General features: G+C 34.8%; 12 protein-coding genes, 4 non-coding genes and 2 pseudogenes across 32 annotated transcripts; 6 read left to right on the top strand and 12 right to left on the bottom strand.

Moving 5' to 3' along the window:
• Positions 1-89: 89 nt before the first annotated feature.
• Positions 90-6,463, bottom strand: LOC121261472 (annotated as a pseudogene).
• Positions 6,464-7,995: 1,532 nt separating this feature from the next.
• LOC121261467 (cysteine synthase-like) lies at positions 7,996-13,560 on the bottom strand. 3 transcript variants are annotated; one of them, XM_041163869.1, is made up of 11 exons: positions 13,460-13,560; positions 12,713-12,769; positions 12,508-12,617; positions 12,353-12,410; positions 11,596-11,859; positions 11,381-11,518; positions 11,237-11,288; positions 10,450-10,529; positions 9,159-9,218; positions 8,924-9,004; positions 7,996-8,279 (listed from the first exon to the last, which is right to left on the bottom strand). In XM_041163869.1, the coding sequence occupies exons 2-11, from the start codon at positions 12,749-12,751 to the stop codon at positions 8,190-8,192; spliced, it is 972 nt and encodes a 323-aa protein (XP_041019803.1). In that variant the 5' UTR covers positions 12,752-12,769; positions 13,460-13,560; the 3' UTR covers positions 7,996-8,189. The 3 variants fall into 3 exon arrangements, with proteins under 3 accessions (XP_041019803.1, XP_041019804.1, XP_041019805.1); XM_041163870.1 differs by having other exon boundaries at positions 8,920-9,004; positions 13,460-13,554; XM_041163871.1 differs by lacking the exon at positions 11,596-11,859 and having other exon boundaries at positions 13,460-13,554.
• A 4,632-nt stretch (positions 13,561-18,192) lies between these two features.
• Positions 18,193-22,990, bottom strand: LOC121261468 (cysteine synthase-like). Of its 2 annotated transcripts, XM_041163872.1 has the most exons (10): positions 22,933-22,990; positions 22,728-22,837; positions 22,573-22,630; positions 21,819-22,082; positions 21,605-21,742; positions 21,461-21,512; positions 20,686-20,765; positions 19,354-19,413; positions 19,119-19,199; positions 18,193-18,476 (listed from the first exon to the last, which is right to left on the bottom strand). In XM_041163872.1, the coding sequence occupies exons 1-10, from the start codon at positions 22,969-22,971 to the stop codon at positions 18,387-18,389; spliced, it is 972 nt and encodes a 323-aa protein (XP_041019806.1). In that variant the 5' UTR covers positions 22,972-22,990; the 3' UTR covers positions 18,193-18,386. The 2 variants fall into 2 exon arrangements, with proteins under 2 accessions (XP_041019806.1, XP_041019807.1); XM_041163873.1 differs by lacking the exon at positions 21,819-22,082.
• Positions 22,991-27,679: 4,689 nt separating this feature from the next.
• Positions 27,680-27,840, top strand: LOC121261729. Its single transcript, XR_005939957.1, has one exon. It is a non-coding gene; the product is annotated as a U1 spliceosomal RNA (small nuclear RNA).
• Positions 27,841-28,466: 626 nt separating this feature from the next.
• LOC121261741 lies at positions 28,467-28,625 on the top strand. Its single transcript, XR_005939967.1, has one exon. It is a non-coding gene; the product is annotated as a U1 spliceosomal RNA (small nuclear RNA).
• Positions 28,626-30,765: 2,140 nt separating this feature from the next.
• Positions 30,766-30,926, top strand: LOC121261786. Its single transcript, XR_005940006.1, has one exon. It is a non-coding gene; the product is annotated as a U1 spliceosomal RNA (small nuclear RNA).
• A 392-nt stretch (positions 30,927-31,318) lies between these two features.
• LOC121261466 (cysteine synthase-like) lies at positions 31,319-38,772 on the bottom strand. The gene is made up of 11 exons (XM_041163868.1): positions 38,653-38,772; positions 37,400-37,461; positions 37,195-37,304; positions 36,621-36,678; positions 35,147-35,410; positions 34,935-35,072; positions 34,798-34,849; positions 33,313-33,392; positions 32,538-32,597; positions 32,266-32,346; positions 31,319-31,875 (listed from the first exon to the last, which is right to left on the bottom strand). The coding sequence occupies exons 2-11, from the start codon at positions 37,439-37,441 to the stop codon at positions 31,783-31,785; spliced, it is 978 nt and encodes a 325-aa protein (XP_041019802.1). The 5' UTR covers positions 37,442-37,461; positions 38,653-38,772; the 3' UTR covers positions 31,319-31,782.
• Positions 38,201-49,916, bottom strand: LOC121259553 (annotated as a pseudogene).
• Positions 49,917-50,613: 697 nt separating this feature from the next.
• Positions 50,614-57,563, bottom strand: LOC121261465 (cysteine synthase). 4 transcript variants are annotated; one of them, XM_041163863.1, is made up of 11 exons: positions 57,434-57,563; positions 56,189-56,250; positions 55,984-56,093; positions 55,409-55,466; positions 54,119-54,382; positions 53,907-54,044; positions 53,770-53,821; positions 52,286-52,365; positions 51,560-51,619; positions 51,293-51,373; positions 50,614-50,905 (listed from the first exon to the last, which is right to left on the bottom strand). In XM_041163863.1, the coding sequence occupies exons 2-11, from the start codon at positions 56,228-56,230 to the stop codon at positions 50,813-50,815; spliced, it is 978 nt and encodes a 325-aa protein (XP_041019797.1). In that variant the 5' UTR covers positions 56,231-56,250; positions 57,434-57,563; the 3' UTR covers positions 50,614-50,812. The 4 variants fall into 4 exon arrangements, with proteins under 4 accessions (XP_041019797.1, XP_041019798.1, XP_041019801.1 ...); XM_041163864.1 differs by having other exon boundaries at positions 57,448-57,549; XM_041163867.1 differs by having other exon boundaries at positions 56,189-56,240; positions 57,434-57,521.
• A 6,490-nt stretch (positions 57,564-64,053) lies between these two features.
• LOC121261458 (5'-3' exoribonuclease 4) lies at positions 64,054-80,190 on the top strand. 2 transcript variants are annotated; one of them, XM_041163831.1, is made up of 22 exons: positions 64,054-64,443; positions 65,648-65,750; positions 65,858-65,934; positions 66,050-66,241; positions 66,417-66,536; positions 66,633-66,695; positions 66,791-66,937; positions 67,189-67,353; positions 68,212-68,289; positions 71,176-71,262; positions 71,353-71,433; positions 73,239-73,334; positions 74,140-74,210; positions 75,005-75,133; positions 75,239-75,315; positions 75,393-75,433; positions 75,532-75,606; positions 76,990-77,138; positions 77,249-77,353; positions 77,439-77,514; positions 78,523-78,608; positions 78,957-80,190. In XM_041163831.1, exons 1-22 carry the CDS (start codon positions 64,252-64,254, stop codon positions 79,657-79,659), a joined length of 2,913 nt encoding a protein of 970 aa, XP_041019765.1. In that variant the 5' UTR covers positions 64,054-64,251; the 3' UTR covers positions 79,660-80,190. The 2 variants fall into 2 exon arrangements, with proteins under 2 accessions (XP_041019765.1, XP_041019766.1); XM_041163832.1 differs by lacking the exon at positions 65,648-65,750 and having other exon boundaries at positions 64,306-64,443.
• Positions 80,191-81,177: 987 nt separating this feature from the next.
• LOC121261456 (rubredoxin) lies at positions 81,178-82,707 on the bottom strand. Its single transcript, XM_041163827.1, has 2 exons — positions 81,893-82,707; positions 81,178-81,850 (listed from the first exon to the last, which is right to left on the bottom strand). The coding sequence occupies exons 1-2, from the start codon at positions 81,948-81,950 to the stop codon at positions 81,363-81,365; spliced, it is 546 nt and encodes a 181-aa protein (XP_041019761.1). The 5' UTR covers positions 81,951-82,707; the 3' UTR covers positions 81,178-81,362.
• A 1,309-nt stretch (positions 82,708-84,016) lies between these two features.
• On the bottom strand, positions 84,017-85,751 carry LOC121261455 (probable transcription factor At3g04930). Its single transcript, XM_041163825.1, is given in 3 exon segments — positions 84,017-84,679; positions 84,682-85,289; positions 85,291-85,751. Coding segments are annotated over 3 exon segments (1,191 nt in total). The 5' UTR covers positions 85,470-85,751; the 3' UTR covers positions 84,017-84,275.
• Positions 85,752-87,209: 1,458 nt separating this feature from the next.
• LOC121261457 (guanosine deaminase) lies at positions 87,210-91,050 on the bottom strand. 3 transcript variants are annotated; one of them, XM_041163828.1, is made up of 6 exons: positions 90,993-91,050; positions 90,852-90,946; positions 89,089-89,148; positions 88,422-88,612; positions 87,627-87,731; positions 87,210-87,516 (listed from the first exon to the last, which is right to left on the bottom strand). In XM_041163828.1, the coding sequence occupies exons 2-6, from the start codon at positions 90,865-90,867 to the stop codon at positions 87,328-87,330; spliced, it is 561 nt and encodes a 186-aa protein (XP_041019762.1). In that variant the 5' UTR covers positions 90,868-90,946; positions 90,993-91,050; the 3' UTR covers positions 87,210-87,327. The 3 variants fall into 3 exon arrangements, with proteins under 3 accessions (XP_041019762.1, XP_041019763.1, XP_041019764.1); XM_041163829.1 differs by lacking the exons at positions 90,852-90,946; positions 90,993-91,050 and adding an exon at positions 90,550-90,571; XM_041163830.1 differs by lacking the exons at positions 90,852-90,946; positions 90,993-91,050 and adding an exon at positions 89,370-89,492.
• A 2,942-nt stretch (positions 91,051-93,992) lies between these two features.
• LOC121261454 (40S ribosomal protein S24-1) lies at positions 93,993-98,226 on the bottom strand. The gene is made up of 5 exons (XM_041163824.1): positions 97,999-98,226; positions 95,922-95,963; positions 95,566-95,736; positions 94,328-94,414; positions 93,993-94,246 (listed from the first exon to the last, which is right to left on the bottom strand). Exons 1-5 carry the CDS (start codon positions 98,068-98,070, stop codon positions 94,205-94,207), a joined length of 414 nt encoding a protein of 137 aa, XP_041019758.1. The 5' UTR covers positions 98,071-98,226; the 3' UTR covers positions 93,993-94,204.
• LOC121261742 lies at positions 96,685-96,775 on the bottom strand. Its single transcript, XR_005939968.1, has one exon. It is a non-coding gene; the product is annotated as a small nucleolar RNA snoR136 (small nucleolar RNA).
• Positions 98,227-104,913: 6,687 nt separating the features above from the next.
• Positions 104,914-111,892, top strand: LOC121261452. Of its 5 annotated transcripts, none has more exons than XM_041163822.1 (7): positions 104,914-105,788; positions 106,636-106,738; positions 107,904-107,959; positions 108,453-108,617; positions 110,387-110,500; positions 110,582-110,706; positions 111,636-111,892. In XM_041163822.1, exons 1-6 carry the CDS (start codon positions 105,093-105,095, stop codon positions 110,672-110,674), a joined length of 1,227 nt encoding a protein of 408 aa, XP_041019756.1. In that variant the 5' UTR covers positions 104,914-105,092; the 3' UTR covers positions 110,675-110,706; positions 111,636-111,892. The 5 variants fall into 5 exon arrangements, with proteins under 5 accessions (XP_041019756.1, XP_041019754.1, XP_041019757.1 ...); XM_041163820.1 differs by having other exon boundaries at positions 110,582-110,713; XM_041163823.1 differs by lacking the exon at positions 111,636-111,892 and adding an exon at positions 111,108-111,617.
• Positions 111,893-115,024: 3,132 nt separating this feature from the next.
• LOC121261449 (probable serine/threonine-protein kinase WNK9) lies at positions 115,025-118,509 on the bottom strand. 4 transcript variants are annotated; one of them, XM_041163812.1, is made up of 7 exons: positions 118,252-118,509; positions 118,121-118,177; positions 117,709-117,936; positions 117,346-117,566; positions 116,920-117,077; positions 116,305-116,743; positions 115,025-116,198 (listed from the first exon to the last, which is right to left on the bottom strand). In XM_041163812.1, the coding sequence occupies exons 1-7, from the start codon at positions 118,320-118,322 to the stop codon at positions 115,117-115,119; spliced, it is 2,256 nt and encodes a 751-aa protein (XP_041019746.1). In that variant the 5' UTR covers positions 118,323-118,509; the 3' UTR covers positions 115,025-115,116. The 4 variants fall into 4 exon arrangements, with proteins under 4 accessions (XP_041019746.1, XP_041019748.1, XP_041019749.1 ...); XM_041163814.1 differs by having other exon boundaries at positions 117,709-117,930; XM_041163815.1 differs by having other exon boundaries at positions 118,121-118,158.
• Positions 118,510-132,808: 14,299 nt separating this feature from the next.
• On the top strand, positions 132,809-133,598 carry LOC121261451. Its single transcript, XM_041163818.1, has one exon. The coding sequence runs from the start codon at positions 132,869-132,871 to the stop codon at positions 133,367-133,369; it is 501 nt and encodes a 166-aa protein (XP_041019752.1). The 5' UTR covers positions 132,809-132,868; the 3' UTR covers positions 133,370-133,598.
• The last annotated feature ends 5,069 nt before the right edge of the window (positions 133,599-138,667 follow it).

Genomic DNA, 138,667 nt, shown 5'->3' with positions numbered 1-138,667 from the left:
TCCATTACCGACCACACAAAACAGAACATGCGCACAATTCTTTTGAAAACTTAATTTCATCCCAATTTTGCCACCATTCAAAAAAATACCTAGAAGAAAAGAAAAACAGAAAACACATATAGCAGAGCTAGGCTTCTCATCCGCCAAAAGCCAAGCGAAAACAACAAAAAAAGGCGAAAGTTTCCCTTGTTTTCTTTCTAGAAACTAATCCAGACCTTTCACAAATTCAAAAACAAAACCAATCCATATGTGAACAAGACCTTGAGTTTCCAGAGACTGATAGAAGAAGGTCCCCGTGGCCACGCGATCAACGGTGGCAGTGTAGGCCTTGAGGCCATCGCACGCTGACCTGAACCTGCAAAGCGCATCGTCCGGCGTCAAACTGATGGCTCCGAAGATGGTGATGTGGGGCTTGAACTGTGGCCCACCGAACTCGGACCGGAGGTCCTCCACCAGCTTCTTGAGCCTAGCTGCAACGTCGGCGGCGGCACCGCCCACACCGAGTAGACATGCTTCTCCTCCACTTGGTGGGTTTGGGGGTCCGTAGCACTCTCCGGGATTGCCATGAGATAGAGTCCAAGAGTCCGAGGACGATGAGTAATGGGAGTGGGTTTTGGAGGAAATAAGGAAAGAAATGATTGGGTCGTGGTGGAAAGTTTATGGGGAATAAAGTAGGGAGAAATAAGGTTGTGTGGGAGGATCATGGCGCGGGAAAGCAGGGAGAGATGAGTAGAGTGGAGTGATGGTGTGTAGCACTCTGGAAATTACTATTGAGAAAAAGTTTCCAGAAGGGTTCTTTTCAGGGCAAGTAGAGAGAAGAATAGATAAAGAAAAATACTAAACTTTTACTCAGATTTTGCATAGTCCCATTGGCACATGACGGCGCCTTACATAGCAGGAACCCTACAGTGATAATAAGGCCATGGGCCGTAGCAGAACAAAATAACAACCAATCTTTGAAGTAGCCCAGTTGACAATAATTAACAAAAGAAAATAACTAGATGAAAATAAAATGACTCCTGCAGACTTGGCCCGGTTACACTCTCTTAAGCCCACACCGTTGGGCCCAGCCCACGTCCCCCATTCAAGCACTTCACTTTACTTCACTTCAGACGCACGCACACACGAACACTTCAGATTAACTTCAACACTTCAGTTCCCCAGTCACGCGAACCCTAGCCCCTTCGGTCTCTTCTTCCATGTTTCGCCAAGCTACCGCCGCTCGTTCCTCCTGGTCACCCCAACGTCGGCAGCTTGTTACACTCCTCCCCCCATTAGAACACCTTGCCCACAAGGTGGGGAAAAAGTTCCTTTAGTCGCGAGTAGCCCTCCCAAGTGGCGTCCGCTGCTTCTTGCCCGTGCCAGCGAACGAGCAACTCAGTCCTTGCCTTGTTCCCCGCTTTGACCATGCGACGGCTGAGGACTTCCTCGGGTTCAGGCCGAAGAACCCCTTGCTCATCTACAGGCGGTAGTGACAGTATGGCCGAAACCTTAACTCCAATTTTTTTCTTTAGTTGGGATACATGAAAAGTGTGATGGATTTTGGATGATGGAGGCAGATCCAGTTTGTACGCTACCTCCCCAACACGTTGCAGCACCTGGAATGGACCAAAGAACCGTGGTGCAAGCTTGAGGTTGCGCCTGTGAGCTACCGTGGTTTGGCGATACGATTGTAGGCGCAGGTATACCCAGTCACCTTCTTCAAATTGTTGCTCTTTTCTCTTCAAATCAGAATACTTTTTCATGCGATTTTGGGCTTGCTGTAAATTTTGCTTAAGTATTTTTGATATCTGGTCTCTGCTACGTAGAGTGATGTCCACTGAGTGTACACGGGCGGTTCCCGAGATGTAGTCCAGCCAACGGGGTGGGGGGTAACCATAGAGGGCCTCAAAGGGTGAGATCCTCGTGGATGCGTGTTGAGTGGAATTGTACCACCACTCTGCAAGTGAAATCCACACTGCCCAGTCCTTAGGCCTATCTCCTGTGAAACATCGTAGGTAATTCTCGACAGTTTTGTTGACAGCTTCTGTCTGTCCGTCGGTTTGCGGGTGATAGGCAGTGCTCATAGACATTTGAACCCCCTGTAAGAAAAATAACTCCTGCCAAAATTGGCTTGTAAATGTTGGGTCTCTGTCAAAAACTATGGAGCAGGGTAATCCATGTAGCTTGAGGATATTTTTTAGGAATAAGCCAGCCACTATCTTGGCTGTGTAGGGGTGTTTTAAGGGCACAAAGTAACTATACTTAGTCAATCGATCCACTACAACCCATAGACAGTCATACCCTTGTGACATGGGAAGGCCATCAATGAAATCCATAGTGATGTGAGTCCATGGTTGAGATGGTATGGGTAATGGTTGCAGCAAGCCACTTGGGAGGGTGTTATCTACCTTAACCCTTTGACAAATATCACAAGCCCTAATAAATTTTTTTAAATCTTTTTTCATTCCTGTCCAGTAGAAATCCCTCCTCATCCGATGAATAGACTTATCATAACCCGAGTGTCCCCCCATGGACTGGAATGGGACAGCTCCATCAACTTATTTTTAAATTCCTCATGTTGAGGAATGCATAATCTATTCTTGTACAGCAATAACCCATCCCTCAAGGTATAGTTAGAGCTTAACTTACCTTCTGAACAGCTCTTCAACACATCTTGTAAGTGCACATCCACCTCGTAGGCCTTCTTCAAGTCCTCCACCCATTCCACATTAGGAAATGTGATCAGCATAAGTGTCTCTTCAGGTTCCTGGTCTTTACGGGATAGGGCATCAGCCACCCTATTCTCAGACCCTCTTTTATACTCCACCACGAAATCGTAGCCAAGTAATTTCGTGATCCACTTTTGCTGCATAGGGGTTCCAATCTTCTGATCAAGCAAATGTTTGAGACTTTGTTGGTCCGTTTTAACCACAAAGGTCCGCCCCAACAAATAAGGCCTCCACTTTAATACTGCTGATACCAAAGCAAATAACTCCTTCTCATAGGTAGACAATGAGAGGGAGTTGCCCTTGAGAGCCTTGCTGAAAAATGCTATAGGTCTTCCATGCTGCATTAACACTGCTCCTATTGCTGTCCCTGAAGCATCACACTCAATTATGAATGGTATGGAGAAGTCCGGGAGAGCCAAAACTGGTGGTTGAGTTACAGCCCCCTTCAGCCTTTCAAATGCAATCTTTGCCTCCTCATTCCAATGAAAACCCTCTTTTTTTAACAACCGGGTAAGTGGCGCTGCAATTTCCCCATAGCCTTTTATAAATCTACGGTAATAACCCGTCAAGCCCAAAAATCCTCTCAAGGCCTTAAGGGTCTTAGGTAGTGGCCACTCCACCATAGCATTCAGCTTCTCCGGATCTGCTTGTACCCCCCTTGCTGAAATTAAATGGCCTAGGTAAGCCACCTCTTCACACCCAAACCGGCACTTGGACTGTTTTGCAAATAACTTGTGCTGCCTTAGAGTCTCTAAGGTGAGCAATAAATGCTGAGTGTGCTCCCCTTCTGTTTTGCTGTACACCAAAATATCATCAAAAAACACAAGTATAAACTTCCTTAGAAAGGGTCGAAATACCTCGTTCATGAGACTTTGGAAAGTTGAGGGGGCGTTAGTGAGCCCAAACGGCATCACTAGGAACTCATAGTGTCCCTCATGAGTTCTAAACGCAGTTTTGGGTATGTCATTTGGCTTAACCCGTATTTGATGATAGCCGGACCTCAAGTCCAGCTTAGAGAATATAGTTGACCCATGTAGTTCATCCATTAGCTCTTCAACCACGGGAATAGGAAATTTATCTTTGATGGTCACACTGTTCAGCCCCCTATAATCAACACATAGCCGCCATGTTCCATCCGCCTTTCTTACCAACAACACGGGAGAAGAGTAGGGACTTTGGCTAGGTTGAATCACTCCCGTAGCCAACAATTCTTGGACTATTTTCTCAATTTCATCTTTTTGGTAATAAGGGTAACGGTAAGGTCTCATAGAGATGGGTTTGGTGTTGGGTAATAGGTTTATGGAGTGGTCATGGGTTCGGGGGGGTGGGAGTCCTTTTGGTTCTGAAAACACATCACCAAACTGCCCCAATAACTGCATAACAACTGCTGGGATCTCCGTTACAGCTTGAGAATCATGGGAAACTGCTCCTTCTATGAGCTGTAAAATAACCCCTCTCGTCTCTAATTTATTTTGCATGTATAGAGACCCTTCCTCAATCATCCTGGCAGCTGTTAACCCTTGCATATGTATGTTTTTGCCTTTATAACTAAACTGCATTGACAATTTATCAAAGTCCCACATGATTTTCCCCAACTCCCGCAGCCATTTAATTCCCAACACCATATCACAACCTGCCAGTACAATGACATGAACTTCCATCTCAAAGATAGTTCCTTGAATAAGGACCTCCACCTTACTGCATTTCCCAGCACTAGGGACTAGCTCACCATTTGCAACCTTCACTCTAACCCTCTCCTTCTCATCCAAGGGTAGGTTGGTTTTTCTTAATATGGCGGGATCTAAAAAATTGTGAGTAGACCCCGTGTCAATTAAGATGGTGATCCATTGCTTCCCAATCCTCCCTTTCACTCTCATTGTTTTTGGGTTAAGTGAACCTGTTATTGCATGGAATGATATTTCTGGATTCTTTTGGGTGGGACAAGTGTCTGAGGTTGGTGGAATTTCTTCTCCGGTGTCTCCTTCTATTTCCTCAATCACCACACTACTCTCATTGTTAGGCAACACTTCCTCCAGCAAAAACAGTTTGGGATTTTGGCACTTATGCCCAGGGACCCACTTGGCATCACAATAATAACACAACCCCTTTTCCCTTCTCTCTTTCATTTGGTTTTGGTTGATTTTGTGTATGGTTAAGGCTTGTTTTTGGCTTGGCTTGGTATTTTCAGATTGGTGGGACACATGATGGTTGGGGTTCCTTATTATATTAGGCTCAGCAGAATAGTGTAAAATGGTTTTGGAATTTCTTTTGGCTAGGCTCAGGTTCTCCTCTTGTATCTTGGCTAGGCTGTAGGCTGTTATTAGGTTGGTGGGGCTAAACATTCTTACAGGTAACCTGATTTCATCCCTTAGTCCACTTAAAAAACAGCTTAACTTACACGCATCAGATATACCCCTCAACCTATTTGACAAGGTTTCAAAGTTTGCTTGGTAATCCTCAACTGTGTTTGTTTGCTTTAACCTTATCAAGGCTTCCATAGGATCATCATAGGCATTAGGTCCAAACCTAACAAGTAGAGCTCTAGTGAACATATCCCAATCTTGGATTTGCACACTTTGTTCCAGATCTTGGAACCAAACCAATGCTCTTCCTTCCAAATGAAAGGAAGCTAGTTTCACACGGCTTTGTGGGAATGTGTTATGGTATTGAAAAAACTGGTTAACTTTATAGATCCAACCTGATGGGTTATCTCCATTGAATACAGGGAAATCCAACTTCACTGTGCGTGCCTGGACTTCACCTTGCTGCTGCTGATGAAACTGCTGCTGGTGTGGAAACTGTTGTTGTTGATGAAAATGGTGTTGTTGAAACTGTTGTTGCTGTTGAAACTGCTGCTGTTGTTGTTGTTGCTGCTGTTGTAACTGCAAATTTTCCTGATCATTTCCACCTGGAATACCCGAGGAAGACTCTTCATAAGGCGGGCTGGGATTTCCTGTTTTCATCCCTGCTGAAATGACAGCTAGTTGCTGCAATATAGTTTCATTTTGCTTCTTTAACGTTGCCATTTCTGTATCTAAATGGGACATTCTTGAATCTGTGGACTTTTTTAGCTCTTGATACTGATTTTCGGAGGATTTTTTGAGGGCATTGAGCCCATCTTGTAACTGATTTAGTCTAGTCCCTTCAGCCATGAGGCTATCTTCTGCACAAGACCGGTGTCTCTGGATACCACTTGTAGCACTCTGGAAATTACTACTGGGAAAAAGTTCCCAGAAGGGTTCTTTTCAGGGCAAGTAGAGAGAAGAATAGATAAAGAAAAATACTAAACTTTTACTCAGATTTTGCATAGTCCCATTGGCACATGACGGCGCCTTACATAGCAGGAACCCTACAGTGATAATAAGGCCATGGGCCGTAGCAGAACAAAATAACAACCAATCTTTGAAGTAGCCCAGTTGACAATAATTAACAAAAGAAAATAACTAGATGAAAATAAAATGACTCCTGCAGACTTGGCCCGGTTACACTCTCTTAAGCCCACACCGTTGGGCCCAGCCCACGTCCCCCATTCAAGCACTTCACTTTACTTCACTTCAGACGCAAGCACACACGAACACTTCAGATTAACTTCAACACTTCAGTTCCCCAGTCACGCGAACCCTAGCCCCTTCGGTCTCTTCTTCCATGTTTCGCCAAGCTACCGCCGCTCGTTCCTCCTGGTCACCCCAACGTCGGCAGCTTGTTACATGGTGGGATGGGATTGGGCGGTGTTGGAAGGGAAAGCATGCAGATGAGTGTTGGAAGGGAAAGCATTCAAATCACAGTTTGAATCGATTGACTGGAAATGCCATTAAGGTTCTGGAATTAAAAAGTGACGAAAAGAATCGAAGTGGGTGACTGCGATTGGGCAACGCGAAGTGGCAACGGCGACGTGGGATTCAGAGACCCATGGTGGTTACTGGTTAGGGTTGAAGAGAGCCGTAACGTAGCCTGCTGGTGATCCCACGCGAACATAATTTCTCCCTTACGTAGCAAAGCCAACGACTTAATTCCTTCGCATAAACGAAACGATTCGTTTTGTTTAAGTGAGGAAATGGGTACTGCAAATACAATATTTCTTTTAAAAAATATATTATTATAATTTTAAAATTTTTTTAAACATAATTATATGGATATGTATGAACAGTCCTCATTTGAGGAATGTACGTAGACTAACTCTATTATAAGCTAAGAACCCGATAGCTTTATGGCATATGATCCAATTTTTTAAATAAAAAAATTGGGTTCAAAACCCTCCACTTCCGTTTATATATAAAAAAAATTATAATATTAACTATATAGAAATACAAAAGTATGAGTAATTTTGATAATGAATAATAATTTGTACAAATCAAATAGAGTCAATAGACAAGTTTTTTTTTTTTTTTTTGTAAAAAAGTTAATCCCACCATAAAAAGTATAAAAAATAAAATTGTTCTTTTATTAGATATATTTTTTTTACAAATCACTTGCGTGAAATTTGTCTATTTAAAACTTGTACCATCTACCCTTATCTTTCATATGAGATATACCACCACCCACCCTTATCACTCACACCTTATAAGTTATTTATGCATATAATTATACTTGATATTTGTGGAGGAACCAAAGGTTAGTGTTTGGTGGGAGGCAAAATCTAATTAAAATAGTTTGATATTATACTATTTTCCCAGAAAGTTTGATATTACAACGGTCCTTTCTATATATTTTCATAATTGATTCAGCATTAATGTCAAACTCCTTCCTATAAATCCAAAGTGAAGTATGTTATAGCAGATCTCTCCACTTTTCTTTCCCCTTTCAAAATTTATTTATTTATTTATTTTTCCCCAGTAATAAAATTCTCCTTGACAATTATCAATTTTTTTTTTTTTTTTTTTTTTATGTAATCACTTTTTTAAGGTCCTACCACACCAAAACTATCGAAACATTGAAATTACCCTTCAAGCGAGGGTTTGTCAAACCAAATACACAGGTTTAATGCAAGCCACAATTACCATAATACCTTATTGAAATCATAAATTTAGCAGTCAGATTTAAATAAATAATATGAAATAAAGTGATGTGACATAATTTTAAGAGTCAGATTTAAATAAATGGAACACATAGATGGATGTTGTGAGACAAAGTGTTCCATTGTTACAGACAGGGAAACGAGGAACAGGTGCAATTCTTAGTAGATTGTCTACCTCTGTAATTTATTGGGGGTGACAGACAGTTAAGAGTTTGGAGACTTGAGTTCCATCCTTCTTGAACGTTTCATATTGATGGCCGAGACCAGCAATGGAAACGAGCCATCGCTCATTAGGACATTGAATATTCAAAATAATTGATTCCAAAGTTACAACGTAAATGCAACAAAGTATACCCCTTCATGCACCACATCAAAAGATAAAAGCTACAATATTTCTCATACTAATCGATTATATATTATTTCAGGTATCTAGAGAGTGCAGTGGACATGGTATCAGTAACACCTCAGTCATAAGTCATGTTTTCTACCTCACGCCTGATGGAGTCAAAGAGCGGGGAAGACAGATAACGCTCTCCGCAGCTAGGAAAAACCACCTGCATTGCAAACAAAATAGACTCAGATCAGTATATGCAGACAGGAAAAGTTCTAAGCCATCTAAGCACACTCAAAAATCTCAGTCTAGGCATAGCAACAGCAAAGCATAAATGACCCGAATGCGAAAAATGGATCAGTTTTAGTCCTGACAGACACAAAACATATAGCCTTTTCCCCATTTATAGATCTTTCTTGTAATTAGGTGTTCTCATTGTATAACTACTGTGTACCTGGGTTATGCCTTTTTCTTTTCAATAAAATTTTATTTTACCTACAAAAAAAAACATATAGCCTTTTCCTAGGGTCCAAACTGAGGTAGTGACCAGAACACCATGCACATACACAACCATAGGCATGAATTAAGTATGATCCAGGTTGGCGTCTCAGATATTGATCCTACTAGGAATGACATCGAAGTAATAGGACAATGCAATTACCAAATTGTTGTGAATTCTTTTTTTAATTCCTTTTTTAAAACATTATGTTATTACTTCAGATTGGACTGGAGTCATTTGAAAGCCTCAATTGAAAGTACACCCCCTTCAAGCTCTAAATCAATATAGACACACTATCATAATATGGAGAACGAAGATCGGAAGGGATTGTAATTGTATAGCAATTTGAAGAAGGAAATTAGACCTACAACAATAAGCTTTCCAGCATTTTCTGGCCTCTTTGCCAACTTTATTGCAGCAGCTGCCGCCGCACCAGATGAAATCCCCACCTGCCAAAAAACAATTCCCCCACGTTCAGCACAGAAGCGGGGATGCTCATAAGATAACTGCAACAAAAGGACTCACAATAGTACTTGTTAACAAAATTGGACTGTAATAAATTCTTAGAGAACCATTAAAGCTGATCATTATTAATTACCATACCAGCAAGCCTTCTTTCAACGCAAGCAGCTTAGCAGTTTCAATAGCTTCCTCACTTGATACCTGAAAAGTCACCCAAATATCAGGAGTCAGATAGGAGATTCACCTCTGCATTTGTAGCTGACAAGAACTTGCAATGTTTCGCTTTTGAATCTTCTAAGACTGTAATAATGCAGGTCTCTGCTATTTTGTTTGGATGGAAATATCAGTTATCTGATATATCCTGTCCAAGTCTTGTTTAACAGAGACACTTAATAAAAAAAAGAAAAAAGAAAAAAAAAAAAAGGTATTGTTTAATAGAGACAGAATAACAAATATAAACAAGGTCTTCCAGATGTTTTTCTATTTTTGATAATTTCAAGATTGGCAGATAAACATTTTTTGGACCTGAATAAAATACAAATCTCAATTTGCTCTTTCGTGGAATAGACTTCAGAAAGCAGCCAAAAAGAATCAAGTGTGTACCTTACATTAGACCGCTTAATATTATAAAGAAATTGGAGATGCAAGGCAAGCTTCATAGAGCTGATTCACACCCAAATGATATGCCTCTTCAAAAGCACTAGTTAAATGATCTTTTTAATGCATGGGATTAAAATGGAATAAACTTGGAAACAGGCAATCCTCTTAAGACTGGGAAATACTAAAAAACACTCTTAGATTAACTCATCATCATCCTTTTTATGTAGTCTGTTCCTCTTGCCTTTCATATCAAAATCCACTCACCCCTAATGATTACATTATTTATTGACAGTAACCGTAAGGAGATGAATGGATTAGACCATTGTACTTGCATTTCCTACAAATTATAGGTTCTGACTGTGCTGGGAAGTTAGATGAGATAAGATGTTCTCAGCTTATCTTAAAATTCTAATAATTTCCTTCCCAAACATCACTCAAACACAAAATATTTTTCAATTTCAAATCTTCAACTTTTTCATCTAATCTTATCTAATCATTACAAATTTCACAAACTTCCAAACAAAACACAAAAAACAATACAAGTAATTTCAAAACAAAAATTATAGTAAAAAATTATATTCAAACAATTTTTTAACTTTATAATATTTTTATTCAACTTTTTCTCTCGCATTTCCCAAAATCCAATAAAACATCTTAACTCAAACCATTTCACTACAATCACAAATCATTTCACTACTATTCACAAATCATTTCACTATTATTCATAGAATTCTGATCTCATCTCATTTCCCAAACATGCCCTAAAGCACCAAGAACATCATATTACACGCCAAATCAAATTGGATGCTAATAAAATGGTTTCCAGACTCACTTGAATAACTTCATCGAGCACATTGACATCCAGAACAGTAGGGATAATACCAGCACCGATTCCTTGGATCAAATGCATGCCTTTAACACGAACATGTATGCAGAACATAGACTATAGTTAGAGAACTGTCATTTGAGAATAAATCCAAACCAAATAAGTTATATAGCATTACTAAATTCCAGATATGAAGCTGCAACTAATGAACAAATTAATGGCAGCCAGGTTCTACAAGAGATTTGACTACTCATAAATGCACAACTTCTAACCCAATAAAAGAAATCTCAAAATAAAAACTGATATTAATATAACTATAAATGGAAAATCTTCATTCTGGTTTCAAAAATTGGACAAATTTTGAGTTTACGAGAATTTGTGATTGAAGTGCTCACTGGAAGCATGACTTAATAGTCTTATCCATGATTGAGCTTGGTGGTGCTGGCTCTCAGAAAAACAGGTACACTTATTAAATTCCCAAAATCACACTATTCTGAACTGATTTCTGCAATATGTGCTACCGACACCCTGATCCTCAGCCATCCAAAAATACATATAATTTAGGTTTAGCTTTTAAAAATACTTTTGACCACACTCTCTCCTGTTATATTAATACGAAGTGGAATTTGTACCAGTGAATCTCAGAAATCTGGCACATCTTCCATGTGCCAATGGACTGCTACTATGCTATATATATATATATATATATATATATATATTTTACACTAATAGACAAGAAACAACAGTAGCAAGAAAATAAGGAATACAGGGAATGCACAGAATACAAACTGACCAGGCTGTCCTCCACTCAACACAGCACTTTCAACTGGTTCAACCCCATATACCTAAACATAAGCAAGAGAAAACATAAAGTTAGCTTACAATAATAGCAGGTGTGTTTTCTCTTTCAAACACAAACTCACACACACAAGTCAACCTTGATCTTTGGGTTTTTCTCCTTGAGAAAGTTTCCTGCACCAGTTGCCGTTCCACCAGTCCCTATCCCTGCAACCAGGGTGTCAACTTTGCCTCCTGAATTTCTCCATATCTCTGGGCCCGTAGTTTCGTAATGGATCTAAATGAAGAATAACAAAAAGATTTGTTAACTGTGTCAATCATGCCATATTCCAAGATATTTGATGCAAAGAATACCTTTGGGTTGGCAGCATTTTCAAATTGCTGAAGCATATAACTATTGGGTATTTCACCAAGCAGCTCAATAGCCTTCCCAAGATTCCCGCTGAGTCCCTTAGCAGGGTCTGTAATATACAACTCAGATCCAAAAGCTAGGGGCACAATTCTTCTCTCAATACTCATTGAAGCTGGCATGGTAAGGATAAGTTTGTAACCCTTGATCGCTGCAATGAATGCCAACCCAATGCCAGTGTTACCGCTGGTAGGCTCAATGAGGACAGTCTTTTCCCATCATGGAAATAGATCCAGAATCAATGGAAAATGTGGTATTTCAGTGTTACATAATTTGATTACTTATTACTGATATCAATTTCGTAATCAAACATGATATACCTATCGATAACAGAAAAAGATATATTGGAAAACATAATGATGTGAGCATCACTGATTGTGAACGAAATCCCTGAGCTCTCTGAGTCAAGCGTGAACTTTTTTTTTTTTCATAAGTAAGTCTAGCATGAACTAATAATGAGGTTAATATCAGCATATATTGTGACTATGTCAGATGCCTAACAGAACTTGTGTAACTGTCAAAAACCAAACAGCCACCATCTAAGGGCAGTGTTGAGGGTAGGCAACACAGGAGTCTAATTCTTATAACATCCAGAAAGGCAAAGTTGAAAGGTGCATAATTTTTTTTTTTTTTTTATAAGTAAAAAGGTGCATAATTTATGTGACCAACAGTAAAATAAATAGGTAGTCATGGGACATTAACCTTCCCTTTTGTAATTAGACCCTTATCCTCTGCATCTTTAATCATACTATATGCAATCCTGCTCGTCAATAATCAATTCTATATATTAGAATAAATTACAGAAAAATATGATCAATACCAACAAAATGAAAAGGATAAGTGAAAAGATTAAATGCCTGTCTTTAACACTTGAGCAGGGCTCCATCATCTCAAGCTTGGCAGCAATACGTGCTAAACAGCCATCCACAATACGGTTGAGATATACCATTGGAGTATTGCCTATCAACTACACGAGCCGGAAAAAAAACATCGGCAAAATCCAAAAATGACCAAAAGCATCATGAAAAAGGAAAAGCAGTAGTTATAATTAAAACATTATACTTCAGTAACATCTTTCTTGATCTCGCACTTCTCTTCCATATTTTTTTTTCAGTAAAACTGCACACCGAGAAAGAAATTTGTGAAAGAGTGAAAGAAGACTCTGGAGACAAAAGTTGCTGCTCAGAAAGCTGGAGAAAATATTAAGAGCACAGTTGGATTTGCATTTAGATATAATCTTGCATTTCGAGATTCACAGAAGAACTAATCTCTTGTTCTTGACAAGTAGACTTGAAATAACAAGAACTAAGAAAGAATACACACACGCGCACACACACAATGCCATACAAATCAATCAGAGCACAAAACTATGTAATTCCCAAGATATTTTCAGTAGAATGCATGCTTAAAGGGAAAAAGAGGAATGAGAAAAAGATAAAAGTAAATAGCTGAGAAATTTCAAGCACGAATGCACTAATGGAAACAGTCCATGAATAATCAAACGAGAGAAGGCCTTTAGCTCATACTTAAAAACCAATCTGTACAGAAAAGACAGCCACAGGTGGGAAATTTGTGAGTGCTCAAAATTTCTTCGTATAAGAACTTCAAACGCCAGCCAAATAAGCAGCCCAGTACCACAGAATTTTGAAAAAGAATCACAAACCCCCAAAATTATGCCTCAATCTCAACAACCAACGATAAGCAGAGCGAAAAAAGGTAAAAGTAAATAGCTGAGAAATTTCAAGCACGAATGCACTAATGGAAACAGTCCAATGAATAATTAAGCGAGAGAAGGCCTTTATCTCATACTTAAAAAACCAATCTGTGCAGAAAAGACAGCCACAGCTGTGAAATTTATGAGTGCTCAAAATTTCTTCGTATAAGAACTTCAGCTGCCGGCCAAAAATGCAAAAAAAAATTCCCGGAGCGGTCAAGTTGAGCTGTCGTTTTGCTGTCACATTTGGTGGGCAAACCAGCCTTTTCCATATGTCGTCTAGCCAAAATTTGACTAAATTCTCACTTGAAATCCATTTTTATAGATTTATCTAGTATTTTTTAGAATAATTAAAAGATATTTATAATCATAAATTGTGTAACTGTCACGTAATTATTTTAAAAAAATTGAATAAAATATGATATCTACATATTAAAATTATTTTTTTAATAATAAATCTTATTTTTTTTCAAAACGATTGTGTAATATTTACACACTTCACGATTGTATGTAGAATTACTCTTTAAAGTATTGGTATTGGTTTCATCAAAAGTCAATACATATTTAAAATTTGAAAAAGAGAAATGATAGTTACAGTTGTAAGTACGCATGTGCCGCAATCACTTTGAAAAAATGAATAGATGTGACACCCCATATGATAAGGATAAGAGTAGATGGTGTATAGAATCTCACATTGCTTAGGAATGATAAGTTCTTACACTTTATAAGGTTCCAATGGAGTTCCAATTGTATTATTGATTAGTCATTTTGGAGTATATGTCATGTGGTTTGAGTCTTCTATTGGAAAGTTACAAATGGTATCAGAGACTATCACAACAAAAAAATGTGAGACTTGAGTCGTGCCACCTACAATGGATAGGCCCGACGAGGACGTCGGGAATTTAAGGGGGGTAGATTGTGATACCTCATATGATAAGGATAATGGTAGGTGGTGTATAGGATCCTACATTGTTTGGGAATGAGAAGTTCTTGCATTTTATAAGGTTTCAATGGAGCTTCAATTATATCATTGACTAGTCCTTTTGGAATATAGACTATGTGGTTTGAGTCTTCTATTGAAGCGTTACAATATATATGAGACTCACATAAAAAAAAAAAAAATTTTAATAGTGGATCTCACTATTTTTCAAAGCGACTACATGACGTTTGCGCACTCTACGACCGCATATAGAATTACTTTTTTATTTGTTATAATAATATAATATTATGTTATTAGCTAAAAAATCCAATGTCGATTGCTCTCATCTAATTTCAGGCTAGCAAAAAAGTTGTCGATGCTATTTGGGATGTCTTCCGTTTAATCTTTGATTATTTTGGATTTTTTTTTTATAGTATAATTGCAAAATATGAAAAAAATTAAAAATTAAAAATATTATTATTAAAAAAATAATATTATATTATTATTTTGATGAATCTAATAACTAATCCAATGTGGGATTATGAATATGGAGGTTTTGAAATTATGAAAATTATTTACTTTTCATCAAATTTTGAAAATAGCTTTGATGAAGCCAATGTCAATGCTTTAAAGCATCTTCAAGGGATTAACCAAAGTTAAAGAATACTTTTGATGAATGTAAGATAAATTTGACTTTTGACTATTTCATTCATATAAGTTTCCATGTTAGAATAATTATTTTTTCATTATATAATAATAAAATAATATGAGATAAATTTAATTTTAACTATTTATATCAAATCTCTATATTGAATTATCAATTTATTTATTATATAGTAATAAGTAATTAATAATTAAAAAATAATTTTGTTAATTATTGATTTTTTATCATATTTTATTAAGTATTAATTTATTTTATTTTATCATATTAGTAAAACCTAAGGTAATGTTGGAGCTCCGAATTGGAGAAAGAACTTTCTGGTTTATTGATAGGGAAGTGGTAGTTGTAAGAGAAAGAAAGAGAAAAAAATGATAAAATATGAATTTGATGTATCTATAGACACCTTCAAGTTTAGAAATAATTTTGGAAGTTATTGTATCCAAATTTCAATTATCCCAATAGCTCTCAACATCTATTTTTTTGGCATTTGGCTAATCTATTAAGACTATTCATAATAATACCAAATAACAAACTTTCAAAATCTATTACTATTCTATAAAAATATTAATTTTGACATTTTCATTTATTTTAATTATAATTGTAATTGAAATATTTATTTATTATTAAAAAAACATACATTAATTTTCAAATGTTCATATTATTCTAACAGATATAATTTTTTTTTACAACGGTCATATTCTTCCAACAATCATATATTCAAACCGATATATATTTTTTAACCTTATTTTTTTCCAATGCCTATATTTATAACGGTTATATTTATGCAACATATATATTTTGATAACGGTTATGTTTCTCCAACAATTATATTTTTTCATTATAAAATATAACATTTTCTCAACAATTTCATTCACTTCAAGTCAAATTTATTCTCTGCGAAATCTGTTTTTTTCCTTTTCTCCCAATTGATCGTGAGTTTTTTTATAAAATAGCACTTATCAATTCAGATTCAGGCAAAGAATTTAAGATAACAACTCAACTTGTTATGGAAGAAGAATGATCAAACTCACGTGGTTCTTCTAAAAAATCACATTGATTCATCAGATGCGATTGATTGTAAGTCCACCAAAATCTTTTTCGAGACTATTTTGTTAATCCTCCAATTTATTCTCACAAATATTTTTGAATAAATCGTTTTCTATTTATTCGTATCCAATCTGCTATAGAAGTACATGAACCTTATTTTGTCTAAAGATTAGATGGTTCTAGAGGGCTTGATTTTTCTTCTCTTCAAAAAATTACAGCTGCTCTGACAATGCTTACATGTAGTGTCATGATTGATTTTATGAATGAATAATTGAAGATTGGAGAGACTACCACATTAACAACTAAAATTGTGTGTCAAATTTTAGCATAATATCCAGATAAAAGAAATATTCTCAGAATATATATATGTTGTCCAATAAAGGACCAAAACAGTCACCAAATATGGAGATCCCATAAGAACCAAAACATTCATAATATGTATAATTGAAATTCTTTTAAATACTAAGAGAGCTTGAATTCACCTCAACTGACAATTAAAAATAATCGAGAAAGACGGACTCAGAGCATCAGTCAAAGGAGTAAAAAGAACGAATTGAACGCTAAAATGACTTGTTGAGAAGAAGAATATCTTGCTTAAAAAAAAACAACCAAGGGATATTTCCGTTTATTTCAAAATAATGAATATCACCTGCACAGTGGTTATGAATTTTTGCTCCATTGATTGAAAGGAAATTCGTCTCAGTCTAACCCATCAACACCCAATCTCATATTGCAACCAAGCAAATCTGACATCAACCTTAAATCCTTGAAACAGCAATCAAATAGAATGAACAAATCAAATAGAATGAACAAATCTCAAATCAGAAACCATAAGAAATAGACAAGGATTTCACAAAAAAGAACTGAAAAAGAGAAGAAAAAAGGAAGAGGAAGGCGATGACGGCGTGGGCTAACCGGAAGTGCCAATGACTGTATCGAAGAATTACTTGGTTTTTTGTTTGCCGTGCACTCACTTAAAAACATATCATTTTACCTTTCTATCCTATTTTACTTATAAATATGTCTAGAATCATTTTTATTATATAGATATGTATGAACAGTTTTCATTTGAGGAATGTACGTAGACTAACTCTATTATAAGCAAAGAATCCTATGGCTTTATGGCATATGATCCGATTTTTTAAATAAAAAAATTGGGATCAAAACCCTCCACTTCCGTTTATATATAAAAAAAATTATAATATTAACTGTATAGAAATACAAAAGTATGAGTAATTTTGATAATGAATAATAATTTGTACAAATCAAATAGAGTCAATAGACAAGTTTTTTTTTTCGTAAAAAAGTTAATCCAACCATGAAAAATATAAAAAATAAAATTATTCTTTTATTAGATCTACTTTTTTTACAAATCACTTGCGTGAAATTTGTCTATTTAAAACTTGTACCATCTACCCTTATCTTTCATATGAGATATACCACCACCCACCCTTATCACTCATAGTATCACACCTTATAAGTTATTTATGCATATAATTATACTTGATATTTGTGGAGGGACCAAAGGTTAGTGTTTGGTGGGAGGCAAAATCTAATTAAAATAGTTTGATATTATACTATTTTCCCAGAAAGTTTGATATTACAACGGTCCTTTCTATATATTTTCATAATTGATTCAGCATTAATGTCAAACTCCTTCCTATAAATCCAAAGTGAAGTATGTTATAGCAGATCTCTCCACTTTTCTTTCCCCTTTCAAAATTTATTTATTTATTTATTTTTCCCCAGTAATAAAATTCTCCTTGACAATTATCAATTTTTTTTTTTTTTTTTTTTTTTATGTAATCACTTTTTTAAGGTCCTACCACACCAAAACTATCGAAACATTGAAATTACCCTTCAAGCGAGGGTTTGTCAAACCAAATACACAGGTTTAATGCAAGCCACAATTACCATAATACCTTATTGAAATCATAAATTTAGCAGTCAGATTTAAATAAATAATATGAAATAAAGTGATGTGACATAATTTTAAGAGTCAGATTTAAATAAATGGAACACATAGATGGATGTTGTGAGACAAAGTGTTCCATTGTTACAGACAGGGAAACGAGGAACAGGTGCAATTCTTAGTAGATTGTCTACCTCTGTAATTTATTGGGGGTGACAGACAGTTAAGAGTTTGGAGACTTGAGTTCCATCCTTCTTGAACGTTTCATATTGATGGCCGAGACCAGCAATGGAAACGAGCCATCGCTCATTAGGACATTGAATATTCAAAATAATTGATTCCAAAGTTACAACGTAAATGCAACAAAGTATACCCCTTCATGCACCACATCAAAAGATAAAAGCTACAATATTTCTCATACTAATCGATTATATATTATTTCAGGTATCTAGAGAGTGCAGTGGACATGGCATCAGTAACACCTCAGTCATAAGTCATGTTTTCTACCTCACGCCTGATGGAGTCAAAGAGCGGGGAAGACAGATAACGCTCTCCGCAGCTAGGAAAAACCACCTGCATTGCAAACAAAATAACTCAGATCAGTTTATGTAGACAGCAAAAGTTCTAAGCCATCTAAGCACACTCAAAAATCTCAGTCTAGGCATAGTAACAGCAAAGCATAAATGACCCGAATGCGAAAAATGGATCAGTTTTAGTCCTGACAGACAGAAAACATATAGCCTTTTCCCCATTTATAGTTCTTTCTTGTAACTAGGTGTTCTCATTGTATAACTACTGTGTACCTTGGTTATGCCTTTTTCTTTTCAATAAAATTGTATTTTACCTATAAAAAAAACATATAGCCTTTTCCTAGGGTCCAAACTGAGGTAGTGACCTGAACACCATGCACATACTCAACCATAGGCATGAATTAAGTATGATCCAGGTTGGCATCTCAGATATCAATCCCCCTAGGAATGACAACGAAGTAATAAGACAATGCAGTTACCAAATTGTTGTGAATTCTTTTTTTAATTCCTTTTTTAAAAGATTAAGTTATTACTTCAGATTGGACTGGAGTCCTTTGAAAGCCTCATTTGAAAGTACACCCCCTTCAAGCACTAAATCAATATAGACACACTATCATAACATGGAGAACGAAGATCGGAAGGGGTTGTAATTGTATAGCAATTTGAAGAAGGAAATTAGACCTACAACAAAGAGTTTTCCAGCATTTTCTGGCCTCTTTGCCAACTTTATTGCAGCAGCTGCTGCCGCACCAGATGAAATCCCCACCTGCCAAAAAACAATTCCCCCACGTTCAGCACAGAAGCGAGGATGCTCATAAGATAACTGCAACAAAAGGACTCACAATAGTACTTGTTAACAAAATTGGACTGTAATAAATTCTTAGAGAACCATTAAAGCTGATCATTATTAATTACCATACCAGCAAGCCTTCTTTCAACGCAAGCTGCTTAGCAGTTTCAATAGCTTCCTCACCTGATACCTGAAAAGTCACCCAAATATCAGGAGTCAGATAGGAGATTCACCTCTGCATTTGTAGCTGACAAGAACTTGCAATGTTTCGCTTTTGAATCTTCTAAAACTGTAATAATGCAGGTCTCTGCTATTTTGTTTGGATGGAAATATCAGTTATCTGATATATCCTGCCCAAGTCTTGTTTAACAGAGACACTTAATAAAAAGAAAAAAGAAAAAAAAAAAAAAGGTATTGCCTTGTTTAATAGAGACAGAATAACAAATATAAACAAGGTCTTCCAGATGTTTTTCTATTTTTGATAATTTCAAGATTGGCAGATAAACATTTTTTGGACCTGAATAAAATACAAATCTCGATTTGCTCTTTCGTGGAATAGACTTCAGAAAGCAGCCAAAAAGAATCAAGTGTGTACCTTACATTAAACCGCTTAATATTATAAAGAAATTGGAGATGCAAGGCAAGCTTCATAGAGCTGATTCACACCCAAATGATATGCCTCTTCAAAAGCACTAGTTAAATGATCTTTTTAATGCATGGGACTAAAATGGAATAAACTTGGAAACAGGCAATCCTCTTACGACTGGGAAATACTAAAAAACACTCTTAGATTAACTCATCATCATCCTTTTTATGTACTCTGGTCCTCTTGCCTTTCATATCAAAATCCACTCACCCCTAATGATTACATTATTTATTGACAGTAACCGTAAGGAGATGAATGGATTAGACCATTGTACTTGCATTTCCTACAAATTATAGGTTCTGACTATGCTGGTATTTTACTATTTTCCATGAAAAATATAACACATTCAAGAAACTAAGGGATTGTTTGGGAAGTTAGATGAGATAAGATGTTCTCAGCTTATCTTAAAATTCTCATAATTTCCTTCCCAAACATCACTCAAAACACAAAATATTTTTCAATTTCAAATCTTCAACTTTTTCATCTAATCTTATCTAATTATTACAACTTTCACAAACTTCCAAACAAAGCACAAAAAACAATACAACTAATTTCAAAACAAAAATTATATTAAAAAATTATATTCAAATAATTTTTTAACTTTATAATATTTTTATTCAACTTTTTCTCTCTCCTTTCCCAAAATCCAAGAAAACAACTTAACTCAAACCATTTCACTGCTATTCACAAATCATTTCACTACTATTCATAGAATTATCATCTCATCTCATTTCCCAAACATGCCCTAAAGCACCAAGAACATCATATTACACGCCAAATCAAATTGGATGCTAATAAAATGGTTTCCAGACTCACTTGAATAACTTCATCAAGCACATTGACATCCAGAACAGTAGGGATAATACCAGCACCGATTCCTTGGATCAAATGCATGCCTTTAACATGAACATGTATGCAGAACATAGACTATAGTTAGAGAACTGTCATTTGAGAATAAATCCAAACCAAATAAGTTATATAGCATTACTAAATTCCAGATATGAAACTGCAACTAATGAACAAATTAATGGCAGCCAGGTTCTACAAGAGATTTGACTACTCATAAATGCACAACTTCTAACCCAATAAAAGAAATCTCAAAATAAAAACTGATATTAATTTAACTATAAATGGAAAGTCTTCATTCTGGTTTTAAAAATTGGATAAATTTTGAGTTTACGAGAATTTGTGATTGAAGTGCTCACTGGAAGCATGACTTAATAGTCTTATCTGTGATTGAGCTTAGTGGTGCTGGCTCTCAGAAAAACAGGTACACTTATTAAATTCCCAAAATCACACTATTCTGAACTGATTTCTGCAATATGTGCTACCGACACCCTGATCCTCAGTCATCCAAAAATACATATAACTTAGGTTTAGCTTTTAAAAATACTTTTGACCACACTCTCTCCTGTTATATTAATACGAAGTGGAATTTGTACCAGTGAATCTCAGAAATCTGGCACATCTTCCATGTGCTAATGGACTGCTACTATGCTATTTATATATATATATATATTACACAAATAGAAAAGAAACAACAGCAGCAAGAAAATAAGGAATACAGGGAATGCACAGAATATAAACTGACCAGGCTGTCCTCCACTCAACACAGCACTTTCAACTGGTTCAACCCCATATACCTAAACATAAGCAAGAGAAAACATAAAGTTAGCTTACAATAATAGCAGGTGTGTTCTCTCTTTCAAACACAAACTCACACACACAAGTCAACCTTGGTCTTTGGGTTTTTCTCCTTGAGAAAGTTTCCTGCACCAGTTGCCGTTCCCCCAGTCCCTATCCCTGCAACCAGGGCGTCAACTTTGCCTCCTGAATTTCTCCATATCTCTGGGCCCGTAGTTTCGTAATGGATCTAAATGAAGAATAACAAAAAGATTTGTTAACTGTGTCAATCATGCCATATTCCAAGTATTTGATGCAAAGAATACCTTTGGGTTGGCAGCATTTTCAAATTGCTGAAGCATATAACTATTGGGTATTTCACCAAGCAGCTCAATAGCCTTCCCAAGATTCCCGCTGACTCCCTTAGCAGGATCTGTAATATACAACTCAGATCCAAAAGCTAGGGGCACAATTCTTCTCTCAATACTCATTGAAGCTTGCATGGTAAGGATAAGTTTGTAACCCTTGATCGCTGCAATGAACGCCAACCCGATGCCAGTGTTACCACTGGTGGACTCAATGAGGACAGTCTTTTCCCATCATGGAAATAGATCCAGAATCAATGGAAAATGTGGTATTTCAGTGTTACGTAATTTGATTACTTATTACTGATATCAATTTCGTAATCAAACGTGATATACCTATCGATAACAGAAAAAGATAAATTGGAAAACATAATGACGTGAGCATCACTGATTGTGAACGAAATCCCTGAGTTCTCTGAGTCTAGCATGAACTTTTTTTTTTGATAAGTAAGTCTAGCATGAACTAATAATGAGGTTAATATCAGCATATATTGTGACTATGTCAGATGCCTAACAGAACTTGTGTAACTGTCAAAAACCAAACAGTCACCGTCTAAGGGCAGTGTTGAGGGTAGGCAACACTGGAGTCTAATTCTTATAACATCCAGAAAGGCAAAGTTGAAAGGTGCATAATTTTATTTTATTTTTATAAGTAAAAAGGTGCATGATTTATGTGACCAACAGTAAAATAAATCGGTAGTCATGGGACATTAACCTTCCCTTTTGTAATTAGACCCTTATCCTCTGCATCTTTAATCATGCTATATGCAATCCTGCTCGTCAATAATCAATTCTATATATTAGAATAAATTACAGAAAAATATGATCAATACCAACAAAATGAAAAAGATAAGTGAAAAGATTAAATGCCTGTCTTTAACACTAGAGCAGGGCTCCATCATCTCAAGCTTGGCAGCAATACGTGCTACACAGCCATCCACAATACGGTTGAGATATACCATTGGAGTATTGCCTATCAACTACACGAGCCGGAAAAAAAACATCGGCAAAATCCAAAAATGACCAAAAGCATCATGAAAAAGGAAAAGCAGTAGTTATAATTAAAACATTATACTTCGGTAACATCTTTCTTGATCTCGCACTTCTCTTCCATGTTTTTTTTTTCAGTAAATCTGCACACCGAGAAAGAAATTTGTGAAAGAGTGAAAGAAGACTCTGGAGACAAAAGTTGCTGCTCAGAAAGCTGGAGAAAATATTAAGAGCACAGTTGGATTTGCATGTAGATATAATCTTGCATTTCGAGATTCACAGAAGAACTTATCTCTTGTTCTTGACAAGTAGACTTGAAATAACGAGAACTAAGAAAGAATACACACACACACACAATGCCATACAAATCAATCAGAGCATAAAACTATGTAATACCCAAGATATTTTCAGTAGAATGCATGCTTAAAGGGAAAAAGAGGAATGAGAAAAAGATAAAAGTAAATAGCTGAGAAATTTCAAGCACGAATGCACTAATGGAAACAGTCCATGAATAATCAAACGAGAGAAGGCCTTTAGCTCATACTTAAAAACCAATCTGTACAGAAAGGTCTGCCACAGGTGGGAAATTTGTGGGTGCTCAAAAATTCTTCGTATAAGAACTTCAAACGCCAGCCTAAAAAGCAGCCCAGCACCACAGAATTTTGAGAAAAAATCACAAACCCCCAAAATTATGCCTTAATTTCAACAACCAACGATAAGCAGAGCGAAAAACGGTAAAAGTAAATAGCTGAGAAATTTCAAGCACGAATGCACTAATGGAAACAGTCCAATGAATAATTAAGCGAGAGAAGGCCTTATCTCATACTTAAAAAACCAATCTATGCAGAAAAGACAGCCACAGCTGTGAAATTTATGAGTGCTCAAAATTTCTTCGTATAAGAACTTCGCTGCCGGCCAAAAAAGCAAAAAAAAATTCCCCGAGCGGTCAAGTTGAGCGGTCACATTTGGTGGGCAGCTTTTTCCATTTTTCAAACAGTTTTAGCACTAGTGTCTATTAGTCATCTAGCCAAAATTTGATTAAATTGTGACTTGGAAATCCATTTTTATAAATTTATCTAATCACTTTTTAGAGTAGTTAAAAATATTTATAATCATAAATTATATAATTGCCGCATATTCGTTTTGAAAAAATAAATAAAATATGAGATTTACTATAAAAATATTAACTGTCGCATAATCGTTTTGAAAAAAGTGAATAAAATATAAGATCCACATAAAAAAATTAATTTTTTAATAGTAGATCTCACTCTTTTTCAAAGCGATTGCGTAACATTTACACACTTCATGATTGTATGTAGAATTACTCTTTAAAGTATTGATATTGGTTTCATCAAAAGTCAATACATCTTCAAATTTAAAAAAAAAATAATAGTTACAGTTGTAAGTGCACATGTGTCGCAATCACTTTGAAAAAGTGAATATATATGATACCCCATATGATAAGGATAAGGGTAGGTGGTGTATGAGATCCCACATTGCTTGGGAAGGAGAAGCTCTTGCACTTTATAAAGTTCCAATAGAGCTTCAATTATATTATTGATTAGTCATTTTAGAGTATAGGTCATGTGGTTTGAGTCTTCCATTGAAACATTACTAATGATATCAGAGACTATCGCAACTAGAAATGTGGGATTTAAGCCCCGCCACCTACAATGGATAGACCCGACGAGAACGTTGAGAATTTAAGTGGATAGATTGTGATACCTCATATAATAAGGATAATGGTAGGTGGTGTATGAGATCTCACATTGCTTGAGAATGAGAAGTTATTGCACTTTATAAGGTTTCAATAGAACTCCAATTACTTTTTTATTTGTTATAATAATATAATATTACATTATTAGCTAAAAAATCCGATGTCGATTGCTTTCATCTAATTTCAGGCCAGTAAAAAAGTTGCCGATGCTATTTGGGATGTCTTCCGTTTAATTTTTGATTATTTTGGGCATTTTGTAGATAGTGTAATTGCAAAATATGAAAAAAATTAAAAATTAAAAATATTATTATTAAAAAAATAATATTATATTATTATTTTGATGAATCTAATAACTAATCTAATGTGAGATTATGAATATAGAAGTTTTGGAATTATGAAAAATATGTATTTTTCATCAAATTTTGAAAATGGCTTTGATGAAGCCAATGTCAATGCTTTAAAACATCTTCAAGAGATTAACCAAAGTTAAATGATACTTTTGATGAATTTAATATAAATTTGACTTTTGGCTATTTCATTCACATGAGTTTCCACGTTGGAATAGCTATTTTTTTATTATATAATAATAAGATGAATTTAGTTTTAACTATTCATATCAAACTTCCATATTGAATTATCAATTTATTCATTATATAGTAATGAGTAATTAATAATTAAAAATTTAATTTTTTTAATTATTCATTTTTTTATCATATTTTATTAAGTATTAATTTATTTTATTTTATCATATTAGTAAAACCTAAGGTAATGTTGGAGCTCCATATTGGAGAAATAACTTTCTGGTTTATTGTGAGGAAAGTGGCACTTGTAAGCGAAAGAAAGAGAAAAAAATAATAAAATATGAATTTAATGTATCCATAATCATCTTCAAGTGTAGAAATAATTTTAGAAGTAATTATAGCTAAATTCTAATTATCCCAATAGCTCTCAACATCTATATTTTTGGCATTTGGTTAATCTATTAAGACCATTCTTAATAATACCAAATAACAAACTTTTAAAATATATTACTATTCTATAAAAATATTGATTTTGATATTTTTATTTATTTTAATTCTAATTATAATTGAAATATTTATTTATTATTAAAAAAATACATATTAATATTTATTTATTTAAACTGTCATATTCTTTCAACAGTTATATACTTTTTAACTTTATTTTTTTCCAATACCTATATTTATAACGGTTATATTTATGCAACAGATATATTTTGATAACGGTTATGTTTCTCCAATAATTATATTTTTTCACTATAAAATATAATATTTTTTTAACAATTTCATTCACTTCAAGTCAAGTTTCTCCTCTGCCAAATTTTTTTTTCCTTTTTCTCTCAATTGATTGTTTGTTTTTTCATAAAATAACATTTATCAATTCAGATTTTAGCAAAGAATTTAAGATAGCAACTCAACTTGTTATGGAAGAAGAAGGATCAAACTCACATGGTTCTTCTAAAAAATCACATAGATTCATCAGGTGCGATTGATTGCAAGTCCACCAAAATATTTTTCGAGACTATTTTGCTAATCCTCTAATTTATTCTCACAAATATTTTTGAATAAATCGTTCTCTATTTATTCGTATCCAATCTACTATAGAAGTACATAAACCTTATTTTGTCTAAAGATTAGATGGTTCTGAAGGATTTGATTTTTCTTCTCTTCAAAAAATTATAGCTGCTCTGACAATGCTTACATGTAGTGTCATGACTGATTTTATGAATGAATAATTGAAGATTTGAGAGACTACCGTATTAACAACTAAAATTGTGTGTCAAATTTTAGCATAATATCCAGATAAAAGAAATATTCTCAAAATATATATATGTTGTCCAATAAAGGACCAAAACAGTCACCAAATATGGAGATCCCATAAGAACCAAAACATTCATAATATGTATAATTGAAATTCTTTTAAATACTAAGAGAGCTTGAATTCACCTCAACTGACAATTAAAAATAATCGAGAAAGACGGACTCAGGGCATCAGTCAAAGGAGTAAAAAGAACGAATTGAACGCTAAAATGACTTGTTGAGAAGAAGAATATCTTGCTTAAAAATAACAACCAAGGGATATTTCCGTTTATTTCAAAATAATGAATATCACCTGCACAGTGGTTATGAATTTTTGCTCCATTGATTGGAAGGAAATTCGTCTCAGTCTAACCCATCAACACCCAATCTCATATTGCAACCAAGCAAATCTGACATCAACCTTAAATCCTTGAAACAACAATAAAATAGAATGAACAAATCAAATAAAAAAAAAAAATCTCAAATCAGAAACCACAAGAAATAGACATGGATTTCACAAAAAAGAACTGAAAAAGAGAAGAAAAAATGAGGAGGGAGGCGATGATGGCATGGGCTTACCGGAAATGCCAATGGCTATATCGAAGAATTACCTGGTTTTTTGTTTGTCACGTACTCACTTAAAAACATATCATTTTACCTTTCTATCCTATTTTACTTATAAATATATCATTTTTATTATGTGGTTAAAAAAAATAAAATGGCATATTTTTAAGTGAGTGTATATGATGTGAGGTTTATATCTAAAAGTTTTCTATTTTTAATAGTAGTTTAGATTCAGAGATGAGTTAAGATGATTTGTGAATTGTAAAATAAAAGTTAAATTATTTATTATATTTCGTATGAGAATTTGAAAAAAGTTGTTTTAAGATTTGAAAAAATTAAATTATTTATTATATTTTATGTAAAAATTTAAAAAATTTATTATGATGAGATGAGTTTAAATGAGTTTTAAATGTAAACAAGAATCATCGGGAGCAGATTACTCGTGCAATTGTGAAAAAGTTGTTTTGAAATTTGAAAAAGTTAAATTATTTATTATATTTTATGTAAAAATTTAAAAAATTTATTATAATAAAATAAATTGAAGTGAATTTTAAATATAAACAAGAATCATCGGGAGCAGATTACTCGTGCAGTTGTGCTCTGGTAAGATGGAACTATTGGCTCTATAATACCACGTGTTGGAAGAGCAACCGTCCAAAGTCCCACATGGATAAATTACGAAGGAAAAGACCGGAGCAAGAAGTATAAATAAGAAGCAAGGCAGACCATTCAACATACTTACCTGGACGGGGTCAATGGGTGATCAACGAGGCCCATGGCCTAGGCTAGTGACCTCCATTGCACACAGGAGGGGTGCTTGCCTAAGGTCTCCCCAAGCGGGAGAGCCTACGTCATAATTTGTGGTAGCGGGGGCCTGCGTTCGCGCGGCCCCTACCAATTTTAGATCCAAAATTTCTTTAGGCAGATTACGAAATTACTTCAATAATAATGCTTGAAGTGATCATGAAATACGAGATGGTTTTCTAGAACGAACTTAATTTTATTATTTGATTCCCGAAATATATATATACCCATACGGATGGTTCATTTCTTGTTTAAGATGTACTTCTGGATCACTGTTTAAAGAATCTCGAAAGCCAAAACCCAAATTTCTTTTATTCGTAGTGTTCTATAATTCTATTGTTCAGGTCAGTCGGTCGTGAATTTTCAAACAAAAAATCGTAGGGATGGACCAAGAGGTTTGGGGGACTTGGTTTGACATTTGTGGTGCTCATGCAGATTGCAGAAGACGACCATGTGGAAGTCATAGATGAAGCTTGGTGGTCATGCGGGCAGCTAACGATAAAATAGAGAGTGAGGCGGTGCCCAGACATGATTTTTGCAACATGAAAAAGTGGTACTATTTACTGAATTACCACGAGAAAAAAGCAGTCCAGATTTTGGTTTCGGCTTCTGTTTTTGTCGGGTTTCAAAACTATGCAAATGTCCCACATGGACTAAATGTTAGAGGAGGAAGGTGGGGGGCTTGTATAAGAGAAAAACGATGAAGGCGTGCAAAACTTACATACCTGGACGGGGTCAATGGGTGATCAAGAAGGCCCATGGCCTAGGTGGGTGGCTTCCATTGCACTTAGGAGGTGCACCCGCCTAACATCTCCCTTTTGTGGAGAGTGTACGTCATAATTTGTGGTAGCGGGGGCTGTGTTCGCGCGGCCCCTGTTAACTCTTATTCCCAAACGTTTTTTAATTTTATAATTGTTTGTACTCCTGTATCTATTAATATATTAGAATACAAATTTTATTATTTATATTATATATAAATATTTTATTTTAACTGAATTCAATATTTTTATTAAATTATTAATAAACAAGTTTTATTTATTTATATTATATCTTGACTATTTTAAAAATAAAATATTGACAATTTCTTATTATTGGAGAATTTTTGTTTACATGTTTGGGCTTAGAAAATTATGGATTGTTTGTGGGCCAGGTAGGGAGTTTATCTTACGAGTAATACTATTCATTATCCTTCTAATGTTGCATTATGTGATTAAAAATTATTTATTACATTTTACTTGTAAATTTATCATCTAATGTCGCAGGATGATGAATAGATTTTTTCTTATCCTATAACTTTAGTAGCTTCACGTTTATCCTACTGTTTCAGTGTGCAGATACTACTGGCGTAGATAAAATTAACATGCATTTTATGATTGAAAAGAAAAATGAATTCAAACCAAACCATTAAAAAAATAACCCAGAAAAATATATGAGATGGTCCTTTTTTTTTTTTGATAAATCTCATTTTATTGATCAAACTGTATCATAACAAGTTCTGAATACAGTAGGGAATTTCCTCCATATCCACCATACGTTGTGATTCCAACAGAGTAGTCAAAGCATTTTTACCTAGTGCATGTGCTACTACATTGCTTCTTTATGGATATGATTAACATTACAAACATCAAAACATAAGATTTTTTATTTGATTTTTGATATGATCATACCAAAATAACTCTCATCTGTCGATTGTTTCTAAATTTTCATTACTACTTTTTTGGAATCGCTTTCTAAAATTATTTTTCTCATTTTCAGATGAATTCCAAAATTTACTGTTGTGACATCTCCTTTTGCTTTTGTTAATAGTAGATCATGAAGTAGAGTCTGTTTCTTTCTCATAGTGGCCAATATATTGCCTTCCTCATCCTTGACAGCAATTCCAATTCCAATTCCAATTCTAATCATACACAGATTTTTATTAACTGTCATGTCCCAATTGATCTTTGCTAAAACCTGGTGATGGGTACTAGGTTTTGCAAGTACCATTTCTTGTTGTGTTGTTATTGTCCCTGTTTAATACTTTGGTTTCCATTGTTTTAATATCTTGTAACATTTGATGCACCCTATTCAGTATTAATTTAGGATCAATCAAGATGTTTTTAAAAATAAATTCATTCATTCTCCACCACAAATTCCAAAAAATTAGGATCAGTTCTTCCATTTCTTTCTTTTGCAGGTTACAAAACATATCATCTATTAGTTCCTTTAGACTCTTACATGATGCCTTGCTTGTTTAAATCTTCGTTGAGCATTGTCCTATAATATCATTTGTAGATATGCTCTTATATAATATGAGATGGTCCATTGATTACGCGAGTGGTATGAAAGGGAAATCCAACCTAATTTACTGTAAGCCCAATTATGGGTGCCTTGAATTTAACACATCAATCGAAAAGAGCATTAAAAAAAAATATTTACACAATACTTTTTTGACAACATTTTATATAATTATATTTTAAATGAGGGATATTTTTTAAAAATAATTTATAAAAATAATATTAATTTATAAAAATACTCTCATCTTAAAACATTATTGTGAAATATGTTATAAAATGTGACGTGTATCATTAATTAAAAAAAAAGTAATGCTAAGTATAAGTCTCAAATAGACAAAGTTTATACAAGTCATTTATAAAAAAGTAGATCTCACTAATAAATAATAATTTTTTTTTATATTTTTTTAAGTGAGATTCACTTTTTTATAAAGAATTTATATTTAAGACTTATCTATTTAAGATTTATACAAATTATTTCTTTAAAAAAATATCTTATAAAATGTGACGCATGGCCTTCAAAACTTGCCAGTTGCCACAAAGCGAACTCAAATTGCATAAAACATTGCGCGCCCTGAAATATTTTGACAAACAGAGGCCTTGCATTGCAAAAGGCCGTATTCTTGCAAGCAGATGATACTGGCGGGCCCTCATGGCAAACTTAGGAGTCCCATATCGAGAAGATATGAGAAGAAGAGAAGCGAAAACGGCGATAAAATAGAAGGTAGGTGCGCCATTCCAACATACTTACCTGGACGGGGTCAATGGGTGATCTAGAAGGCCCATGGCCTAGGCTAGTGACCTCCATTGCACTCGGGAGGGGTGCTCGTCTAAGGTCTGCCCAAGTGGCAGAGCCTACGTCATAATTTGTGGTAGTGGGGGCCTGCGTTCGCGCGGCCCCTGCCTATTCTGAAGTTCCTAAACTCGATTCATTACTTCTTCTGGATTGTTCTCCTTCTAATAAAGAACGGTCCCGTTGGGTGGGGGAGAATTGATAAAGGTAGCACTGAAAAATAGAGAAAAAATACAATAGAGAAGAAACATATGTTCAGAGGGAAGTTGACGATGGGCAAGATGCCCACTGAAAACTAAGGGGTGACCAAGAACATCTAAGGGTCTGTACTTCATAATTTGTGCAATTGCACCCAGAAAATCTCAGTAAAATCGTCTCTGTATAACTGCACTTGCACTATATACCCCTCCCAGAATAGAAATTATCCCGTAAGGGGCTAAAAACCGTGGATAATTGAAGCCTTCACTCTGACGAGGCTATTACACTAAGCTTAAAAACATTCATTGAAGGAAAAGGAAGAAGAGCCACAATCGAAATTTTGGCAAAACCAGTACCATGAAGTCTCCTTCAGATTACAACATTTTGGCATAGAATACTGACTTTGTTAAGGTCTAAACGCAAACAAAACGATGGTCGAACAAACAGAAAAACTTGGTGGTTCTAAAAGGAAATGAATTTACCAGAACACATCTGCTTTAAATTCCACATGAGTATTTAAATTCCACGTCTAGCGCCAGTGACCAACCCATATATGGTTAATATACAATTAGTATTTAAAAGCTTCCATATATTTTCTTTCGAGGCAGAAAACTTCCATATTATTCACAGCATTTATTCATGTAAAAACAGGAAGAAGCAGAACCATCCAAACCAAAGTTAAAAATTGCAACTTGAAAACCATGTTCTCTGCCTCATACTTCAGATGCCACCGGCCTGAAAGTTGAGACTCCTTTTGAAACTAGGCTATTCAGACCTCAAAAACCATGCTCTCTGCCTCCCGCTTCACAGATTCAAACAGAACAGATGACAGATAACGCTCTCCAAAGCTTGGGAAGATCACCTGTTCATAAAAATACTAGTAAGGACTTTTTATAACTGTAGTCGTGCATTTCAAGAACGACTTTAGACTATGATTGAGTAAAAAATATACAACAAAAAGCAAACCTAGTGAAATATTCTGATTACTGAACTTCAAAAACAAACGTGTCACATCCTATCAATCGATAATATGTATAAAGTAGTCAAAATGATAAAAAAAAAAGGGACCATATGTATCCTATACAGGCCAACAGTTAGAGAGTCGACAACAGGAATTAATTACCGTGTTACAGCAAAACATTCATTCTTGTGCAGCCATAAACACACAAACACGTCGAAATTGGTTCTAAGCAGGATTTATGGTTCAACACAAAATGAAATCGCTCACTAGCAATAACAAGATCAAACTTACAACAAGGAGTTTCCCTGCATTTTCTGGCCTCTTTGCTATCTTAATTGCAGCAGCAGCAGCAGCACCAGATGATATCCCTACCTACATTAAATGTTTGCAACCATATCAAAGAAGATCAAAAGAATAAAAGGCATCCCAGAACAAATATAATAATAATAAATACAACAACAACAATCTCAGGCTTTAAGATGGGCAGAGTAGTGAAAGATTTTGCAGAAAAAGAAAAAGGAGAAGGCATTGAGGAAACATATTTTTTACAGATGTGAACATACCAGCAAACCTTCTTTCAATGCAAGAAGCTTAGCAGTTTCAATAGCTTCTTCACTTGATATCTGCAAGATTAGCATGAGGTCTGAGGGGCAAAGGGAGAAAGGCAATAACGGCTTAAAAAGAAAAAGGAAAGAAAAAAAAATCTATTTACTTTCAGGAACTTCTACAGAAAACGGAAAAGATATACAATACATCATCATAAGCAAAGTCATATAACCGTCACAGTGATTAAAAACAATGAGATCAAGAAAAACTTTGAGGGTAGAAAGTCCCTTGTAATTGACAGGTTTTAGATTATCTAAAACTCGCTTGCAATAGTTTGGAACCCCAACACATGCAAGCAAAAGAGTGAACCATGCGGTTCCCACACGGTAAGATTTCAAGATACTAGCCTTGAGAAAAACTTCAAGAAACACTTTCATGCTTTGAATGTAACGAAGTAACTTGATGGAACACATAAAAGGATCTGAATTGGATAGCTTATACAGAGCGTTTAGAAATCATTATCAATCTAATAAGCAAATCCGAAGTTTGTCCAGACAAAAGTATTTCCTCAGAAATTGGTCAAGAGCATTATGATGTTGGAAACTACAAGTTCTCTTGGTTTACATGTTCACTTCTGTTTTTTCCTCTTTTTTACCCCTTTTTTAGGTCAGTGTTTCTTCATTGTATGCCATCTTTCACATTTTTCTTCAGAGGCAGGATTTCGCAATTAACTTAACAGATAACTCCATATGCTAATTATAAGATATCCCAATCAGGAGTTTTGAGGCTTACTTGAATAACTTCATCAAGTAGATTGACATCCAAAACTTCAGGGATGAAGCCAGCACCGATTCCTTGGATCTTATGTGGGCCTTGAGATGGACAAACATGCAGTTAATTATGTTAGGCAAAAGACTATAAGATATCGTTCGCTTTGAATAGGACAGATACGCAAAAAATAATGGTACAGTATACAAAGATATAGGAAATGCTATCAAACACAATAACATAGAGAAATGGCAGTGGCCATGACGAGTAGCACAGAATTATTCTAGACAGTTTTAGGCATCACATGGAAAAACACTAGAAAAAATCTGTTTCAATGTAAACGAAATCGTATGAGAGAAGGGCAGGGAATTGAGGTGAATATAGGTATCTTACACAGCATTCAAAACTTTTAGCAAGTTTATTACCCAAAATACAATTATCTAGTTAATAAAGACTTGCATGGATCAAATAATATTGATGCCAATATATCACTACGCCAGCTAAATTGGTTGATGAACTACATAAACATGTTAAGAGGCAAAGAAATTTGATGCCAGTTTACTATGTAACCAATTAAACGGTTGTTGAACTACATAAGCATGTTCCAAAATAAAAATTCAGTTTGTTTCTCTTGATAAATTTCTTTTTCTTTTTAATACCTCAACAACAGAAGGAATAATTTTGTGTTGAGGGACCCAACACAATAACAGAAAGAAAATTATCCAACAACTACATTGTTGAGGGATCCATTTTGTGTTCCACAATAGGTAAAATACATGGCGTGCATGTCCAGACAAGTTGAACAAAAAACTGAAACTCCTAGTGACGAAAGGAAAAAAAAAAAAGCTTGACTGGATCGGTATCAGTAAAAAAGATAGCAAATAGCTAACCCATGAATGAATCAGTGTTGTTCTGACATTCAAGCACCCGATGGGTTGACTATGATAGGACCCATTTTCACAGAGCAGTTCAACTACTACACGTTTAAATGTATTACCGGGGCCAACGGAGTTTTTGGACATGGTATCCACCCAGGCAGCCCAAGGTCCATGGTTTACCCGCATTAGCTTAGTCCTAAATACGGATTGATTTACTTAACCAAGGGCTTAAAATCCCATCCATTGAAATGCCTCTCGGAAAAAAATTTTAAGCAGGACCCAGACACTTAAAATAGTAAAAAATGAAGATGCAGAGGCAAAAACAAATGGATATTCCTTCCTGTCAGCAGTGATACAAGTAAAAGCATGAGAATGTAAAGTTGTTTAGGAAAGAAGAAATGTAGGTGAAATCGACACCACTTTTTATAAAATATTAAAAATGCAAGTAAACTTGTCAAAAAGAAATTTTTTAATGGTATGCCCTCCAAGTACCAAGAACAAATCATAAACCTTTCGTATATGATGCTAAGCCAATAAAGTTTAAACAAAAAAAGCAAGTGCAATAGCAACTAAGGAATAATGTATACAAGGAAGAACACGGGAATGAAGCATGCAAAACAGCATTGCTCACCAGGTTTCCCTCCAGACAATATAGCACTTTCAACTGGTTCAACCCCATAAAGCTAAACACAAAACAGAGGTGTAAGAACATTATTAAGACAGAAAGCATCAATACGCTCATATCATCTGTTCTCTAAGCAAGCTAACCTTAACATTGGGGTTTTGCTCTTGGAGATACTTCCCTGCACCTGTTATTGTACCTCCAGTTCCTATCCCAGACACAAATGCATCAACCTTCCCACTAGAGCCTTTCCAGATCTCTGGTCCAGTGGTCTCATAATGGATCTAAATACAAAAGAATGTGATTGTAAATCTCTCCAGCTAGTCAAGCATGCAGAGAACATTGATGCAAATGATACCTTTGGGTTTGCAGGGTTTTTAAATTGCTGAAGAATATAAGCATTGGGAGTCTTTGCGAGTATCTCTTCAGCCTTCTGAACAGCACCTTTCACGCCCCTGGCTGGATCTGTTAGAACCAGCTCAGCTCCAAAAGCTTTAAGAATGATTCTTCTTTCAAGAGACATTGAAGCAGGCATGGTAACTATGAGTTTGTAACCCTTGGCAGCTGCGATGAATGCCAACCCTATGCCAGTGTTGCCACTGGTAGGCTCAATCAAGACACTCTAGAGCATGAATAACAAGGAGATTTTGTCACTTCAAAAGTTCCCTCATTCACCTCATTGCCCACAGTTACAAAAACACCAATGGAGTATTGAGCAGCAATTAACTTACAACCATTCAATTATATTATTCTTGAATAACTATATTCTTCCATCCTACTATGAGGATATGTCTGTATATGAGACAGCGAGAGTTGACATTTGAGTAGAACTTTAAAGTTAAAGATTCCCGTGATGGAAAATCAAAATATGGGTGAACTTGGGACCTGAAGATTTAGCCCCAGTCCCCTAGTCATTAGAAAATGCTTATAAGAGCCAGTCCAATTATGGCCTTCTTCTCTAATTTAGCTATTTCTTCTCTATACTTGGTTGAGTTCTCACACCAGCTGCCAAGTCTCCAGTCTTTTAGAGTTTAAGGAATTCTGCTCATTTTCTTCTTCTAGCTAGATGGGTGCATCCTTTTGTATACTTTCTATGTATTTGGGCTGGGCCCCTTAGCACTTTCTAATAAAATCTTTACATTACTTATAATGAATTTTTAGCTATTTGCGAAAAATCAATAATGATTTATATAACCTTCACAAGTTGGTACCTATATGTGTTCACAGTGTGATGGGAATCTGATCCGCAAAGCATCACATCATACTCAAAACACAATTTGTGGCATTGAAACAAACATAGCAGTGACATTAACAGGAAAGCGCAAACGTGCATGACGTTTATAGGCCTTAAATCATGAGCTTGGAGTGCAATTAGTAAATGTGTAGGCCCAGAGTGATTTCAAGGTTCGAATCCCACTGGGTGCAAACAATCGTGAGCATCACATCATACTCGAGCAGAATTTGTGGCATTGAAACAAACATAGCAGTGGCATTAACAGGAGAGCGCAAACATGCATGACATTTATAGGCCTTAAATGATGAGCTTCGAGTGCAATTAGTAAAAGTGAAGGTCCAGAGTGATTTCAAGGAAACAATCTCTAGAGGCCATCGGATTGGGGGATTTTTCCCTTGAATTTCCCGATGTGCACTTGCAGGCAACCCCTTGTCTAGGGCCTGTGCACCCTTGGGATTAGTTGGGACACTATTCCCGGACACCCGGTGCCAAGAAAAAAAAAAAAAAAAAAAGAAAAAGAAAAAAAAGAGTGATTTCAAGTGAAGGAATCCGACAATGGATTTAAGCATCTCTGCATGAGGACAATTTGATTACTAACCACACCCGGAGTAATGAGACCCTTCTCCTCTGCATCAGCAATCATGCTATATCCGATTCTGCAATGCAACAGAATTGGCATATTATTATTATTTTTTGATAATTAATAAGAGATTTTATTACCGCACAGCCCAAGTACACATAGAGTATACAAAAGAAATATCTACTACACTCTAGTAAGCAGGAAAAAGACTAATATAGATTCAGTACATTATAGAATTGGCATATTATATCAATGTAAAAAAGCCAATCAGTACAAATAATTTTAAGACTGCATTCAGCTGCATGGATTGGTACATGAGAGTTCTCCAAGAGACCCTAACTAAAGCTATCAATGTCAAGTTCCTTGATTAAATGATGATCGGGACTTTGCCAGTAAATTCATAGAAATGCCACTCCAAAAAAGCAATTGGCGAGAAAGCAAGATATTGAACACACGAAACTAAGATTCTAATCAAATCCAATTTCGTGCAAGCAAATGCAGCCTAAGAACAGCGATCATAACCAAGAAAATTAGACAGCTTTTAAGTAATTAGTAATTCCACTAAAATATCAAAAGAAATATAGTTAATCACCTGTCCTTGACACTTGAGCAGGGTTCCATCATCTCTAGCTTAGCGGCAATTCGTGCTACACAACCATCTACAACATGGTTGAGAAATACCAGTGGCGTGTTACCAATCAACTGTGCATGTCCAAAATGAAAAGATTTGCAGAGTGAGCCAGTATCTTTAATATGATAACTGTATGGGTATCAAGATAGAGATGAACATGGCTTACTTCAGTAACATCTTTTGCTATCGCAGACTTCTCCTCCACCATTTTATCAGACCTCCACAGCACTGACTAAGGGATTAAGTGATCAGCAAAAACAAAAAATATCTATAATCAAAATTAACTGGTATGGCACATATAATAATAGAAAAAGAAAAAGTATGCAACATGACCTTTTCATCATTGACAAAAAGATTTGATGGGGATAGGAGTTTGTAGTTTTGAATCTCAGATTTTCATCGTTGAAAGTTTTAATGCAAGCAAATTTGCCGGTGGTGGGAGTATTATTCTTGTTAGAGAAAATCTATTTATAAGCCTTATTTTTTACACACCCAGCACACTGCTGATGTGAAAGCTTTCCACATCAACTATGCTAAAAAATTATTGACCTTTTGGTTTTTTTAAAGTTATAGTAGATCTCATTATAAGTAGTGTGCTAACATACTGGCTTATGTGTAGCAATACTCTTTTCGTTAAGTTGACTTGGCCTGGTTTGGTTACACAAACCAAACCATCTCATCTCATCTCATATAATCATTATAATTTTTTCAAACTCCCATACAAAATATAATAAATAATTCAAACTTTTTTAAATCTCAAAATAAAAATTATATTCTAGCAATATTTTATTCAACTTTCAACTCTTATCTCATCTCATTTGTGTAACCAAACGAGGCCAATGGAATTCCTTTTTTTTTTTTCATATTTTCGAGACAAAAGCAACAATAAAACATAACACCCAAAGATCTATTATGTTTTCAACTCTTCTAATTTCTCAGTAACCAAACAAAGTGCGAGACTTTCATATCACCAACCACCGAGATCTCCAAGTCCATGTCCACAAACAGGAACTAAAACCATGTAATAAGCAGATGCCAAAGAGAAAAATAAACAGGAAGGGTGAAGGGTCAAAATTTCTGAAACAGAAACAGTTTTTTCATTCCTGTTCCCTGAGAAGCCATCATATTCCCACACAACATCTGAAATGGACCCAGAGTACCACATACAACAAAGAGTTGATTCTTATAAAAAGACTAACAAATAAGGGCTTCAAAAGTGTTCAGATTTAACTCAATTAATTAGCAAAAAAAAATACTAAAATAAATCATTAGCCTGCTTTTAGGAGAAGTATAACTTCGAGAAAATTTTCATGAACCTGGGAAGTTATCACACAATGCAGAGCTTTCCGGAGAAATCTTTAAAACAAAGTAAGAAAATGATGTATATGAATGGAAGTGTACTCGGCTTGAAACTCTCACCAGAGAAAGCTTATTGGAGCAAGACCAAGACAGGCTCGGACCAGAGATAGACTTGAGAGAGAGAGAGAGAGAGAGCGATTATAGCGGAAATACAGAGAAACCCCGTTGTATTGTTCACGTAGGCCTTCTTTATTTATAATATAAAGAAGAATCTGCCACCGACCGGCCAAGCTATGATTTGAATTGTATTGAGTAATGATAATTAAGTTGTGAAATATGTAAATATAATGTAATCGTGTTGAAAAAAAAAGTAGAGTTTTTTGTTAAAACTTATTATTTTTTTACATGACTTTTATATTTATTTATTTTTTTAAAGTGATTATACGATATTTGTATATTTATAACTATAACTATCATTTCTCAATTGTATTTGATACTAATATGACAAAATCATAAATAATAATAATTTATAGTAACTCCTTTGTCATTGCTGAATATATTAAATTTGAACAATATAAATTGCAACATGGCAACTTATAAGTTGGGTTAGCATAAATGAATTCAATCTCTTTTATAAAAAGAGTAATGCTAGGAATAAATTTTAAATTCATAAGTCTTGCACAAAGTAGACTCCATTAAGAAAAGATGAAATTTTCACACTTTTTCATAATAAAATTCATTTATTCATTAAAAAATTTGTATAAAATTTTTAGACTTATATATATATATCATTATTCAAATAAATAAATAGCTGAGCAGGGGTGTTAAAGGTTCGCATCCCTGTGGCCGTGGCTTGAATTACCTACAATCAAGATAAGGATTGTAGGAGATCTGAATTTAAATAAAATTTACATTTTAAATATACTGTATTTAATTATTTTTTTTAAAAAATGGAACATTTCATTTTTCATCCACAAACCACTATATTTTCTTTCCCCATTACAAAGGATGAAAATCTCTAGTTTACATTTCATAATATCTATATTAATAAAATCTATGGTTTAAATATGTCACAATCATGTATTACCAAAGACTTAGATAGTTAAAATGAATGAAAAAATAACAACGTGATAAAATTTTGGTGACTAGATCATAAATAATTGGTCCAAATTATTAAAAAAAAGCTGTTTAGGGTTTAGATTCGAATTCTTGATAGTTTAGAGTACAAAATGGATAAGTAATAATTTATTATTTTTTTTATATTAGAGGTGAGGTTTTGAACCTAAATTTTTTATTTAAAAAATTAGATCATATGTCATCAGATCGTAAAGCTATTGACAGTAATAATTTATTGTTGAAATACGTGTCAATGCAATTAGTTACAAATGCAAAATATAGTTTTTAAAATTACATAGCGAATCATGCACAGAATGTTGATGGATTAAAGAATTATATCCTACTTTGTACTCAACATGATCAGGTGATTTATACTCTACTTTATTCATTCTGAGTTTCCTTTAACTAACTAAAATATGAATACAACTGACGTGGCAACTTTTTATTTTGTTATATAGAACATAAATTTCAGTAGTATATTGAAGTCAATCAAAAATCAATCATGCTAGAGAGGGTAGAAACGATGAAATCAAATAGCATATGACTAACCAGATTCGATACGATTTTGAAATTCGCTTAAATAATTAATTATTATTTGAATTATAAATATATTTTTCGAAGAAAAAAATATAAAGATAAGATATAATATAAGAGAGGATGGGGGCATTCACGTATAATTAATTACTTACTACTTTATTATAATATTACTTTAGCCTTATTGGGCCTATTGATAACAAGTGATATGATTGTTTGGTGCACTCAAAGCACTTGCTATGGTTGTATATAAGCGTTAAAAGGGAATGTTCAAGAAAAAAGGGTGGGCGTTTTTATCATTAAAGGGTTTTGTTATACACAGATTAGATGATAAGATGAAAGTTAAAAATTAAAAGTTGAAAAAAATATTATTAAAATATTATTTTTATTTTGAGAATTAAAAATTTTGAATTGTTTATAATATTTTATATGTGAGTTTAAAAAAATTATAATGATTAAATGGATAAGATGAAATTATTTGTGTAACCAAACGATGTCTTACTCCTTTAAATTTGAGGATGCCAATCTCCTACAATCTCTTTTCCAGTTTTTTCTAATTAAAGAGTATTTTTATAAAATAATAGAGTAATATTCGATATAGTTATGGATTGTAGAAATATCGCGCACTTTTTATAAAAGAGTGATGTTTATTATGAAAAATTATTATTATTTATATAAATATTATTTTTTTTAATTGAGTATGCGCGGTCTATAACGATAAATATTACTAGGCATAGTCGAGAGCCGTGCCAAAGAGAGGCTACCAATCTCCTACGGCTTTTCGGAGATGATTGGGTCATATTCCGTAGAGCTATCTAGCAAGTGGGCCTGCGGATAGTTGTTCTAGTTAACCAATCAATATGTATTTGTTTTTTTTAGAACACATCAATATATATTTGTTTTTTTGTTTGGAACACATCAATATGTATTTGTTAGACGGGCACATCCACTCTAAACTCTAAAAAGACATCATCCAATAAGCAAAGAGTTTTGTTACTCTTTATTTTTGCACACTATATACCATATCTTTTATTTTTTTATTTTTTTTAATTTTATTTTTCTTAAATTAATTAAGTTATTCTACTCATCATCTATAAATCACACAAGTGGGCCTGCGAATAGTTATATTCGGTAGAGCTATATAGCAAGTGGGTCTGCGGATAGTTATTCTGGTCAACCAATCAATATGTATTTGTTTTTTTTTGGAAATGTCTTTGTTTTTTTTGGAACACATCAATACGTATTTATTAGACGGTCACATCCACTCTAAACTTCAAAAAGACATCATCCAATATGCAAAGAGTTTTGTTTCTCTTTATTTTTGCACACTATATCATTGTTTTAAATTTCACCGGTACGGTCGAAATTTTTTTTACCAGCCGTCCGTTTGGTATAGGTATTATATCTGTTTCGTACCGACCAAAATACCGACCGTACCGACCTCAATTTCGGCCTGTACCAGCCTATATTTCGGCTTGTATTTTTTTTTTCATTTTTTCAAACTATAAACTTATTTTTTAACCCTTAATTCAGACTAGACTATTTAGAATTTATATATATATATGTATTTATATATAATTTATTATATATAGACTATTATTTTGGAATATAATTTTTATATATATAATTTATTTATATATCGACTATCCCGAAACGTTATCTCAAAACAGTACCGGTATCGAAATATTTTGTTTCAGTACCTTGACCAGTACGGCGTCCGGTACGGTATTCAAAATATTGCACTATATACCATATTTATTATTTTTTTTTATTTTTTTTAGTTTGATTATTCTTAAACTAATTGAGTTATTTTACTCATCATCCATACGTCATACAAGTGGGCCTGTGGATAGTTATATTTAGTAGAGCTATATAACAAGTGGGCCTGTGCATAGTTGTTCTGGTCAACCAATCAATATGTATTTGTTTTTATTGGAACACATCAATATGTATTTGTTTTTGTTTTTGGCACACATCAATATATACTTATTAGACGGTCAGATCCACTCTAAACTTCAAAAAGACATCATCCAATAAGTAAAGAGTTTTGTTACCCTTTATTTTTGCACACTATATACTATATTTATTATTTTTTTTAGTTTTATTCTTTTTAAATTAATTGAATTATTCTACTCATCATCTATGCATCACACAAATGGGTTTGCGGATAGTTATATTCAGTAGAGTTATATAGCAAGTGGGCCCGCAGATAGTTATATTCAGTAGAGCTATATAGCAAGTGGGCCCGCGGATAGTTGTTCGAGTCAACCAATCAATATGTATTTGTTTTTTTTGGAACACATCAATACGTACTTGTTAGACGGTCACATCACTCTAAACTTCAAAAAGACATCATCCAATACGCAAAGAGTTTTGTTGCTCTTTATTTTTATACACTATATACCATTTTTTTTTGTTTTATTCTTTTTAAAAGAATTGAGTTATTTTACTCATCATTTATACATCACATAAATAGATATGCAGATTTATATAGCAAGTGGGCCTGCGGATAGTTGCTTTGGTCAACCAATCAATAGGTATTTATTTTTTTTGGAACACATCAATATGTATTTGTTTTTTTTGGAACACATCAATATGTATTTATTAGACGGTCACATCCACTCTAAATTTCAAAAAGACATCATCCAATAAGCAAAGAGTTTTGTTACTCTTTATTTTTGATTATATACCATATTTTTTTAATTTTTTTTATTTTATTCTTTTTAAATTAATTGAGTTATTCTACTCATCATCCATATATTACATATTTAGTAAATAAAAAAAATAAAAAAATAAACTAAAAAATTATGTATAGTGTGTGGTATGAAGATAATGAGTATAATTTTTTATAAGTAATAAGCAAAATACTTGAAATTTCCGTATTCGTTGGAGGATTGGAAATGGAGTCTATATATGTCATATATTATTGAGAAAATGAACAATAGAATTTGTGACACCTCCTCTCCACTTTATTTGGTGGAGAGTCAAAACGTTAGGGTGTGTATCGTACAGATCATACTCATTGCATTGTGTGAAATTTTGTGTACTCGTATGTTTGATACATGCGTGTCATAACTAAAGACATCAGTATCAGATAAATTATTTTATAACAACAAACTCAGCATCATAAACTATCTATAAGTCACAACTTCACAATTTTTAAGACATAACAGACCATAAATTGTCTATCAATTTACTTAAACGTAGTCAATTACATAATCATAGCCCAAACGGGGACAACCAGGGTGGTAAATCATGTTAACGGGTCGTGTATATTATTATACGATATGGGTCAACCCAAACACGATCCGTGTTAAACTTAACGGATCAGATTTCCAAACTCTAACAAGATTCATTAAAATAACGGGTTGACACGACACAACCCATTTTGACTCGTTATGAATTAATTAAAAATATATCGACGTGACACGACCCGTGTCAACCCATTTCAACCCGTTTTGTAAAGGAATTGAATTGATCCAAATAATTCATTTAATTTGATTAACATAATTTCACATAAAAGTTATAATCACAATATCTTCCAAAAATATAAAACTAACTACATATATCCAAAATTACAATCCAAACAATAAAAACACCAATTACAATCCAGAGAAAGTGTGGGAGGCAATCGTGACTTGTAAGAATTGACTCAACTGAGAATTGAGAGAGAGTGATGAGAGAGAATTAGGAAATACGAAATAAGTTTAGGGTATTTTTGTTTTTAGGTTTAAAAGAATACAATTGTAATTTTGAGTAAAATATTTAACGGGTTAAATGGGTTGACCCGTAAGTGACCTGTTAATGAATCATATATTAACAACTCAATTTGTTTTGACCGAACCCGTTAACATCAAACTCAAACCTAGTAATTTTGTGTCGTGTTCATGTTGGATTAACAGATCATGTCACATATTACCACCCCTAAGGACATGCCCCCGTCATACTCATCTGGCTGTATTGGGTCTTCTTGCTTGTATATGTTCTCATCACCTATATTTGAAAATCTATAGTTTCGATGAGCACAATGAAATTTTGAGAAATCTCATTAAGCCATTACAATTTATACAATTGCATGTAGAGGTAGTGAATGTGCAAATATAAACATAAGATTTAGGGTCAGTAAAGAATATTCACACAAGTGAGAGACCGAGAATAAGAGATACAATACAGTAGGATCAAACAAATCCCAAGCAACTTATAGATAGGAATTCAAACTAACATCATTCCGAGCAGTGGGCATGAAACTTGAAAGCAAATGTCATGAACCTGAGTAGCAATTAACCTTAAACTGTGAGTATTTTGAACACGATAACATTTAACTTACTCGTATAGATTCTTCAAGCAACACAAATAATACCCATGAGTTTAAAAGTTGTAGCAACCCAAGTAACACACACACATGTATATAGAGATTCTTTGAAACGAAAACCATTCAGAGCATCCAATGCTCGAACATCAAATACAAGGTTCATCATTCGAGAGCTCCAATGTCTCCAATAATTATAAACTCGTGTGAATTCCAAGTCCTCTCATGATCAAACGACTCGAGGACCCTAAGACCTCCCATTTCCTTAATAACCAGCATAGAACCATTCATTTTTTAACGTGTGCATCACGATCTCCTCTATAATGGTCGTACACACATTTTGACTCTCTTTACTACACTATTGATAATGACCGTACGTATGATTTCGTTATAAATAATGCTTGGCCTCACAACCCGCACTTCACTAGAATGGATTTCGCTATAAATAGGTAGACAGTGGATTTAAGCGGCCTTTAGATTTTTAACATCAAGGAGCAATGACATTCCAAAAAGAGGTGTTCGCGCCTCTAGGGCCAAATAACCTATAAGGTATAGGATGTTAATTTCTTCCTCCGTAACGGGGTTAAATCTTGCAACGAAGGACTTGGTAGGTAGATACGCATATGTAATCTTTTATACGAGAATTCTTATCCATGTTAAGTTGTCGGAGATATTTAAGGGATGATATGAGATGAGAAATTTATAAATAATAGTAAAATAATCTGAGTTAAGGTGTTTTATTCAATTTTGGAAAAAATTAGAGAAAAAGTTGAATTAAAATATTATTAGAATATAGTTTTTTAATATAATTTTTGTTTTGGAATTGAAAAAAATTGAATTATTTTTTGTGTTTTGTTTAAAAATTTTAAAAAATTGTAATAATTAAGTAATGATTAGATAAAAAAAGTTAAAAATTTAAAAAATTGAAATTGAAAAATGCTTTGTATTTATAGTATTTAAATGTTAAATGAGATGAGATGAAAATATCTTACAATCCAAATAAGCCATCTCTCGTGAAAATGGCTTAACGACAACGATTTCAATTTTAAACTCTTTAGCACCAATTGGGGTTTGAACTTGGAACCAGTTGATTTGATCTAGCCCATTTGCATTCTTGATGGAGAGATAACGAGAGATGACCACCGTTATATGGAGTCCATTTAATTGGATTGAGATATGTGAATTGGATTACGAGAATATTATTAGTTATATAGTGATGTAAGTTGAATAAAATATTATTTTTAATATTATTATTATTTTAAAATTTAAAAAAATTAAATTATTTATTATATTTTATATAAAAATTTAAAAAAATTATAATAATAAAATAAAATTAATTGATTTAAACTTCGAATCCAAACAAAACCTAAATTTGGGCTCATTCCATCTACTTGGTAACAAGAAGTCCACCACAATCTCGTTTTCAGTAGACTTCATGGCTGATCGAGGATTGGATTGAAGTTATCCAAACAAAAAACATCGACACCTATGGACCCCACGCAGTTGCCCATACGAACGAGAGGCACGTGCCACCCTTCTGGATGCTAGTGAAGCAAAAGTCTATGCTCATGTTCGGAAATAATTTCCAACTCATGTCGTGTAATCCTATCTTATTTTTTATATATAAATATTATTTAAATATAAATATTTTCAAACTAATTATTATAATTTTTTCAAAATTTTAAATAAAAAATAATTTAAATTTTTTAAATCTTAAAAAAAAAAATATTATAAAAATATTATAAATTTATAATATTTTTTATTTAATTTTTTCTCAGTAAGTACTTAATTCAAATTATCTTATTACTATTCACAAATCATTTTATTATTATTTATAAAAATTTTATCTCTTCTCGTTTCCAAACATCCCCTTAGACAACCTAATTCTAGAAGTCATAACGCTATTTAAAACAAATTTTAACTTTGAATTGTATTATATCACCACTGATCAAGGATATTGTATGCATGCTTAAGAAGTCTGTTTAGATATTATATTTAGAATATTTTAGTATATTTGTAAATAATAATAAAATAATATGAGTTAAAAATATTTTTATTGTGAACTGAAAAAGAAAAAATTAAATAAAAATATTATAGAATTAATTTTTTTAAATATAGTTTTGAATATAATTCCTATTTTGAAATTTGAAAGTAGTATTTTTTTCGAACACAAACTCACACGCACAAGTCAAGCTTATCTTTGGGTTTTTCTCCTTGAGAAAGTTTCCTGCACCAGTCGCCGTTCCACCAGTCCCTATCCCTGCAACCAGGGCGTCAACTTTGCATCCTGAATTTCTTCCATATCTCTGGGCCCGTAGTTTCGTAATGGATCTAAATGAAGAATAACAAAAAGATTTTTTGTTAACTGTGTCAATCATGCCATATTCCAAGATATTTGATGCAAAGAATACCTTTGGGTTGGCAGCATTTTCAAACATGGAAAATACTCATTGAAGCTGGCATGGTAAGGAATAAGGATAAGTTTGTAACCCTTGATCGCTGCAATGAACGCCAACCCGATGCCATTGTTACCACTGGTAGACTCAATGAGGACAGTCTTTTCCCATCATGGAAATAGAACCAGAATCAATGAAAAATATGGTATTTCAGTGTTACATAATTTGATTACTTATTACTGATATCAATTTCGTAATCAAACACGATATACCTATCGATAACATAATGATGTGAGCATCACTGATTGTGAACAAAATCCCCGAGTTCTCTGAGTCTAGCATGAACTAATAATGAGGTTAATATCAGCATATATTGTGACTATGTCAGATGCCTAACAGAACTTGTGTAACTGTCAAAAACCAAACAGCCACCATCTAAGGGCAGTGTTGAGGGTAGGCAACACTGGAGTCTAATTCTTATAACAGTCAGAAAGGCAAAGTTGAAAGGTGCAGAATTTCTGTGACCAACAGTAAAATAAATCGGTAGTAATGGAACACTAACCTTCCCTTTTGTAATTAGACCCTTAGACCCATATCCTATGTGTGGCAGGAAAAAATACCCATAGTCCATAAAATTAAGACCCAGCCCACCAAGCCTTTACTAAGGACAAAAGGGGAACCATGAAGAGATAAGAAGGGACATGAGTGAGACATAAGGGCTGCACATATCAGGAGGACCAAGAAGAGATAAGAAGGGGACAAGAAAGATGTGAGAGGCTACGAAGTGTCAGAGGATCAAGGAGAGAAGACAAAGAGTTCACGTAAGGAAAATTTGTCGACTCAAAACAGGCTGGCATGTACAGTAGGAGGGGAGGCAAGTCTATAAAAGGGGATGCCCGGACTGCATTAAAGAGAACTTTTGAACTGATGAGAAAGAGACCATCGGGACAAATGAATCGATGGAAGTATACAGAGAGAAAGAGCTACAACCTTATCTATATAGTGAGATATGAGGATACATGAGTAATTGTAAACAGATATATATTATATTAAAGACTTCCTTCCCCAAACTCACGTGGACGTAAGCATATTGTCGAACCACGTAAATCTTGTATCGTCTCTTTTTACTTTCACAATATTTATTTTCTATTCGCTGCCATCAATGTATAAAACGCCACCGTACAGCCGCACCAGAATACTGCCGGGGGCTCCAAATAATTCACATCGCAGCACCGGAGGTGTGGATTTATCCAGGCCCGCGAAATACGACTTCAACACTATGCATCTTTAATCATACTATATGCAATCCTGCTCGTCAATAATCAATTCTATATATTAGAATAAATTCCAGAAAAATATGATCAATATTAACAGAATGAAAAAGATAAGTGAAAAGATTAAATGCCTGTCTTTAACACTAGAGCAGGGCTCCATCATCTCAAGCTTGACAGCAGTACGTGCTACACAGCCAACCACAATACGGTTGAGATATACCATTGGAGTATTGCCTATCAACTACACGAGCCGGAAAAAAAACATCGGCAAAATCCAAAGATGACCAAAAGCATCATGAAAAAGGAAAAGCAGTACTTATAATTAAAAAATTATACTTCAGTAACATCTTTCTTATCTCGCACTTCTCTTCCATATCTTTTTTGATATTTTTATTTATTTTAATTTTAATTTTAATTAGAATATTTATTCATTATTAAAAAAATACACATTAATTTTCAAATGTTCATATTATTTCAACGGATATAATTTTTTTCTTTTTACAATGGTCATATTTTTCTAGCGGTCATATCTTTCCAAAGAATATATATTTTTTAACCTTATTTTTTTCCAACGATTATATTTATGACGGTTATATTTCTGCAATGGATATATTTTGATAACAACTATATTTCTCCAATAGTAATATTTTTTCACTATAAAATATAATATTTTTTCAACAATTTCATTCATTTCAAGTCAAATTTCTCTTCTACGAAATCTGTTTTTTTCCTTTTCCCCCAATTGATTGTTCGTTTTTTCACAAAATAGTATTTATCGATTTAGATTCTGACAAAAAATTTGAGATAACAACCCGACTTGTTATGGAAGAAGAATGATCAAACTCATGTGATTCTTTTAAAAAATCACGTAGATTCATCAAGTGCAATCGATTGCAAGCCCACCAAAATCTTTTTCGATATTATTTTGATGATTCTCCAATCTATCCTCACAAATACTTTCGAATGAGCTTTGGAATGAATTGTTCTCTATTTCTTCATATCTAAGCTATTGTAGAAGCCCATGAACCTTATTTTGTCCAAAGATTAGATAGTTATGGAAAGTTTGGTTTTTGTCCCCTTCAAAAGATTACAACTGCTCTTAGAATGCTTGCATATGGTGTCACAGCTGATTTTATTGATAAATAGTTGAAGATTGGAGAGACTATCCTATTAAGAAGCCTAAAATCAAATTTTAGCATAATATCCAGATAAAAGAAATATTCCCAGAAAATATATATGTTGTTGTCCAATAAAGGACCAAAACAGTCACCAAATGTGGAGATCCCATAAGAACCAAAACAGTCATAATATATGTATAATTGAAATTCTTTTAAATATTATGAGAGCTTGAATTCACCTCAACTGACAATTAAAGATAATCGAGAAAGACGGATTCAGACTTCTCGCGGCCCCTGCCTATTTCCATTTCAAAGATCTTCAGAAACTTGATATTTTGTTATTAGTCTACAGGAAGAAGGCCAAGGGAAGACTACTCGCTAATGTTACTGATCACATGCTCCTGCATCACCATATCGCTCGCTACATAGACCAACAAACATTAGTTTTCCAACACTGAGTTCCAAGTCTTCTGCAACAGATTATTTTACATTCTGATAAAACCTTAAATTCCTGTGGCTACAACATCTCTAACTGCTATCTGATCTCATCATAACCAGGGACAGAAACAGAACTAAAGCCTTTATCCACAGTCTCAAGGTTGCTTTCCCCATCCAGTCTTAGATTGTCTGTTTTCATGGCCACGGTTTCCCATATGACTAAGTAGAGCTTTCACGTAGCATTTTATGCAGATTGCCCCACATTATTAAACTCAATTTATTATTTCGTCTCGGTTTGGTTCCTTCTAATAAAGAATGGTATTGTGGGTGGGCGAGATTTTAAAAAGGTAGCACTGAAAAATAGAGTGAAATGTATAAGAGAAGAAACATATGTTAGAGGGAAGTTGAAGTTGGGCAAGATGCCACTGAAAACTAAGGGGTGACCAAGAACATCCAAGGGTCTATACTTCATAATTTGTGCAATTACACCCAGAAAATCTCAGTAAAATGGTGTCTGGATAACTGCACTGCACTATACCCCTCCCAGAATAGAAATTATCCAAAAGGGGGTAAAAACCGTGGATAATTGAAGCCTTCACTTTGACGAGGCTATTACACTAAGCTTAAAAACATTCATTGAAGGAAAAGGAAGAAGAGCCACAATCGAAATTATGGCAAAACCAGTACCATGAAGTCTCCTTCAGATTACAACAGTTTGGCATAGAATACTGATTTTGTTAAGGTCTAAACGCAAACAAAACGATGGTCGAACAAACAGAAAAACTCGGTGGGTCTAACAGGAAATTAATTACCAGAACACATCTGCTTTAAATTCCATGAGTATTTAAATTCCTCGTCCAGCGCCAGTGACCAACCCATACATAGTTAATATACAATTAGTATTTAAAAGCTTCCATATATTTTCTTTCCAGGCAGATTACTTCCATATCATTCACAGCATTTATTCATGTAAACAGGAAGAAGCAGAACCATCCAAACCAAAGTTAAAAATTGCAACTTGAAAACCATGTTCTCTGCCTCATACTTCAGATGCCACCGGCCTGAAAGTTGAGACTCCTTTTGAAACTAGGCTATTCAGACCTCAAAAACCATGCTCTCTGCCTCCCGCTTCACAGATTCAAACAGAACTGATGACAGATAACGCTCTCCAAAGCTTGGGAAGATCACCTGTTCATAAAAATACTAGTAAGGACTTTTTATACTGTAGTCATGCATTTCAAGAACGACTTTAGACTATGATTGAGTAAAAAATATACAACAAAAAGCAAACCTAGTGAAATATTCTGATTACTGAACTTCAAAAACATATGTGTCACATCCTATCAATCGATAATGTGTATGAAGTTGTCAAAATGATAAAAAAAACTGGCCATATGTATCCTATACAGGCCAACAGTTAGAGAGTTGACAACAGGAATTAATTACCGTGTTACAGCAAAACATTCATTCTTGTGCAGCCATACACACACAAACAAGTTGAAATTGGTTCTAAGCAGGATTTATGGTTCAACACAAAATGAAATCGCTCCCTAGCCATAACAAGATCAAACTTACAACAATGAGTTTCCCAGCATTTTCTGGCCTCTTTGCTATCTTAATTGCAGCAGCAGCAGCAGCACCAGATGATATCCCTACCTACAATAAATGTTTGCACAGATGTCATAGAAGATCAAAAGAATAAAAGGCATCCCAGAACAAATATAATAAATAAATACAACAACAATCACACGCTTTAAGATGGGCAGAGTAGTGAAAGATTTTGCTGAAAAAGAAAATGGAGAAGGCATTGATAAAACAAATTTTTTACAGATGTGAACATACCAGCAAACCTTCTTTCAATGCAAGAAGCTTAGCAGTTTCAATAGCTTCTTCACTTGATATCTGCAAGATTAGCATGAGGTCTGAGGGGCAAAGGGAGAAAGGCAATAACGGCTTAAAAAGAAAAAGGAAAGAAAAAAAAATCTACAATACATCATCATAAGCAAAGTCATATAATCGTCACAGTGATTAAAAACAATGAGATCAAGAAAAACTTTGAGGGAAGAAAGTCCCTTGTAATTGACAGGTATCTAAAACTCGCTTGCAATAGTTTGGAACCCCCCCACATGCAAGCAAAAGAGTAAACCATGCGGTTCCCGCACGGTAAGATTCAAGATACTAGCCTTGAGAAAAACTTCAAGAAACACTTTCATGCTTTGAATGTAACGAACTAACTTGATGGAAAACGTAAAAGGATCTGAATTGGATAGCTTATACATAGCGTTTAGAATCATTATCAATCTAATAAGCAAATCCGAAGTTTGTCCAGACAAATGTATTTCCTCAGAAATTGGTCAAGAGCATTATGATGTTGGAAACTACAAGTTCTCTTGGTTTACAGGTCCACTTTCGTTTTTTCCTCTTTTTTACCCCTTTTTTAGGTCAGTGTTTCTTCATTGTATGCCATCTTTCACATTTTTCTTCAGAGGCAGGATTTTGCAATTAACTTAACAGATAACCTCCATATGCTAATTATAAGATATCCCAATTAGGAGTTTTGAGGCTTACTTGAATAACTTCATTGAGTAGATTGACATCCAAAACTCCAGGGATGAAGCCAGCACCGATTCCTTGGATCTTATGTGGGCCTTGAGATTGACAAGCATGCAGTTAATCATGTTAGGCAAAAGACTATAAGATATCGTTTGCTTCGAATAGGACAGATATGCAAAAAATAATGGTACAGTATACAAAGATATAGGAAATGCTATCAAACACAATAACATAGAGAAATGGCAGTGGCCATGACGAGTAGCACAGAATTATTCTAGACAGTTTTAGGCATCACATGGACAAACACTATAAAAAATCTGTTTCATTGTCAACGGAATCGTATGAGAGAAGGGCAGGGAATTGAGGTGAATATAGGTACCTTACACAGCATTCAAACCTTTTAGCAAGTTTATTACCCAAAATACAATTATCTAGTTAATAAAGACTTGCATGGATCAAATAGTATTGATGCCAATATATCACTACACCAGCTAAATTGGTTGATGAACTACATAAACATGTTAAGAGGCAAAGAAATTTGATGCCAGTTTACCATGTAACCAATTAAACGGTTATTGAACTACATAAGCACGTTCTAAAATAAAAATTCAGTTTGTTTCTCTTGATAAATTTCTTTTTCTTTTTAATGCCTCAATAACAGAAGGAATCATTTTGTGTTGAGGGACCCAACACAATAACAGAAAGAAAATTATCCAACAACTACGTTGTTGAGGGATCCATTTTGTGTTCCACAATAGGTAAAATACATGGCGGGCATGTCCAGATAAGTTGAACAAAAAACTGAAACTCCTAGTGACGAAAGGAAAAAAAAAAAAGCTTGACTGGATCGGTACCAGTAAAAAAGATAGCAAATAGCTAACCCATGAATAAATCAGTGTTGTTCTGACATTCACGCACCCGATGGGTTGACTATGATAGGACCCATTTTCACAGAGCAGTTCAACTACTACACGTTTATATGTACTACCAGGGCCAATGGAGTTTTTGGGCATGGTATCCACCCAGGCAGCCCAAGGTCCATGGTTTATCCGCATTAGCTTAGTCCTAAATACAGATTGATTTACTTAACCAAAGGCTTAAAATCCCGTCCATGGAAATGCCTCTCGGAAAAAAATTTTGAGCAGGAGCCAGACACTTAAAATAGTAAAAAATTAAGATTCAGAGGCAAAAACAAATGGATATTCCTTCCTGTCAGCAATGATACAAGTAAAAGCGTGAGAATGTAAAGTTGTTTAGGAAAGAGAAATGTAGGTGAAATCAACACCACTTTCTATAAAATATTAAAAATGCAAGTAAACTTGTCAAAAAGAAATTTTTTAATGGTACGCCCTCCAAGTACCAAGAATAAATCATAAACCTTTTGTCCATGACACCAAGCCAATAAAGTTTAAACAAAAAAAGGAAGTGCAATAGCAACTAAGGAATAATTTATACACGGAAGAACACGTGAATGAAGCATGCAAAACAGCATTGCTCACCAGGTTTCCCTCCAGACAATATGGCACTTTCAACTGGTTCAACCCCATAAAGCTAAACACAAAACAGAGGTGTAAGAACATTATTAAGACAGAAAGCATCAATACGCTCATATCATCTGTTCTCTAAGCAAGCTAACCTTAACATTGGGGTTTTGCTCTTGGAGATACTTCCCTGCACCTGTTACTGTACCTCCAGTTCCTATCCCAGACACAAATGCATCAACCTTCCCACCAGAGCCTTTCCAGATCTCTGGTCCAGTGGTCTCATAATGGATCTAAATACAAAAGAATGTGATTGTAAATCTCTCCAGCTAGTCAAGCATGCAGAAAACATTGATGCAAATGATACCTTTGGGTTTGCAGGGTTTTCAAATTGCTGAAGAATATAAGCATTGGGAGTCTTTTCGAGTATCTCTTCAGCCTTCTGAACAGCGCCTTTCATGCCCCTGGCTGGATCTGTTAGAACCAGCTCAGCTCCAAAAGCTTTAAGAATGATTCTTCTTTCAAGAGACATTGAAGCAGGCATGGTAATTATGAGTTTGTAACCCTTGGCAGCTGCCATGAATGCCAACCCTATGCCAGTGTTGCCACTGGTAGGCTCAATCAAGACACTCTAGAGCATGAATAACAAGGCGATTTTGTCACTTCAAAAGTTCCCTCATTCACCTCATTGCCCACAGTTACAAAAACACCAATGGAGTATTGAGCAGCAATTAACTTACAACCAATCAATTATGTTCTTCTTGAATAACTATATTCTTCCATCCTACTATGAGGATATGTCTGTATATGAGACAGGGAGAGTTGACATTTGAGTAGAACTTTAAAGTTAAAGATTCCCACGATGGAAAATCAAAATATGGGTGAACTTGGGACCTGAAGATTTAGCCCTAGGCATAAGAAAATGCTTATAAGAGCCAGTCCAATTATGGCCTTCCTTCTCTAATTTAGCTATTTCTTCTCTCTGCTTGGTTGAGTTCTCACACCAGCTGCCAAGTCTCCAGGCTTTTAGAGTTTAAGGAATTCTGCTCATTTTCTTCTTCTAGCTAGATGGGTGCATCCTTTTGTATACTTTCTATGTATTTGGGCTGGGCCCCTTAGCACTTTCTAATAAAATCTTTACATTACTTAAAAGGATTTTTTAGCTATTTGCGAAAAATCAATAATGATTTATATAACCTTCACAAGTTGGTACCTATATGTGTTCACAGTGTGATGGGAGTCTGATCTGCAAAGCATCACATCATACTCAAACACAATTTGTAGCATTGAAACAAACATAACAGTGGCATTAACAGGAAAGCACAAACACGCATGACGTTTATAGGCCTTAAATCATAAGCTTGGAGTGCAATTAGTCAAAGTGAAGGCCCAGAGTGATTTCAAGGTTTGAATCCCATTGGGTGCAAACAATCTCTATAGGCCATCGGATTAGAGGATTTTCCCCTTGAATTTCCCGATGTACACTTGCAGGCAACCCCTTGTCTAGGGCCTGTGCACCCTTGGGATTAGTCAGGACACTGTTCCCATACATACGGTGCCAATAAAAAAAAACAAAAAACAAAAAAGAGTGATTTCAAGTGAAGGTATCCGACAATGGATTTAAGCATCTCTGCATGAGGCCAATTTGATTACTAACCACACCCGGAGTAATGAGACCCTTCTCCTCTGCATCAGCAATCATGCTATATCCAATTCTGCAATGCGACAGAATTGGCATATTATTATTATTTTTTTGATAATTAATAAGAGATCTTATTACAGCACAACCCAAGTACACATGGAGTATACAAAAGAAATACCTACTACACTCTAGTAAGCAGGAAAAAGACTAATATAAATTCAGTACATTATAGAATTGGCATATTATATCAATGTAAAAAAGCCAATCAGTACAAATAATTTTAAGACTGCATTCAGCTGCATGGATTGGTACATGAGAGTTCTCCCAGAGACCCTAACTAAAGCTATCAATGTCAAGTTCCTTGATTAAACGATGATCGGGACTTTGCCAGTAAATTCATAGAAATGCCACTCCAAAAAAGCAATTGGCGAGAAAGCAAGATATTGAACACACGAAATTAAGATTCTAATCAAATCCAATTTCGTGCAAGCAAATGCAGCCTAAGAACAGCGATCATAACCAAGAAAATTAGACAGCTTTGAAGTAATTGGTAATTCCACTAAAATATCAAAAGAAATATAGTTAATCACCTGTCCTTGACACTTGAGCAGGGTTCCATCATCTCTAGCTTAGCGGCAATTCGTGCTACACAACCATCTACAACATGGTTGAGAAATACCAGCGGCGTGTTACCAATCAACTGTGCATGTCCAAAATGAAAAGATTCGGAGAGTGAGCCAGTATCTTTAATATGATAACCGTATGGGTATTAAGATAGAGATGAACATGGCTTACTTCAGTAACATCTTTTGCTATTGCAGACTTCTCCTCCACCATTTTATCAAACCTCCGCAGCACTGACAAAGGCATTAAGTGATCAGCAAAAACAAAAAATATATATAATCAAAATTAACTGGTACGGCACATATAATAATAGAAAAAGAAAAAGTATGCAACATGACCTTTTCATCATTGACAAAAAGATTTGATGGGGGTAGGAGTTTGTAGTTTTGAATCTCAGATTTTCATCGTTGAAAGTTTTAATGCAAGCAAATTTGCCGGGGGTGGGAGTATTATTCTTGTTAGAGAAAATCTATGTATAAGCCTTATTTTTTACACACACAGCACACTGCTGATGTGAAAGCTTTCCACATCAACTATGCTAAAAAATTATTGGCCTTTTGGTTTTTTTTAAAGTTATAGTAGGTCTCATTATAAGTAGTGTGCTAACATACTGGCTTATGTGTAGCAATACTCTTCTTGTTAAGTTGACTTGGCCTGGTTTGGTTACCAAACCATCTCATCTCATCTCATATAATCATTATAACTTTTTCAAACTTTCATACAAAATATAATAAACAATTCAACTTTTTCAAATCCCAAAATAAAAATTATATTCTAACAATATTTTATTCAACTTTCAACTCTTATCTCATCTCATTTGTGTAACCAAATGAGGCCAATGGGATTCCCTTTTTTTCATATTTTCAACACAAAAGCAACAACAAAACATAACACCCAAAGATCTATTATGTTTTCAACTCTTCTAATTTCTCAGTAACCAAACAAAGTGCGAGACTTTCATATCACCAACCACCGAGATCACCAAGTCCATGTCCACAAACAGGAACTAAAACCATGTAATAAGCAGATGCCAAAGAGAAAAATAAACGGGAAGGGTGAAGGGTCAAAATTTCTGAAACAGAAACAGTTTTTTCATTCCTGTTCCCTGAGAAGCCATCGTATTCCCACACAACATCTGAAATTGACCCAGAGTACCACATACAACAAAGAGTTGGTTCTTATAAAAAGACTAACAAATAAGGGCTTCAAAAGTGTTCAGATTTAACTCAATTAATTAGCAAAAAAAAAAATACGAAACAAAATCATTAGCCTGCTTTTAGGAGAAGTATAACTTTGAGAAAATTTTCATGAACCTGGGAATTTATCAAACAATGCAGAGCTTTCCGGAGAAATCTTTAAAACAAAACAAGAAAATGATGCATATGAATGGAAGTGTACTCGGCTTGAAACTCTCACCAGGGAAAGCTTATCTGAGCAAGAACGAGACAGGCTCGGACCTGAGATAGGCTTGAGAGAGAGAGACAGAGCGATAATAGCGGAAATTCAAAGAAACCCCGTTGTTTTGATCACGTACGCCTTCTATATTTATAATATAAAAAATTATAAATTTCCCTACCATCTTATTTGGATCATACTAAGTAATATATAACACATTCATTATCATTAGATGATATAAAACATACAATAAATAATCATTTAATAATGATAAATATGTCACATCATACTATGTAGGATGAAAATGGGACTGTAGTATGGTGTATAGAATTTTCCTTTGAGTTACATTGTGTAATTCTACGTGTGATTGTGGAGTGTGTAAGTACTGTACAGTCGCTTTAAAAAATAATAGGATCTACTATTAAAAAATAATTATTTTTTCATATGAATCCTGTATTTATTTAATTTTTTCAAAGTGATTACACGACGTTTACATACTTATGATTGCAATTATCATTTTTTAATTGCATTTGATATTAATATGACAAAATCATAAATACTAATAATTTATAGTAACAGCTTTGTTATTGCTGAATATATTAAATTTGAACAATATAAACTGCAACATGGCAACTTATAAGTTGGGCTAGCATAAATGAATTTAATCTTTGTTGTAAAATGAGTAATGTTAGGGACAAATTTTAAATTCATAAGTTTTGCATAAATCTTTTGTAAAAAAAAAAAAAATAGATTTCACTAAAAAAAAAAGAATTTTTCATAATTTTTTTTATAATAAAATTCATTTTTTTCACAAAAAAATAATTGTATAAGATTTTTACATTTGATACTTATATATATCATAATTCAAATAAATAAATCGCTGAGCAGGGGTGTTAAAGGTCGCATCCTGCGGCCGTGGCTTGAATTACCTGCAATCAAGATATTACTGTTAAAATGCTATTGAAAATAATAATTTATTGTTAAAATGCGTGTCAATGCAATTAGTTCTAAATGCAAAATATGGTTTTTAAAATTATATAGCGAATCATGCACAGAACGTTGATGGATTAAAGAATTATATCCTACTTTGTACTCAACATGATCAGGTGTATTCATTCCGAGTTTCCTATAACTAAAGCATGAATACAACTGACGTGGCAACTTTTTATTCTGCTATTTAAAACATAAATTTCAATAGTATATTGAAATCAATCAATAATCAATCACGCTAGAGAGGGTAGAAATGATGAAATCAAATAGCATGTGACTAACCAGATTCGATACGATTTTGAAATTCGCTTAAATAATTAATTATTATTTAAAAAGATAAGATATAATATAAGAGAGGATGGGGGAAATCACGTATAATTACTTACTTACTACTTTATTATAATATTACTTTAGCCTTATTGGGCCTATTGATAACAAGTGATATGATTGTTTTGTGCACTCAAAGCACTTGCTATGATTGTACGAGCGTTAAAAGGGTAATATTCAAGAAAAAGGGTGGGTGTTTTGATCATTAAAGGGATCGTTTTGTTAGATAGATGAGATGAAACTTAAAAATTAAAATTTGAATAAAATATTATTAAAATATAATTTTTTAATATAATTTTTATTTTTAAATTTAAAAATATCAAATTATTTATAATATTTTATACGTGAATTTGAAAAAATTATATGATTAAATAGAATGAGATAAAATTATTTATATAATCAAACGAGGTCTTATCCCTTTAAATTTGAGGATGACGAATCTCCTACAATCTCTTTTACAAATTTTTCATTAATAAAGAGTATTTTTATAAAATAATATAATAATGTTCAATATAATTATAGGTTGTGGAAGCGTTATGTATTTTTTATAAAAGAGTGAAGTTTATTATTAAAAAATTATTATTTTTATATAAATATTATTATTTTTTTCCTACAATCTCCTATCGGCTTTTCAGAGATGATTGGGTCATATTCGGCAGAGCTATTTACCAAGTGGGCCTGCGGTTAGTTGTTCTGGTCAACCAATCAATATGCATTTGGTTTTTTCTTCAACACATCAATATGTATTTGTTAGACGGTCACATCCACTCTAAACTTCAAAAAAACATCATCCAATAAGCAAAGAGTTTTGTTACTCTATTTTTACACACTATATACTATATTTATTATTATTTTTTTAGTTTTATTTTTTCTAAATTAATTGAGTTATTCTACTCATATTCATATATCGCATATTTAGTAAGTGAAAAAAAATAAAAAATAATAAAAAATAATATATATTATTTGGTGTGAAGTAAGAAGATGATGAGTATAATTTTTCTTAAACAATAAGCAAAATACCTAGGATTTCCATATTCATTGGAGGATTAGAAATTGAGTCTATATATTTATATTATCGAGAAAATGCACAACAGAATTTGTGAGGCCTCCTCTCCACTTTATTTGGTGGAGAGTCGAAATGTTAAGGTGTGTATCATATAAATCATACTCATTGTATTGTGTGAAATTTTGTGTACTCGTATGTTTGATACACGTGTGTCATAACTAAAGACATCAGTATCATATAAATTATTTTAGAACAGCAAACTCAGCATCATAAACCATCTATAAGTCACAACTTCACAATTTTTAAGACACTACAGATCATAAAATACCTATCAATTTACTTAAACGTAGTCAATTACATAATGATAGCCCAAACGGGAACAATCAAGGTGGTAAATAGTGTGAATGGATCGTGTCAAGTCGTATATATTATTATACGATATGCGTCAATCCTAACATGACCCGTTAAACTTAACAGGTAAGATTTATAAACCCTAACACGATTCATTAAAATAACGGGTTGACACGACACAACTCGTTTTGATCCGTTATGAATTAAATAAAAATATATCGACATGACATGACCCATGTCAATCTATTTCAACCCGTTTTGTAAATGGATTGAATATACTCAAATAATTCATTTGACCTGATTAACATAATTTTACATAAAAGTTATAAACATAATATCTTCCAAAAATATAAAACTAACTACATATGTCTAAAATTATAATCCAAATAATAAAAATACTAATTACAATCCATAGAAAGTGTGGGAGATAATCGTAACTTGTGAGAATTGACTCAACTGAAAATTGAGAAAGAGTGATAAAAGAGAATTAGGAAATACGAAATAAGTTTAGGGTATTTTTGTTTTTAGGTTTAAAAGAATATAATTGTAATTTCGAGTAAAATATTTAATGGGTTACTAATAGGTTAAGTGGGTTGACCCGTAAGTGACCTATTAATTAATTGTGTATTAACAGCTAAATTTGTTTTGACCCGAACTTGTTAACATTAAACTCAAACCTAATAATTTTGTGTCGTGTTCATATTGAGTTAACGGATCATGTCAGTACATATTGCCACCCCTAGGGATATGCCCCCATCTTACTCATCAAGTTGTATTGGGTCTTCTTGCTTGTATATGTCCTCATCATCTACATATGAAAGTCTACAGTTTCGATGAACACGGTGAAATTTTGAAAAATCTCAGTAAGCCATGACAATTTATACCTTGCATGTAGAGGTAGTGAATGTGCAAATATAAACATAAGATTTAGAGTCAATAAAGAATATTCACACAAGTGAGAGGCCGAGCATAAGAGATACAATGCAGTAGGATCAAACAAATCCCGAGCAACTTATAGATAGGAATTCAAACTAACATCATTCCGAACAGTGGGCATGAAACTTGAAAGCAAATGTCATGAACCTGAGTAGCAATTAACCTTAAAACCATGAGTATTTTGAACACGAAAACATTTAACTTGTATAGATTTTTCAAGCAACACAAATAATACCCATGAGTTTAAAAGCTGTAGCAACCCTAGCAGCACAACACACACACACATATATAGATTCTTTGAAATGAAAACCATTCCGAGCATACAATGCTCGAACATCAAATACAAGGTTCATCATTCGAGAGCTTCAATCTCTCCAATAATTCTAAACTCATATGCGAATCCCAAATCCTCTCATGATCAAACGATTCGAGGACCCTAAGTCCTCCCATTTCCTTAATAACCAGTTTAAAACCCATTCATTTTTTAACATGTGCACCACGACCTCCTCTATAATGGTCGTACACACATTTTGACTCTCTTTACTATACTGCTAGTAATGATCTAGCGTATGATTTTGTTATAAATAATGCTTGGCCTCACACCCCGTACTTCACTAGAATGGATTTTGCTGTAAATAGGTAGACAGTGGACACTAAAGGGCCATTAGATTTTTAACATCCAGGAGCAATGGCATTCCAAAAAGAGGTTCGCGCGTCTCTAGGGCCAAATAATCTTGCAACGAAGGATTTGGTAGGACGCATATGTAATCTTCTATACGATAAGTCTTATCCGTGTTAAGTTGTCGGTGATATTTGAGAATTTAGATAAGATGATAAATTTATGAATAATAATAAAATTGTCTGAATTAAAATGTTTTATTAGATTTTAAAAAAAATTAGAAAATAAGTTGAATAATAATATTATAAAATTAAAATATTATTAAAATATAATTTTTTAATATAATTTTTATTTTGAAATTGAAAAAAGTTAAATTATTTTTTGTGTTTTGTTTGAAAATTTAGAAAAGTTATACTAATTAGATAAAAAAATTAAAAATTTAAAAAATTGAAATTAAAAAATATTTTTTCCTTGTGGTATTTGGATGTTGAATGAGATGGAATAAAATAAGATACATGAAAACATCTTAGATTCCAAATAGGCCGTCTCTTGTGAATATCTTAACGACAACGATGCAATTTTAAACTCTTTAGCATCAAGTGGGGTTTGAGCTGGAAATCAGTTGATTTAGGTTGCATTTAGATGTTGAACTGAGTTGAGTTGAGTTGAGATAATAAAATATTATTAGAATATTATTTTTTAATATTATTATTATTTTAGAATTCGAAAAAGTTAAATTGTTTATTATATTTTGTATTGAAATTTAAAAAAACTATAATGATGAGTTGAGATGAGTTGAGAGTAGTTGAGATGAATTGAGAATAGTTACTAGAGAGATCACCACCGTTATATGGAGTCCATTTAATTAGTTTGAGATATGTGAATTGGATTATGAGAATATTATTAGTTATAAAATGACGTGAGTTGAATAAAATATTATTTTTATATTATTTTTAATATTATTATTATTTTGAGATTTAAAAAAATTAAATTATTTATTATATTTTTTATAAAAATTTAAAAAAATTATAATAATAAAATAAAATTAATTAATTTAAATTTCGAGTCTAAACAAAACCTAAATTTGGGCTCATTCCATCAACTTGGGAATAAGAAGTTCACCACAATCTCGTTTTCAGTAGACTTCATGGCTGATCGAGGATTGGATTGAAGTTATCGAAACAAAAAACTTCCACACCTATGGACCCCACGCAGTTGCCCATACGAACGAGATGCACGTGCCACCCTTCTGGATGCTAGTAAAGCAAAAGTCTATGCTCATGTTCGGAAATAATTTCCAACTCATGTCATGTAATCCTATCTTATTTTTTTTATAAATATTAATATTTTATAACTAATCATTATAACTTTTTAAAAATTTAAAATTTAAAATAATTTAATTTTTTTAAATTTAAAAATAAAAATAATATTATAGTAATATTTTAAATCTATAAAATTTTTTATTCAACTTTTTTTTCAGTAAGTACTTAACTCAAATTATCTTACTATTATTCACAAATTATTTAATTATTATTTATAAAAATCCCATCTCATCTCATTTCTAAACATCCCCTTAGACAACCTAATTCTAGAAGTCATAACGTTATTTAAAACAAATTTTAACTTTGAATTGTATTATATCATCACTGATCAAGGATATTGTATACATGTTTAAGAAGTTTGTTTGGATATTTAGAATATTTTAGTATATCCGTAAATAATAGTAAAATAATTTGAATTAAAATATTTTATTGAGTTTTATGAATTGAAAGAGAAAAAATTAAATAAGAATATTATAAAATTAATTTTTTTAATATAGTTTTGAATATAATTCTTGTTTTAAAATTTGAAAGTAGTATTATTTTATATTTTATTTAAAAGTTTAGAAATAAAAATTTAAAAAATGTGTAATGATTATATAATGAATGATTAGTTCAAAAAGTTAAAAAATTGTAATTGAAAGGTATTTTATGTTTTAGTGATCTTTACAAAGGAAATATATGAAAATACTTGAGAACAATTATGTTGTCAAACAGACCCTACAAATATTTGTATTTTAGTGATATTTAGATAGAAAATCATAAAAATTTTTAAGATGAGATGAAATGAGATCATTTTACTTCTCAAACAAGCCTTTATTGCACGTAAAATCAATACATGAGCTACCTCCAATACTATCATTAAAGCATTCCCATAAAAACTAATAGATCACAACTTCATTTTCAATTCGTCTTTTATCTCTTGTAATTTTCAAATTATGTACGTGAATGGTGTCGATATGATAGCTTTCAAATACAAATATTCTTTTATTTAATTTAATAGTGATGCTAATAAATTTCCGTATAGAGCATAGTTCTGGTCGCTACCGCCTACCATCCCAAGTTGATACCCAACTAATCCACGTCACCGCAAAATTTCCATCTGTCCCCAACCAGTTCATGTCAATCCCCGCCTCCAAACCAAAGCTATAATTCCCCTCGCACCCAAACACCACCCAATCGCCACCGCCCAAAGTTCCGTCCGCACTGGCTCCTGTACGATCGCCAGCCCCCCCCCTCTCTCTCTAGCGTCGGATCCTAGTAGAAATCGATCCGACCCGGACAACGATCCATGGGTGTACCGGCGTTTTATCGGTGGCTGGCTGACCGGTACCCGCAGTCTATTGTTGAAGTGGTGGAGGAAGAGCCGGCCGGAGAGAATGGGGTCGACGTGTCGAAACCGAATCCTAATGGCATAGAGTTTGATAACTTGTATCTGGACATGAACGGGATCATTCACCCTTGCTTTCACCCCGAAGGCAAGGTATGCGTTTCAAAATCCCCACTTCAAATTTCTTGGACTAGTTTTATTGCCTTTCGAGTCTACTATAAGAGAATAGACGTATAGAATTTGACTCTGAGTTTTTTTTCTGCTTCATTTTTGTAAGTTCAGTTAGAAATATTTCGATTGAATTTTTGTTTCAATTTCACACTTTGGGAAATCCTTTATTCTGGTTTTATACTTTTTTTTTTTTAATTTTATTTTATTGGCACCTGGTTTTATACTCCGTGCACTTGCGGGTAATTCAATGGGAAGCACTCCAAGTCCGATGACTCCTAGCAATTGTTTTCCACCATGATCATTCGAAGCTTCGACCTGGAGGGAGCATGCCACCAAGACCAAGGCTTTACCACTTGAGCCAATCCTAGGGGTTTTATACATTAGTTTCTTAAATAAATCTGTTAATTCAGAGAAAGAATGAAACTGACGTGATTCTGCAAACTTCAGCTATATGTATGTGTGTGTGGGGGTAGGAATTCGGATGACATGAGGTGAAGGTTCTGTAATCCTGTTATCATATACATGATAAATGCAGCTTAATCCCTAATCCTTAAATTTCGGCAAATAACATAACTGCTTGCTATCGAAAATTGAACAACGGTAGCTTGGGTTAAACCCTTCAACGCTGGTTTCAGTTGAAACCTAAAGGTTAAAAACATTTATCATGAGGCTCAACTAAGCCTTAATGGAAACCATGTTGGATTTGGTGCATGAAACTTTTAATGCAGTAATAATGAAATTCCATATATGAGCGTCTGAAAATGAGAAATAATGCGCTGTAAGTTGCTTCATATATATGTTTTTGCTAAAACAATTACTGCTCGTGTTTTCTATTTGGAAAGTTCTTTTTTCTTTTTTTTTTGGGGGGGGGGGGGGGGGGGGGGGTGTATTTGGGCAGTACGTTAGATCATCCTGTGGTTGGAAATGAGAACATCGGTAAATAACTCACCTCCATGCACCAAAGGAATGTTCTGAATTATTGAAGTGTATCTCTTTATCATTGTTGTTCTACCAACTGTGGTTGTCCATGCAAGCAAATACTTAGATATAGGTACGTACATGTTTAAAACTGGCACGAAGAGCATTATTCTTGTGTGGAACTTTAAACATTTTTTACAACACCACCGCGTTGACAAATCAGTTGAGAATTATAACTCCTGAACATAGTTCTACTCTATTCATGCAGCCTCCACCTACCTCCTACAATGATGTATTCAAATCAATATTTAATTACATTGATCATCTCTTCTCATTAGTTCGTCCAAGGAAGCTTCTTTATTTGGCAATTGGTGAGCTCTATTAACTATACATTACCTATGTTCACTCATTGCACTTTTCGTAAGTATGTCCTCTTTCATTGCACTAAAGTCAGATTTGGTAAATATGACTATTGTAGATGGGGTTGCACCAAGGGCTAAAATGAATCAACAACGTTCTCGGCGCTTCCGAACTGCAAAAGATGCGGCTGAGGCAGTAAGATTCTCATGTTATATGAATGGCTCCTAGTAAATGAGTCATGGATTTAATTATAAAAAAAAAGAAGTAAATGAGTCATGAATTTATTGTTCTTCTAAATCCAAAATGCTAGGAAGCTGAGGAGGAAAGGTTAAGGAAAGAATATGAAGCTGAGGGGAGAAGTTTGACCCCTAAAGAAACGCCTGAAACTTCTGACTCAAACGTTATTACTCCTGGAACTCAATTCATGGCAGTGCTCTCAGTAGCACTTCAGTACTATATACAATCTAGATTGAACCACAACCCAGGGTGGCGATATACAAAGGTGTGATTGATCTTATCCCACATGGTTCTATATCTTCCTTGTCCCCTCGAGATTGGATGATTCCTTGTCTGTGGAGTAATCCCTTCTGGATCTTGTTCTGCAAAAACTTCTGGGTTTCAGGATACTTTGTCTCTCTAAATTTATTTATGCGGCTCCATTGGATGATTATTTGAAGGTTATTCTTTCTGACTCCAATGTACCGGGTGAGGGGGAGCACAAAATCATGTCATACATTCGATTGCAACGTGACCTTCCTGGTTTCAATCCAAACACTCGCCATTGTCTATATGGTCTGGTGAGTATTTGGTCAATTCATGCCTTTCATCACTCTTAATCCTGCTGTATTTTTCATCTTTTCTAATTTTTACACTATTTTTGGTTCTTTAATCAGGATGCAGATCTGATTATGATATCATTAGCTACACATGAGGTTCATTTTTCTATTTTAAGAGAGGTCAGCTGCTTATGTCTTAGAACACTATTGAATCTCTTGATAACATTAACTAGTTTATTGATAATGGTTGATCTCATATTTTCCTGAGTTTGCAGGTGGTTACTCTGCCTGCGCATCAGGAAAGATGTTTTCTCTGTGGTCAGGTTGGTCATCTGGCAGCTGAATGTCATGGTAGGCCAGGTAATGAAGCTGAAAATCGGAATGCAGTGGATGATACTCCAATTCACAAGAAGAAATATCAGGTTAGAGAGTCGACTGCCTGCCTTCAAATTTATACAATATTAAGTTCATATATGATTTATCTTATTACATCTAAAACCCTGTACAGCCTTTATACAGCTTCTATAAACTTTAATGGGATAACTTTTCATGATTGTCTTGTATCTTTTTCTATTTCTAGATAGGTGACTCTTGTATACATCTTGTGTAGTTGGATGTGTTTTTAATTAAGCTTATCAAAATTTATATCTAAAACCATTCTCTGTGTTGGCAGTTTCTCAATCTGTGGGTGTTACGAGAGTATCTGCAATATGATATGGAGATTCCCAACCCTCCATTTGAGATCAACTTTGAACGGGTTGTAGATGATTTTGTCTTTCTGTGCTTTTTCGTTGGCAATGACTTTCTTCCACATATGCCAACATTGGAGATCCGGGAGGTACGTTGGTGTGAGGCAGTCTGATGTGATAATTTGTTGCATGCTAACAATTTTCTGAAGTTTTCAGATTTCTTTGTCGTAGTTTCTAAGGCTGCGTCTGTTTTGACGTAAAATGAGGAAAAAAGGAAAATGTATTCCGATGAAAATATTTTCTGCAAGAATTGTTGTTTTTCCGATGTTTGGTTGACACATTGGAAATGATACAAAAAAAACTGCTGGTGTTTGGTTGCATTGAAAACCTTGACTGTATTTATATGACTTCATAGATTAACAATTTTAATTCATAATATTAATATACTATAGAAAAAAAGAAACTCAATCTAATAATTTTTAAGACTATTTATAAAAAAAAAATAATTTGTAAGAGGAAGAAAACAACAAATCTAATAATCTTTAAAATTATTTGCAACAATGAAATTCATCCAACAAAAAATTCTCTCCTTTATTTGAGTGAAAAAGTCTATTTATTGCCTGGGTGAAGAAAAACACATAAAGCAAGGGGTGGAAAATGGCTTACCCCTCTAGGAGAGTAAGTCATTTTCATGTACATGATTTTTCCATTGACCCACTATTTGTTTTCCGCTAAACGCTCTTTTCCGCCTTTTCAAACAAGCCAAGAGATGAAAATATTTTTCTAGAAAATATTTTCAGCTGAAACAAACACAGCCTAAGCTATAATGTTTTCATCCATCAAGCGATGCCCTTTCGTTGAGCATCTTAAATTTTTTTAACTAATACTCTTCCCCCACAACACAACAAAAAAAGAACCAGCTCCCGCCATTTTTTTTTTTTTTTTTTTTTTTTCTGGCTTTCCAGTTTCCACCTTTTTATGTTCATGATTTTTTTTCTTTCCTTCAGGGTGCCATAAATTTACTGATGCATGTTTATAGAAGTGAGTTTGCTGCTATGGGTGGTTATCTTACTGATGCGGGTGAGGTAATTTTTTTTTTTTCCTTAAAATGATATATTTGTCTGTTGTTCACTTTGCCATGTGATTCCTGTTTTCTGTTGGGGCACGTGTTGCTTGTGAGAATCTTTTTATTCTTTATGTAATGACAACTGGATGTGTTTTAACCAATCTGAATAGCTTCAAGGACTGGCTGTTCGTAGTTGTTATTATCATTATTATTGTTAGCATTGTTGTTGTTGTTGTTATTATTAATTTATTATTAAATACTTTAGACACAGAGATTACGCAAAAGTAAATCCACAAAGTGACATGGCTTGATGTAGTACGTTATATTATAAAGTTACTTTTATTGTAAAGTAGATCTAATGGATCACATGAAGCCACGCCACTTTGTGGGTTTACTTTTGTGTAATTCCTTTATGTCTGTAGCACTTATCTTATTATTACCCATCAGGGTGCAACCTAGTAGTCAAATAGAGGGCTTGGAATGATTCTGCACTAAGTTTTATTGGATTACCTGATACACTGTTCAGGTGAGTGGGGTCGTGTCTTTGGGATTTACTTTTTTTTTTTTTTTTTTTTTATAAGTAAAATGTAAATTTTATTGATACGAATGAAGTAGGCGAAGCCCATATATACACAAAGTATACAAAAGAACATCTAAATACATTCTAGGAACCATGACTTAAAAACAGAAAGTCATGAACACTAGTTCCATTAAGCACAATGGCTGAAAACTAGAGTAATAAGGTGTGCATAAAAAAGTTCTGAAGTTCCTCTATTGTGCGCTCCCTATCTTCAAAGCACCGATCATTCATTTCCATCCAAATACATCACATAATGCACAAAGAAATCATCCTCCAAACTGCAGCCACTTGGAGACAACCTTGAATATCCTTCCAGCAAGCTAGTAAATCCACCACCCTTAAAAGGCATAACCCAAGCCACACCAATTCTTCTAAAGATCTCATCCCACAACTCTCTTGTCACCTCATAATGCAGTAATAAATGATCCATTTATTCCCTATTCTTCTTGCACAAATAACACCAATCCATAACTGTGAGACCCCACTTCCTCAAATTGTTTGTGGTCAAAATATTCCCGAGAGAGGCGGTCCATACAAAGAAAACTATTTTGGAAGGCACACGAGACCTCCGAATACTCTTCCACGAGAAAGGAGTGTTACCATCTGATGCCAACTACTTGTAATAAAATCTCATTGTAAACTATTTGCTCCTGTTAGGCCTCCACTGCATTCTATTCCCATGTACCGATAGGCCTTCTGTAGAATATATAAGATTGAAAAATTCAGAAATAGTATCTGTTTCCCAATCATGAACATCTCTATTAAATTGAACATCCCACTAGTGAGAATGTAATGCCCCAATGGAAGGCCCAAACCACATGACCTATACTCCAAAAAGACTAGTCAATGATACAATTGGAACCCCATTGGAACCTTATAAAGAGCAAGAACTTCTCATTCCTAAGCAATGTGGGATCTCGTACACCACCTACCCTTTTTCATATCATATGGGGTATCACAATCTACCCCCCTTAAATTCCTGACGTCCTCGTCGGGCCTGCTCATTGTAGGTGGCATGACTCAGGTCCCACATTTCTGGTTGGGATAGTCTCTGATACCATTTGTAATGCCCCAATGGAAGGCCCAAACCATATGACCTATACTCCAAAAGAACTAGTCAATAATACAATTGGAGTCCCATTGAAACCTTATATAATTGGAAGGAGGATAGTCCCTTCTAATGAACTTCATTAGAACACCAACACCTCCAAGCACTTCCGTATCTATGATCAATAACCTCCTTCCAAAGCGAACTCCCCTTCAATTAGTACCTCCATAACCATTTCCCTAATAGGGCTTTATTGAATATCCTAAAGTTACGAACCCCCACGCCTCCATTGGAAATTGGAGAACAAACTTTCTTCCAATTAACAAGATGGAACTTAGTTTCCTCCCCCATTTTACCCCACAAGAAAGCCCGAAATAACTTCTCAATCCTATTAGCCACCCCTGTAGGCAAAGGGAATAAGGATAAAAAATAAGTTGGGAGGTTGGATAAAGTACTCTTCATTAAAGTGAGAGTACCCCCTTTCGATAAATACATCCATTTCCACCGAACCAACCTTTTCTCAACTTTCTAAACAACCCCATCCCAAATGGCTTTAGCCTTAAAAGTTGATCCCAATGGAAGACCTAGATATTTCATAGGCAAAGAAGCCACTTTACAACCCAAAAAACTCGCCAAGCTATTAATACTACGCACCATACCCACTGGAACCATCTCGGACTTGCCAAGATTCACCTTGAGACCCGACACAACTTCAAAGCGTAACAAAAGTGCCCTTAGCTTGAATTTGGCCACGATCTGCCTCACAAAAAAGAATAGTATCATCTGTAAAAAGGAGATGGGAAATTATGATAGAACCATTAATACCATTTCCCACTGAGAATCCGGACAAAAAACCTCCCCCAACGGCAACCTCCACCATCCAACCAAGTACCTTTGTAACAATAATAAAGAGAAAGGGAGACAATAGATCCCCTTGCCTCAGGCCACGAGAACTATTAGAAAATCCAGCAGGGGTGCCATGAACTATTAAAAAATCCAGCAGCGTTAGAGACACAATGCCAAATCCATCTTTCGCCGAAGCCACACCTCCCAAGCATATAAAAGAGGAATTCCCAATTCACATGGAGTTGGAAGAGCCCTGCCTTGGTGAGGTCTCACACCATAAAACAAATATTATTTGTGATATATTTGTGTGTTCATAATGCTAATATTTTGTTGATGGAATTTGGCAAAAATTTGTTTGAGGCATATGCTGTCAGGTTGGCAGTTATTGCATTTTTAGTTAACATGCTACTGTGAACCATTTATATCTCCAGGTTTTGTTAGATAAGGTAGAACACTTTATCCAGTCTGTTGCTGTTTATGAAGATCAAATCTTTCAGAAGCGGGCTCGAATTCAGCAGGTATTCTGCTTTCTCCATGTTTCAACTTTTATTACCAATAATAGAGATAATTAGAATTGGCTAAGATTCGATGTTGGTGATTTATTCCAGGCTTTTGAGAATAATGAAGAAATGAAACATAAATCAAGAAGAGTGTCTTCTGAAGAGATACAGGCTCCAGTGGTAGACAAGGTCTGTGATCTAACACGTTTAACATAACCTTTGTATTGATGTGAATCTTGATTCTCAATAACTGGACTCTGAGTTTTCTGGCACATTTAATAAAATCTCTTATTAATTATAAAAATATAAAAAAAAATTTGGCACTTTCAGTTGCTGAGGCTGTACTCGAACAAGTATTAGGTGCACGGTTATGTATGTCTATGTCAACAATGGAACTTCCATCTAGATGTGTCTTCCAGTAATAGGAGGCTCCTTGAAAAATGAAATCGATGCAGGAAGAATTTTGTCTAATTCACATAAGGAAACTGATTGAAAGTCCTTGGATCATAAGGGGCCTTGTCTTTTGGATAAAACAATAATGTTGATATTATACATCTAATGATAATGTTGTTGCTTAGAAGCTTTTGAAGATTACTCCTACAAATTCTCATGCATTAATTTCAAGTTCTTTCATACCATTTAATCAATAAAATCTTATTTTTCCTATAAAAAATATCATCAGTAATACTTTTTTTTTTATAAGTAAGAAATTATATTAATCCACGTAAAAAGGTAATGCCCAAGTACACGGGAAGTGTACAAGAAAAAACCTGATTACAAACTACGCGCTACGGAAAGTAGCATAAAAGTCATTAAAATTCCTCCCATTCAATACAATAGAAGAAGCCCAAAGCAACAAAGTGTGATAGAAAAAGGCCCTAAAACTAGCCAGAGAGCGTTCCCTATTTTCAAAACATCGGCCATTTCTTTCATTACATGTGCACCACATTAAACATAGAGGTACCATCTTCCAAACAGCTGCAATGTGACAATTGCCCCTAATCCCTCTCCAACCTGACAATAAATCCAAGAACCTCCTGGGCATCACCCATGCAATACCAAGCCTAGTGAAAATGTCGTCCCATAAAGCCTTGACTACATCGCAGTGGAGGTAATACTTAAACAAATTGAAGTGAACTTGTCCAGGTTAGTGGCTTTACCTCTCTCTGGAATGCATTTAAACTTAACGTTTATCTGATTATACTTGAAAAAAAAAAAAGAGAACCGGTAATGTTATGATTATTACTTAAAAAAAAGTGAACTGGTCAATTATTGATTTAATTTTTTTATATGTAAGTGTGAAATTAGTAAAAATCTCTTATCATTCTAGTTGATTCAAAATTAGTAAAATTCTCTATCATTCTACCAGCTTATGAGGTTATGAATAGATGGGGGACATTTCCGAATTCTCCAGACATTGCCCTGTTGGCTGTTGAATACTCTGATATTCTCGATGATGAGCTACTTATAGTTTGATCTTTTGACTAAATAATAGATTACATATGAAAGCTATCCGTACGAGTAAGCCCTCGATCATCCTTTGCTAGCACTTCTTGAATTCTGAGGCCGATTTGTGTTGTTTTATCTCTCTACCATTGTCAATTCTGTGGAAAATTTTTGTGCTGCTCCTTATCTTGGATGATCTGGCTAATTTGAATGTTTTCACAGTCCTCTGTGAATCCAAGTTACCTTTAAATGATAGTACAATGCTGGTTTCCTTCATTCAGTAGCATCTTATTTCCTTCCGTTGACTGTTGCAATTCCTTTTAAATGTTGTTAGGTGTCCATATATGGTAAAGAGTTTATTTTTCTCCTTTGCTGTGCATTGGGTTTTGTTCTGTATATGGCCAGTTAACCAATTTTATTAATGGATCCCACTTTGACCATGGGTCTGCAAGGGAAAATAGCCCAGCAAAACCCAGGGTACAGTGATTAAGAATGTTCTTGCTGTGTCATTTGTTAAGTACTTCATTTATACTCTGCTCTTTACTCAGATCAAGCTTGGGGAGCCCGGATACAAAGAAAGGTATTATGCTGAGAAATTTAATGTATCAGATTTGGAGGAAATTGACGAAGTTAGAAAAGATTTAGTAAGTTCTATATTTTCTTACGATTAGCCATTACAATTAGATTTTCTTTGGTGGTGAATACAAGTTATTTTTCTTATTCAATATCCGTGGTCCCCTAATTTTATTGTCCACGTTAAATAATCAACTGTTCCACCCCTTAACACTTTATACTCGGATTTTGCCTTATACAAAACGGTTCATTTAATGCTGAAAACTAGGACACAATGGTACAATGTGAATATTTGGTCCACTAACTGCACTGCCCTCATCATTTTCTGACCCGACCACACGTAAATAATCATGAAAAAAATTACTACTGGAATAAGGACTGTTGTCAATTTAAAAAGCGATGCATAAGTGGAGCAGATGAACGTAACAATAATTCTGTAGGTCGTTGAAAGCATGTAAAATCTTGAAGGAAGGCCAAAAAGAAGAAAATCTTTGGTACCATGTGATCATGCTGAAAGCGAGGGCTGCGACTTATGATATTTTTTTTTAAAGAAAGCATGGGGTGGAGAGACACCAAACCCTACTCCGACAGTGTTGTTTATATTGAATTAAATCATTCAGTTCTAAGGCATGTTGTATCTTATCGAAGTTGGGATTGCATACATTATTAGTAGTAATCTAGTTAAGCCTTTTCAATTAGGTTCCTATGTTAATGCTTTATAAATTGTTAATTAATTTGCTGATGGGTTTGATAGAAAATATCTGGTCCAAATTGGCATTCCAAAGTTAATACTTTGTAATTTATCTCATAGTATTTTTAGTAGCTTATCCACTGTGGAAGGTTTTTGAGTTTTATCTCATACCAATTTCTTTTCAGGTATTAAAGTATGTGGAAGGTTTATGTTGGGTCTGCCGGTATTACTACCAAGGCGTTTGCTCCTGGCAATGGTCAGTTCAGTTTTTCCCTGTTTCCTCTGATTGCTAGGTTATATATGCACCTAATAAGTTATTAATTTTGAGCCATAACTCTTTTCCAATTCTTATGGGAAGGGATGCAATTTGAGCCACAACTCATTGGCAGTTCAGTTTCTGTTGATATGGAAATTTATGTTTCCTTTCACTATTATTTCTATGCTCAATAAAAGAAAATCAATTTAGAATGAACAAACATAAATAAATACATTCCTGAAAGCTGCCTATTGGTCATGAGGTTTCAGAATGAAAGCAATGTGTTGTCATGGTAGGAAGAAGAGAAAGTGGTCTAAGACTTTGTTTGTTTAAGAAACTGATTTCTTTTTGGAAGTAAGAAAATTTATTGATCCACATAATTAGGCATTGCCCAAGTACACTGGTAGTATACAAGAGAGAAACACCTAATTACAATCTATGAGCTAGAAAAGGTAGCATAAAAATCATTAAAGTTAATCCCCTCCCATACAAAATCATAAAAATCATTTCTAGGTAATATATACACTCCATAGGATTCTATTATGATGAAGGTTTTGGCCCAGATTTAAAAAAAAAAAAAAAGATCTGGTAAGGTGTGAAGCTATGTTAACTTTACAACATCTAAAGAGTCTCTCTCTCTCTCTCTCTCTCTCCCACATCCACTCTGTGAGACAAAGGATGTTAGCTTCTTCTTCTTCTTCATCTTCTTCACTTAGGATGTTATCTCACCCCCTCCTCCACTTTGTTATAGTTCTTTGTTACCATAACTTGCATTTATCTACTGCCTCTCTCAGGTTTTATCCCTACCATTATGCTCCTTTTGCTTCTGATCTCAAAGATCTTGTTGATTTGGAAATTACTTTTTTCATGGGGGAGCCTTTTAAACCCTTTGATCAGCTCATGGGAACACTGCCAGCAGCAAGGTTTTTTTTTTTTTTTTCCTTCTTTTCTTGGGGGATTAATTTATTTAGTTATTTTTCTTTCTGCTGCCTGTGGTGGTGGGTGAGCCTGTTAGTTTCATGTTACAGTTCAAGTGCTCTGCCAGAAAAATACAGAAAATTGATGACCGACCCTTCATCACCTATCCTTCAATTCTATCCGTCTGGTAAGATTGACTGTTACACAGTTTAATGGGTAAATTATATATCTCTTTCAATATTAATCAGGCTTCTTTTGGGACAGATTTTGAGGTTGACATGAATGGCAAGCGCTTTGCATGGCAGGTAGTTTAGTTTCTTGCCTTTTACTATATGGATTTGATATTTTTTCTTTGTTCGACGAAGTGATGGAAGTTATATTGGGTGCATTCTTTGGAAAACAGGGTGTTGTCAAGTTGCCGTTCATTGATGAGAAGAAGTTGCTTGCTGCAACAAAGAAGCTTGAAGGAACTTTAACGGTCTGCAATAGGGGTTTATTTGTATTTGTTTCTAAAAATATATTGTTATTTATGGCTTGTTTCATGGTAAACTAGTTTATTGACCCTTGTCATTGAGCATCTTTAATTTCCTCCAAATACATAAATAAATCAATTCATTTCGCTAAATTGGGTATTTTGGGCCCTATCCACCATACTTCTACTGGGTGTGAATTATTAGAAAATAGTGCAATTACTGTTCAATTTGGTTGGAAGGAAAAGGAAAGAAAAGGCAGGATAACATCTTTCTGTTTTTTTTTTTTTTTTTTGTGCATGTGAATGAGATAATAAGTTGCGAAAGTGCGAATACCCCGGCTTTATAATTTTCCTGCAACATGTACAAATTTCACCCTGTAATTTTGACCGGATAATGCATTGTGGGAAAATGAAATTTTTCTACAAACTTCTTTTGTTGACCAAAGGGACGATGCAAATATATATATATATATATATATATAAGTTTTTCCAATTTTCTGAAGATCCACTTTCCTGAAGAATGAAATTTATGTTACTTTTAGACGAGTTACTATTTCATTACCATGAAGCATAAGATTTTATAAAGTGATGGGATTGAAGGGAGGAGTCAGAGAAGAAACTGGTATATATTGACCAATGCACAAAATTTTTTATGGACACAGAAAAAATCTTTAATTTTTCAGTCATATTGGTTTCTACGAAAATTAGACTCTTGCTAATCTGGTGGATTAATTAGTTCTGGTTTGATTTTAGTTTGTGGATGAGGAACTTTGTGCTATCAAAGACCCCTGTGAAGGTTATTTTGAGCACAGCCTAGAGTGCATCTAAACATGCCTTGAAAAGGAAGGGACAACTTTCTGTACTAGTAGTGGGTATAAAGTTGTGTGTTTATTGAAAACAAAAGTTGCTTGTTTATCTACTGGTTGTCTAAGTGATTGTTTAATCTGCTTGCTATTTTTTTTTTTTTTTGCTATTTTGTGGGGGCGTCTAAAGAAAATGACTCAGCATCCGTTTTCACTTTGTTAACTTGATTCTTGATATTCTTCCTGGTGATAAGTTGATATTACTTTTAAACTTCTCATGATGCTACTGCTTTGCTGAACTGAAATTTAGGACCATATGGAAACCCTGTATGGGACATTAGGAAACGAGTTCATTAGTGCATAAGTTCAAATTAACAACTGCAAACCCCTTTATTTGTTGTCTCTATTTCTGCTAGAATTGTCAATTTAGAGTACCTTGCACTGATTGTAGTTTCAAGCACTGTGGATGGATATAATTTATTGGGTTATTAGGGCCATTGCCATCAATGAAAACCTTGATGAAGTTGGTATTTTATTTTATGCTTTGAATGCTGAAGGGTGCTCATCTTCAATCGGGTTTATGCAGGAGGAAGAGAAGGTTCGGAATAGCATCATGTTTGATTTACTTTATGTACATCCTGGTCATCCTATGGGTTCACAAATTATCCAGTATTATAGAACCTATTTCCATTTACCCCCACATGAGAAACTGTGTGAGATTGACACAAAAGCTAGGTTGGTTAATCTCACCTTAAGTTAATTATCTTGTTTGAAGAATTGTGATTGTTTGCCCTTATACACATCCTGCAGCTTAACTACGTGTACCCCTTGTTGTCCTTTTGCAGTGGTGGAATGAGTGGATACCTTTGGTTATGTGAGAGAAATAATATAAAAAGTATAGTCCCTTCCCCTGTCAGTGGATTGCAAGACATATATAACAACCAAATCTTGTAAGTTCTCCTCTCACTATTGTAGCCTAAGAAGTTAAAGCTACATTAACTTTTCTTTTCTCATTTGTGCATTTTTGCATGGCAGAAATGTAACATACCTTAATCCTCGGAGCCACAAGCACATCCCAGAACCTTCAAAGGGTGTAGTCATGCCCAAAAAGGTTTGTGGACTCTTGCTGCTAAAATTGCATTTCAATTGTTTCTGAGTAGAAAGGTAAAGGACCAATATTCCAGTCATCAAACCTTTGTATGGTCTTTCATTCTTCCATTACGTGAAAGAAAGTGGAGCATCTATTAGCCTTCAGGTAGATGCCAGTCCAGAGGCAAAGTGCTGTCTCTTCACAAATGTACCACCAAAACCGGGAACACTCATTTGAAGAACTTAGATGTTTCTTTTTCGATACTTTATTTCTTTGGGCCTCAGCTAGTGTTTTTAAGGGGGCTTGTTTTCATTATTTCCTTGCATCCTTTTCTAGTTCCTAACTTGTAACTAGGTGTTCACTCTTGTTGACTCCATGCGTACTTGGTCTACGCATCTTTACTTGATTCAATAAATTTTATTTTGCTTATGAAAAAAGAAAGTGGAGCATAATGTTGCTGGATCATAGGAATTTATGACTGGGCTATGCCTGTTGTGTTTTGTAAAATCTTCAATTGCATAAAAAATAGATAAAAAAGAATTTAGATACTTTGCATCTATGTAACCTGAGATTGGAGCCTGATTATAAATTTAAAAGATATTGTCAGCAGTTAGCTTGCTTTTCTTCCTGGTCAACAAAGTGATGGACACGTATTTGTTTGGGCCATTGTCGTTGTAGATTCCTTTGTTTAATTGACAGGAAGGGAGACCCTGCTCCCAGCTTAAATGCTCTTAGCATGGTTATAGTAAGAGTTGTGTGTTGTTTCAGGTGCTGGGAGCACCATGTGTTTTTAAAATATTTACTAATTATTTGTATTGCCTTCCATATCATAGGGAAAATTCTACGTACCACACTTTCATCTCATTATGATGAGGTGACTTTGCCCATCAACCTTTAAATTTTTCTCTTAAAAAAATGAAGGATGATCCACGGGTGATAAAAGTGCCACATTTTATATAGTGGGATGAAAGTGAGATGGGATTATGATATGTAGCATTACTCATATCATAATGTATGTTACATTTGCAGGTTTTAACACCTATAGATGTTAAACCATTCCCTCTGTTATGGCATGAAGACAACGCTGGTTTCCGGCGGCACCATGGCAGAGAAAGGTGAGAATGTGATTCCTTAAGCTAGTCATGGTAAATTCGCATGGTCTTTCTGTCTATATTTTTGTGCTGCTATTCATGCCCCTCCACTTTAAGGGTTAGGATGGGATAAGTGTTGGAATAAAATACATCCTCTCCTTTAGACATGCACAGTTGCAAATAGAAAATAGAAACGAGAATACCAGCTGCCTTTGCTACGATTTATTTTAAATTTTTATTGGGATCCAAGTGATTCATCTGCAGGTCCGCTTTTTTACTTTCAAGCAGTGCTGCCACAAATCCTTATTATGAACTTGCTTATGAAACCTTGGAAGAGCTTTGGTTTTTGTATGTAATGCATCTTTTGTACAGGCCACAAGTCCCTGGAGCAATAGCAGGTCCATTACTGGGAGAGGCAGCTCATCGCCTTGTAAAGAACACACTTAACATCAAAACTAATGATCCATCTGCCAGATTTTGGGAGCAGTCGTCTTATCAAAACTTCCCAGGCAACCATACAGTCAGCAGACCGAGGCCGACTGGATCCTCTGGGTACCAAAGGGGCTTTACTGAAGACCCAAATCATTACCATGCACACTACAATAATTTTCAAGGGATGACGGGTAGACCTAGGTTGCACGTCATATCAAATGGTGTGCAAGGTGACAGGCAGACTTATAGGACGCAAGATAGATCACAACATCAAGAACAGCTCCGCAACCTGAGGACTGGGGTATCTGCTTTGACAATAGAAGAAAGTGCGAGAACCAGACCACCTGCAATGATGTCACCTAGGCCACCTGCAATGATGTTACCAAGGATGCCAAATTTAGTACAGGCAACAAATCTACCCAACCAGCTTGTGCAGAATGTGGGGGCTCCTCCAACACCACCCCCCAAGTGGATCAATAAAGTACCAACTGCAAATGGCCCAATATATACTAGACAAGAGAATGAATCCTGGGGAACTTATGAGAAGCCAGTGAAGAAGGTTTACCAGGTTAAAACTTGCAGTCCCCAGGATATGTCAGATTCTGGAAACTATTTCCGGAATACATCAGGTACTGGACATTAGCAGTGATGGTTGTGGTTTGGGTTAATCTTGCCTGTTTCCCCCCGTCTGAGGTTTCACCATGGCAATATTGTTCTCTCCATTCTTTCTATTATATCACAGAAAAAGTTTCGGCCAGTTTCATTTCCGAGTTTTACAGTGCACAGCAATATGTGCCAGTCAATGTACATGTGTCCACCCAAAGCTGCATGTTGCCACAGGAACTGAATATAAAACTTGAATACAAGCCACAGAAAGTTTGGAACGAATGTGAGTCATTTTTTTAAGATCCTGGGTTCACCAATTGACACAGACTTGCTAGAGCTATATTAGAGATCAGCTTATTATTGGGTTGTTAGAGGACACTACTTGGTCGTAGTTGATTTAGCATGGGAATTAGAGCTTTTCTGTCTTTCAATTTCGTCATTCTTTGTTCTCCCTTGGTGTAAGGGAGTAATCGCCAAGTACGGAATTGTACATTTCAGTCGGCAGAGAGGCTGCTTTTGTGTTTGTATACTTAAGATGTAATCAATGTGTAAGCTGTTCATTCTGTTCGATATGTTCTGCTCAAAAGGAACGGCCACAAGAGAGCTTTAGAGGGTTGGATAATTCAAGTGAATTCCCTCATCATTCATGACGACAGAATTTGTCTGGTTGTCTCGCTAGAAATGAGAAACAGAGTTGATCACATGAGGCAGATTGATTTGGAATTTTGAAGCTTAACACATGAAAGAGAACTTTAATTCTAGTTAAAAAGGATATATTTTAGGAACAAAGAGCCTCTTACTGATCAGGGCTAATATGATCGATTTATACTTCTTTCCATGAGCGTACTAAACATGAGGATATTGCAACTCATACACACACGAGCTCACACGCGCACACAAGGGAAAAGGAGTGATAGAATCAATATATACCCATTAGTTTATTGAATTCTTACATTGATATCTTCCTCTTCCTCTTCGTCCTGTTCTTCTGCTGCTCGCTAAGGGAATGGCCTTCCACAAGTTTTGTTTTTAAGATAGCAATAGTTCAGATTATCGTTTCACTTGATTGTTTTTACAGATGAAATGAAATGAGTTGAGATTAAAATTAAAAGTAAAATAAAATATTGTTAGAATATATATTTTTAATATTAAATTATTTATTTTATTTTGTGTGGAAATTTCAGAAAGTTGTAATGATTAGATGAGATCAAATGAGATGAGTTGAGAAGAGTTGTAAAAACAAACGATGACTTATCACAAACAAGTTACCTTGTATTAATTTGTCACGAAGTCCCACTCGAAGGAAAATCTAACATACTTTTTAGCTAATTGGATAACAGTTCTTCAAATACTACTTAGGTATCGTTTGGATTCGAAGATGAGTTGAGATGGGTTATGAATAGTAGTGAGATGAGTTGTGAATAGTAGTGAGATTTGTGAGTTAAAGTTGTTGAATAATAGTGAATAGTAATGAGATGAGTTGAAATGAGTTGATATGGGTTGTGAATACAAACCGGGAATTTATGTACCCACAATTCATTTGGACAGAAAACTCCATAAAACAAAATATACCTTTTGGAATTAATCAATTCCCTGAATTATATATTGGAATTTATATACACATCCAATATACATGAACATAACCAATATTATTTATAATCGGTAAAAGAAAAAGGAAAAGAGAGAGTGCTACAAAATCTCTTAACTATATCCCATTTTCCCCCTCCCCCCAATTCCAACCTATTGCAGCCAGTACCCTGACAAGAACAAGACAAAGAAAAGCAACAAGCTCCCATATATAATCACAGCCTTCTGCCCAGAAGTCAGTGCATTCCCTCCAAGCCCATACTGTTGATTCTGCGCAAATCCCGCAATCTCCACACTCTTACTTTCGAAGAAGCTCTTGGCTGCCCCACAAGTTGGGCACCTCCAATCCTCGGGCAGCTTATCAAACTGCAAACCTGGCGGTATTGGATATGAAGGGTCTCCCACAGCTTCATCATACTTATGGCCACAAGACCTGCACTCGTATATACCCGTGTTTAACACTGCAAACTTCTCTTCGAGTCGGCGCATGTCGAACTTCTCTTGTGATTCTTGCGGTTCATCAGGGTTTGAAGCAGGTTGTTGGCTGGAGGTGGGGGTGTCTTCTTTGGAGATGTCAATGGAGAATGGGGTACCAACTTTGTTGGGTTTGTGAAGAAATGAGAGTTTTGGGAGAAGAGGAGGGGCGGTGGTGAAATGGGGTTTGAGTTTTAGAGGTGAAGATTGAGGGAAAGAGGTAGAAATGTGGAACGAGAACGTGGGTCTTCTTGTTGCACAAGCCATGACAGAAATGAATGATGATGAGTTTGTGTTCCTTTGATGTCTTTCTCTTCTTGTTCGCGAAGAAAGTGTTTTGGGGAGTTTCGGGTTAGGAAGTCTTCGTTTGATTATTGGTTCAGGTTTTGGGTGGGTGGAAAATTAATCACAGGGATCCACGAAAGGGTATATGCTGATTTTGAGAGGGACTGGCTTGGATAAGGTGGGAGCAGCGTCTGAGATTTTGCAAGATTTTTCTTCATTTTTTTCCTAGTAGGGGCAGATAAGTAGACTGGGCTACGCCCAGATCCGCATCAATTATGGACCTATACTCATCCCGCCGGATCCAAATTCAAAGAACAAGTCTAATTTAGGAACAAAATCATATTTTTAAAAAATATTATCCCCAATTTGTAAGTCAATGTTTGAAGGTTGTTTAGTGGGGAAAGCTTTATTTAGGTAAGGCAACGTGCCAAATAAACGAAATATACTTAGGTCAGACACCAACATAAGAGTGAAAAAAAAAAAAAAAAAAAACCAAACAATAATCTCAATAATCATATTGTTTTATAGGAGCTAGTGATGGAATTCACGCCTGTCCTTCCAATTAAATCGAAAAAAGAATGATAAAGATATCATCAATTTAATAATTTGGATTCAAACGTGGAAAGTAAGCACTTGCATAAATAGAAAACAAACCACTACAAGCAGTGTTGACACCAAAACATGAGCAAGTCCCCTTGTCATTTTCCTGGAGAAAGTAGTTCTCAAAAATTGATCAATTAACTAGAGGTCCCGTTTGGATTCAGAGTTGATCTCATCTAATCTAATTATTACAAATTTTTCAATTTTTCACACAAATTATAATAAACAATCCAACTTTTTCAAATCCTAAAACAATAATAATATTAAAAAATAATATTCTAACAATATTTTATTCAACTTTCATCTCATCTCAACTCAACTCAACTTACTATCCAAACCTAACTCGGTTGGACAATGTTGTTTTTACCGAGTCCAATACATGAAAAATCCCAAGCCATCCTTCATTTCTTAAACAACAATGCGTGTGATACAATCAGAAAGATATCCCCATTGAAACTCCAAGAATGCCTGCCCGTGGGATCCAAACATTTTTTTTTTATCTTTCAAAGTAATACTCTTTTAAAGTCGAATTCTGAATTCTTCTATGCTAAGCATCCGACCATGGAAAACAGACAGGGGGAGGGGTGTGGTGGTGTTGGCATGAACAAACTCCCAGACTATGAATCTACATCAACCATTACTAGCTTCTACTATGAATCTACAGACCATTTCATTGAAATAAATGGAACACTTAATAGTATCGGTGATATGGAGATAGTTTAAACAGCCATATCAGGAGAGAAAAGAAGGGGGGGGGGGGGGGGGTGGGTTCTTTTGCAGCGACAAAGCTCATTTTGATTAAATGACCTGGTATTTCATGTTATAATTGAGAGAGGTTAACAAAAGTGAAGAATTATATGAAAAAAAAAAATTAAGGGCATCAAAGAAAGGTAAATCAGATTTTCAGTACGACCCATCTAAGTTCTTCCACCCAAAATTAAAACCCCACTAGAGTAATACTATACACCAACTCCCATAGTAAGGATAAATGTGTCATATCTTATATAGTGGGATGAAAGTGAGATCGAAGTGTGGTGTATAGAATTTTCCTTTTGACATATTATAGCTTTAGAGAACAGTTACTTCTGTTCACGTGCATGTGCACAGAAAGAAAATTGAGGTTGATCTGCTTTAGGTTAAATAAGGTATCTTCATGTATGACAGAAGTAAACAAGTTCTCCTATTTTTGACATATTTTGATAAATAGAGAAAACCACCAAATCCTTCATCTCAAAAATCCCAAATTTCACCTCCGAACCACCACTGTCTTTCCCAAAATCGTGCAACATATGAGAAAATTACAATTTGCAACAATTTGGATAGGGATTGCAACAGATCCATTCTCTAAAATCAGTTAAAACAATGAAGCCGTAGAAGTCTACCAGTTCATTAGAATCTACATGGGAAACCATTATCTACAAATATCTAAGGATTATGAACAAACTATCAAACTAAACAATTTCTTTTATAAGTAACTATCAGACTAAACAATTATAAATTATTATTCAACAACCGTTCTATCAAAATCAACAAAAATATAAAAACCCAAAAACAATACTCAACTAAGCTACGAATAACACCAAGAAATATTTTTTTTTTTTATGAATATAACACCAAGAAATATTCATCCACTAATAAAGAGAAAAATCGACCCACTTACGAAAAAGCCCCCACGGATTAGAATCAGTCAGTCAATCAACTCCTCCGTTACCGTCGCACTGACCTTAACTCGCCCAACGCCTCTCGAATTTGATCCTGCACCAACTCCAACCGCTTCGAGTACACCTCTAGCTCCAATATCTGCTGCTTCCTCCACCTCTCATCCACCACCCCTTCCCCTCCTCCACCACCAAAACTCAAAGGCGTGATATTCATCGCCATAGCATTCATTCCAAATCCCCCAAACCCAAGCCCAATCCCTCTCCCCCCAATCCCCATCGCATTGCTCGACAACTCCTTAAACAGCGGCGACAAACAACTCCTCACCGTCTCCTCAATCAAACCCCCGAAATTAGAATTATTACTTGTATCATTGATGTTACTTTTGTTATCCGCCGGCGATGAAGTGCGCTTCTCTTCACTCTGAATCGCAGATTGCGACTGCGATCGGGCCGCTTGCGAGGCCTCGGCGTGGAATTCGACTTCTTCTCAGCAAAATCTTCGTTATTGTTGAAGTTGAAATTATGGTTTTTGAGATTGGGATCTTCATCATCGAAGACTGAATCTTCGACGGCGAATCGGCCGGTATTGTGGTCTTCGTTGCTCCAGATCTTGCGGGAGATCTCGAAGGTGGCTTTGTTGTGGGGGCTCTTGAAGGAGAAGTCTTTGCCGGCGCTGATTTTGCCGACGACGTTGCGGTACTTCTTCTTCAAACGGCGTAGCTTCTCGACGAGCTGGTTCTTGTTGAAGTCGAGCTGGAGCTTGGACTTGATCTGGTCGTAGAAAAAAGCGGTGTCGTTGTGGTGAGTGGAGCCACGCGACGTCGTATAGTCGAGGAAGCCTTGGAGTAGCTCGATCTCGTCCTCATCCGTCCACAGCCGCTGGAATAGCCTGCGGGAATCGTCGAGGGGCTGGGGCTTCTTATCTTCGCGATCGGCACAGTGTCGTTTAGGAGAAGGGGTAGAGGAGGAGGCGACGATGGTGGTGGTGGTGGCGACCGAGGTTCTGCCGTTAGGGACCGACGAGGCGGGAAGGGCGACGGTAACGGTAACGGCATCGGCTGGGGAGAGGAGATGGAAGGGAGGCGGAGTTGATGACGTCATCATAACCGGGGTCGGGGATAACGTCATCTTCTTCGTCGTCGTCGTCTTCTTCTTCTTCAGATAATACTTCTTCTTCGTCGTCGTCGTCGTCGTCGTGGTCCTCTTCTGGGAAAACGGTGTCGTCTTGTTCGGAGGCCATTTAGCGAAGCTTGAGAGATGAGAATCAGAAAGAGGGAGAGAAAGGGTTCGGGATTTGATGCTGGGAATTGGGTTGGGTTGGGTTGGGTTGGGTTGGGTGGAGTCAAAGCGTGAAAAAGGGATTCAGGAGAGATGGAGGGAGAGGGAGAGGGAGAGGGGGAGGGGGAGGGAGGTCAGGGGAAGGGGAGGGGAAGGGGACCAATGACCAATGACCAATGACCATAGCCATTGCACGCAACGCACCCCACGCGCATACAGTCTTTGCTGCTCCCACTGATTTTGTTTCCTCGACTAGACTTCTCCTTTGCTTGCGGTTTTTTTTTTTAGGAAAATGATTTTTTTACAATATTTTATTCAATTATATTTTAAATCAGGGTTTTTTTTTTTTTTAAGTAAAAGTAACATCCTTTATATGAGTTGAATTTGCGTGTAATATAAAGTTTTATTTCACATTCACATATCTTTTATTTAGTTTTAATAAAATAATTCATTTATATAATATTTTATCAGCAAATCTTAATAAATTATCTTTACTATTTTGTAAACATTATCTGTACATATGATCACTAGTGATCATATTAATGAACATTCAAAAAATCTATATTGTATTAAGAGCATATTTTCTTTTATTTTTTAATTAATCAAGATATTTTCATTTTAGAATGTCAAAAATAACAAATACAAAAACATTTGTGTTTCAACGAGTTTATATGAGTCGAATTGAATTTTATACAAATATAATTTTAATAATTATTTTGTATTTTTGAACCACTCATTAAATAAATTAAAAATTAAAACCAAAGTAATTAGTTAAATCTAGTCATTGCTTACCAAAAGGTCAAACAAAGCGGTCTCCAAAATGTTCTAAGATTTCAAAAGATGAGGATTGAGTACTAGCCAACTATAACTTTATGACTAAACCCGAGGGGTTGTTGGTCCAAGTGGTGAAAGGTTTTAATTTTGGGTATCACTTTCTTTAAGGTTTAAATTTCAACATCTCTTTAGTGTAAATAATCTTTTGAGATCACATCTCTCGTAAAAAATCAACGATTTAACTAGTTTATTGTAAGAAAATTTTTAAGAGTGCGGTACACGGGATTGAAGTTTACTCTGTAAGAATAGGTCTGAAAGACCCTCCTTGCCTTAAAGAGGTTTCCGACATTAAAAAAAAAAAAAAATATCTTTTTATGACCGGCTAAGATTGTGCCTAGTACTTATTTTTTTTATCCATCTAAATGATTGAAGAAATTCATAAGAACGCTATTTTTTATTTTTTATTTTTTGTAACTGGAGGATGCAATATACTGGCTTTGACAGTTTTGGGAGCATAGTGTACAAAATCTATTAGGGTGGAAAATTGCAAAGTATTTTTCCCATTGTTATATATCACCAGCATGTTCATGCCCATTGGCCATTGTCTCTCCAAAATGAGGACTGGATTTATGCCACCATTTTGTTCAAGTCATTTTTTAAGACAAGTTTTTGTATCACAAAATGGAACAACAGGCATATATATATCCATCCCCATTCAAAGCATTTTATGGTTCAATTTTTCATCAGTCATATCAGCCACCAAATGGTACACTACCATTTCTTATGCTACCATTACCTCTCCCTTTCTAAGAAAGATGCCCCAAAGTTCATGTAAAAGAGCTTAGAGGCACTTCCACTTCCAGTTGACAATTCAAATATGTAACATTTGCAGAGGTCAAGTGAAAACACCATTTCAGTAGGAATCATGAGACAGGAAAATTTTCCTTTCCTTCATTTCTCGAAACGTTATCACGTAATTAGAAAAATGGGAAGTCTTTCACATTGGTTATTATTGTTTTCTGCAATGTGAAGGGAAACTACAAATTTCAGTACATGGTGAACTTAGCTTTTGTCTTCTCAAATACTTGTTCTGCTATGACGGCTCCATTACCATCGGCCTTTTTGATCTCCAGGTGAGACTTCTGATAAAATCCTGTGCCCCTTAATGCATCTGCAATGAAATCATCAAACCCTATTGCGATAGCTGCTTCAGCTTCGGCTCCATAAACCAATCTCTGTTTAGAATTAAATGAAACAAAGCAACACAAAATATCAGAATTTTAGAGCGACGTGCAACAGTGATTGTCACAAAATAAAAATAAAAATAGAGCATCAAAAACTGGACCTTGATTCTTGAAAGATGGATAGCACCAAAGCACATTGGACAAGGCTCACAAGAAGTATATATCTCACAGTCTGAGAGCTCAATTTGATTCATCTTTTTACAGGCCTAAGGAGAATTCCATTCCAAGTATGGGATCCATGTGCATGTCAAAGAAAAAAATAGGAGACTCAAAAGTTGATATAGAGAGTTTCAAAGTTTAAAAACAAAAACTAGGGCACATTGGAAAAATCATGATTCCTAAGCCACAATGTTATGTCATATGTGAAGAGACCTGTGGAACCAGTATTATAATGTAAGTTCCTTCATCTGGATCTATATGCATACCCATGCTTACAATTAAGTCATTATTTTGGCAATTTTTCAACAAAAATGCAAATAAACCAAATCTAAAGCTTCCTTATTTATATCTATTTCTTCCTAACGCCACCTATTAGTTTATGGGTCACTCAAGTTTGGGATAATAGTCCCAAGAAACAGATGATAACAAGAGATTTTTTTTCTTCTCATTTTTATAAAGGTATAGTCAGTTTCCTTCACTTACCATCATTTTAAAATAAAAAAGGTTAAAATGATTGTATATGGTCCAGACCTTCACTTATCAAGATTTTGGAAAAGCTCCAGCATATAGATGATCAAATTATCTGCTAACAAAACTAATGCTGGCTCCAGCTTCACTGGTAACATACAACAATGAATTATCAAACATTTCCCCTTTTTTTTTATGACAGGGAACCACTCCACGGCAGGTGTTAAGTCCAGATTGAAACTAAAAGAAGGATCATTTCTAGGTCTAACCTCTCTTATTGCAGTAACCTCAGCATGTGCAGTTGGGTCAGTGTTTCTTAAAACCATGTTGTGACAGCTTACGACTATCTCATCATTGTGAACAACAACTGCACCAAATGGGCCTCCATCTCCACATTCAACCCCTTTATATGCTTCTTCAACTGCTTTGCTTAAGAACTTGTGGTCTCTATCCTGTACAGCTGGTTTAAAAATCACAAGGAAAGGAGGTCATGATAATTACAGAAGAATGGGTGTGACGTGGCAAATGACCACCGTATATGAGTATACTACATGGAATGTATGCAATCTATTCAGCTGGTAGACTATACGAAAGGCTGGTAACATGGGCATCAAATTTATAAAATCGTCTGCAAAATCATTATTCAACAGATACACTGATCAAGAAAAAAGTTCACTCTTTTAATGATGATTACCAGCTGATAGATGCTAAAAAAGTGAGCTCAAGAAGGGTAAGAATACTTAACATCTGCACATAGAACAGTATATCAACAAGTAAAAGTTGAGATCATAATAATAACAATGAAGATGAGAGTAAAGCTGATGACAACAACAATAAAGAGACCAACTGACTCCACCACCAAGAAGTATTTAATTGGCTGTATATACAACTAACTCTCAAGTCTTCATTTCGGGCACAAGACAACTTTGGAATTACCTTCTTGATAGCCAGTAAAAGCAGAAGCCACTGCAAGTGTTCCATCTTTAGCTTCCATCACTACGAACAGAATGAGGGCAAAAGAGAGTTAATAACATCAACAGGGTATTTTACTAGCGACACATAACACACACACACACAATATGCTAACCCATTTCCTATATGCACACATATATTGACATAGATGGATAAGCCATCTTTCACACTACCACAGGAAGGAAAGCAATAGATAGGTAGAACATGAGGAATAAAAGTTCACAAAACAAACATAACAACAATACTTGTATGCAATTTCTGAACATATATAATTAAGGCATATTTCAACAGAAGCCTCAAGAGATCCGATGGGCCTTCAGGTTCACAACTCTTACAACTGAGATAGTCCTCTGTTCTTGACTTCTCAGATCAGAAGCAATTTGTGACGCTTTGCATTTATATCAAGGTATCACTTATAATAGAAAGTAAGTGACTCAGTTGCTTCTTAGATAGCAGCTTTAACTTGTTCTTTTTTTATTATTTACCAAGAAAAAAAAAACAGCTAAAGGATGGGACCACCATTCATAATAATAGTATCACAGGAACCATGAACCATCACCCCCAAATGATGGAAACTCATCAGCTTCAAGTTTCAATTATGACTAAATTTCCATTTTGTACTATTGACGGCATTTCTTGATGCCAATGACACCGTTGTCAATAGAAGTACAAAGACAGGAAATTGATTTAAAACCCAAACCCAAAATAGGGGGATATATTTTATAATAGTCATCTCAATTGTTTCTGACGTACTGGATAATCAATGGAGAAATTGAAGAAAGAATGCAGAGCTCTTTGACATTTCTAACACTGTGCCGTATTAAGCAAAGAAAATTGAAAAGCAGATATTAGAAATGAGCTTTAAAACGCAGTTGCAAGTTTTTTGCTTTCACTACATGAAACAGAAAATAATTTGCAAATAGAAAAACTAATTTTGGTAGTTGTTAAGTAGCAATCAAGATGCACTTTTATTGCATTCTTGAGCTATATCAAGACAAGATTTGTTGTCAATACGAGAGAACTCCTTCCAAAGAGATAACCAACAGGTTTGAGTTTTTTTTTTTTTTTTTTTTAATCTTTGCCTCTTTTCCTTCCATTGTTTAATTTTTCTCTGCACTAAACCATAAAAATTTCTAAATATAAAAATTATATCTCTTTCAAGCCTCGGACAACAAAAGTTTCTTAATTTATTTTAATTATTTGTTAAGGAACTAAAAATCTAGCCAAGTTAATCCATCAACAACTTAAATTATTTTCTTGCAAGGAAAAACCTTCTCTACAAGAAAAGAGGTAGAGACATGAAGTTTTCTAATTCATGTGTGGAGAAAAGAAAATCACCAAACGCACATAAAAGTAAAAATAATTCCATGCAACAGAAAACAGAACAACTCAGAAAAGTATTTACAGGAAAAACATAGAACATACTTATCTTTGTAGGAAGATCAGAAAACAGAACAGGTCTAACCCAGAATGCTAACGGCTAATTTCCCAAAATCTAAAGAACCATAGCTTGTAATAAAAATATATTGTCATGGCATATGATGATAATGGACCCATCTGGAAACTCCCGAAAAACGAAAAGAAAAACTCTAAACTATATATCAATATAGATAAGCGAGAATGACAACCAAGATAAATTGCAAAGCTTTAAAGGGAGCTCAGAAACTTGACTACAGAACAAAAGAAAAGAAAACATAAAAAAGAAAAATAGTTGCAGAGAACCTTACCATTAGCCTCCTCCATGGTTCGAGTTGTGAAGAATGACAGGGAAGAGGACGAATTAAGGGAATGGGTAAAAAAGAGAAGTGTGAAAAGAGGGGGACGAATTAAGGAAATGGGTACAAAAGAGAAGTGCGAAAAGAGAGGGATAAAGAGGAAGAAAGCGAAACGAGGAAGACAGAAAAACTGGTCCACGTATTGTACTATTTATACACTTTTGTTGGGGGTGCGGGGATGAGATTCTAGATATTATTCAATGTTTATTCATGCAAAAAGTTTCACTATTTTAATTCAGAAACGCGTGCCAGCGACAGTTACAACCCAAAAGTTTTGGATTCAACCGATTCGGTTGAGTTTTTCTAATGGAATATAATATTTGAACGTTACAATAATAATTCAATTGAAGAATTCAATCAATAAGTGCAATTGCATTTTTTTCTTTTATTTTTTAAGTGCAATTGCATTTTTTTCTTCTTTTTTTTAATCATTTTTTTATATATCTTTAAATATTTTTAAAAAATAAAAGAAAAAAATTATCAATTCATTAATATTCAATTTCTTAACTATTAAATAAAAAAATAATTAAAAAATAAAATAAAAAAGCCAATCGATCACTTTAATCTGTCACTTTTATAGGTTCAGTTAGTATTTTCCATTCATATTTCATATGATCTTATATTCCAACATAATTGAAATATAAATTAACTACAAATAAAATAGACTACGAATCTGTTCCTGTTACTGTTCCAATTTCCAAAAAAACAGCCTGCGGTCTGAAATTAAAAACTTTGGTTCCATCCATCATACCAAATATTTGACCTGAGATTTAGCAGAATAAGATCTTAATTTTCGTACCTAATTTTCTACTTTTGTCTTAAATAAGATTCATTGTCTGAAATCAAATGATGAGATTCATTGTATAGCAATTAAAAAATAAATAAATAAATAAATAAAAGAAGAAGAAAAGGAAACAATAAATAAAAAAAAATTATTCCTCAATCAGAACCATGAAACAGGTCAATTATACTCACGTCTTAATATTTAAAAATAAAAAAGTGACAAAATTAATATTTAATACTCACGTCTTAATTTTTAAACCATTGATTCTAGTTTATTCTTTTTCTTATATATTTATAAATGTATGGCTTAAAGTATGCATGCAACCCACCATAAATAAAATAATACACATATTAATAACACAACTGGGTATTTAATTGACACATTTATTGATGGTTTGTCAAATCATTTAATTGAAAATGAAGTCTACTGAATCTTAATTTTATTTTTATTGTTATGTATTGATGCGACATTATTGATCAATTTTTGAATTTATATTTTTTGTAGAAAAAAAAAAGAGTTGGAATTTGGAATACCAAAACAAACAACTATATAATGATTAAGAATGTTAAAAAAATATTTAAAAAAAATAATAAAAAATAAAAATTTTAAATACACTATAAAATAATAAATAAATGATAGGAAAGTTGTACGCCTATCAGTATCTCAACTATATTTTGATGCATGTGTGGGTAGGTGGGATCCAAAGTCCAGACTGAAAATAATAAGAACCAAAAAGTATTACAAGCCCCACAAGCAAGGGCTGAAATTATTATGAAGGCCCGCTGGCTGTGGAAAGATAGAAGCCAAATTCCTTGCGTGGGAGTTTGGCATTTAAAGCTGTTCTCACAAAAAGGTGTGAAATGGTAATATGGTCAAGTACTCTACCAAAGATCAATAATTGTTCCTTTTTTTTTTTCAAACTTTTTTTGACAAAAATACATAATAATAATAATTGGAGGGGTAAAGTTATAGCTGTTGGTCAAAGCATGCAAGTAACTTTCCAAGGTAGAATGCCTAATATGTCTTCTATACTCTAGCCAACCTTATTTTACTTTGGCGTTATTACCTCTCGTTATCATTGGTTAAAAGCAGCAAGAATTAACTACACCCATTTCTTTTTAAAAAAAAAACGTTATTCTCGCTCTCTCCCTTTTTCTCTCTACACAACTGCCCTCCATTCAAAAACTCAGATTGAGAAGTGGGATTGGAGCTTTGGCTCCTGCCTCTTCTCTCTAGTTTTTCTTTTATTTTTCTAGTTTTTTTTTTTTTGTTTACAGTAGGGCGAAATACAAATCTGTTGTTCTCCGGAGCCAGATAACTGCCACGCTCCCCATCGCAAGATTCTCAAAGCATCGATCATTCAGACGGAAAAAGAATCTCGCCGAACGGAACAGCGCGTGAGCCACATGCACAGCCCAAAATACGCACGTGACATTCACACGCCACTGCAAGGGGAGCTCTATCTCTACCACGTGCAACTTTTCTGGGATCAAGTCTATCGGTTTCTTCAGATCTAACGTTCTGCCGCACTTCCAGGGTGGCGTGGGTCCCTCACGCGCCACCACAATCTTGGTATTTACATTTTTTATTTCCTCTAAGATTGAAAATACGGATTTACAGCTTTCTATGTTATAATTCGCTATTTTTTCATGTATATTTTATGTTTTATGTTATTTGTAAAACAAATAAAAAAATTTATGTATTGAAGAGCCTTAAAAGCAGTAATTAACTTGTATTCTGTGTGTCTCAGGTCAAAGTTGTAAAATACCATTATGAATGAATATAATTTGTTCTACCTTAAAAAAACAAAAAAACACAAGAAGAAGAATTAAAAATGTACAGACAAACTAAGATGCCATCCTCTTTCATCTCCCATCCCATTTTTTCCTTCGTGTTCTTTTTTCCTTCTAAGGAAGAAAATCTTTCCTTAGATACTAGGAAATCCGAATACACACAAATGCATACATATATGTACAGGACGAGGCTTTCCATATTACACTTTTCATCCAATTATGTTGCTTTTTTCCATATAATTTATACTTTTTTTTTAACTTTTTTTTTTTTTTCAAATTTTACCAATCGTCATATTTTACTGAAAAGTGTTGACAAGACTGTTTCCCACAATAAATCATGGAACAGGCTCATTATGCAAATCTTATGCACGCAGGCTGTGATATGTTTTGACGGCAATCCGATTTATACATATACAGATACATATCACATGTATATGTATATATGTATATTGCAATATTCAAGTACATGCCTTGCATGACGGAGATTTTCCAACAATTTCTCATAGGCCAAACAACTGCTAGAATGTGCTCCCCACTCAAATTTCAAAATCGTGCCCCGCAAAATACTAAAAAGTCGTACACTGAACAGAACTTCAGAATCCACGGACATTTTAACTCTAGAACCAAAAAATTTCATTTTCCAAAAGATCTAATGAGAAAATATAGCTATTAAAGAAAAATTCATTGCTGCAAATCAGCTTTAAGATCAGCACAAAACCAATGAAAACTCATTTCTTCTTTCCGCCCTTGGCAGCATCTGAAGCCTTGGTCTGCACAGAATTGGAACAAACAATAATGTAAATGCAATAAATACCATCAATAAACCACCAAAGTGTGAGCAAAAGGCTTACCTTCTTCACCCCCCGGATTTTCTTAGCCCTGTTCTTCCTCTCCTTCAGCTGCTTCCTTGACTTTTCTACCTTGGTATCAAGTCCATTCTGCCTCGACCCAAAAAAAGAATGAGTTCATATGCACAGAATTTAAGTATATGCTAAGAAAATATCAAGACACCGTCAAACACCTGAAAATAGCTAAAATTAGTCAACATGCCATCATCACCTTTAACTTACCCTAAGAAAGAGAGAATGTGAGAAACTCAAAACTTCACATACTTATTTTTGTAATATTCTGGACATATTAGGTATGGTGATTGCGAGATCATAGTTTATAACAAGATTTTACCATTTTTTGTCTTATGATACTTCCAAGTTTAGATACTCTGGAACGGCCCCCTTATGTGTATAGGAAACTCTTCCAATTATAAGGTTGCAAAATAACAAGACCAAAGCTACTAACCAATAGTCGAGATCCATGACTTAACATTTAAAAAAATAAAGTAAATTATAAGACGAGCACTACCAATTGCATCACTGAGTTAATGAAATATCACGAATTCTATAGAACTACACTAGACGATGAAGGTGATACACCCAGACCAATGAGTACCTAAATAAAAATACTTTGAAAATCTCTAATTTGAACACAGCATATCATCAATAGCAAATACATGTTTATATAAAATACAATGATAATGACTACCATCCTTATTTTAACACATTCCTCACTATGCATCCTTCATTACAAACATTTGGTGTCCCACAGATTCTAATAATTTGTTTAAGGATTACTATAGGACCATTCAACATTATCATATCACAGATCTTAATCTTTTTTAGTAACTAATCATATATATTCTGATTACATACATGACAACTCTTAAACCTACAATGTCACCACACATCCTATTTTTATAGGGGAGAGGTGCTATTTAAGATAGCACTCATTGCCCTTTGCCCAAAATTTTTCTGGACAGGTAAACATAAACATTATTAATAAATGAAAAATAGACCTAACCCAAGTACACAGGACATATACAAGAGAAAGCACCTAGTTTCCCTTTGTCCAAACTCAACCCCCAAATGCTAACGACCACTGCTGCCACCTCCACTGAACAATAGTATTGACATAATACACATACATGCACTCGCATGAATTGGATACAACATTTTAAATAAGGTAAAACAAGAGACATGTACCACTATACTAGCTCAAAATATTTTACAAAAAATAAGTGGTCATGCAACATTACCCTGATGAGCCTGTACTTGGGTTCATATTTTTTTGCATTCTCAACAGAATCATAAATCAACCCAAAACCAGTTGATTTTCCACCTCCAAAGTGAGTTCGAAACTTGAAAACAAAGATCGAGTTTGGGTCTTTTACTTCGTACATCCTTGCCAGCTTCTCCTTTAACTCAGTCTTCAAATAAAATGAAAACAAAAATCATATGGTCAATTGATATATATATGAGTTCCAAGCATGCTGGAATACTGAAAAAGTAGCACAAAATACGAATTCCAGTTCTTATTTTTTTATAGGTAGAAAGTCCAGTTCATTATGACAAATACAATGGATGAAAGTGGCTGTAACCAAATTGGGAATACCTTGGAAACATTGGGCCTTCCTGGATGAAGAACATCGATGACCTGCAACAAAAGGGTCACTATATAAACAGGAACTTTCAATTTCTACATGATTCAAAAAGTATAGCAAGAAATAAACAACTTTTAAAAACTTGATGAACAACTAAGATCTAGGCTTGCTTCTGAGAAAACAGAAAGTGAAACATTTAACTTTTTTTCTATTGAAAAACTTCTGTGTAATTAATCTTAAATTCTACACTGACAAAACATGAGGCTAATTGAAAATAATTTACTCCTGCTAATTTGCTGGATGACAGTTTCTCCTTTTCTAATTTCTACAACCTCACGCCAATAAGAACTAAAATCCTAAGTTGCAAACAGTAAAATTTAGGAACTGAGATAACACTATTCCTCTGTTACCTGTCTGCACCGTCATAAGCCTATTGCTAACTGGGTAATGATATACTTACAATTACTTTACAACTCATTTTTAATCAACCAGTACAATCATGCCACTCCATTAAAAATAAATTTCAGTATTACAAAATTACCCTTAATTTTATGTAGAGTTAGTAGTAAGTGAATCATTTTCCTTGCTAGCTAGGGCTGGGCTTTGACTCCGACGGAGTCAGAATAGTGAATTCCGACCTCCGACTCTGACTTGGGTCGGAGGTCATTTTCAGTTCCGACTCCAATCAGAGTTGCCGGAGTCGGAGGTAGATTCCAATTCGGAGTTGGACACTTTACTGTTTCGGGCTGGGCCACTTTACTCGAAGGTAAATATGAATGCAGTTCTCCAATGTCCTAATGCAGCGTGAATGAAGCACTGGATAGCAAGGAGAACATAATTTTGGGCTTCTGTTTCACATAGCCAAAACACAAACAGTAAAAATTTTTCTAGTGTAAGGCAAAATCAAGTAAATTGCATGAAAAATCAAAGCCCACAAGCAAGAAATTGAAATGAAAAATCAGATTACGAAGAAGAAAGACATTCCATAAAGAGTTGCGATCGTCACCGCAAATCATTACAGGTCTGTATGTCTCATCAGTTGCTCCATTGTTCTCCCAGAGGAGGAAATAAATGAGGGAGAGATTCTGAAAAAACGCAGCAACGCAATGAATATCGCTTTAAGGGAGCGAGTCATGAGGGAATTTGATCTAATCCGCACTGACCAGATGATGAAGCGTTTCAAAAAGAAAAAAAATGGAAAGGACTTCAGCTAAGAAAAAAATTTGTTTCTGGAAACAGATTTGAGAAGCAGAGAGCCATAGACATGGTATTAAGAAAGAGATCTTAAAGAACTGAAGGGATTGGGCTGTGGTTCTATGCTATTAAGAAAGAGATCCGTGTCTTTTAGGGCGGTTGCTTTGATAGAGGGAAGGTGAGGAGGGATCAGGCCGTTGATATGTGTGCTCTTTGAATGAGTGGCTGATATTGTAAGAACTGTTGTATTTCCCTAGTTTTGCCTCATACCGATGGAATTGACAAAAATATTCCCGGACCTTTTACCGTCAAAATTCTTATGAATCCAGTGAAAACGTTTTTATCAATCCGACTCGAACTCGACAGTTTTTCACACGCACTCTGACTCCGACTGCTTCTCACCCCCCAACTCAGACTCCAAACTTCGATTGAGACGGAGTTCGGAGTTTTTGCCCAGTACTATCGCTAACATTACCCATAAAGTTTTAAAACCACAAAACTCACTAACGTTTTAGCCCCCTTTTGGATGCCCAAAAAATGCAAGAAAAAAATCCATACCCCGGCTCGTATTCCCCAGTACTTTCAACTCAAACCTAGCACACAAATTGAGATCCAACATTTTTCCCAATATCTTTCTTCTCCATAATCTCATAACAAGAACCCAATTGAAAAGTGAGGAAAAACAATTAAAAAAAAAACATTAATTTGAACAAAGATAAAGAAATATAACATTTAAGAACACACTAAAGCCACGGACCTAGTATAACCAACATTCTCTTTTTCTTACTTTCTTTACTTAGATATGAAAAGGGTATTTGCAAAAAGAACAAACCTATTATGTAGCTACCGGGAAAAGGAAGGAAAATATAATAGGAAATGAAATGGGAAACTCACGAATTGCTTTCGGGAGAGGAGCCTGTTGGTCATGAACTTCCTAGTCCTGATGGTTACTGCCTTGTCCGCCATTTTGGTCGTTGAAGATCGGCGATCCGACTAGCGCGCAAGGGCTATAGAGGCACAAGCACGCGCACAAAGACAACGGAAAGCTCAGAGAGGGGTTTGAAGCGACGACACAGCAGCGTTTATATACCTCTAGGGTTTCAAGTGGTGCCCTAGAGTGGCTTTTTGGGTTGGGTGAGTTAGAGAAACAAAGACCATTATTATACTGGCCCGTGGGCTATTTGGAACTATACAAGTTGGGTTGGATTTAAGGATACATTCTTGGCATTTTTTTATACGGGTAATGCTATATATGCTGTTAATTTTTGAGTAGGAAAATACTATGCTTAGAGAACATGTCTACCAAAATTCTTTACGCATTTTTTTTTTATTTTTTTTACTTAATGATTAAATAAATATTTTTAAATGAATATGTGATTTTTTTTTAAAAAAATATTTAAATAGTTTTAAAAATAGTAAAAGAAAAGATTAAAAATAAATAAAAAAAAAAGATTTGTAGTATTCGGTAACGGATTTTTGTAAAAACATTATGTGGATGTAACAACGTCCTTTTTGTGTATTGTAAAAAAGTGGGGGTTATCTTTAAAAAATTAATATTTTTATGTGTCTTAGATTTATCTACATTTTTAAAAAGATATAGGCAGAGACTGCACACTCCAGAACAACAAATATCATTTTTCTTTTTATAGAAAAATTATATTTGCAGTACTAGGATATGCAAGTTTCACATACTCATTTGAAAAAAGTTGGTAAATCTAACACTTATAAGAAATTTTTTTTAATAGTGAATCTTACTTTTTTTCAAATAGAATACACGGGACTTGCACACTCATATGACATATAACATTTATAACATAATTTAAAATATAAAGGGAAATTATTTATATTGTAGAGTGTAAACCCCACATACTCTTTTGAAAAAATGAAAAAAAAAAAAAACATTTTGTTTGTAGCATGGAAACCGTATTTTTAATGGTGAGCTCTGTTATTTTTCAAGATAATGGTATTTGCCACCCCAAACTTATAGCTCAAATGACCCACTTATGGTACCATGAAAACACAAAAGTTAGGGTTGAAAATAAAAACCGGTAAACTGGCCCAAATTGGATGGGTGTACTCAGTCTGGTGCAAAACCGGTTCGGTCTGGTGCTCGTTTCATTTTTTCAAAACTAGTTCCGATTGTGGGTTTTTTTTTATACCAGACCACTTCATGTATATATTATTTTTATTATATATAAATATTTTGTTATATGATTTATTTATATTATATATATTATATGCTAAATTTCTGATTAATATAATAACGATTATATTAGGTCCTCTCAATAATAACGATTGGGAGAAGGTAAGGTTGTTTGTAAGGTTTCTTCAACTATTTCATGATGCAACTTTATCTTTTTTGAGAGGTCAATATGTAACTTGCAACTCCTTTTTATGGAGTTAGTTAGAATAGCCAATGTTATTGACTTGGAGTATAAAGAAGGAAGCCCTGTAGTGAGATTAATGACCATAAATATAAAGAAAAAATTTGATAAATATTGGGAAAACTAAATTTGACAAATATTGGGAAAATTTAGATAATATGAATATGTTGTTTGTTGGGATTATTCTTAATCCTCGGTATAAGATGCGATATTTTGACTTTACATTGGAAGGAATGTATACCAATGATTTCATAAAAGCGGTTGATTTGAGTTGGAAGGTAAAAAATGTTTTAATCCCCATATATGAGGCATACACTGATAATGAGGAAGGCAACAATTCTGATTTACAATAGCAACGCACAAGTTCTCCATGTGAAGAAGGAAATACTACAAATGGTAGTGGTAGTAGTACAGTTAAGGATAGGACGACAAAAAGAATGACCCTATTTAAGCAATAGTTACAATCAGAAAACACTTTGGAAAATAAGAATGAGATTGATAGGTATCTAGCTGAAAGTTATGAGGAGGCATTTGCAAGTTTTGACATTCTTATTTGGTGAAAGGTTAATTCAATTAGATATTGTGTACTTTCAAAAGTTGCACGCGATGTACTTGCAATACGAGTATCTACAGTGGTATTTGAATCTACATTTAGCACAGCAGGTCGTGTTCTTGATTCTTTTCGAAATAGTTTATCTTCGATAATGGTTGAGGGTCTCATTTGTACACATAAATTGGCTTCGTTCTTATTCTACTTCAATCAGCCTTACGACTTTAATAGATAAGGTGGAGGATTTTGAGAGGCAGTTGTGTATGTTTTTTATTTACTTCATTGTATACCTTTTATGATCTATAATACTATATGTTATGTAAATTTATATAATTTTTTTTGTTTCATTATTATATAGAACTTGTTCGGGAGGGTGAAAATTTTATGGAGGCGTCAAATACAATGTCTACAACCAAATGCAAGTTAATAAGGCGAATCTGTTTTAGTTTGTTAGTTTTCAATTTTCACTTTTGCTAATAATTCTTTTGTTTATTGTTTACAGCATAGTATGAAACCTGAAAAGTATGCCGAACCAAAAGATTTAAGAGGCTAGGAGCTGCCAGGAGGATAATTGTATAATTTGTATTGATCTAAATTGTTATTTGTATTGAGAGGCGAGAATTATTTTTTTTAGAGCTTTTGATGTAAATTACTACATATGACTTCTAGTCTTGACTCTTGACTCTTCTCTGTTTTTTTAGACCTTTTAATTTTCAGTTTTTGAGACCTATATAATTTTTAGTTTTCATTATCTATGCTTGGGAATGATTTTTTTTTTCTTTTGTTTAGAAGCCATATTTGCTTGGGAATGGTTTTCAGTTTTCTTTCATTATTTGGTGTAATTTTAAGTTTTCAATTTAACCTTGTTTAAATTGTTTAGATGGATATAAAAAAATTTTATTTTTTTGTAGTAAAATCTTTTATTCAAATTTATTGTGTATAGACAGTTTACCTTTTATAATTATTTTTAGTTTCCTTTTAAGTTCTTTTTTGGTATTTTTTGACTTAAAATTGGATAAAATGTTAGTGGGCTTTCACTGTTAGGCTGAAAAACATAGGAATCTGATTGGGCCATTGGCCCATTAGGTACAAGGTTGGACCGAATGGACCGGACTAGACCGGTCCTTATGCTTATTCAATCCGGCCCAGAGTGGAAAAATCCTGGACCGAATTGATTCGGTCTGGTCCACAAAACCTCACCGAGACCTATCGGACCAGACCGAATTCACCCCTATATAGCCCTTAAAGGCTCTAAGTCTATATGAGATGTCATCGGTATTTTTTCAAAAGTACTGGCATATTTTGGCGATTTGGTGGTGAACACAACGCTGTCCATTCTCAATAATAGTAGTATTCACTCTTCTTTTTGAAACATTTATAGTTCTTATTCCCAAAAAGAAAAAGTCTAAAAGGGTTTAAGATTTTAGACCTATTAACTTATGTAATGTGATTTACAAAATTATAATAAAAGTGATAGCTAATAGGTTGAAGATTATATTATCGAAGGTTATTTCTCCTAATCAATATGTTTTTTTTCCTGATGAGCCTTATTACAGATAATGTTTTACTTGTATATGAGATTGTACATTCTATCAGGAAGAGAAGACAAGGTCGGAGGGGTGTTATGTCTGTTAAATTAGATATGAGCAAAGTTTATGATCGTGTGGAATGAGTAGTTCTTGAACAAGTGTTGATAAGGTTGGGTTTTGATTCTAATTGGGTTGCTTTGGTTTTGTCATGAGTAAAATATATTTCATATAGGCTTTTACTTAAAGGTGTACCATCATTACCAATATTTCCCACACGAGATATACGTCAAGGTGATCCATTATCCTCTTATCTTTTTGTGTTGTCTGCTGATGGGCTATAAACTCTTATTCAAGATGCTAAGCATCAACGGTTGATAAGAGGTCTGAAAGTGTGTAATGATGTGCCGCTAATTAGCCATCTATTTTTTTTTTATGACAATTTACTGTTTTCTCGAGCAACTATGGCTGAAAATTCTGTTATAAGGCATTTGTTATAGATTTATGAGGATACTTTTGGACAACAGTTAAATTTTGATAAAACCGATTTATTACTTAGTAGAAATGTGGGATATGATGATGCAAATACTATTAAAGCACTGTGAAATGTGGATTCTATTCACTATCATGATAGATATTTGGGATTACCTTTTTTCGTTGGGCGTGACAGGTCTCTAACTTTCCAAGAGTTGAAGTCGAAGATATGAAATAAATTACAATGTTGGAAAGAGCAATTCCTCTCACAAGCTGTAAGGGAAATCTTAATCAAGGCTATTGCTCAAGCTCTACCGACATACACCATGAGCTGTTTTAAACTTCCAAAGTTATTGTGTAAGGAATTGGAATCTATGTTTGCACGATCTTGGTGGGGACAATGTGGATCTAAACATAAGATACATTGGGTTAATTAGGCTACAATGTGTTATTCGAAAATTGAATGGTAGTTTCGGTTTTTGTAATTTGGAAATGTTTAATTTATCTTTGCTTGCTAAATAGGGATGGAGGTTACTCACCAATCCTGATTCATTATTTTATAAGGTGTTTAAGGCTAAATATTTCCAACATACATCCTTTTTACAATCAAATATTGGTTGCAATCCTTCGTATGTATGGCAAAGTATCATTGCTACAAAGGACATCCTTTCAAAAGATTGTATATGGAGGGTTGGAAGTGGTGATTCTATTCATCTTTGGCAAGATAGATGGGTTGACACTTAGCAACTTTTGCTAATGTCTCTTCTCAAATACTCCCAACAAATGATACTGTGAATGCTTTGATGAATCCATCTTCAAGAACTTGAACGCAGATTTGATATGTAACATTTTTCCATCCTATGTGGCTAAGCGGATTTTTTAGATTCCTCTTCACTTTTGAGATGTTGAAAATTTTGTGTGGGATGATAATAAAAGAGGACAATATTCTGCAAAATCTAGTTATCATTTTGATATGGGATGTTCAATAATAGGAGTAGGCCAAGCACTTCACAATGTTGACATTCTCAGTATAAGTTGACTTTTGGAGAAGATTGTGGAACCTAAAGCTTCCTAATAAGGTGAAAACCTTTAAAGCTTCCTAATAAGGTGAAGACCTTTGTTTGGAGAGCTTATAATAACCTACCTACCAGATTTAATTTGTTGAAAAATAGAGTTGTGTCCTAATATTACTCAGGTATGGATTACTAAATGTACTAATTGTAGTTCAGTATTTGTGGAGAGAAATTCAATATGGTGTGTTATTGTGGGAATTGATGGAGTTGGATATGTCTATAGTTCCTATATTTCTCACTGTCTCTTGGGGAATTTGGAAATATAGAAATCTTAGATTATTTGAGGATATAAATAACTCACTTTTGGATGTAGTTGATCATTGTATTGAATGTGTCCAGTTTTAATGTTTTTAAAAACTCCCATCTGGTTGTTAGAAAAGAGAAAATTCTTTCATGGCAGCCCCCGCCACATGAATTAGTGAAGTTAAATTTTGATGGGAATTTGTTTAGGAGTATAAGCATAGCTAGGATTGGTGTTGTTTTGCGTGATCATAATGAGGTGGTGTTATTTGTGTTGAGTAGGAAGGAATTGAGTGTTTTTTATGTGGATGATATTGAAGATTTGGCAGCATTGAGAGGGTTACAGATGATATTCTATTTGGGTATTTCTGGTCTCATCTTGGAAGGGGATTCGTTGAATGTAATTGAAACTGTTAAGTCCAGGTCACTTTCATTTTCTGCACAAGGACCTCTTAGTTAGGAAATTCAGCATCTTCTACTTATTTTAACGACTTTGAGATCTCCCATGTTGGTAAACAGGGTAATAAAGCTGCACACATGTTAGCAAGGAGTAATGCTAGAGATAGGCCATTGTAGCAGTGCACACTTTGCACTCATTCCATGGCTGCTTCTAGTTGATTGTTCCCAACACTCACTTGGGGAGATGTGTGGTCTAGATTATCCCAACACTCACTTGGGGAATGTGTGCAAAATAGATGCTTCCAATAATGACTTCTATCTATATTTATTCGTTAACAAGATATACTTAGATACAACACAATGGTGGCATAGATGCATTGCTGTGATTTTGAATAGGATGTTCTTGGATGCTGATAAGTAATATTTAAGAGTGATGCTTTGTATTTTTATGATTGTCTCAGTACTGGCTATATGTTTGTATATTTGACATGATCATTTAGGCTCGATTGTATTCGCAAGTCATCTCAATTCATTTCAACTCATTTCAACTCATCTCACTACTATTCATTATTATTTATCAACTTTAACTAATAAATCTCACTACTATTCATAACTCATCTCACGACTATTCATAACTCATCTCACTACTATTCACAATCTATCTCAACTCATCTTCGAATCCAAACGATACCTTGGTAAATGTAATCTGTTATGCATATAAAATAAGCATTACTTGTTTCTAAAATATTTAATTTTTAATGTTTTGTTGTAATTTATCAAATTATGCACTGTCCTCAACATAGTGAGTAAATTCTACAAATAAATACAATTAAAAAAATTAAATTTTGGAGAATTTTCTTCATCCCATATTACAGTGGAGTACTGCTACTCTAACAAAAAATTCAGAACCGAATAGTATAAATTGATTTTTTTTCAACCATTTTTTAAATCCTTTAATTTTTTTTTAAATTAAAAATTAAAAAAAATCATTAAAAAATATTTTAAAAAATAATAATAAATAAAAAAAATCGTTACAACATATGTATACAATTTTTCAATCGCTCTATCATTTCTCATTACAGTAATGCCACGTATACGAACCACAGTGAGAGCCACGTAGAAATAAACCCGCCCTCCCCCACCGGTCTCTCTCTCTCCGAAAACGACTCTGTTTCAGATCAGATGGGCCACGCCTCCGTGGCCATAGCTCGTCCATTTCAGAATCGCCCAGATTTCCACTACCCCCATCACACTCTCTTCCTCACCAGAACCCGAAAATATCGCACTTCATTCTCTCTCTCCCCCTCTCCAAAACCCATAATCCCGATCGTCACTAAATCCCATGGCCACTGCTTCTTTGCTTGAAGCGCCCCCATTGAAATGGAAGCAAAATTTCCCAATTCGTCTCCCCCCTCCTCGTCTAGTCCCCGCCAACCATAACTCCTTCACCAGATGGATTAAATCTAGCAGCGGAATCCTGAATGTAAAGCTTGGAGGCCCCGCTAAATTCGGCGTTAAATGCTTCTTCCTAGCGAAGAAGAAGCATTTAGCAGACCCGGGATTTGATCAGTATGGGTCGATTAATGATGAAAACTGTATGAACCCCTTTGAGATTGTTTCCAATACTGTATATAACGCCATAAAGGCATTGAGAAAACCGGCGATTGCCGCCGTGTTGTTGGGGTTGTTGTTGATGTATGACCCCAATTCGGCTTTGGCCGCCTCGGGCGGAAGAATGGGTGGGAGGTCGTTTTCCTCGCAGTCCTCATCGTCTTCTTCGTCGAGGAGTTACTCAGTGCCGAGGACGTCGAGCCCGGGGTTTTCTTATTCGGTGCCTTATTACGCGCCTTCACCATTCGGGTTTAGCGGTGGCGGGTACGTGGGGCCGGCTGTTGGATTCGGAGTGGGAGCCGGGTCGAGTTTCTTTTTTATTTTGATGGGTTTTGCGGCGTTTGTTTTGGTTTCGGGGTTTCTTTCGGATCGGTCGGAGGGTGGTGTTCTTACTGCTACCGAGAAAACGAGCGTGCTCAAGCTTCAGGTATTGTAGAAATTCAATTTTTCTCTTATATGCATTGGCTTTGACTCAATTTGAGTAATTTGATGTTTCCAATATTAGTGAGAACGTTTATATAGAGTGGTTGTCCGATGACAGATTTTTTTGTCAGAGAAGTCCTTTTGCCCACAATAATTATTGGCCTTATTAGAATGGTCCTTGAAATCCTGTCGGAATCATTGGCGTTCAATACCAGCGGTTAAATATACTAGTGACAAGGGGGCAGATACTTTGTACCTTCATGTTTGTGATGGCGCTAGGGTGGTTGGGTGTAAGTCGGATTTTGTTTTGGGGTTCGTACGTGTCTGATTCATTTAAACTGTGACTGTTTTCTGTTCAATGAAGCGGCATTTTGGACTCCAAAAGTGGTCTTTTCATGGGTGTAGTCTTGTATGAATTTTAGGAGAATTAGTTGAATGGCTTGGAGAATTTCTGAAGTTACTATATTCAGCGTACTCTAATGTTTGATTAATTAGAAGAAAATTGACCACGATATTTTATAATGAAATGTTTTTGCCGCTATGGGGTCCAGTACTGGACAATTGGGAAATGCCTAAAATTAATGGATGTAGATTAAAGATTGGAATTTTTACATTTGACTAGTACACCGGCATTTTGTTTAATTGGATTTTTTAGAAAGTCAGTTCATTTGGTTGCTTAAGAAGTAGTTGAATGTTGTCAATTATTTCATGCTGAGAATGTCCTTTTCTTGAATTGAGTTCTGGTGCACTTTTTAATATCTTTCTTGAATTTTAGGAAACAGTTATTCTGTATTTATTTCCATTAGTGTACCTATGAAAAAAAAGTTGATTTCATTAGTGTCTATTCTTAGGTCGGATTGTTGGGCATGGGGCGGTCCCTTCAAAGAGATCTTAATCGGATTGCTGAAACTGCAGATACATCTAGCTTTGAGGGTTTGAGCTATGTATTGACAGGTGGAGCTTCTAAATAAATATCTTTATTCTTCTTTTATAGGACTTTTATCCTTCGCCTGATCTGTGGTTCATTTCTTATTTATTTAACAAAAAATTTCTTATTCCTTAATCAGATATCTAGCGGATTTGAGTTATCTTATGCAAATTAATATACGATGATTGATTCCTAAAAAATTGTCTAAATGAACTTTACTGGCTGTAATGTTGGTTATCATGTGTATATTCCGTTGATCACTTTCTCTGATTATGTAATTGTAGCCTCCACTGAGTTGTGGCCAAAATGGGGCTTTCACTCCCATAAAATTAGGATTGTGAGTGAGAGGTTGCCGTAAACCTTCAGGGTGCATGTGTTAAATTACCTTTTTTATGGGGAGTGGGAGGTAGAGAAAATTCTAATCCTACTCGGAAGTGAGCTGATGGAGAATGTTTTACTGTTCCTTTAAGGCAAATTATAATCTTCAAGCCTTCAAGGTGTAGGTAAGATGATATCTGGAATCATGGAGTTCAATGCCATTGAACAGAGAGAAAAGAAATTGAGCTAAACTCGTAGAAAAAAATCATTGAAACAAATTACATTTGAGACTAAAAATGTTGGAATGATTGGAATTTGTAAATTAAAGAAAAAAGCCACGAGATTTGAGTGCTGTAGAGACATAGCTTGCGTCTTTAGAAAATTTTACGTGCATGCACACATATACACACTTGTCTTGGTGATGCTGTGTTGTTGCACAAAATGACATTATTTTATATTGATTCATAGTAGTATGTTCATAAGGAATTTTCCAAAAGGCATCAAAATTATGAAAATCTTCCTTATGATTCTGAAGTGGTCATCACCATATGTTGACTTGATCAGATTTGGGAGTGATTTGCTAATCATTCATAAAATCCCCTACGATACTTGATTTTGCGGCAAGCATGAATGATGTACATCTCTTATATTGCTTCTTACATTGTTGGCAATTGTCATATCATTAGCGCATCTCATTTCTTATGGAACCCAGGACTGTCATTTTTTTATTACAGCACATACATTGGTCCTCATTTTGGCTTTAATCAATTTCTTCACCTAAAACTTGTCATATGCAACATGACAAGCTAAAGGTTTCTTGTTATTTTTATGGTTAATTATCTTAGATTCTGACTAATTTATCTTTTGATGCAGAGACGACGCTAGCTTTGCTTCGGCATCCTGATTATTGTATCTCAGGTTATTCATTTGTAAGTTGAATGCCATCTCCTCAAAAATCTTGATCTACTGAACTATAAAATTTTATTTTGGATCAATGTTGTTCAAGAGAGAGGAGAGAGAGAAGGGGTTGAGGGGTGCATTGCACACATGCATGTTATAATCACACATGGCAACCTTGTTTTTGTCAGTAACATACTAGTTGATACCCTGTTTTTCATCCACTTGAAGTTGAAACTTGAACTATTTGCACAAAATTGGTTGGCATCTCACTTTTGTAAACAACACCACTCAAGGACAACGGTAATTTTTTAGAGCTCTTGAGCGATTAACTTAAATCAGTCTCCTCCAGATTTACATATGTAAGAAGTTGCAATTTATCAATTTCATCTTATCATTTTGGATTAATCATAATTCTTTCTGGAATATAGTCCTTTCTGGAATATATTGGCCTTCTTTAAAAAAAGTTGAGAACTTAGTTTGATTAGATTTTTCAGAGATGAATAACTTGTGCCATTCTTTCAGGTGGATTTAAAGAAGAGCATGGAGGATGGTGAGAAACGCTTCAATCAGCTTTCTATTGAAGAACGGGGGAAGTTTGATGAAGAAACACTCGTCAATGTGAACAACATTAAAAAGCAAAGCACAGGCAATCAGAGATCTAATGGATTCAGCAATGAATACATTGTGGTAAGGTCAACTTTAGGATGGATTTGTTAAAAAGTATGTCAACACTTCATTTATGAGTTGACATGGGCTGTTTGGGTGTTCTTCTGCTGACATGGAAATCTTCCTTGCAAACACTTCTGTCATAGTCTGATGCATCACTCAATGCACCACAAATAAATTTATCTCAAATGGCTAAGATGCTCTGGCCATATGACAACATTTTATTCACAACAATTTTCTCCCTTTTCCCAAATTCTTAATTGTCAATTTTTTACCAAAAGCAGTTGTCTGTCCAAAGAATGATACTGTTCTCGGCACTTCTGCGCTCCAAATATTCTTCGATGAAAAATCAATTGCTAAACAGCCTCCTAGAAAGAACGATACTTAAACATTCTATTATTAGAAGGCCTCTAGAATGTTTTATCATTCCCTCGATCTGTAGGGAGAGTAGAGTGCAGTAGCTCCAGGGAAATGTCAACTGGTTGATGCTCTCTTTTAAAGATTTTAGAACTGTAATATTCCAATGCAGAGGTCCTTCACCGTATACTCCAAACTAAGACGCAACTAAACATTTCTTATCCACTCATATCGAGAACAAGTCTGGAAACTCGAAACTTCCATGCAAGCATGATCATTGTAATCTATGTGGTTTGCTCAAATGATTGGCTCTCTCTCCCCTTCTCAAAAGAGGAGTTGGGGGATCCAGTGGGAGTTAAGTCAGATAGATATAATGCCCATGGGACTGGTAAACTTAGATGCGATCTGTCTTAGAATAGAAAGCTAGTGGTACAACCCCAGTTCATGTAAGAGTGGTGTGTCACCAAGGTAGAACCAAATCAATCTTGGTGGGTTTCAGTTCTCTGATAATGTGATGGGATTTTTCTTGCATTTATTTATATGATTAACTTTTTGGTGTAGAAAGAAAACCTAAAAGTAAGAAATAACCTTAAATGAAAAAGGCTCACCTGAGGGTAATTCCTATCTCAATTTGAATATGCATAAACATTGTTACTAACATTTTATCATTTGCTAAAATTTGGATTTTAAAAGAGTATTAGAACGACTTTGTATATTACTTTCTGAAAAGAATGTTGCAGGCTTGCGTTTTTGTAGTTAGATCTCAAATTCTTTTGTGGTGTAATGAAGTTCTAATGGTCGGTGACCGTTTTAATAGCACCAAATTGATCTAGTTTGGTGCATACTTTATTGACATTCAAAAGCCAGACCAAAGGTTCCATTTAACTGACCCAATTAAGTATAAGATATACTTCTGGTTGATAGCAACCACTTTTATCTTTCCTGTTAAGATGTTAGAAGATCATAGATGGTTTAGAGTCTTACAAACCCTTAGTTCGTCATTTGCAAGGAATCTGAAGGGAAGGTTTCCACCATTTCTTTTACTCTTTTAATTTTGTTGATGTTTCCACTACTCAAATTCTGTCATACCCTTTTGATAAGAAAGACCTCCTCCTTGACAGCTTTTGATAATAAATGTTAGAGGTTGCTTGACCCATAAATCTGAGACCACAAAACTGGTTTGTCTCTGCTTCTCAACCAAAGGTGCTCCGAGGACCTCTTATAGACTTTTAAGAAATTAACCTAGATGTGGTATTGGTCATTTACTCTCATTTAACAAGTTGCAATCTTATGGAAGTAAAGGCGTGCTATGCTCTTTTGATGCTTTATTTCATCTCAATAATTTAATGCCTGTTGCATGAAGTGATTGGAAAGAAAAATGTAGATAATATTTTTCCCGATTTCCCTGACATTTTGAGAGTTTTGCAAGTCAGATAACAATATTGGTGGCTGCTGAAGGAGTCCATAAGCTGCCCACCATCAATGGCAGTGGGGACTTGAAAGAAGCCTTGCAAAAGCTTGGATCCATTCCCTCGAGCAAAATATTAGTAAGAATGTGAACATTGTTGTGATCATTACTTACAGAGTTTTTATTTTTTGTGCCTGATGTGTCTTCTGTTTTCATGCAGGCAGTTGAGGTACTGTGGACCCCTCAGAATGAAAATGACACTCTTTCCGAGCGGGAACTCCTTGAAGATTATCCACTTTTGAGGCCTTTGTAAGAGTATTGCAACCGGCTACCTTTTGCCATATGGTAAGAGGTATAACTGAATTGCCTATTGGATCTAAAATGGCATTGGAATAGGAAAATTGTCTATAGTTAACAGAAAGTAACCTTGTTGAAAATATGATAAGATGGTATGTTGCTGTCCTGCATTTGTAAGCTCTTAGGCTTTACTTCAGACGTTAGGAACAATTGTTGGGCAGGAATTTTTTCTATATATTTATAAATCAAGGCAACCATATACAACCACTGAAATTCTGAATCCTTTGTCCGTGAAAGTATTTTTCTGCATTAATTTTAAAATTCTTAGCATACACATGTAATTCTATTCATTTAGGTAGTAAAATATTTGGACGTAGTTGCAGCGAACTTGACTTGTGTGTTATGGTCTCGGTTAAATAGAGTTTGAAAACATGTCCTTTTGGCAACAGATGGAGATTGTGCATCATTTAATTTGTTGTTTTCCTTTCCAATGCCCGGGGCTGGTAAAGAAACTAACTTAGTGCAGTTTCATGATGGACTTGAGTTTCTCTCCTTTGCGGGGCAAGCTTCTCAGCTTTTCTAGCTGTTGTTAAGGTGCCTAGAGCTCATTTGCATTTGGGGTCCTCAATTTATATCCTGTGATATAGTCTACATGTGAAATTAGTTCTTCTCCTGAAGCCCCATAACACAAAACGGAGTTTTCATATGTTTTAATTTTATTTTCCTGAGGCAAACACAAAGGTAGGATTGAAAAGTAGTTCAATTCCTACGTATTAGCGTCATTTACACGTCAGTGACATCAGAAGTATACTGGTTATTGGTGGAAGATACCTTTAAAACCAGTTTGTAGAAGGTGAGATGTGCAATTCCAGTGGAAGCACTGTTGCTATTTTTCCTAGAGCTGTGGTAAACAATTCTTCTTGCGATTAATATTTTAGGCAGAACAGGTTCTTTTTTGATATTTTGTTATTCTTTAGGCATGGATTCTGCCTACTTGCAAATGGTGTACTGGTTTAGTGGGTAAGGGTTATTATCGGAGTAGGAGATTGACAAGGACACGATCGAGACGGAGTTTTGGAAGAGTTTTAAAGCCTTTTAGACTTGTTCAATTATTGTGTACTTGTTTGTGGACTTGCACCTAACATTCACCACTCCTAATGCGTAGTGGGAACTGCAATACACGTTGAAGGTCAAATCATATCCATTTCTAGACATTATATTTTATCATTTTAAACTATACTCCACTTCTAGCAATCCCATATTTATTTCTTTATTTATTTATAACAAACACATATAGACGTATAATTGTACAAAATGCATGACATTTTTACAGTTTTATATCAAACTATAGTGTCACACGATCTCATAATATTTAAATATCCCCTCAGACCTTAGGTCAAGCTTGAGTTTGGAAATCAAGAAGTCCTACAAAATATAAAGGGATTATACAAAAGTAAACTAACGTGGTATCATGTGATCTATTAGATTTATTTTACAAGAAAATTAACTTTACAATTAGACGTATTACATCAAGCTACGTTAATTTATAGGTTTACTTTTGTATAATCATTTTATGACTGAAGTATTTCTCTTGGAAATCAAACAAATGTTATATGAAGGTGCATCAAATAGTAAGGACATGACCTATTGTTCTTTTTCTTTAATATATATATATATATATAGTGTAATTATTTACATTAACCTATAACCGCAGGACACCATGTGCTGAGTTAAAAAAAAAAAATATATATATATATATATATCATGTGAGGTGTGCAGAGAGTGTAGTTGATGTATAGCCGCACTCATATATATATATATATGAAAAATTCTTAGTATCAGCCAGTCCACCAACGCACACTCCCCACACCATACGTGGCAGACCCAGTTCGCTAAGTAAACCAGTTCTATCAAACCTCGCTCGTTCCCTCCCCCTTGCGAGCTCGATGAAGACCCCTCAAATGCAGACTAGATTTCCTCCCGAGTCGAAGCCCCCTCATACCCCATCTCCCTAGCGATTCCCTCCCGAAGCCCCCTCAGACCCCCCTAGTGAGCTTGATTCCCTCCCGAAGCCCCCCTCAGACTCCCCCCTAGCGAAAAACTCGGGACCAAACCTTCGCGTTCTCAGAGTGAAAAGCGGGGCCTGGTTTTCTGGACTCATTCATCAATTAGAGTGAGCCATTTGGCAGGTCAAGCCAACGAGGTAGTCCTCAACCTCCAGCTTTTTATATATTTTATTATCTAATATATCTTGAAGATTATACAAAAAATAGTTTATATTTGATTTTTCTGAAACAATTAGCATTAAATAAATTCGACCACCAGATATCCCACACAATCTGAAAATATGGGATGGATGGAGGTGCCAGCAAGAAGCAATTAGAAGGTGAAAAGGCCAACTTTTGTCAGCATGAGATGGATGCATAAAAAAATAAAATAAAATAAAAATAAATAAATAAATAAATAAAGCTAGTAATGGAATATTTTTCATGTAGATTATCTTCCAATGCCAACTTTTTATGCCTTTGATTCTCACGAAAGTATATATTAGAGAACTTTTGAGAGCTTGTTGGTGCCGTACTTGTGCTTTTGTATGAGTGGAGCTCAAGATAAACGTTTCAAGGGACAACAAGTTAAAGTGAAAGATAGTGAAATCTTTGCTTTGTACTCAACATAACATGACTGCACCAACACTAGTTGCATTTATTTTTCATGCTTTTTCTTTGCCTTAAAAAAATAAATAAATAAATAAAATCAACAATTCAACATGGGGTGGCCTTACATATCATATGAATATGTCTACATCTGTATTAAATTAAAAAACCACTACCTTTTTTTTAGACGATATAAAGAAACAAGACTTCATATCATCATCATCATCACATTATAATTAATATGAGAATGGCAAGGAAAAAAAAAAAAGTCTATTTCTTTTCAATCATTCAAAAGTGTACACCCTCTCTCTCTCTCTCTCTCTCTCTCTCTCTCCGAACTCTATTGTGCATTCATTGTTCCACTTGATCCTACCTTTAACAATCATACTCATGCATGTCGTATAGGACTCTTTCATGTCATATTCCAAACTCTTGATATTTGATGGAGATAGTGTACGTACGTTGTTCCTCAAATAGTGTGACATCAAACCTACCATATTGTTTGGTAGAGATCTAGAAGATGATGATACCCAACCTAGCTAGTTATTTCCATTTGAATTTGCACGGCAATGCATCCATATCACTTTCTAAATTTTTTTCCAAAGAGTTTGGCAAGCTTATAATACAGCAAGAAATTAAAACAAATGAATAACATTCAGCTTGGCATGATCATGACCAATCAAATGGATCCGGCACATAAAATTAATGTAAATATAAACCAGATTCTGATATAGACATTCAACCCAAACAAATCAAACTAATAAGTGAAAAAGACTCTTTTATTTATATATATATATATTTTGAATGAAGACAATTCGAGTCAAAGAAGACCTAATGACTTCATCACTTCTCAAGCACGAAATAAGAAAATCGGCACTTTGATTTTTGACCCAGAAAACCAGAACTCAAAAGGTACAATTTTGGTACAATCCATGACAAAAATATGAGGTGGGTTGGGTTGGCATTTGATACCAATAATGTCAAACGTCTATATCAAAGTCAGCCAGTGTGAGCTGAGTAGGTGGACCATTCCACGTTGATGATGATGATGGAACACCATGTTGGTCATGTGGATGTGGGTAATCCAGATTTACGAGCAGATCAACATTGCATGGATCATGATTCTCCGGTGGGGCCATGCGTTTTCTTTACTTCTCTTTGAATCTCCCCAACCCTCTATATAATTGATTGGGAGTCTGGGGCCTACAACATGCAAAGCAGATCGATGCCTTTGAGAAAAGAAAATACTCTCATCGGCACAATACACAACCGACATTACCAAACGATTCACCGCACGAGCGCGCGCGCGCAAGCAAGAGAAACCCCAATATAGCAGTATGGGTAATGCTACCTGTACGTATTCTTTTACGCGGACCTTTTTACGCTCTATTACTATGGGGTTGACATATAAAATGACCAAAAAAAAAAAAAACACTGCTTTTTCCACTCAATGACTCGTGTTGTAATAGGGAGTTTCATTGGGGACCTTATACTCACTGTGTTTAGTAGTTAGAAGGTTAAATTCATCAAAGTCACTGCATTTGAAGATCCTACAAGTAGAACAACGTAAGTCTACTTGGAGATACTTCACTTGGGGAGGACCTTTCACTCACTATGCTTATGGTTTCATTCCAGTTGTTTGGGACAAAGTTCACAGAGAGGAACTCAAACAAAACGTTCACGCTCGAGAGATAGGTTCGATGAATCTGATATTAACTGGCCAAAAAAGGGTGGATTTGATGATGTTACAGGCTCTCTGAGTGTGTATGGAATACATAAAAGAATCTTAAAGTGCCTTCCAGATTTATATATCAACAGCATCAACTGGGAGAGAAACTGTCCTGTGAAGAGATTGTGGAAGCAATGGCCCAGCGTGTAAACTCTTTGCAGTTACCATATCCTCCGGATTAGAGGAATTCTTCATCACCTTGCAATTTCGGGCCCACTGGGTTTCCGAATTGGGGCAGCTTTTATTGACATAAGCTCTGCAAATGGAAGAAAATTGCCCATCATAAGCAGGAGATTTCCTGAGAACTCCATTGTCATCTGCTTGTAGTGTTTCTGATGCCAAAAGCCTATTATCTATATCGTTTTCCCCATTCCCACAAGTTGAAGGTTTTGATGCAAGTCCTAACTGTTGATCCCGAAGTCCCCTCAACTCCATTTGGTATTTCGCTTTGAGCCATCTCAATTCCTGCTCAATTTCTTTCTCATAATTATCTGACAAGTCACAATACAATGAAGGCTTTAAGGAGGAAGATTGGGAACCAGATAAATTTAGAATTAAATTTCCTGCTTTCGATGCATTTTTATTCTTCACATTATCCTCCTTCGCATCCTCTGATAATGTTGATTGGTCCAATTTCTCATATTCTTCATAAGAGTGGTTCGGTCCAGAGCCAACTGAACTGAGTTCAGGGCGGCTGTCATGCTGACCCCCGATTTCTTGATGATGATGCAAGCAGTCTGATTGGTTTGATACATTAGGAGCACCCACTGTCACATGATGCTCAGACTCCTCAGCTTGGAATGTAATCTCCTCAAACCGGCCATGCATCGAAGCAGCACATCCATGTTTACAGCATTGAAGAGCTTGCAAATCCTCGATGCCCTGATTATGTGACAGGAAATCCATGAAGGAGCCTCTAGAGGTATGGTTGGAAGCACAATTGTGACAGAAGCCTTGATTAGAAAAGCGGGGTGTTTCCTCTATTCCTGGACCAGGCCTCCATTCAGGTACCAAGGAAGCTATTTCCCCATCGATCATGTCTGCTATTCTGGTCACATCCTGATCAGTAATATCCAGTTCTGCAACCATTTCAGTGGCCACACTCAATGCTGTATCTGTCTCAATGTCGAATGGGAAATATATGTTCCGTATACGGCCTGCAAAGAGATAAATTACAGTGCCACATTTGATTTCCACTAGGAGGGACAAGTAAATAATCTGTCAAAATAATGTCAAAGGAAAGAAGTGAAAAGAGATTCCCACCTTCTTTATCTGAAATTCTAAGTCTTAAAAAGATGCCATCATCTTCTCTTTTTTTCCCTTTGATACTTATGTCAACATCTTCAGAATGTTCATCATCATGGTACTCAAAGAGTTCAATTCCATTTGGTTCCATCTCAACCAGATGATAACCCCATTCATTTTCGGCCTCAGCACCATAACCATTGGTGTACCCATTACTATATGTGCTATTACTGCAATCACGTTCAAGGAAAGGCAACCTTAGAAGGGAACCAGTCTCGTCGAGTTCTCTACCATAATCAACTGGTCTCAAATCATATTCACCATCATCTATCTGGAGAAAAGGATCATCCAGAAGCTCCCTGGCAGAAAGCCTTAGAGACACAGTTGCCAAGCATTTATCCACAAATTGTCGCACTTCTGGATCCTTCACTTTGTACAATGCATCTGGTTTTTTGCCCTAAAGAATTAAAGCAAATTAAATCTAGACATTTTTCCTTTTGACAAGTAAAATGGAAAAAAAAAAAAAAAAAAAAAATCTAGGCTTTTTTTTTTTTTTCATTTGGCTAAAGAAATGAAAAGCATGCCAATGGAGAGAGAGAGAGAGAGAGAGAGAGAGAGAGAGAGTCCACTTACAGAAATAACTTTCTTGTAAATCTGTGCAGGATGGGTGCATTCACTATATGGATATTCAAAAGTGACCATTTCCAAGACGCACATCCCAAATGAGTAAATGTCAACCAACTCGTTGTAAGCCTCCTCATAAACTTCCGGAGCCATGAACTCTGGAGTCCCTGTTAAAAAAAAAAAAAAAAAACTTAAAACCATATGAACTACAACCTTAGATATCTTCCCTTTAACCAAATCCACCATTTACCCAGGAGAATCAAAATAGAAAGAGCATCTTAGAACAGATATAGTTTCTAATTTCATTGTAAATTCGATCAATCGAAGGTCTCAACCAACTTCCTTTGTAGCTCTAGTTTTAGGAAGTTTCAACTAGTTATAATATGATCAAAAGCACGCCAAAATCTTCGTAGGATTTGAATAGGTTATACATACCAACACAGTGAGCCGCATGCGATTTACGGAGAATCGCAGCAAGGCCGAGATCACCGATCTTCACTTCCCCTTGGTTCCCATTAACGAAGATATTGTCACACTTGAGATCTCGGTGGATCACAGGAGGTTCATGGCTATGAAGATAGAGAAGCCCTCTCAAGATCTGCCTACACCAGTGCTTTACTGCCCTAATGTTAACTCTCTTGTGCTTTAGTCTATACCTGTCAATAATACAAACAAAAAGACGGGAACCCACAAAAATGAATCAGAAATCCCAAGGATCGAAAGTAACGGAAAAAACAATCAATACACTAAAATAATCGTTATGATTTCTCAAACAGAATATAATGAAAAAAGGCTTACTGCCTCAGAGTCCCTGAAGTGAACATTTCGGTGACGAAATTGATGTTCCTATTTGCGGTATCAACCCAAGAAGTATAAAATTTCATAATGTTGTTGTGCTTCAACGTCTTAAGGAGATGAATTTCACAGTATAGTCTTTCAAGATCTTCGGGGCTTTGCAGGAAATCATAAAGCTTGACCTGGTTCCAAGCAACTTCAATTCCTTCATACTCATCAAATGCCCTGTAACTGCAACGATCAAACATCAAGAACAGACAAATATACCAGATGCCCGTGTACAAGAACAAACAGAAAGACCCAAAAGGCTCAGATTTTGAAGAAATCCGAGATGGGTATGCTGCAAGCCATATGAAGGACCAAAAAGTGTTCGAATTGAAGGAAAAAAAAAAATATCTCAAATTGGGGTTCATACACTGTCTTTGAAGCTCCTTTGCCGAGGATTTCATTGTACTGCAACAAAAAAAGGAGCCTAAAAATCAGGCTCAAAGCAGATAACAAACGAGAGAGAGAGAGAGAGAGAGAGAGAGAGAGAGAGAGGTTTACTCTGCCATATCTGCCAGTTGGATCAACTTCAACAAAGTCGGAGAAATCTGGTTCAAGATGTGCAAGACCATTCATCCTCTATTTATTTTTTCTGCCTACTTTTTTTTGGGGTCTCTGTTCTTTCCTATGGTTATCCCCCCAGTTACCCTTCTTCTACAGTTCTGACACGCACACACCAGAGAGGTTTATCATTCAAAAATAGGACGTACTTCTCCAAAACTTTTTAGAGAGCGAGAGAGAGAGAGAGAGAGAGAGAGAGAGAGGCGTGAGTTTAATCAGTAATTTGCAAGGATTAATCCTTTTTCAGCGGGATACAAAGTAGCAAACACTTTTTTTTTTCCTTTCCTTAAATCAGATGGAGGGTTTTCAGCTGGCGGCCTGCAAGTGTGTAGAAATCTAGGATCCCGACCATGTTCTTCGAAACATGCATACTTTTTGCGAAAAACAGTATTTTCACCTCCAACCATCGATCTTATTTTTCATTTATACCTTAAAGCGTCAAAATTCTCGAATTTGAATCATAAATTATCAAAATGTTCTAAGTCCCACATTTTTTGTTAAAATGTTCATTGTAGGTAATATGGTTCAAGTTCCACATTTTTTATTGAAATGTTCATTGTAAGTAGTATGGTTCAAGTCTTATATTTTTTATTGAAATAGACTCTGATACTATTTATAACGCCCCAATAAAAAACTCAGACATAAGAAAAATTCTTGATCATCTATCTGATAAGCCGTGCCGTCATGGTCATTTAGAAGCTCATATCCACTCATAAAATTGCAATTAAAATTAATTTACAATTTGATTGAATTACCTCTATATATATATATGTATAATATAGTTAATATCTATAAGGAGTCTATTAATTTCTTAAAAACGTTTGTAATTGCCTTTGCTAATACGGTGTTGTTTATTTAATATAAGGATCAAACTATCATCATTGATCTATTACCGTCTGATCTAATCTTTTTTTTCTCAAAAAAATCATAGATTAAACTAAGTGGTTACAAAGATACAAAATTTCATGAGGTGTGAGTCTCCAACAATCTTTCCAAAACAAACAAAAGTAACATTGGCAAATAAAAATAAAAAAGTAGATTCTCGAATCAAAAGATTGATTCTAACCCATATCTCGCAAAGGGCGTGTCGCGTAAAAGTGGTTATATTGTCTGATAAACAGACTAAAAAACTACAACTAAAAGTTGCTGTCGAAAGTGGTGTGCTGCATTTTGCTGATCTGGTCAGACTGAGGGAGACTATTACTGACATTTTATCTTGATCAGTGGTTAGGGAAAACAGTAACATAGGGGAATAGCAACCTGCAGATAAATCGATACGCCGACGTAAGACTGCCACCAGCTGTGGTGGCATGTGCAAATCACGCGCCACACTAGGGAAAAGAAGAACACTTAGATCTGAAAGAGCCGAAGCCGCTAACCTCGATGGTGCCGCGTGTGGCGGCAGAGGACTCCTCCTGGCATGGTGGCGCGTGGATCTCACGCGCACTGTAAGCAGTGAGTGAGACAAACGCACCACTCTTTTAGAAAATATTCTCCTACCGTCCGACAGATTGGTGGCTGGGGAGTCCGATGGTGGGGCACGTGGTAGCCGTGGAAGAATGGAAAGTAGCAGATCGAAGTATCTAGGTGCTATCGCTGGAAAGCTTGAAAAAAAAAACTAGAAAAAAAACCTATAGATAGTGTCGACGATGGCTGGTTGAGCGGAGGAGGGAAGAGCCAAAGCTCCAACCCCCCGGGTGCCGAGACTGTGATTGCTGGCTGTTTGGATAGAGAGAAATAGGCTGGAGAGAGAAACGAGAAAACCCTTTGAAAGAGTAATTCCCGAAACATTAACTATTTGATCTAATCTATTCTTGATAAAAATATTTCATTAAATTATTGTTCCAACTTGTATCATTAACTAATCATTTTGGAGTGTAGACATGTAGTTTGAGCCTTCGATTATGACATTATACTTTGAGACACTCAAATTCAAGAAAAAACTCGAGAAATCTTGATCCATTCATAACTAGTGTGCTTAAAGAAAATAAGACAATATATGCTACGTACATCATCGACAACTAGATGCGTACAACATATATGCCAAGTCATTATATGGTAGTGTAAGGGGATTCTCACTCCTATCGGCCCGTATTGCAAGCCCATGAGAGATCATTAGGGAAGTAAGTCAGAGAGTCCAGTCAAACCCAACGACCTTCCTCTAAAAAGTGTTAGTGGGTCTCTGCAAAGTACTCGGCCCATGAACAAAATCCATCCACGAAGCAACCCACGTATGGAGAAAGTGGACGATAGGGATAGATGAGATTCGCTGCCCTGATACCTCCCTAATAACACCCTACCATCGAGAACCTGCGCAGGCAGGTGGGTGAGAAATATGAGGAATTCTTGATTTCTTGACAACAGGCATTGAGGGGCTTAACAAAAAACATTCATAGGATAAAGTGAGTTAAGAAGCCATGCCGCATTAATGGCGCCACTCCTTGAACTCTACACTGCATTAATGATGCCGCTCCTAGAAGCCACGTCGCATTAAAAGATTCTGATTAAGCAAACAGTTGAAGTGACATAGACTCCCCAAAATCAGGTATGAGTTGTCCCTACCCAGAAACCTAATATAAAAGTTGACCTCCTCTAAACTCACACACAAACTACTAAGAAGATATACTGACTTTACTATCGGATACTCTCCGGCCTCCACCAACGCCCTCCACTCTCCGTGTTTTCTTAAGTGTGCAGATAAAAAATTGAAGACTCGAATTGTTGGAATCCAGCTCAAAGACATACGAAACACGACATTAACTAGTAGGATCAACGGATTAAGGTACATGAATGTATCCTAATAAAGCAGCGTTTCATGCATTCCAAACACATTTAGAAAATCTTTCTAATTCGAAATTGAGTTAAAATTTTTTGATTAATTTCCACGATAAAAAGTTAAAGTCTTCGTCCTATATATAATATCAGAAATATTGAGCAAACGAGTGATATGAAGAAATTTTGGAACTCATTTAAAATAAAACAAAAAATGGGAAAAATTCAATAATTATTATTACTATTTTTATTCATTGGGGGGTCAAACCATAATCTCTATTTTAGAGATGTGGGTCTTGTGACATTAGGAAACACATCGCTGGCCAATAATTACTATTAAACTGTACATTAGCGAAATAACTAACTGGTGCAATATTATTAAAATTCTCAGTTGACAAGCTTCCCAGTAGTACTAATCTAAATTATTGATCTAGATCGAAAATAAAGTTTTGGATAAAATCAATCTGAAAATAGCTAATTAAAAGTTTTAATAAGGTTCAATGTATAGTTATTGAGTAATTCTATGTACCTCACTTTTTTCATCTTACTTTGATCTTGCTATATTAGATATGATACATTTATTACTTTTTATCATCTAATAAAAGATAATCTAATAATAATAAATGTGTCTCATTTTACACAATAAAATAAAAATAAAATAGTAGTCATAGTATAGAATTTCTCATAATAATTATATATATGTAAGTGTTTCCTCTGCCCGTCGATGTCCTAAAGCCAAGATATATAGTAAATCAATATATATATATATATGATATGTTATACATCAGCTACTATTTATCTCACTTTTTATATGGATTTTTTTTTTTTAATGTCAAAACCATTTGTTAGAACCGGTCTACTTGTTAGAAAATCCGGTTTATCACGTGGGGTGGGGGGTTTTTGATTTGTGGGGAAGCATTTGCATGTGTACGTACGTACGTACTGGCCTGGTGCATTGATGATATAACTTATTGGCATTAATTAAATCGTACCTTAATATTATCAACTGTACGCTTTGTTCAATTTAGGTAGAGTTGTTGATGAGGAAGGGCTTGGACTTCTATCTTTTTTCTTAGGGCTTGATAATATACCAATTAATTTGTTTAATTTATTAGGGTACGTAAGGTCGATATTGCATACAGTACCATCTCAATTAGCTAGGATTCATGCATGGGTATAGACCACAACTTCATGAATAGCCGTTTCTACCAGTTAAATTACGTACCAACATCACGACTCACAACAACAATTAATAATGATAACATTAATTTCAAAAAATAAAAAATAAAAATAATGATAACAATATTAATGTATTTTTTTTAATTTATTTTTCTTCAATTGAATATTTATATAAATTACTATCTTGACTTTTAGTTAGGATATGATCATCACCTCCCAAAAAAAGGTTTCCAATTAATATAATTATGAAGTGAATCATATTGAAAACATTTTATATACTTAGAACATAAGTACTATTACAACTAAAAAAAATATTCTATAAAAATAAATTTATAAACTGATATGACTTCTTGTGATATATATGTTAACTTTTCTTTACAATAAAATTAATTTTACAATCTGACGTACTATCAAACTATGTTAATTTGTGAGTTTACTCTTATAATTTTTTTTAAGAAATATATTTATAGTCTTAAGGTTTGTAAATCTCACGCATTTTCTTTAAAAAAAAGTGGTTAAATATGAGATATTTCATATTATAAAAAAAATAATTTTTTAATAATAAACTTTACTATTTTTTTAAGAAATTAAACGTGTGTGGGATTTATACATCTTATATTTATATGTACTATTCCTCAAATTTTTTGTTGTCAAAACCATTTCTCTTCTGAGAAGTGGTCGATCAACTAAAGTTTGAACATATATATCCAAACGCCAATGTACGTACGTAGTTAAGGTTGTGAACTCATCCTCGATCGTCATGTGAGTCGTGGCAAAGTTTAATTTACAGATATATACCCATATATTAATTATATATATTAATGTTTATTGACATAATTAGGATTAGATGACCAAAATTACTGTGAAAATTAATTGATGACACTAACTCCAAGGACGTCTTGGTTATATAATACAATATTAATTAAGTAATTGACAGCCCCGATTAAACGGTTGATCGAAGAACGTGGAAAGAGGTGTTCATGTTTGATCACTATATATATAAGTTAATTAAGAAACACAACAAAATATCTGGTTTTTTGCGGCGATTAGTATTCGCCGCAAAAGGCATATTTTCCGCCACAAAAGACTTCATGCGACTGATATGCGTTCGCAGCAAATTGGCCGAGAATAAATCGTCTGTGTTGATCAATTACGGTGACCGTCAAATTTCGTCGGATGGGATATCTTTTTCCTTGAAAAAGTTTCGCCGGAAATAAGCTTTTCAAGCAAGGTAGAATCATTTTTTGCGCTAGATTAGTTCTCCAGAAACAACTATTTGTGGCAAATACTACTCGCCGCAAATAATGATAAACATTAAAGAAAATATTTGCGGCGAATTAGGATTCACAGCAAAGAACAATTATGTCCAAAAAAAATATAAATGCAAAACATTGTATTCATCAAAATCCAAGCGATGCACTAATTTTATATTTTAAGGAAAATAAATATACATCCAAGCACAATAAAAATTAACTAAAAGAATAAAAATAAATATTCCTAAAAAGTAAACATCATATAAAAGTTGAAGATACAAACATGACACATGGATTCACCTGTATCATTGACAAAACATCCTTAGAAATATGTTTGCAATAAATTCAGCAAATGGAATCTTGGATAATGTGCACATATGGGTTTCACATATAGCCACAGCAACTTTAAATATGTAAACATTTTCACAGTAAAAACTTGTATAGTAACAAAAATGAAAGCATCAAAGTTCTGATATGTACTAACCTCCAGTTTATTTATTTATTCTGTGGCTCTAAATAATTGTCTTTTCAAATGTTAAACTTCTTATTTATGATTCTTGGAAGAATAAGTCTGAGAGAATGTAATGAGTCCAACCAAAACAAACATAACTTTAGGCTCCAACATAAAAACTGAATGATACAAACATTAAAACAAAAGACTGAAGCATGCATGCAGTAGAACTGGAAAGCATCATGTGCAATGATTATTCCCCAGCCTTCTTTATTGTCTTTATCTTCTCGCTTTGAATAAAATCTTTAAATAGTCAAAATCTTGAAACTAGAATACAAGTTGCATATAGATCAATGGTAATGAGGCAGATTTGCTAGTTATTTTAGCTGACTTACATATATGTGTGTGTATATATATAATTTACCAAAATCATCTATAATTAAATTCTAATAGAATATATTGTCCAATAAAATTACAGGAAAAATAGTGAATCTCAGTAATGGAGATATAGCTATTGATCATTAATACCATTGGTACAAGGTATAATTTGCACATAACCTATTAATTTGCACATAACCTTAGATTCCTTATATATATATATATATATATATATATATATATATATATCTCTATAACTAGCTAGTACTGTGGAATTTATAGGATAAAAGACTCTAAATTGCAAGTAACAGAGTACTAGCCTAACAAGTAACTCAAGATCGCTAGATACATTTATGGGTATATACTAATTTGAGATATTTAAGCCTCCTAACAAAGAAAATTAACATGACCAATTTCCATATATAACATAAATTCCAACTTCCATAAATCTTCCTTTTATCAACTTAATTCTCGTAACAATACTCCCAATTTATCAACTTCAAATTATGTCGACAGATCAACTCTTACTTCCTTTCTTAGCCGCACGATCGTTTGGATCAGTCCCCACATGATCATCAATTTCTCCTTTATGATCTCATTAACCCCTTCATCCGTTTCTCCTAACTTCTTGAGCATTCTTCCGTTTCCACCTTTTTTTTAGATCCAAACACTCCTCCCTCACTTTTTTCCCAACGCCATGGCCAAAGTGATGCACCATGCATGTTGTAGTTCCAAAAATATTTTCATTAAGACCTTATATAAATTGAGCAAATCGTGCACCCCTACGGTCCACGAGAAAGGTATGCATTCATGTTCAATATTACTAGGGAATGTGTGTGTGTAGTATCCAGTCAAGCATGTAATATTTTCTAAGGCCACTCACAGGCACAGATTCTCTAAACAAAATCACGACATAGTTTGGTATGTACTTAACACCTCGAAGTTGGGATAACAAATATAACATAGAACTTTGAAAAGAGAAGAAAACATTCCCCTTACTTCCACTTAAATCTGTTTTTGAGCTTCTTTTCTATGAGACCAATTCCTTCAAGCGCATTTCCTGCAAGCATTTCATCTGAAACAAAAAATAGCCAACTAATAATTGAAACAAGAACAGAGGAATGTGATAGATATGAATGATTACTTGACAGACACCATAATCGTTTTCCTACATAGAATGACTGGGATACATCATGTAGATAAAGCACTACATTCGTAACAAATTCACAATCAATCATGGAGAATATCCAAAAAAAAGTGAACTTCAACAAACAGTACACAAGAACTCCAAATCTATAAAATGAAAACAAACATAGATGAAGAATAGCACTATGCTCAGATGAAATGCTTGCAATACATATACCTAAAACGGGAGGGGAAAAAATTGAAAAGCACGTACACCCATTCATTTCGCAACAACCCCCCCCCCCTCCCCTCCGTCCACGATCTGGTCGAGATCCCCCACATACGACGATGAAATCGAGAGAGAGAGATAATTATAGTGAAATAGAGAGTGGGAGAAACCGACAGAGAGAGATAAAGGAGAGAGAGAGAGAGAGAGAGAGAGAGAGAGAGAGAGATGTGCGCACACAGAGATGAAGATAGAGAAAGAAATAGACAGAGGATTGAGAGACTCACCTCCTCGGCGAGGTGGCGACGGCGCTGCAGCAGGCACAGCACGGCATGGCAGCAGGCACGGCTTGGGAAGGGCGGCAGCAAACTCAAACGATAGAGAGGGCGTGTCAATTTGGGGGAAAAGAAAAAAGCGAGAGAAGGTAAAGAAAGAAGGGGGGAAAAAGAAAGAAGGGGACATCACGGGATTTTAATCTGACATTTTGCGGCGACATATTTTCGCCCCAAATAGTCTTTTTAGCCGTGATTTACTCGCTCTCCAGAAGAAAAACACCGTTACAGTTAAAAAAGGCTTATGCCGTCCAATTGCAGCTCGCCACCACTTTCTTTGGCCACATAAACGGCTTTTTCTTGTAGTGAAAGAAGGAAAACTGGGTTCTAATTTGGAAGATCAAGATTTATTTATTTATTTAATATTACCACAAAATGAATAAATTCTCTTAAGCCCCGATTGGAGTTTCTCAAAATTAAGCTGCAGATCATGGAAATTGAAGACCAAGATCATCAATTAACTCAACATTCAAGATTTATTAACATGAGCTAGATTAATTAATTTTATTTTGACACAAATAATAATATAATGAGTACGTACGTTATAATTTGCATCTTATTCGTGCAAATTAACTATTTATAATAAGATTCATCGATCGTATCGACTTATATAAACAATTAATTTACCACATGTGACATGCAGTATATATGCTGCATGCATGCGTGGGACTAGGCCAGGCCGTATATATATACGTAGCTAGGGCACATTCACGTACTCACGTACATCCATGCAATAGATTAATGCATGAAAGGTCGTTGCATTTCACGAAACGGCCTCGATCGTCTGGTCTTTGCACTCCAAAAACGCGTGTTTGAATGTTAAGTAATGATGATCATATATATGATCATAGAAAACCACCAATAAATTAAGCATTTCTTTCGGACTCTGATTGTCAAATATTATAATTTAATATTTAATATTTCTATTAATTTTTGTGGCATGCATGCTGCCGTTTCGTTTTCGTTCTAGAAAACCTCTTTAATTTGAGCACTGCATGCATTTTCCATGGCGCAGATCAATGAGAAAATCTTCAACATCTGATCATGTGTAGTACTACGTGCAGAAAATTGATGCAGAAGCTTTGATCCCAGCTAGCTAGCTTAATTTTTCATAGTGGTCTTCAAGTTTGTTTTTATTTTATTTTTAATACATCATATTGTGAATTATATATAATTTTATTAACCACATGCGAGACCTAGATAGAGCAATATATATATATATATATAATTAATGTGATTTATTTATTATTATTAATTTCATTACCTCCTGCATGTTCTTTTTCCAGCTTTGCTTAAAATAAAACAAAACTAGATCTACGGGATTCAACATTTCCAAAATTCAAAGTTTGACTAGTTGCCGTTGATTCCGTAAAATTCCGTACATATTATGGTCAGAAATATACAAAAGCAATAATTTCAAAAAATGAGTCAAAAGTCACGTGAGTACTTAACGTCGTACGTACTACTTTTAATTTTGTTGGGATACTCCGATCACTCGGACCGGTTAATCTTGCTTTGAGGGCCCAAAGCGAATTAATTAATAGCTAGCTAGCTACTTGTTTTTTTGATCTGGGGTCTATAATCATTTTTGTTATATATTAGAAAAACTATGAGTTAACTAAAAAGTCTGTAAAATTACCAAAAAAAAAAAAAAAAAAAAAAATCACAAAATATAATAACTGTCATTGTTCTTGAATATCCACCCGTATATAAAATATGAGTCGTGTCAATTTATCTTTGATTACTTTTTTTAAAAAGAAGTTGCCATTGAATCAAATCGAGACATAAAAAAAAAAGATAAATGATGACTTTCCACCTCACTTATAAAAGAAATAATCTTATATATAGTTGTTACCTGCGGATCAGGTAATTAAATAATGAATGGCGTGCTTCGATGGGCCTGATCATGTGATATTATGTGTGCAAGCATGCTTTTGCAATATGTGTGTAACTTGTAGCCATATATATGTGTGTGTAATGACTATAGCCATATAGACATGCATGCAACACCATATACATTGTCTCTTTCACTGATCTATTAAAAGGCTATATATATATATATATATATATATGTGGTTAGAAGAATAGAGTCGTTTGTCCATCAGTCATTCATTCTCAACATGATGATCTTTCATAATCTTTTGTTATCCTTTGGATACATGCAATTAGTAATGCTAAGTACGTATAGCTAGGAAGACGATAGAGATTAGTATCCATGACAATTAAGATGAAATAACTACAAGTACATATACATGATGCATGACGTCTATCTCCTGGCGGATTAATAAGATATCCCACTTACTGAAACAGGGGATGTATGGTCTCTTGGCGGATTAAGATATTCCAGTACGTATTTATAACATTTATCGTCCTAATGAAAGATAAAGATTGACCTAGAAAATGATCGGTATTGAATTAAAACATTAATGCAATCTTCCCGGCCGGCGGCCTTTCTAATTTCCATATAATTTATATCAAGGATACTTGCTCCTAGCAGTATTAGCAAGAATATCAGACAAACCTGCATAATTGATTGAAATCATGTCAAAAGCTGATCTGCTGCCAACTCCAACCAAAAACATCCAACGGTCCACATCATGCATATTTATGAGAAACAAAAAAACATAAAAAAAAAAGGTACTGTACGTGCGTTGTGGTTTCATGTTGATGGTGATCATAGGGCAGTACTGTTCTATCACTTGGCTAAATTATATATAGGTTGATTTTTCCATCTTCCGTGTTTGTACGAGTAATTGAAATTTAAGGGCATATCGATCTCATCATGTTTGGCGGTTAGGGCACATTGATGCCAGAAAGAATTAGCACCGCTTCACATGCATACACATGGAGAAGTGTCCTCGATCCTTTTGCATTAACGCATCTAATAATTTGATTCTCCGACCAAGTACTACAAGCCGCCTAGTTTTATATATTGACATATATATATATATATATATATATTTATATACACACACACTAGCTCAATACATCACTGATGTGAAAACCACCTTTTATTAGTTAGCATAAACAACAATATTGGACATGTCGATAAATCATGTTGGGGAGGTTTGTCGTGTTTAATTGTGAAAGCTTGACTAGTATATATATATATATAGTAGTTCTCTTGATAACATGCAGCATGCAGCATGTCGTGCCAATTTAGATACATCAATTTCATGGTCCTAATTATTAATAATTTGTTACTATAGACGTACGTATCATGTATAGGAAAATTCTATACATCATACTACCATTCCATTAAATAAGATCATGTAATACATTTATCACTATTAAATGATCATTTAATGGTAATAAATGTACCACATATTACTTAGTATGATCAAAATAGGATGAAAGTGTAGTGTATAACATTATTCATTATGCATATATCATTCCATGCTAGGCTGTAAATAAATTAACGTATGCATGCATCAGGCCGCATGAATAATATCCCGATCAAGCTGCATCGAATAAGACTAGCTAGCTGCACGCCTTGACGTTGTGGTCTTCATCTTAGAATAATTTTGTGGTTAGGATTTAATTAAGATGATAAAAATATGAGAATTGTTGAACATGCAATAGATTGAATATGTTTTGATGATTCAATTAAACGTACATGAAAGAAAGAAAATTTTAAAAACCTCAAACTGCAAAATTAAAGTACTGGTTGGTTTTGGTTTAATTGGAAGTCACAAAAACTAAATTATTTCTAATTATATCAGGTAGCTTTCTCATGAATATTGATAATATAATATTATATTATTAATTAAGTTTTTTTGTTTTCTCGATCCGACAATTAAGTTCAAAAAAGGTGGTTGCCTAAACGTGAAAACTAGGGTAATATAATAGTATGGCACAATCATTAATTAAAGAGATATTCATGCATGTATGAATGGGACCACGTTCATGAAGAAGATAACTAATACCCAATTAACAAGAAGAAGATAAATGATCATGTTCACGAAGCATGTAATATAATAAAAGAGAAATGATAGTTACAATCGTGAATGTATAAACGTCTTGTAATTATTTTAAAAAAAATATATAAAATTTATATAAAAAATAATAATTTTTTAATAATAAATTTTTTTTTTTTAAAATGACTATATAACATTTATACACATTACAACCACATGTAACATTACTTATAATAAAAATCATGCATGCAGCAGGCACTAGAAATTTCGAAGTCTTCTTTTACAACCACTCTTGCAAACTTTGTGTTTTTAATTAATACCCAATTCGACCTTGACCCGTTAGCGCTCCAGTACCTAGCCAGCTGTACCTAATTTCATTGATGATGATCGATCTCTGATGAATATCTTCGCTTGCATGAGTTTAGCCCAAATAATATTCTTATATAATTAGTTGATGGGATATCGTCGTACCTGCTATGTAATTTTTATACAGCTTGGTCATGGGAATTACGTACGACGCGGGCTGAGTTGAATTTTCAAGAGTTTAATTAATTAGGTTTCCTTACCAATATCTGACTGAAATATATATACATATATATATATATATAAATATTATTCAAACCCATAATCAACCGATCAATTACTTTTCTAAATGAGTCGCAAATTAAGTTACCGTTTGATAGCGGAGATGAGATAAAAGTTAAAAATTGAAAAAAATATTATTATAATATTATTTTTTAATATTATTATTATTTTTTAATTTTAAATTATTTATTATATTTTATGTGAGAATTTAAAAAAATTATAATGACGATCAGATAAAATGAATTGAGATGAATTGTTTATTATATCATAAGTAGCATTCTTAGTCTTACACAACTAATTTCCTTTTTTTTTTAATTGCCGCATGCAATAGATCAATCTGTTAAAAATGCGACACAATAATTTAGCATTTGTTTTCAATACCCAAAATAGATATCTGCTAATTAAAAACGAGATACAGCCAACTATATATATATATATATAGTAGATCATGATTTCAATGAATTAATTGGTAACATGCAGGCAAGGTACATGATCATGATCATCTAGCTAATTGGGCAATATTACAAATCAGAATTTTGAACTTAATTAATATTCCCTGGTTGAACATGACTTCGGCGCCAATATCGGCGAGTAACTCTTTAAGCGGTTGTCATATATGTATGTATGTACCTACAAACAATATTGCCACACTGACAGGACCGTGATTCCCTCGCAGCTAATTTGCACAGTACTCTCATCATGATGGCGTTGGCTCAAACGACAAAATCGCTGAAAAATTACGAACGCCGAAGAGTTTAATTGGCCAGTTATTTCTCCTAACAATGATCTCTCTGACCCAAGCCCTAAACAGTCAGAGACCAGCCTTTAAGCTTTAGGTCCTACAGAAGTTTTATAAATTCTCTTCAAATATATATATTATAGCTTGGAAGGAGAAGTACTACCGAAACAAAAAATGTTATCTTTAAATATTCAAACATCGGCTAGAATTAATGGGGAAACTAGCTACCTAGCTGGGCTCTTTGTATTTGTATAACATCCCTGAGGCTACTCATTGTATTTATTACAGGAAATCTCAAACACTACTGATTCACTTATCCAATTTCTGTCGTCATTAATGGTACGTACGTTCTTGCATGGGCGTGCAGTTTGTTTAAAACGGGCACTAATGATCAGGAGAAAACAAAAAAAAAAAAAAGTAACAATCGGAAATTTCTCTTTAACGTTTGTACGTAATTGGTAATTCAGTCTAGGGGTCCAAACCTCGGCCAACAACGTACGTACGTGGCCGTACAATCTCTCGACTGTTGAGAGGACTCAAATCTCAAAAGCTAGTCATGACCATTATATGCATGCATGCATTTTGTTTAGATTTTTCCTGTGTGAATATATATATATATATATATATATATATATATATGGGACGAATTACGACTAGAAGCAAAAATCATGTATGTAAAAGATATATCGCCTGGTTTGTCTTCCTGCCATGAGATGCATGATCAATATATTTTTTTTGATATATATATGCTCTGCAAAAATTTACGTATTTTCTCATCTGTTTAGTACGAGGTAACACTGCATTAATTTAGATATAGTCTTTCCCTTGAAGCTTCCAGAGTAGCCGACTCAACGTATGGATGAAAGAGTCCCACTCACCGACTTCAAATTCAGGCCAACAAAAGCTTGATCCGCAGCTCTTCATTTGTAAAAGCTAAAGCTGATCGAGTGAAAAGTATTGCAAGTTAATATGAGAAAGTACTGTAAATTGGTGATCAAGCTAAAAGTCCAAGAGCGTGTGAGTGTTGAGTCGGTCTGCGAGTGTACGTAAAGTGGAAAGTGCAGTGTCTGTTGTGTCCATCATGTGTCGAGATCAGCTCCTTATAATGTGATTGTAGCAAAAGTAAAAGGACAAACCTTTTGATCAACATGACTAGCCACGTACGTACTAGAAAGCCCAAAACAGGTCGACTAGCAAGCTAGCTAGGGGTGCAATTACAGGACAAACTTGGTGATGTCGAAAGTACTACGTACTGGCTCATCACAATCCATCTATGACTAATCAAGGATCGATCGATATGAATATAATTTAGAACAAAAATTACCATGCTATTATCAGGAAATTAAACAGGGATTTGGGCTAGATCGAGTATGCCAAATGGAACTTGGTGCGCAAATTATTTGGACAATGCATGGGACAAAACCTCTAAATTAAAGGCTAATCAACCACCTGAAAACTCTAAATATAGGATTAACAACTAGCAAATATATCTATATATGCAAAGTTGAAATAAGTAAAACAATTGATCATGCACAATAACAACAAAAAGGTCATTAACCTGATCTAATTACCGGCCTGCAGATCGATTTCCTCTATCAAAATGAGTGTAGCCATGGTTAATAGCTCGACGATAATGGGATTCATGAAAGATAGAAAGACGTTCAACAGTTGCATTGACGAATGTTTTGAGATGCTAGATATCGATGGTAACGGTACACTTTCACGAAAAGAGCTTCGTGGAGAATTCCATAGGGTTTTGTCATTGGGATACTACAAGTCGGAACCGGAAGAGGAGACCAATGATCTGCACGAAATCGTTTTCAAAAGGTTTGATGAGGATAAAAATGGGGTGATTGATCGTAAGGAATTTATGGCCCTTATCAGGGAACTTATGCAAGCCATGGCACGAGGAATTGGAGATTCGCCAGTTCTAGTGGCTCTTGAGCAAGATAGTCTGCTTATGAAGGCTGCTCAACATGAATTGGCGGCCTTGGCCAGCATGAAGCTGGGATCAGCTAGGAAAAAAAGTGGCAAAAGATCAGATATAAATGGGCTTCTGGGTATATGCCTTTGCTGTCATAAATTGGAAACTTGCAACTAGCACAACCGCAATAATGATATATCAGCTTTGTCAAATGATCAGCGGCGTGCATGCTTAATCTGCGAAACCATGCCATGATTCGCATGAATATTTGCAGCTAGTGACGTCGATCCTAGCTCCTCAATCTGATCTCTCGTAATCCATGCATGAATATATGCATATTTTGTTTAATTTCTTAGAAAAGAAAAGATGAAGAATAATATATAAATCATTGACATCGATCTCCTGATCAAAGATGTTACGTCCGCTGTCTGAACTTGTTCCCCGAGTTTATTATATTTCAATGAAGAATGGTACGTACACGAATTATATATGATACATCTATAAACATACTTCTTTGATATTGGCGCCGATCCGATTCTGACTACTTGGTAGGCCCTAGAATTTGCCAATAATATTGGATTTGTTGGAACATTTCTGGAAATATATTGGTATTACAGACTTCTGTTTAAAGTCTTGAGTTGATCTGAGTCAGGAGAGAATTTAGCTTTGTCTTATATATTTTTCTTATTAATCTCCCATCTACAGATTTTTCGTTTGGCCCATATTCTCTCACCTAGTTAGCTATCTAAAAGAACAAGAAGTAAATGAAAATATAAGAAAAAGGGGAGAAATAAGGAGGCAGTCTGGCAGATCTTGCTAACTCTTGTGATATGATATGGAAACTAGCTAGCTTGATCTCTGAGCATTCATGATCATCAAGAAAGATTTCTTTTCTCAACAGAATTAATAGACATATATAATAACCACATTAAAAATTATAGATAAAACTTTGAAATACAATTTTCGTTATATATATATTATGCCTTTTGGCCTGATATGTATAGTGATATAAAGCTTGGTTTCTGGCCAGAAACAACGGGATTTGCAGGATATGTTCCCAACATGATAGTGCGCAGCCCAAGTGACGGCCTTGGTTATAGAGTACGGCCTCTACTTTAGTCAAAAGTGATCATGTTTAGTGCATGCATGCACTGTGTTTTCTATTTCTTCTACCGATCACAATGAAGCTGCTGCATGCATCTCCCTTATATTTACTCGTGAAACTCATCCTCGATCGAAAGATTGCATCGACCTGTACGCGCGCGTAGGTAAAGAAATGTGACTCATCAGTATTAATTATTATATGAGTGGAAACATGGCTTAGACATTTAAACATACAGAAGTGGAATTAACATGTACTGTCGGGAATAAATAGAAAGCCTGCCCGCGGGATCCCTCTTATAATTTCATATGATTAGACAAACTTTTCGTTGCATTTAAGAAGTCATTTTATAGATGCATGCATGCATCACATATAGCTCTGGAGGGCCAATTGTGAGACGTTGATTTATTATGGGAGATCGTCTGGCCACAGGCCCACATGCATGGTCGATCGGATCCTTCTCGCAGATCAGCTTCCGGATTAAAAGTTGATAACTTTAGGCTTGGGATAACTAGCTTAGAGCAAGTAGTACTCATCTTCACATTGGATCATAAGCGCTAGAGTTTGGGTCGACCGATCATGAGGTTCTTCGACATGCTTATCCACAGAGAGAGAGAGAGAGAGAGAGAGAGAGAGAACAGTTGGCCAGGTCTAACACAATATATATATATATATTTATATATATGTTACAGCTAGAAGCTTCTTTTTTAATTTAAAAATGAGGTTTAACTATTGATCTCTCGTGAGAAATCTGGGATTGATAATTAATAACGCTTCTCCTATCATTTAAAAAAACTGAAAACGATTAGTTAATATTATATATTGTGGTATTTCTTTTAATTTTTTAATTAAAAATAAAAGATATAGAATTGTACGCACGAGGGCATGCCTAACATTTTTCCACATTTGATGTAATTAGTAGAGTTCCCAATATTTATTTAGCCTTTTTTCTTTCCAGTAATATCTCACAATGCATGCCGTTGGCGCTGCTAAAAAAAAAAAAAATTAATTAAGAGAAATGACAGTTACAATTATGAGAGTGCAAGTATCATATAATCATTTTTAAAAAATGAATAAATATGAAATTTACATAAAAAAATTAATTTTATAATAATAAATTATATTCTTTTTCAAAATAATTATATATAACGTTTATACATTTCATAACGTATGTAGCATTATTAATTAAAGATCTTGAAAGTTGATTCAAATAATTAAGAAGACCAAAATTATTCATCTTTTATTAGGAGACAAAAGAAAAATTGAAATGCGGCCCGGCCCAATATGTTGTAATAAGAAAAAGTAGAAAGAAATGAATTGAATGCCTCATTTGTATTTAAAATCTATCTCAATTCATCTCATTTTATTTAATTATTATAATTTTTTTAAATTTTTACATAAAATATAATAAATAATTCAAGTTTTTCAAATTTTAAAATAACTTTATTAAATTTTTACACAAAATATAATAATTAATTTAATTTTTATTCTACTATTTATAAATTATTTCAATTCATTTCTGAATCTAAATCACTTTTAAATATTAGGCAAATTATTGGACTAAAAGTCTAAAACATCATCAAAATTTAAAAGTTGGTAGAATCAAACAATCAAACAAATTGAAAATGATTGCAGGTTGTTGATACTCCTTTTTAAAAAAGAAAAAAAAAAGGATAAATATAAAAATAAAAAGAAGAAGAAAGCAGCTTCGATCTGCATAAATAAAGTCAAAATTCATTAAGGTCGACATGATGATCAGTAAGCAAAAATAAATAGAAAATACAGTGGGCTTTTAATTATTGGCTTTGTTGCCTGTTTTATCATGTCTGAGTTAATTCATGTGTCTACGCCATAATTACTTGTCACCTGCACACGCGCGCACACATTCCTGGGATGAGTATTCAAAAACTGAATCTCTTTATTTTTGTATTGATTGAGACATTACTTTGCTTGAAGAAAATTTTAGAAAAATTGACTTAGTAAAACTCGAGATAAAAAAGGTTTTCTCGAAAACCTAATCCCATGATTTTTTTTTTAAAAAAAAAAAAATTATATTCCAAACCTACTCTTGATTTACGTACAGTTTGAGGATAGAAATTTATTCAAATGAAGTTTTCTGCTTTTGCTGATATAGTCGTAAAGTGAATTCCCACAATTGAAAAGTAGGACCCATCAAGCAAGAGAGGGCATTAGGGCATGAGAGATTGAGGGTTGGTTAATGTATGTGTTATGAAATGCAATGGAGATTTGAAAGAAAACATGATAAGTGAGTGTTAATCTTGGGTTTTTAGCTAGATTTAAGATGAATAGAATGTTTAGATCTAATTCTTATGTTAGTTTCAGATTTAATTTACTTCATGATATTATCAATGGGGAAGATTATTCTGTTGAAGAGTTTGATTGTCTTGATTTTAATAAATGAAATATTTTAAAGATTGATGTTAAAACTATTTTCAAAATTAGATGGATTCAGTATGTTTTTAAAACTGAATTTAATGTTAAGATTGTTGAATGTTAGACTTATGATATTTCTAAAACTCATGCAAAATGTTGTTTGTTTAATTGAAAATTCATCCATCATTTTCTTATTAAAGGTTACAAATTATAGATATATATATATATATATATATATATAAATCCAAGAACATCCATTACGCTCTCAGAAGTTCTTGACATCCACCACTACAAAACTAGTGGGGCCTCTCCTTTTTCCCAGGACTCATCTTCCATACCCCTTTTGAGATGGCAAATGAAATAAATAAATATAAAAATGATCAAATTAATATATATCCCATTCTGGACTACGTATGAGTTCTTAATTTTGTTCTTGAACAATCGTTAATGATTAATTACAAACTTAGTCAAAATTCTAAAGCTGGCATTTCAATATTATTTTATGAAATTAATTTCTATTAAAAGAATTTATTGTCTTTTGTAATTCCGTCACGGCATTAGATTACAAGTTGATCCGGGAGAATCATACACTTCAGAGATGGAAGCTAAAGATAATATTTTGTATGTATTTTGCTATTGTTTTATGAAATATTGAAATCAGTATATATATATATATATATATATATATGTGCGGTCGCGCGTCTTAAATAAAGACTTTTGGAAAATCCCAAGTCATGTGAACTAGTTCATGTGACTTGAAAGCCCTCAAGTGCAACCCAGCTCACTTCCATGCATATGAGAGAGAGAGAGAGAGAGAGAGAGAGAGAGAGAGAGGGAGCCCTTTCAAAGGCGCAAATCATGGAAGCCAGCATGATTAATGATTAATGAACAAACTGTATTGTGGGGGGGGGGGGGGGGGGGGTGTGTGTGTTATGGGGGGCGCTATATATGGCTCAGCACCAGCAAGTGGTGCTGATGATTATCATGATGGCAGCCTTGTATCTTCATCATTTCGGACTCAGAGCAATCTCTCACTTTTTGCCCACCCTTCATTAAAAAGCCAACCACACAAATCTTAAATAAATCACTAACAATGACATTTTCCTTAAAAAAATGCAAGGAAATATAACTATCCACAAAGCAAAACCTCCAAATTCCCCCGGCCGTCAAGTTCAGATTACTCGTCTACCCAAAAATCAAAGTCCAAGTTTGCTGAGAAGAAGAGAAAAGAAAGTTCAAGTTGCTCAAAGAAAAACAAACCAAAACCCCCCATTATTCACACCCACTTCCCCTGATCTTCCCCTGATCGATCTCCATGCTCTCTCTCTCTATTGTCTTTCAACTTTCTAATTCTTGAAGTGAATGTTTTGAGAAACAAACGCAAGGTTAAACACCATGATTCCAGCATGTTTCACCCAACCCAACACACTCTCAAGCAGCTCTCAAGTACCTGATCCTCAAAACCTCATTACCTGCATATACCAAACCCAGCTCTGCGGCGCTCCCTCCTATCTCACACTAATCTGGTCCAAAACTCTCTTCTCTCACTCCCTCACCATCTATGCCGCGGACTCTTTCTCCATCACCATCTCTCTCCATCCTTCAACCTTCTCTTTCTTCAGAACTCGACCCGGCTCCAAATCTATTTACTTGACCCGCAGTCGTTGCCAGAGGATCAAGCTCTACTGGGACTTCACCCGGGCCGAGTTCACGAGGAACTCTGCCGAGCCCGAGTCCTGCTTCTACGTCGCCATCTCTTGGGATACCAAGCTTGAATTCTTTCTCGGTGATCTTGTCGATGAATTGACTAGACGGTCCGGATTGGTCATGACTCGCCAACTCCGCGAGCCAGCCCTGCTATCCAGGCGGGAGCACGTGTTCGGACGCAGGAATTACGTTTCCCAAGCTCAGTTCTTGGGAACCAAACACGAGTTTGGAATTGAGTGCAGTGGGGGAGTGCTGAAAGTAAAAGTGGATGG

Source organism: Juglans microcarpa x Juglans regia, chromosome 4D (genome assembly GCF_004785595.1).
Source record: "Juglans microcarpa x Juglans regia isolate MS1-56 chromosome 4D, Jm3101_v1.0, whole genome shotgun sequence".
NCBI classification, from domain to species: domain Eukaryota; kingdom Viridiplantae; phylum Streptophyta; class Magnoliopsida; order Fagales; family Juglandaceae; genus Juglans; species Juglans microcarpa x Juglans regia.
Note: the sequence above shows the minus strand (reverse complement) of the source record. Positions and strands in the feature narration are given on the sequence as shown.

Coding starts and splice junctions, on each gene's coding strand:
- LOC121261449 (XM_041163812.1), bottom strand. CDS start 118,322: ATGGTCTTGCACATCTTGAACCAGATTTCTCCGACTTTGTTGAAGTTG. Junction 117,937..118,120: donor AAAGGAGCTTCAAAGACAGT/GTATGAACCCCA, acceptor TGATCGTTGCAG/TTACAGGGCATTTGATGAGT. Junction 117,078..117,345: donor GCATGCGGCTCACTGTGTTG/GTATGTATAACC, acceptor TTTTTTTAACAG/GGACTCCAGAGTTCATGGCT.
- LOC121261456 (XM_041163827.1), bottom strand. CDS start 81,950: ATGGCTTGTGCAACAAGAAGACCCACGTTCTCGTTCCACATTTCTACC. Junction 81,851..81,892: donor CATTTCTACCTCTTTCCCTC/AATCTTCACCTC, acceptor TCACCACCGCCC/CTCCTCTTCTCCCAAAACTC.
- LOC121261468 (XM_041163872.1), bottom strand. CDS start 22,971: ATGGAAGAGAAGTGCGAGATCAAGAAAGATGTTACCGAA. Junction 20,766..21,460: donor GTTGAGTGGAGGACAGCCTG/GTCAGTTTATAT, acceptor TTCATGTTAAAG/GCATGCATTTGATCCAAGGA. Junction 19,200..19,353: donor CGTTGAAAGAAGGCTTGCTG/GTATGGTAATTA, acceptor GTTTTTTGGCAG/GTGGGGATTTCATCTGGTGC.
- LOC121261465 (XM_041163863.1), bottom strand. CDS start 56,230: ATGGTGGAGGAGAAGTCTGCAATAGCAAAAGATGTTACTGAA. Junction 54,045..54,118: donor AAAACCCTGCAAACCCAAAG/GTATCATTTGCA, acceptor TTTTGTATTTAG/ATCCATTATGAGACCACTGG. Junction 52,366..53,769: donor ATTGTCTGGAGGGAAACCTG/GTGAGCAATGCT, acceptor GTCAATCTCAAG/GCCCACATAAGATCCAAGGA.
- LOC121261454 (XM_041163824.1), bottom strand. CDS start 98,070: ATGGCGGACAAGGCAGTAACCATCAGGACTAGGAAGTTCATGACCAAC. Junction 95,737..95,921: donor GAAGGCCCAATGTTTCCAAG/GTATTCCCAATT, acceptor TTTTATTTGAAG/ACTGAGTTAAAGGAGAAGCT. Junction 94,247..94,327: donor AAATCCGGGGGGTGAAGAAG/GTAAGCCTTTTG, acceptor AATTCTGTGCAG/ACCAAGGCTTCAGATGCTGC.
- LOC121261452 (XM_041163822.1), top strand. CDS start 105,093: ATGGCCACTGCTTCTTTGCTTGAAGCGCCCCCATTGAAATGGAAGCAA. Junction 107,960..108,452: donor GTATCTCAGGTTATTCATTT/GTAAGTTGAATG, acceptor CCATTCTTTCAG/GTGGATTTAAAGAAGAGCAT. Junction 110,501..110,581: donor TTCCCTCGAGCAAAATATTA/GTAAGAATGTGA, acceptor GTTTTCATGCAG/GCAGTTGAGGTACTGTGGAC.
- LOC121261467 (XM_041163869.1), bottom strand. CDS start 12,751: ATGGAAGAGAAGTGCGAGATCAAGAAAGATGTTACTGAA. Junction 10,530..11,236: donor GTTGAGTGGAGGACAGCCTG/GTCAGTTTGTAT, acceptor TTCGTGTTAAAG/GCATGCATTTGATCCAAGGA. Junction 8,280..8,923: donor ATGCTGGAAAGCTTATTGTT/GTAGGTCTAATT, acceptor TTTGCAATGCAG/GTGGTTTTTCCTAGCTGCGG.
- LOC121261457 (XM_041163828.1), bottom strand. Junction 87,732..88,421: donor AGGTTACTGCAATAAGAGAG/GTTAGACCTAGA, acceptor AATTCTCCTTAG/GCCTGTAAAAAGATGAATCA. Junction 87,517..87,626: donor TCCATCTTTCAAGAATCAAG/GTCCAGTTTTTG, acceptor AATTCTAAACAG/AGATTGGTTTATGGAGCCGA.
- LOC121261458 (XM_041163831.1), top strand. CDS start 64,252: ATGGGTGTACCGGCGTTTTATCGGTGGCTGGCTGACCGGTACCCGCAG. Junction 65,935..66,049: donor CAAAAGATGCGGCTGAGGCA/GTAAGATTCTCA, acceptor CCAAAATGCTAG/GAAGCTGAGGAGGAAAGGTT. Junction 68,290..71,175: donor ATCTTACTGATGCGGGTGAG/GTAATTTTTTTT, acceptor TTATATCTCCAG/GTTTTGTTAGATAAGGTAGA.
- LOC121261466 (XM_041163868.1), bottom strand. CDS start 37,441: ATGGTGGAGGAGAAGTCTGCGATAGCAAAAGATGTTACTGAA. Junction 35,411..36,620: donor GTCTCATTACTCCGGGTGTG/GTTAGTAATCAA, acceptor TTCATGCTCTAG/AGTGTCTTGATTGAGCCTAC. Junction 35,073..35,146: donor AAAACCCTGCAAACCCAAAG/GTATCATTTGCA, acceptor TTTTGTATTTAG/ATCCATTATGAGACCACTGG.
- LOC121261451 (XM_041163818.1), top strand. CDS start 132,869: ATGAGTGTAGCCATGGTTAATAGCTCGACGATAATGGGATTCATGAAA.